The sequence below is a fragment of the Rhinoderma darwinii genome, chromosome 4 (genome assembly GCF_050947455.1).
Source record: "Rhinoderma darwinii isolate aRhiDar2 chromosome 4, aRhiDar2.hap1, whole genome shotgun sequence".
NCBI lineage: Eukaryota > Metazoa > Chordata > Amphibia > Anura > Rhinodermatidae > Rhinoderma > Rhinoderma darwinii.
In genome coordinates this window covers 96,483,694-96,627,872 of record NC_134690.1, presented here as the reverse complement: position 1 = coordinate 96,627,872, position 144,179 = coordinate 96,483,694, and the positions used below count along the sequence as shown (strand labels likewise).

General features: G+C 42.6%; 2 protein-coding genes across 2 annotated transcripts; one reads left to right on the top strand and one right to left on the bottom strand.

The window, feature by feature from the left end:
• Positions 1 to 38,937: 38,937 nt before the first annotated feature.
• Positions 38,938 to 98,427, top strand: SGPP2 (sphingosine-1-phosphate phosphatase 2). The gene is made up of 5 exons (XM_075863974.1): positions 38,938 to 39,187; positions 79,605 to 79,763; positions 88,726 to 88,905; positions 92,245 to 92,334; positions 97,250 to 98,427. Exons 1-5 carry the CDS (start codon positions 38,951 to 38,953, stop codon positions 97,790 to 97,792), a joined length of 1,209 nt encoding a protein of 402 aa, XP_075720089.1. The 5' UTR covers positions 38,938 to 38,950; the 3' UTR covers positions 97,793 to 98,427.
• A 3,281-nt stretch (positions 98,428 to 101,708) lies between these two features.
• On the bottom strand, positions 101,709 to 143,857 carry FARSB (phenylalanyl-tRNA synthetase subunit beta). Its single transcript, XM_075861422.1, has 17 exons — positions 143,745 to 143,857; positions 141,644 to 141,699; positions 140,457 to 140,611; positions 139,325 to 139,397; positions 138,119 to 138,234; positions 137,196 to 137,346; positions 136,908 to 137,016; positions 135,852 to 135,922; positions 135,705 to 135,766; positions 135,208 to 135,259; positions 134,351 to 134,412; positions 126,132 to 126,339; positions 125,543 to 125,623; positions 125,311 to 125,403; positions 121,467 to 121,584; positions 114,967 to 115,119; positions 101,709 to 103,487 (listed from the first exon to the last, which is right to left on the bottom strand). The coding sequence occupies exons 1-17, from the start codon at positions 143,800 to 143,802 to the stop codon at positions 103,336 to 103,338; spliced, it is 1,770 nt and encodes a 589-aa protein (XP_075717537.1). The 5' UTR covers positions 143,803 to 143,857; the 3' UTR covers positions 101,709 to 103,335.
• Positions 143,858 to 144,179: the final 322 nt, after the last annotated feature.

The window sequence follows — 144,179 nt, the reverse complement described above, 5'->3', positions numbered from 1 at the left end:
TCAAGTCCCCTAGGGGGACTAATAAAAAAAAGTATAAAACAGTATTAAAGTATTAAAAGTTAAAAAAAAAACTTTTCACATTTTTTTCCCTAAATCCATGTTAAAAAAAAAATAACAGTTAACATAACTGGTATCGCCGCGTCCTTAAAAGTCCAACTATCACAATATAGCGTTGTTTAACCCACTGGGTAAATGGCGTAAAAAAAAAATTATATATAAAACACGCAAATTGCTGATTTTTGGTCACCTTAGTGCTCCAAAAAAGTGATCAAAAAGTCGCATATACCCCAAAATGGTATCGGTTAAAACTACAGCTCGTCCTGCAAAATGTAAGCCCTCACATCCCTAAATTGATGGAAAAATGAAAAAGTTATGGCTCTCAGAACATGCACTGCGGATTTGCCGCACGAAAATACCCGCGACAAATTTGCACGTAATAAGTATCGTGTGCATTTGGCCTAACAGAGTTTTTTTTAACTCACCCTCAAGCCCCATTCACACATGTTGGATTTGATACGGATTCCCATGACATGCTGCATCCCATGCATATGAGGTTTCCGCAACCCAGTTCACATGCTGCGAAAAATTTTCCACGTGTATTTTTGTCCGCACCATGATAAGAAATCCACCACAGCAATAAGTAGCATGCAACTTATATTTCATGGAAAAGCCGAGGATGAGCAAATTCTCAATGACAATGGGACTTAGGCCTTGTTCACACAGTTTTTTGCAGGCAGAAAAATCTGCCTCGAAATTCCTTCAGGCTTTCTCTGCCTCCCATTAATGTCAATGGTAGGTCAGAGACGGAAATGCCAGAAGAAAGGGTATGTTGCTGAAAAAAACACCTTCGTCTCCCGTTGAAATCAATAGGAGGCAATTTCGGCTGTTTTTTGCCGCAGTTTCCAACGCGGTTTCCGTTGCAAAAAAAACTCTGTGTGAACAGGGTCTTATTCTTGTGCGGATCTGCCTGCACGCTTGTGGCACATCTGTGTCAGAAATCAAAGAAAAAAGCCTCCAATTTTTGCTGTGGAAAAACACATTGAACTTTAATGGCAACATAACAACGGAGCATTAGTTCTCCTTACATCCTCACAAGCGCTTCCCCCTTCACATCATGTTGTTGCCCTAAGTTTATCGTTTATGTCAGGAAATCTAAAGTACACTATAAACAACGTAGACGATAATTCACGGGGCTCCATTATGTCCTTTTAGCCTCCGTCGGGCTGGTGGACGTCGGTTTACCTTATTTTTGAAGGATGGAATAGCGTAGTGGACTTTGCTATTCCGGAGTCCCCAGGCAGCATCACAAGTGCTCTACCCGTGGACTTTGTCCCTGGGAAAGCTCCTGACATCACCGTCCATATATATAAAGTGACGTCGGGTGATTCTCCAGGGCCGGAATCCCTGGCCAGAGTGTTGCCGATGCTCCGGCAATTTACTCAGGCTTTGCAAAGCTTCGGACGTCACTTTACGTATATGGACATCAGGAACAGCGCCATAGTCCCTGGGCAGAGTTCTAGTAGAAGGCTCCAGCTCTGTTCATGGGCAGTGACTTCAGTAGTTTCCCCTGGGCCATTCCCCGGGCGACGTATGCCATACAGTTGGATACGTTTTGGCTAAATAGATCAAAATCCAGAGCATTAACCAGCCACTGACTGCTCCATGGTTTGCTTCCCTGTAATTGACATCAGCACCAAAATCAGTTAATGCGTATAACGTACAAACTTTCAGTTGCCCACCCCCGGTAATGGAGGGGTGGGCCCAGACATTTTGGCTGTATGGGGCCCAGAAATTCCTGATGGCGGCCCTGAATACAGTAGTAAGTTTATACTAACCATGTAAAAATGGCAATATATAGTATAAGTGCTGACTGTTGGCAAATATTAATATTCTGACATCAGTAATGCAAGAGGGATTTACAGAGGGAAGTCATTGATGTATTCCTGGAAATGAAGAACAGTTGAAAGCCATAAATGTGTTGAGGATTTGTCCAGTAGCATCATGTTCACCTTATCTGACAAACACCAAGCGGTATCATCTCCATCTATAGAGCAAAGTGCATATTTACACATGGAGGGAAACCATGACTGGAGAGCGCTGCTTCTCTGTTATGTCAGTAGCTTTTTCTGTAATACTTTGCTCTGCACTGTACTGATTAAAAATACTTTCTTACGTTATCAATCATCGTAGGTCATTTTGTCAAGGAACAGTAAAATAACTGAATTATTGTACTCAAAAGGATTGTTATTTTTCCCACATTAGTCTGCTAGCATATTGTAGAATATTATTACCGTTTCAATGGCAGACTACAAACAAACCCTGTGTAGTCTGATCCTACAATTGTGCTACCACCTGCCCCCTACTTCTTTCTAACATGCCGGATTTATGTTAGTAAAAAGTAGGGGACAGATGCAAGATTTTTTTTTTTATCTTTTTGTTTGTAACCATGGAGACACTTAGTTTTGCATAGGAGATGTGTACTCAAAACTATAGATTTTTAATCAAGACTATTTGTAATGTATCTTAATTTTTATTTTAGATGCATTGGGGCAAATTAAATTGATTTCAAAGGTGGACATGGCTTAGAATCATAATGTGCTTTATCTTTTTTTACTGCAGCAGTTGGATTTGCCATTCACACATATAATAGGAAATGCTGCAGATTTGTTCTTAGAAGAGGAGGTACAAGGAACCACAGAAGATTGTGTTCCAAAATGGCTTTCTTTATGAAAGCAGTATGACACAATTACACGAAGGAAACTACATTATATGGGTCAAATAGATTGCTGGGTTCCCCCTTTTCCAAGTTTGAACACATATCAGCGCAATGATACACTTGTCCATATATTCTGTATGCAGATTTTGTCTTTAACTCCTATTACATGGCCTAATGATCGGGCAAACGAGCATTCATATGAACACTCGTCAGGGCCGTATGTGGAGTTGGTGCTGCCCTAGGCACTTTTAGTGCTTATGCCCCGATGACGCAGCTTTTCCACCGCAAAAATCTCAACATGTGTTAACTGTTGCAGGTTTTACCTCCCCAATTAATTCAATGGGGAAAACCTGCAACAGAAAACCAGCGATCCCACAGCATAAATTGACATGCTTGCCGATTAAAAAAAACGCACCGCAGGTCAATTTAAAGTTTTTTTAGTGGGTTTTTTATACAGTGTGTGGGTGAGATTTTCTGCTACTATATTATGCGGTAGATTTTTCGCAATGAAATCCGTTGTGTTTACGCAATGTGTGAACTAACTCTAAAAGAAATGCTCAGTGCTACCCTGTTAACATTCCCTCCCCTGCCCCCACATGAACAATGGGGCCTATTTCCCCTATTATTGATTAGGTCACAGTTTATTTGTATATTTTTTTTAAAAAAGCTAGATACAATAAAGCAGCCGCAGCATAGTGTGGGAAGGCCCATTGTTTTTAGTATTTCCCAGCCTAATAGTACCAGCCTGTGGCCGCCCCAGTGCCCGACCATCACTTCAGATGTTCGAGTTCTGGATTGTACCCGGCTCTCCCCGGCACCCCTGCTGGCGGTGGGTACCGTGGTAATAATGGAGGGGAAAGTGTTAGCCTCTTCACCGGCTAACACTAAGCCCCGCCTTAGTAATGGACGCAGTCTATCATACTGCCACAATTACTAAGGCAGTAGGAATGAAGTTAAAAAAAGACACCAACACAGAAAAAAATATTTTATTGAAATAAAACCCCCCACACAACCCTCGTTAACCATTTTATTGAAAATAAAAACGCTGTCATCAAAGTAGTCCTCGAATCTGAAGTAGTCCAATGACCGAACCCATAAAAACACACACAAAAAAAAACCATTAGTATCACTAATAACTAAAAAAGCAAAACCATTATTAGGGCATGACCACACATGGCGGAATTCCTCCGCAACTGTCCGCATCAATGCCGCACCTAATCCGGGTTGCGGATTACGGCTGCGGATCTGCACAAAATGTGCAGAAAATTGATGCGGACTAGCTGCTGCGGACTGCCGGAAAAGTGCTTCCCTTCTCCCTATCAGTGCAGGATAGAGAGAAGGGACAGCACTTTCCCTAGTGAAAGTAAAAGAAATTCATACTTACCGCCCGTTGTCTTTATGACGCGTCCCTCCTTCGGCATCCAGCCCGACCTCCCTGGATGACGCGCCAGTCCATGTGACCGCTGCAGCCTGTGCTTGGCCTGTGATTGGCTGCAGCCGTCACTTACACTGAAACGTCATCCTGGGAGGCCGGACTGGAGACAGAAACAGGGAGTTCTCGGTAAGTACGAACTTCATTTTTTTTTACAGATACATGTATATTGGGATCGGTAGTCACTGTCCCGGGTGCAGAAACAGTTACTGCCGATCGCTTAACTCTTTCAGCACCCTGGACAGTGACTATTTACTGACGTCTCCTAGCAACGCTCCCGTCATTACGGGAGCCCCATTGACTTCCTCAGTCTGGCTGTAGACCTAGAAATACATAGGTCCAGCCAGAATGAAGAAATGTCAAGTAAAAAAAGCAAGACGCATCCGCAGCACACATGACATGTGCATGACAGCTGCGGACTTCATTGCGGAACTTTGAATCTCCATTGAAGTCAATGGAGAAATTCCGCCATGAGTCCGCCACTGCTCCGCAACAGACAGAGCATGCTGCGGACACCAAATTCCGCTCCGCAGCCTATGCTCCGCAGCGGAATTGTACGCATCGTGTAAACGAACACTGCTAAATTAAAGTGAAAGTCAATGTAGAAACGGCTCCGCTGCGGATTAACGCTGCGGAGTGTCCGCAGCGGAATTTAAGTGCAATTCCGCCATGTGTGAACCCGCCCTTATACTTACCTTCCTGGGTCTGTGACAGTAAACTAAGCAGTGACAGCTGTAAGCAGTCCATTGGTTAGTATAATTCACGTGATCCAAGGTTACCTCAGTTCATTGGCCTACTTTTAAAAGTAGGACAATGTACTGATGTAACTGGCAGGGCGTAATTTGCTCCAATCGGGAAGAGGGGACGCTGCAAGAGTGTTTTCCCTGAGAGGATGGGGATTCCGCTTCAGGAGTTGCCCCTGATGCCACTATCCATATATGGACAGAGACATCAAGCACTCCACCATGGAGCGGAATCCCCGGCCACATGGGGATTCTGCTCTTTCAGGGAGCTACAGTGGCGCTATGTACAGAAAGGGGGGTTGCTATGTAAAGGAAGGGGGGTGCTATCTACCAGGGGGTTGCGAAAAATCTCCTCACATGCACTTTGCACTGTGAGGAGGAGAGAAAGCACGGCCGTGACAGTTGTTCAGATGAGCGTCGCGGCAACCCTGGATGGTCCCCAGGGTGCCGTGGCACCCCATTTGGGAACCACTGCATTAGACAGTACATGATTTATACATACCTGCCCTGGACCTGGAACGGTGCCCTCCTGCTCTGCCGTCCGTTCCCCATAGCGCTTCTTAGACTATGAGTGTAAGAGACGCCCACTGTTCTTGGATTGGCCACAGCTGCTCACGTGAGCAGTTCTGGCCAATCCAATAATAGTGGGCGTGTCTTACAGTCTGAGGAGCGCTGGTGAAGCGCACCCCCTCCCCTGTCCTGTTCATCAGCTAATCATCATCCTCGTTCATCAGCTAATCTGCTCTTTTATACAGCCTTAAAAATCAACACTGTCGGCAGCACATCTCCCTGTGTAAGCGGGGGGGATGTGCTGCCGACATGATGGAAATGTCGGGCCGTATAATAGGACCTAAAAGGCTATGTACACCTTTGAAAACAATTTTTTTTTTTGTTTAATAGAAGAACAGTGTATCAGTGTCTTTCGTGCAACTTTGTAATTACTTTTTATTAAATATAATTTTTACTTTTTAAGATACAGCTGCATTGTATCCTGTTTACAGAGCAGGTGTATCTTATGCTGAGACCTGAATCCGTCCGGGTTCAGTGACAGCGGGTCCTGCATATTTCTGACACGCAGGATTGAGCTGTTATCGATCAAATCTAAGTTCATAACTTAGATGTGATTGATAACAGGTGGGTCCTGCGTGACCCGCTCACGCTAAACCCGTCAGTGCCGCTGTCCTGACGGATTCAGGTCTCAGCGCTAGATGTTACAATGTTGCACCAAACACACTGATACATTGTTTTATTTAAAAAAAATAGTTTAGGCTCTGTTCACATCTGCGTTGGTGTCCCGTTCTGACGTTCCGTCGGAGCTTTCCGTCAGAATGGGACCCTGAACATACACAAACTGACACAGATGGAAAGCAGTCAACTACGCTATTGCTTGCGACAAAACGACTGGTCCGGTGCACAACAGAGACAAACGGAAACCATGGGCAACGGATCCGTCACCATTGAAATCAATGGTGATGGATACCTGGTTTCCGTCTGTGTTAGTTTGTGTCTGTTCAGGGTCCTGTTCTGACGGAAACCACAACGAAGCCAATTTTTACAATAAAGGGGTTATCTGACAGTTCTAAAAAATAAACAGGCTGCAGGAAATGTAATAAAGTAAATAAACAACCATTACTCACCTGTTAAATCCCCTACTGCTCAATCGCCGATGTTCCAATGACCACCACTAGTCTTTGTTTATTTTCCTGGAGCAATAAATTGCCGTACAGTCATGTGACCGTTTCATCCAATCACTGGCTTCAGCAGGGTCATGTGCCGTACATGCTAGGCTGCGGCAGACAATTGGATGAGTGGTACATAATCGTTTAGCAAAATAAAGACCGGCGAGGACCAACGGAACATTGAAGCTGAAGCGGCGAGGGATTTAACAGGTGAGTAATGTTTGTTTTTTTTAGAACATTTCCTATGTAATTTCTGAAACTCTCGGACAACCCCAATAAACCCTTCCCACCTTCTGATGTATATTTACGTCTTGAGAATTGTACAGTTCCTGCGAAATGATGTAAATGTAGGCTATAGTGATGGCGCGGGTGCCAGCTCTATTATACAGCCGACACCTTGCTCTAACGGCCGGGATTGGAGATAACTCTGAACCCGGCCATTTAACCCCTCAGATGTGGCGGTCAGCATGCTGGCCGCGGCATCTAAGTGGTTAGACAAAGGTAGGGGAATCCCTCTGTCAGCCCATTGGCCCCCTAGACGCGATGGCAGGGTGTCGATGGGTCCGAACAAAGGACAACAGGTCGGTGATCTTAGTACACTTATTCGGCCCTAGCTCTAATAGGATGCCTGTCAGCGTTATGCTGGCAGGCATATAATACACTAGAATACAGAAGTATTGCAGTTTATTATATCAGCGATCAAACAAACATCAGCGATCGCATAGTCGAGTCCCCTGGTGAGACTAAAAAAAAAGGTTAACATATAATTTATACCCCATGGTAAATGCTGTAAAAACAAACCCAAAAGCTAGTTTTTAATGGGTTTTTTTATTTACATTTTTTAACATGTCTTTTGGTCCTTTTAGGGGTCTTTTGCTATTAACAATTGTTTTTTAAATATAATATGACAGTACATTACAGCCTGTGCATGTAAAATGCACAGGCATCGGTTAGGCTATGTTCACACATCGCGATTTGTTGCAGATTTTGATGCAGATTTTTAAACCAAAGCCAGAAGTGGATCCAGGCGGAAGAAGAAGTATTAGCTCTTCCTTTACATTTCACATTCCTTTTGAAACCGCTTCTGACTTTGACTCAGAAATCTGCATAAAATACTGCACCAAAATCTACAACAAATCGCGGTGTGATCATAGCGTTAGGGCATACCTAGGCTGAGTTTACACAGGGCAAATATGCTGCGTAAAAGCATGCAGCATATCCACCCCCTGTGCGCCTGTGTTCTGAAGTTTTTCGCCCGGAATGTCTGCTGCGGAAAACTGCTAACAGGCTAGATGACGTTTCAACCCAGGAGACCGCTGCAGCTTGTGATTGGTTGCAGGGGCAGTCACATGGTATGACACGTCATCCCAGTAGGCTGGCCCTCTGGCATCATCCAGGCCAGCCTCTCGGGGTGACGTTTCATCCCAAGTGACCGCCACTAAACACTGTGATTGGCTGCAGTGGTCACATGGGATGAACAGTCATCCCAGGAGTCCTGCGAATCCGCTGCCAAAAAGGCAACAACTGATATTTGTTGCCGGATTTACCTCCCATTGAATTCAATAGGGAAATCCCACAACAAATAAGCAGCATTTACGCAAATACAATTGACATGTTGCAGAATAAAATTCTGCACCGCAGGTAAATTTCTGTGCGTTTTTTTCCGCTCAGTATTTATGCAACGTGTGGATGAGATTTGTTCAATCTCATCCACTTTGCTTCTACTGCCTTATGCTGTGGATTTTCCACAACGAAATGCATAGTATTTGCGCAACGTGTGAACTGACCCCTAAGGTAACAGACACTATTTTTAGACAGCGCTGGTGCCTTAATTAAGGCCAGAATTGGCACGATTTCCCAGTTAGATCTAGGAAACGTGATATCAGGACTGACAGGAATAGGACAGAGGGAGCCCCCTCCCTTCGCCTGCACCACCATGAGCACTATTCTCGGTGCTTTAGTAGTTAACCGGCCATAATCAAAGTTTCCTCTAAGGCCGGATTTACACGAGCGTGTGCGTTTTGTGCACGCAAAAAATGCGCAAAAGGCACTTAACAGCTCCATGTGTCAGCCCCGTATGATGTGCGGCTGCGTGATTTTCGCGCAGCCGCCATCATTATGACACTCCGTTTGGATGTTTATAAACAGATTGTTTTCATTCATAGTTTGACAGCTGTTGCGCGAATCACGCTCGTCCCACGGAAGTGCATCCGTGTGGTGCGCGTGATTTTCACGCACCCATTGACTTCAATGGGTGCGTGATGCGCGAAATACGCACAATGAACGGACATGTCGTGACTTTTTTGCAGCGGACTCACGCTGCGTAAAAATCACGCAACTTTCTGCACGGCCCCATAGACTAATATAGGTCCGTGCGTTGCACGGACGTATATCCCGTTCGTCTGAATAAGCCCTAAGGGTAAGGCCAATGACACGGTCGCAATGCGGCTAACAACCGCATCGGCCCCATGTTCGGTTCAGCTGTCAAAAACAGCCTGTTAGTGGCCGCACGTTAATGCGAGTAAACTGTCCCTTTATCTGCAAATTCGTGCGGCCTTGAATTAATACACCCTTTATGGCCGCACGATTTTGCAAATTACAACTTACCCCCTATTCATTCTCTATGGCAGCGCCGGAAAAAGCTGAACACTGCACTCGGCTATCTCCAGCGCTCCCATAGAGAATGAATGGAGCGGAAGTGCGCATGCGCATGTAACTGGAATACTCCTTAACGAGGTATTTGACAGCTGCTCCTACATAGTGCCAGCGCGGTTGTTGGCCGCGTTGCGACCGTGTCAGGGCCTCTCCGTGTGGCCGTACCCTAAACCTGTTTGTTAGTGCGGGAGTGTGGCTCTCAATCACAGCCTCAATCCTGATCAAACTTGCACAGCTGTTGTGTCCATGCAATCAGCGAGGACTTACATGTACGGAATCCTATAGTAACTACATCCCGACAATGACGTACATGTACGTCATCCTGCGTTATAGGGTTAAACGAATTTATAAAATATAGAACAGAAGGCTTCTTTCTTCCAGAAACAGCACCACTCTTGTTTATGGGCTGCGTCTGGTCTTTCTGCACAGAATCATTATGTTGAATGAGTTGCAATACCAGACACAAACTGCGGACAAGAGTGGTGCTATTTACTGGGATAAAAATCTGGCCCTTCTTACTAATGTCCTACAAGACCTCTAAACCAATGACGTGTTTTATGTGTGGTGTTTTTGTTACATTTTTCCCCATTTAAAATAAAAAAATGCATATGAAAAAAACACATGCACAAGGGTTGTATGTTATCACACAGCAGATTTCTAGCAAAACAATTATAAAAACTTGAAACTGTTTCTTTAAATAAAAAAATTCGCCTCAAATAATTTTTTGTCCTGTCTTGACGTGGTACGCAATGTGTATGAAGAAAAGGGTTTATTTGTTTTATCATCACAGCTGACAACACATTGTCACGTGGACTTTATCCAAATAAAAGCAAGATCAAATCTGGCATGAACTCCATATAAAAGTGCATTGCGTTATTTATACATATACATGGCTGGCTGCAGCATAGTTCTCCCTAGAGCAAAGTCTGCATAAAGTCACCTGCACACCACATCGGCTGGCCTTACAGGGTACAATATTATCCAAGAGTAAGGCCCTGTTCACACAGAGTTTTTTGATGCAGAAACCACGTCGGAAAACGCCAAAAAAATGTCTGATAATGCCTCCCATTACGTCTCTGACCTCCCATTGACATCAATGGGAGGTAGAGAAAGCGTTTTCCGTTTCGTTTTTGCCCGTGGAGCTCAATGGCCGCGGGCGAAAAACGCAGTGAAAAACGCGGCAAACGGCATGCAGGCAGATCAAAGTCTGCCTCAAAATTCCAGACCGAATTTTGAGGCAGAATTTTCGGCCTGCAAAAAACTCTGTGTGAACAAAGCCTTAAAAGGGAATCGGATATCATATTCCATTATAGGAAAAAACAAGCATCAGTTGCGATTGTTTATGTGACTTACAATGTTTTACATTAGCAAATAACAACAACTCCATTATTAACCCCTTCCCCCCGCAGCCATTTTTCAGATTTTCATTTAAATTTTTTCCTCCCCGAGTTCCAAGAGCCATAATTGTTTTCTTTTTTCATCAATAGTGTGGTGTGTGGGCTTATTTTTTTTTGCGGGAGGAGTTATAGTTTCTATTGGTAGCATTTAAAGTACCATATAATGTACTGGGAAACAGGAAAAAAATTCTTTGCGGGGTGAAATTGGAAAAAACTGAAATTCCTCAATTGCTTTTTGGGTTTAGTTTTTTACCGCTTTCACCGTGCGGTACAAAACAACAACTTAACTTTATATATTATTTATATAGGGTTTTTTTTTTTATATTTTACTACTTTTAACCCCTTCCCGACATTTGCCGTACATGTACGTCATGGAAAGCATTGACTTCCCGCATCTTGCCGTACATGTACGTCAAATGCAGAAGGGGTTACCGTATCAAAAATAAAAGTTTTAAAGTAAAGATGGCTGCTGTTCATAACAGCAGGACATCTGTACACGATGCCCAGGGGGGTGTCGCCTCCCCCCCGCATCGGCGATCGCCGCCATTGGCCGTTCAATTCAGACCGGCCAATTGCGGCTGTTTGCGGCTTTTGCCAATCACTGTGCCACAGGGCACAGTGATATGGTGGTGATTGGTGCTGTCTAGGACAGCACCAATGACTACCATGTTCCATGTAAAAAATGGCGGTGATGCCAGCCCCCAGATCGCTATGGTTGGTCGGTCAGCACCGACCGACCAATCGCAGCCATGGCGGGTGTTTGAAACACCCTACACCAGCCCTGCCCACCTCATTCCGGTTAGGAACGGTGAGCAGAGCTGGTGTGACCGTCTGTGAAGCCAACTTACCGAATCTGAGGCCTTCTGTGCTGCGATCCTGCTGTGACGTCTTCATCCGACTGCTTCCTGCAGAAGAGTGAACCGTCATCATCATCAACTGTGCTGCTGCTGATTTTTATTTTTTTTAGCAGCAGCACTTGTTTTTTTTCCTAAACTTCTTATCCCTGTACCCTCCCCCCCCATCCCACCCTCCCCATCTTTCCCTTTTTACGTCCTGCGGCCGCCGAGTGCGGATCAGTGACCGCCATCACTGACCGCCAATTTTTGGCACAGGACTTCCTTTTTTTTTGTATTTTGCACCTCCCTGTGTGCGCCCTGCGGCCACTGAGTGCTGATCAGTGACCGCCATCACTGATCAGCATCCGTGGTAATTTTTTTTATTTTTTGGCCTTTTTTATTACTGCACCTTTTTTTTGCGTGCGCCCTGCGGCTACTGAGTGCTGAGTCTAATAATCAGCCTCAGTGGTAATTTGTTTACGCAGGTTTTTTTTTGGCCTTTTTTTCTTCATTTTATAAAACTGTAAAAAAAAAAGACTAGCATTAGAGTAGCGGACGTTTACTGACGTCCGTTTTGTAAAAAAAGATATATAGCAGAAGTTCTAGCTATATATTTTTTTATACAGTTTGAATAAATTGACTTCTTATAGTTAGCGTCCATTTAGTGACGGACATTTAGTTCGTTCACTAAATTTTTGATAGCGTAGCGACAGTTAGTATAAATTTATAGCGTTATAGTCAGCGTCCGTTTAGTGACGGACATTCAGTTTTTTTTAACTGAAGTTCGTTCACTAAATTTTTGATAGCGTAGCGACAGTTAGTATAAATTTACATCTTATAGTCAGCATCCGTTTAGTGACGGACATTCAGTTTTTTTTTAACTGAAGTTCGTTCACTAAATTTTTGATAGCGTAGCGACAGTTAGTATAAATTTATAGCGTTATAGTCAGTGTCCGTTTAGTGACGAACATTCAGTTTTTTTTAACTGAAGTTCGTTCACTAAATTTTTGATAGCGTAGCGACAGTTAGTATAAATTTATAGCGTTATAGTCAGCGTCCGTTTAGTGACGGACATTCAGTTTTTTTAACTGAAGTTTGTTCACTAAATTTTTGATAGCGTAGCGACAGTTTTAGTATAAATTTACATCTTATAGTCAGCGTCCATTTAGTGACGGACATTCAGTTTTTTTTTAACTGAAGTTCGTTCACTAAATTTTTGATAGCGTAGCGACAGTTAGTATAAATTTACATCTTATAGTCAGCGTCCATTTAGTGACATACATTCAGTTTTTTTTAACTGAAATTTGTTCACTAAATTTCTGATAGCGTAGCGACACAGTTGTAGCTCAGTTTTTTTTACAGTTCTATATTGAACGTTCAATAAATTTCTTTCTCCTAAATTTTTCTTATTCTTCTCTTCTTTTTCTTTTTTTTTTCCTATAAATTTCATATTACACGTGTAAAAGCACAACATACAAAACCACCTCTATAAAGAGTATTACACGTGTTGAAGCACTACATACCCCCCTAATAAAAATGGCCCAATCATCTCAAAGGCTCTACTCCGCTGAGGAGGCATACGCCATCCTGGCCTCTGACACTGAATCGGCTAGCGAGGGAGAAGAGGAAATTGCCCCATTCATCTTGACCTCATCATCCTCATCCAGTGATGAGGAACCCCCGCAAAGACGCCCCAGGACATCAGCTGAGGCAACCCCCCAAATGAGCGATACCCTGTGGAACCCACCCCCTGATAATTATGAGCCTCACATTCCAGATTTCACAGGGAGCTCTGGAATTCTATTTGAGACTGTAGGCCTCGCAGAAATTCACTATTTCAATCTGTTTTTCACTGAGGATTTTGTTAATGTAATGGCGGCCCAAACAAATTTATATGCCCAACAATTTTTAGCCCAAAACCCCACGTCATCATTTGCTAGGTGGACCCCCATAGAGGCAGCGGAGATGATGAAATTTTGGGGCCTTGTCCTACATATGGGCCTAGTAAAAAAACCAGAGATTAGGCAATACTGGAGTGCGGACATTTTATACAGCACCCCATTATACCACATGGCAATGACCCGGGCACGATTTGAAATTATTCTGAAATTTTTGCATTATAATGATAATGCACAGTGCCCGCCCCGTGATGACCCCACATACGACCGCCTATTCAAAATCAGGCCAATGATTGATTATTTCTGCACCAAATTTCAGGAAGTGTACACCCCCGAAAAGAACATAGCAATAGACGAGTCCCTTGTACATTTTAAGGGGAGACTAAAATTCCGCCAATACCTGCCAAGCAAGAGGGCGAGGTATGGAATTAAAATGTACAAGCTGTGCGAGAGCAGCTCAGGGTACACCTACAGGTTTCGGGTTTATGAAGGGAAGGACACCAGGATAGAACCTCCAGAATGCCCCCCTGTCCTGGGAGTTAGTGGAAAAATAGTGTGGGACTTGATGCACCCACTGCTGGACCAGGGTTATCACCTTTACGTGGATAACTTCTATACCAGCATCCCACTATTTAAATGCCTCTCCACCAGAAGTACTGTAGCATGCGGCACCGTGCGCAAAAATCAGAGAGGCCTCTCTAAAAATCTGATTGGGCAACCCCTAAGAAAAGGAGAAAGCAGGGCACTACACAGCGATAACTTGTTGCTGGTCAAGTATAAGGACAAGAGGGACGTCCTTATGTTGACCACAATACACGGTAGTGGCATCACCCCTGTCCCTGTCCGAGGTAGCACCACAATGACCCCCAAGCCAGACTGCATCCTCGGCTACAATAAGTACATGGGAGGTGTTGATCTCTCTGATCAAGTACTGAAGCCGTACAGTGCCATGCGTAAAACAAAGACGTGGTACAAAAAGCTGGCCGTGCACGTGGTACAGATGGCATTGTATAACGCTTACGTGCTATACCGATGTGCAGGCCGGACAGGGACATTCCTTCAGTTTCAAGAAGCGGTTATCAAGGCCCTTGTATTTGGGGACCAGGAAGGGGAGAGCCCCAGTACTTCTAGAAGCGATGGTCCACGTATTGTACCAGGGCAACACTTTCCTGGCGAAATCCCCCCCACTGGTAAAAAGGGAAGGAGCCAAAAAAGGTGTAAAGTGTGTTACAACAGAGGGAGAAGACGAGACACAACTTATCATTGTGAAACCTGTCCCGACAAACCTGGCCTGTGCATAAAAGAGTGCTTCAAAGTTTATCACACATCCATGGATTTTAATTGAAACATTTTTTTAAATGCTCACTATACCCCTAGATAATTTACTCAAGGGGTGTAGTTTCCAAAATGGGGTCACTTGTGGGGGGTTTCCACTGTTTTGACCCCTCAGGGGCTTTGCAAATGCGACATGGCCACCGCAAACCATTCCAGTTACATTTGAACTCCAAATGGTGTTCTTTCCCTTCTGAGCCCTGCCGTGTGTCCAAACAGCCGTTTATGACCACATGTGGGGTACTGTTTTACTCAGGATAAACTGCTCTACAAATGTTGTGGTGCTTTTTCTCCTTTAGTCCTTGTGGGAATGAAAAAAAATTTTGCTAAACCTACGTTTTATTGGTTAAAATTTACATTTTCATTTTCACGGCCTACTTCCAATAAATTCTGCAAAAAGCCTGTGGGGTCAAAATGCTCACTATACCCCTAGATAATTTACTCAAGGGGTGTAGTTTCCAAAATGGGGTCACTTGTGGGGGGGTTCTACTGTTTTGACCCCTCAGGGGCTTTGCAAATGCGACATGGCCACCGCAAACCATTCCAGTTACATTTGAACTCCAAATGGTGTTCTTTCCCTTCTGAGCCCTGCCGTGTGTCCAAACAGCCGTTTATGACCACATGTGGGGTACTGTTTTACTCAGGATAAACTGCTCTACAAATGTTGTGGTGCTTTTTCTCCTTTAGTCCTTGTGGGAATGAAAAAAAATTTTGCTAAACCTACGTTTTATTGGTTAAAATTTACATTTTCATTTTCACGGCCTACTTCCAATAAATTCTGCAAAAAGCCTGTGGGGTCAAAATGCTCACTATACCCCTAGATAATTTACTCAAGGGGTGTAGTTTCCAAAATGGGGTCACTTGTGGGGGGGTTCCACTGTTTTGACCCCTCAGGGGCTTTGCAAATGCGACATGGCCACCGCAAACCATTCCAGTTACATTTGAACTCCAAATGGTGTTCTTTCCCTTCTGAGCCCTGCCGTGTGTCCAAACAGCCGTTTATGACCACATGTGGGGTACTGTTTTACTCAGGATAAACTGCTCTACAAATGTTGTGGTGCTTTTTCTCCTTTAGTCCTTGTGGGAATGAAAAAAAATTTTGCTAAACCTACGTTTTATTGGGAAAAATGTAGATTTTCATTTTCACATCCTACTTCCAATAATTTCTGCAAAAAATTTGTGGGGTCAAAATGCTCACTATACCCCTAGATAATTTCCTCAAGGGGTGTAGTTTCCAAAATGGGGTCACTTGTGGGGGGTTTCCACTGTTTTGTGCCCTCAGGGGCTTTGCAAATGCGACATGGCATCCGCAAACCATTCCTGCTAAATTTGAGCTCCAAAAGCCAAATGGGGTTCCTTCCCTTCTAAGCCCTGCCGTGTGTCCAAACAGCAGTCTATGATCAAATGTGGGGTACTGTTTTACTCGGGACAAACTGCTCTACAAATGTTGTGGTGCTTTTTCTCTTTTAGTCCTTGTGGAAATGAAAAAAAATGAGCTAAACCTACGTTTTATTGGGAAAAATGTAGATTTTCATTTTCACATCCTACTTCCAATAATTTCTGCAAAAAATTTGTGGGGTCAAAATGCTCACTATACCCCTAGATAATTTCCTCAAGGGGTGTAGTTTCCAAAATGGGGTCACTTGTGGGGGGTTTCCACTGTTTTGTGCCCTCAGGGGCTTTGCAAATGCGACATGGCATCCGCAAACCATTCCTGCTAAATTTGAGCTCCAAAAGCCAAATGGGGTTCCTTCCCTTCTAAGCCCTGCCGTGTGTCCAAACAGCAGTCTATGATCAAATGTGGGGTACTGTTTTACTCGGGACAAACTGCTCTACAAATGTTGTGGTGCTTTTTCTCTTTTAGTCCTTGTGGAAATGAAAAAAAATGAGCTAAACCTACGTTTTATTGGGAAAAATGTAGATTTTCATTTTCACATCCTACTTCCAATAATTTCTGCAAAAAATTTGTGGGGTCAAAATGCTCACTATACCCCTAGATAATTTCCTCAAGGGGTGTAGTTTCCAAAATGGGGTCACTTGTGGGGGGTTTCCACTGTTTTGTGCCCTCAGGGGCTTTGCAAATGCGACATGGCATCCGCAAACCATTCCTGCTAAATTTGAGCTCCAAAAGCCAAATGGGGTTCCTTCCCTTCTAAGCCCTGCCGTGTGTCCAAACAGCAGTCTATGATCAAATGTGGGGTACTGTTTTACTCGGGACAAACTGCTCTACAAATGTTGTGGTGCTTTTTCTCTTTTAGTCCTTGTGGAAATGAAAAAAAATGAGCTAAACCTACGTTTTATTGGGAAAAATGTAGATTTTCATTTTCACATCCTACTTCCAATAATTTCTGCAAAAAATTTGTGGGGTCAAAATGCTCACTATACCCCTAGATAATTTCCTCAAGGGGTGTAGTTTCCAAAATGGGGTCACTTGTTGGGGGTTTCCACTGTTTTGTGCCCTCAGGGGCTTTGCAAATGCGACATGGCATCCGCAAACCATTCCTGCTAAATTTGAGCTCCAAAAGCCAAATGGGGTTCCTTCACTTCTAAGCCCTGCCGTGTGTCCAAACAGCAGTCTATGATCAAATGTGGGGTACTGTTTTACTCGGGACAAACTGCTCTACAAATGTTGTGGTGCTTTTTCTCTTTTAGACCTTGTGAAAATGAAAAAAAATGAGCTAAACCTACGTTTTATTGTGAAAAATGTAGATTTTCATTTTCACATCCTACTTCCAATAATTTCTGCAAAAAACCTGTGGGGTCAAAATGCTCACTATACCCCTAGATAATTTCCTCAAGGGGTGTAGTTTCCAAAATGGGGTCACTTGTGGGCGGTTTCCACTGTTTTGGCACCGCAAGAGTCCTTCAAACCGGATATGGTGCCTAAAATATATTGTAATAAAAACAAGGCCCCAAAATCCTCAAGGTGCTCCTTTGCTTCGGAGGCCTGTGTTTCAGTCCATAAGCACGCTAGGGCGACATGTGGGATATTTCTAAAAACTGCAGAATCTGGGCAATAAATATTGAGTTGCATTTTTCTGGTGAAACTTTCTGTGTTACACAAAAAATTGATTCAAAATGAATTTCTGCAAAAAAAAACGAAATTTATAAATTTCCCCTCTATATTGCTTTCATTCCTGTGAAACGTCTAAAGGGTTAAAACACTTTCTGAATGCTGTTTTGAATACTTTGAGGGGTGCAGTTTTTAAAATGGGGTGACTTTTTGGGGGTTTCTAATATATAAGGCCCTCAAAGCCACTTCAGAACTGAACTGGCCCCTGTAAAAATAGCCTTTTGAAATTTTCTTGAAAATGTGAGAAATTGCTGCTAAAGTTCTAAGCCTTGTAACGTCCTAGAAAAATAAAAGGATGTTCAAAAAACGATGCCAAACTAAAGTAGACACATGGGGGATGTTAATTAGCAACAATTTTGTGTGTTATAACTGCCTGTCTTACAAGCAGATACATTTAAATTGATAAAAATGCTATTATTTTGCAATTTTTCACTATATTTTGGTGTTTTTCACAATTAAATACTGAATGTATCGGGCAAATTTTGCCAGTAACATAAAGTCCAATGTGTCACGAGAAAACAATCTCAGAATCGCTTGGATAGGTACAAGCATTCCGACGTTATTACCACATAAAGTGAAACATGTCAGATTTGAAAAATGAGGCTTGGTCAGGAAGGTCAAAAGTGGCTAAAGAGGGAAGGGGTTAAAGGAAAAAAACGTTATTGTTGAAAAAAAAAATAGATTTGCCACATTCTGAGAGCCATATCTTTTTAATTTTTTCATCGATTGAGCGGTGTGAGGGCTTATTTATTTATTTTTTTAATTCTTTTATTTGTCATTTTGTTATTTTATATCACAAATCGTACAAATAATATACACAACATAGTGCAAAAATGGCAGTGAAAAACATGCAACAGATCACAGGTCAGTTATCAGCCTCACATCAACACGTGAGGTCACCTGAGAGTACCATGTCGCTGAAAACACTTATTTAAGGAAACTCCGATATGCACCCTGAACCCGCAGCCGTGCATGGTATGTCCTAAGTGTGCATAAGAGCATTAAAGGGAATGTGTTGCTAGCAAAAAATGTATTTATTTTTTTTGTTAAACAATTAGTGTGTGGGTGATTAAACATTGTTCTATTTTTTTATTTTTTTTTCACGAGTCAGGAAATATTATAAATTAAATTCTAATTTATAATATTTCCCAGTGCTGGTCACTAGATGGAGCAATTCCCAAAGTTGCAGCATTGCATGTGGTAAAGCAACCACATTGCTTTATGCTGCAAAATTGGGAAAAAATCCCTCGCTCTAGTGAGCTCTCAGAATTCCCCCCCTCCTTTATCCTGGCTAGTGCCGGGAGAAACGAGGGGATTGAACGGTCTAACCTCCTACACTGTGTGTCGCCATTTTTGAGCTAACACACAGTGTAGGAGGTTAACATACACTAGTAAACACACACTGAAACACGAACATACATAGAAATCACTTACCTGCTCCAGTCGCCGCCGCTCTATGCGGTCCGTCCGCTCCGTCTGCTGCCGCTGCTCCATGTGCACAAGTCCGGAAGCCGCGACCGGAAGTAGTAATCTTACTGTCCGGCCGCGACTTCCGGTCCACAGGAAAATGGCGCCGGACGGCGCACAGTTCAGCTTGGACTGTGTGGGAGCGGCGAATGCGCCGTTCCCACACAGACGGCGTACACCATAGTGGATGGAACGGGCCCCGTAAAACACAAACACACAAATAAATATAAAAGTTTTTAATAAAAGACTAAAATCAAACGGATGTTAAAAAAAAAAAATTTGTGACACTATTCCTTTAAAGAGAGAAACAGAGACTGAGAGAAGGAGAGGCAAATTAGTAAGGAAAGAAAGAAGAGAAAAATAGGGAGGGAGAAAACCAGAAGGGAGGTGGGGGGTGGGGGGGGCTGACCTGACATACCGGATCTAGACAGGAATTCACGAGGCCATGCTGATTTTATATTCCTCGGTTGTTTGGAATCGGATCCATTCACGCCATGTTTTTAGGAAGGAGGCATGAGTCCCCTTCATTGATGCCGTGAGGTCCTCCATTCTCATGATTTCCTGGTTCTTGCCGAACCACATACCCACCATCGGAGGACAGGACTGTCTCCACAGTGCAGGAACACATGCCCTAGCCGCGTTTACCAGGTGTCGAACTACCGAACGTCTATACAAGGGCAGTGGGACCTCACACAAATGAAGCAGGAAGAGGCCCGGGGATCTCGGGAGAAGGTAATCCGTAAACGTTGAGGAAATGCGCCACACCTCGGACCAGAACCCAGTCAGGAGTGGGCAGTCCCAGAAAATATGCAGGATTGTACCCACATGGTCCCCACATCTCCAGCATAATGGCGAGGCCGCCGGGATCATAGCATGCAATATGGAAGGCACCCTGTACCAACGGGACAATATCTTAAACCCTGCCTCTTGGAATCTACTGGCCATGGAGGACTTATGCGTCATGGTGAACAGGCGGTCTTGTTGTTCAGGTGTAAATGTTTCGCCCAAATCCCTCTCCCAGCTGAGCAAGTACGGAGGTGGCGGCAGATTGGAGGGCGAGATCAAAAACGCATAGATTCTGGATAAAGCATGTCGGATCGTGCCTGTGCCTGTACACAGGAGTTCAAACGCGGAGCAGTCTCGTAGTTGCTCTCCAGGATGTTCTAGGGACGCCAGGAAATGTCGCAACTGGGTAACCTGCCATGTCGAGAAAGGGACAGGGTCCAACAGGGCTTGTATTTGATCGCTCTTCATCCACCTCCCCTCCTGCTGAAATTGTAGGGCCTGCCCCTTACCCGCCGGCAACCATACTTGAAATGGACCACTATCCAGTCCCGGTGGAAAGGCAGGGTTGCCCAAGATCGGGAATAGCGGGGAGGGGGAAAGAGAGATCTCTGCCGGAGTAAACACCCGCACTGCGACTGCCAGAGTCGGGCCGATTGTCGGGTGTAACTGCGCGACCCTGGGAACATGTCTGCCCAACCACGGCAGAGCCTGCAATGGGATAGACATAAACGCCTGTTCCATAGACACCCATTCTTTCATCCCGCCGTGCCGGAACCAATCTAAGATTCGTGTCAAGTGGGAGGCGTGATGATAGGAGACAAAGTCCGGAAGACCAATGCCCCCCTCCCCCTTTACACGAAAGAGCAAAGATCGGGCGATACGTGCTGGTTTCCCTGCCCATATGAATTTGTGCACCAGGGATAGCAGGGACTGAAAGAACGGGCGTGGGATATGGATCGGTAGGGCCTATAGGAGATACAGAATCCGTGGCAAGATGTTCATTTTAAAAATTGCACATCTACCGAACCAGGTAAAAGTGCCCGACGTCCAAGAGTCCTGGTCCGCCTTTATACGTTGAAGAAGCAAAGGGAAGTTCACCGCATAAAGGCGAGAAAGATCACTGGGAAGTCGGACTCCCAGGTATTTAAGCGAGTCTCTTGAAGGAAAAGGACTCCGACAGGTCAGCGACCAAAGTCTGTGGTAACGAAATATTAAGGGCCTCTGACTTCTGGTAGTTTATTTTGAAGTTGGATAATCTCGAGTATCTACTCAACTCCGCCATGAGGTTAGGGAAGGAAATTCTAGGGGCTGTGACTAAGAACAGCAGGTCATCCGCGTAAGCGGCAACCTTATGGGATCTGCCTCCCAGGTCCACGCCTGTAATGTCCGGGTTGGAGCGGACGTGACACAACAAGGGCTCCAGGCATAAAATAAATATCAGTGGAGATAGTGGGCAGCCTTGGCGTGTGCCGTTAGTAATCGTAAAGGAGGATGAGAGGTGCCCATTGACCTTGACCTGAGCCAACGGGGAGGAGTAGAGACCAGAGATCCATGACATCATATGAGTCCCTATTTCTATATGTCGTAGGGTGGCCAACATAAAGTCCCAACTGACCCTGTCGAAGGCCTTCTCCGCGTCCGTTGACAAAAAACAAGTGGGGAGTGACGTGACTGCCGCCTGGTACATTAAATTAATTGCCCGTGTGGTGTTATCTCTCGCTTCCCTTAAGGGCATGAAACCCACTTGGTCAGTATGTATCACGGTTTGAAGGAGCGGAGACAACCGATATGCCAGAATCTTTGCAAAGAGTTTCAAATCTACGTCCAGTAGGGAAGTAGGACGGTAACTCTGGCATAGGGATGGGTCCTTCCCTTCCTTGGGTATGACCGTAATATGAGCCCTCAGCGTGTCCCTGGGAATGGAACCCCCTTCGGTAAGTGAATTAAAGGCCCGGATGAAGTGGGGTGCGAGCACTTCTGAATATGTTTTATAATACGGCAGAGACAGGCCATCCGGTCCCGGGGCCTTCCCCGTAGGGGAGTCTTTCAGTGCCCATGACCACTCCTCTGGGGAGATGGGGGCCTCTAAGGCCGCAAGATCGTCAAGTGGGATGGATTTCATCCCAGAGGATCGAAGGTACTCCTCGATCCTCTCCACATGGCTACTGCCATCCTGTGAGGAGGGTGCCTTTGGGAGATTGTAGAGAGTGGTAATAGGCACGGAAGGTCTCAGAGATGTCATGTGGAAGTTGCAGTAGTTTATTATGGGTACCTATGATGTGCGGGACGTATGTACGCGATCTGGTTTTCCGGAGGGCGCGGGCCAAGGTCCTACTGGCTTTATTACTGAATTCATAAAAGTGTCTTCTACATTTGACTAGGGTGGCCTTCGCCTTGGCCAGACAGAGTGAGCGTACCTGCTCCCTCAATTGTCCCAATTCTGCCCCTAATAACAGGTCCTGTGATACTTTATGGGACTGTTCCAGTCGGTGGATGCGTGACAGTAGGTCTCTGAGATGCGCCGTTCGCTCCTTTTTTAGTTTGGCTCCCAGTCGTATAAGGGAACCGCGCACCACACATTTATGCGCCTCCCATATACAGAACGGGTCCATCCCTGGTGTGTCATTTCTATCAAAGTATTCCACCAGGTCACGACGTACTTCAGAGACCACTGACGTATCCTGTAGGAGCGACTCATTCAGTCGCCACTGCCAGGAGGGAGGATGGGCCAATGGGCGCGCTAGGGTGATGGTAATAAGGGCATGGTCAGATATCGTTATGTCATCTATTGAGGATGATGTAAGGCTAGGGAGATGTGCGTGGCGCAGGAAAAAATAGTCCAACCTGGAATAGGAGTTGTGAGGCGCCGAGTAGTACGTGTAGTCTTTGACTGAAGGATGCATAACTCTCCACGCGTCAAGCAGTTGATGGTCGTGCAGCAATCGCCGTATACGACGATGTGCTGCCCTGGGTAGGGAGGAGTGTCCTCGTGATGTGTCTAAAACGGGGTCTAGGGTGACATTTAAATCCCCCCCCATGACTAGGGTACCTTCCAGAAAGCCTTCCAGAGCCCTCAATACTCTGTCCAGGTAGGTCACCTGACCAGAGTTAGGGAGATAGTATGAGGCCAGTGTGTACAGTGCATTATCCAACTTACCCTTTACGAAAAGGTACCGTCCCGCTTCATCTGCGCAGGTGTCCACGTGTTCCCAGTGTAGGGAACGAGAGACCAGGATGGAGACTCCCTTGGTCTTGGAGTCGGGGGACACACTATGATACCCTGCGGGGTAGTTGGTGTCTGTAAGCTTCGGGATGCTATCTGCCCGGAAGGGGGTTTCCTGTAGAAAGGCCACGTGTGCTTTTCGTTTCCACAGGAGACGGAGAATGGAGGACCTCTTTTCCGGAACATTCAGACCCTGTGCATTTAGGGAGACAACAGTAATGTCAGTCATGGCAGCGGAAATTTCAGGAGTGGACAGAGGGGGAAGGGGAGGGAAAGGCGAGGAAGAAAAAGAGAGAAAAAAGAAAAAGAACGGGTATATTCAGAGCAAGCTCTCTAAAGTCGGAATACAATACCTCTCCACTACTCAACGCGAGCTGTGCCGCCCGCAGGAAACCTTCAAACATGACACAGCTACACGGAACCCTATGAGGGAACGAGGAAAGACCAGAGTGCAGTGACAGCGCGACAACAGTTAAAATGTCAACTAGAAAATTCAATTAACCAAAGTGCTTGAGAGCCCCGGACTCACCCTATTAACAGTTAACATTCCTAGTATTCACCTTCCCCTACGTGATAACCCAGGTTAGGCAAGTGAAACAGTTAAAGCAGGTGAACTAGATAAAACCTTCCCCAACAGGTTTGGACCTGCCCGCCCCCTCGACCCACAGTGATACAACCAGCTATAAGGCAGTTCCAGCAATGTGTTCCTGAGAGTCCTCCAGGAACCCTATGGGAAAAAGAGAGAGGCAAAATGTAGTGCAGGAAAATGTCTACAATAAAGGCGTCTGTGGACATTCAGTCCCTCCGCGGCGATCGTCGTCCAGGGCGATGGAGGTCATCGGGCCCCGACCCTTGTTCTCTGCGTGGAGGTTGACGTTCCATGGCTCGGAGGTCGGATGGCTCTGCTCCAGGTCGGATCGGCTGACGGGACCAAAAATCCGGGTATGGGCCTCCTCTGGGAGCAAATGGTGTCGGCGGTTCGGTCCAGTCTGGTAACCGCACCGGCGTGGTCTCCAAGAATCGGAATGCTTCCTCCAGGTCGTCAGGAGAGCGGACAGCAAAAGACATTCCCTGCTTGCGAAGGATGATGTGGAAAGGGTGTCCCCACCTGTATGTTGCGCCTGCTGCCCTTGTTGCTTCCAATAACGGGCGGACAGTTCTGCGCATGGAGAGTGTCAGTCTGGATACATCTGGCAGGACGGTGATATCGGCGCCATTGTATGGGACAGCCCCTTTTTCCCAGGCTCTGCGGGCAATCTCCTCTTTTTGCTTGTAGAAATGCACTTTACAGATAACATCCCTGGGTCGATTGCCGTCTCCATTCCTGAGACCTGCCAGTCTGTGAACTCTGTCCATTTCTATGGGCATATCTCGCGGGCGCTCCAGGAGCTTGTTGAAAATGTGGGTCACAGCATCGTAAAGTCCATCGGGGGGTACAGACTCGGACAAACCCCTCAGTTTCAAGTTGTTCCGCCTTCCTCTGTTCTCGACATCATCTAAGTGTAGGGAGAGGTCTCGAAGTTGCGTAGCTTGGGTAGCCAAGGACTGGGAGAGGACCGATATGTCCAGGGAGTCGGCGGAGTGCTGGCGTTCTAGGGTGTCCACTCTCACGGCTAGGGCACATACCTCCTGGGTGACCTCACCTATGGCCCTGTCGTGTTTCTCCTCCAGTCGTGCGAGGCGGAGGTCTAAATCCGTTTTAGTGGGCAATACCTTGACAATCTCCCAGAGTTCTGCCAGTGTCCATTCCATGGAGAGCGGGGGGCCCGAGGACAGGCCGGTGTGGTGGTCTCCTGTGTGCACGGATGGGGTGGGGGAGAGGGTCTCACGGAAGATGACCGGTAACCCCTGGCTCTGCTGACTGTTTGGCACGGGTAGAGGCCTCTGGGCCGGTGGTGGTAGTGGTGTCTCCATTGTCCCGCATGTGGGCGCCATGTCAGGGGCCCCAGGACTGGTAACGGGCTGGTGGTGGCTATACAGGAGGGGTGTGATCTCTGTCTGGGCCGGTGGAAGGGGCCCTGTGCTTCCTGCCCCACACTGACCTCTGTCTACCGGCTGCATCTCTCCTTCAGGTCCTGCGGTGCCGGCGCTGGGCTGTAGCTGGCCGGAGTGAGAGGAAGGCGGGGTGTGCCCCTGCTGCGACTCGGAAGGCTGGCTGCGGCCTGTTGGAGGGGACGAGGAGGCCCGTTGCGGGGTGCCTTCTGGCGCGGATCGGAGGAAGCGGGCGATATTGGAGGTGCCTGAGGTGTCCGGGGGGTACCGACAGTGCTTCCCCCTGGTCATATTAGGTCCGGCGGCTGTTTTGTGAGCCCTGTCGGGCGATATTCGGTGGGGTGAGTCCGGAGCTGCAGTTGCACGCGTCCTCACACCGCCATGCCTAAGCCACGGCCCGAGGGCTTATTTTTTGCGGGACGAACTGTAGTTTGTATTATTTTTTGGTACATATAATTTTTTTATCACTTTTTATGAAATTTTTCTGGGCGCTAAGTTGACAAAAAAAAACACGATTTTGGTGTTTTAAATGTGTTCTGTTTTACGGCGTTCACTGTGCGCGTTAAATAATGCTATATTTTACGGACGCAGCGATACCAATTTTAACTTTTTTTTATTTTTTTACATTACTTTAGAGGAAACATTAGAAAAGGTTTTTTTTTTAAATTGTAATTATTTTTTTTCCACTACTGAAAACTTTATTTTTCTTTTTTTTTTTTACACATTTCATTAGTCCCTCTAGGGGACTTGAACCAACAATAACAAACGCAGCATCGAAGCCGTTAGAAAGAGGGGGGCCGCCACCTCCATCAGCCTTCCTGCAATGCAATCGCGTGATACCAATGGTTGTCGTGGCAGCCTGGGGCCTAACGAAGGCCCCCCAGGATTGGCATCTTTTTGCTCTAGAGGTTAATAGTACCATAGAATAGAATTTTTGTTTTTACATAATTGGTATTTCTGCGTCCTTAAAAGTCCTAACTATTCTAATCTAACTTTATTTAACCCGCGGGAGAGCACCCTAAAATAACCTTAGCTCCCAAAAGAATGGAATAATAACTGATCAAAATAGTGTTAATAAAAACTACAGATCACTTGCAAAAAACAAGCCCTCACTCCGCTCATTCGACAGAAAAGTAAAAAAATTATGGGTCTCAGAATATGGCAAAAAAACTTTTGAACAAATTGTGTTTTGTTTGTAAAAGTAGTAAGGGTAAGGCCACACAGACCGGCCCTGACACGGTCGCTTCGCAACCAACAACCGCGCCGGCACCATGTTCGGTGCAGCTGTCAAATACCCTGTTAATGGCCGCTTGTTAACGCAGATAAAACGTCCTTTTATCTGCAAAATTGTGCGCCCATTAATTAATACACCCTTTATGGCCGCATGGTTTTGCAGGTAAAGGGCCATTTTACATGCAATAACGCACGGCCATTAACAGGGTATTTGAAGGCCGCGCCGAACACGGTGCCAAGGGGTTAAGGACTCTGTGTGCTGCTGTACAGGCTCTGTTCACACGGTTCTGCACAATGAAAGTAAAAGTCTATCAAATCCATTTTCCAGCATGAAACATCATGTTATTTTGTTTGGTGAACTCATGAAATTATTTAGATATTCTTAGTATTCATAATAACATCCTCAATTTATTGTACCATATATCTACTGAACATTGTGGCAATCCCATATCTGTCAGACCATTTAGAAAACTGCTAAATAAAATATGAAACGTCACACCAGAGACTTAGCACTAGCTCACGTAGACTATGTCTTATTATTTAAAAGTCAGAGGGAAACTGATGGTACAACTGATCCCATTGTATTTTAATGTGCCCATTTTTACCACAAAAGTGTCTGGCATAAACTGTTCGGTCTGCCTGACCAAGGTTCTTGCATGCTACATTAATGTCTGATGAGTCATGTAGTTGGTTTTAAAGTCCTGTTAAATGCGAACAACATACTCCATGGATAGGTCCATTGTACCCATCAATCAGGTTTTTGTTTTAAGGTGGAGGATCTAATCCCCCACCTAATATACGTGAACTTACCCTTATATTTTTCAGGTCCTTTTAAGACTAGATTCGCACATTTTTTGCATATGTCTTTTGTTAAAAAAAAAAATGATCATGACGGGTGAAGTGATGGATCCAATAAATTTCTATGGTTTTCAAAACAGGAATATCTGCCCATTGACTTTGATTTATTTTTTGAGGTGCTGGTTGGACATATAACTGTGGTGAGGGAAGGAGGTACTTGTCAGTGACCGGGTAGCAAGTGAGAACACATTAAAGAGAAGTAGGCCAAGAGAGGGCCAGAGTGATTAGAGACCTTAAAATAGGTCTGAGGCAACGGTAGTGTAGGAAACACGCTTGACCTGACAGAATGACAGAAGCTAAAGTTCACGAGCGGAAGTGTCAAGAAGTAGGCTACCGATTGGGCGCGGAAGGCCAACGCAATGAAGAGAGTGTGAGAGACCCGATGTGACACCCATGGCCACGGACCGTTGGGATTACTCACCCCCCGATGGCCGCACCCATGGATCAGTGAGCACTGGCCCGCATCTCCTCAGGAGACGCCAGCGCACACTTCCGCTTCACTCTGCTGTGTCCCGTTGGTATACACCTGAATTGTATACCAAATTAGCCCATGATCACCCTGACTATAAGAAGGGCCCTGCATTGCCTGAGCGTTGTTTAGTTTACCCATGTTAGTCTTTGCAAATGGTCCCTTAGTGTTTTCCAGGTCCCAGTGTTCCCGTTCCTGCTGCCTGTATCCCGTGCTACCTTGTTGCTCTGCCTTAAAGAGTTGGAGTCGCGTTGTACCACCGGTCTGTCTGCTGTGTTACACCACGCCTGGTGTCTGCTGCCAAGGTCCCATCGGAGCCTAGTCATCTCTACTGTCTGAACTACCACAGGTACCCCTGCTTGAACTATAGACTTTACTTGGTACTCTGTATCAGGGGCGTAGCTAGGGGGGGCAGGCGGGGCATATGCCCCGGGCGCAACCCGGAGGATAGGGAAGGGGTGGCGCCGAAGAGCAGCTGATCACTGCTGACAGGCGCCCCGTATGTCGGACACCTGCAGCAGATAGAAAGAGCCAGGACATTACGGCGTTCTGACAGGGGTCTGTGACGGCCAGGGAGTGGACCAGTCAAGTCACCTGACCTCACGTCAGTGACATGAGGTCAGATGACTCAGGTCAGGGGACAGGTCCACTCCCGTGCTGCAGCCTCCCTGCATCTGCATCTACTCTGTGCTCTGTCGAGAAGCAGAGAGGAAGCCCCGCCCACACACAGCCCGTCCTGACCTGTCAGCAAGGAGACATGGTGAGTGTCTGTGTGTGTAGTGTGTAATGTGTGTCTGTGTGTGTGTGTGTGTGTCTCTGTCTGTGTCTCTGCATGTGTTTGTCTCTTACATCCAGGGCCGCCATCAGGAATTTCAGGGCCCCCTACAGCTAAATTTTCTGGGCCCCCCTACTGTGGCACCGCCTGTTAACGGTACTCCGTCCAGCACTATATCATGGTACCCAGGGCCGCCATCAGGGGGGGGTATTAGGGGTACTGATGTGGGAGGCCCGGCCAAACCTAATTGAAAGGGGGGCCCGGCAAACTGCCGAGACTTGCCTTTTGTAGAAAAAAAACAGGCCCCTGCAATGGGGCCCGTTTTTTTCACCAAAAGAATGTCATGCGCTGCGGGCCCCCCTTTCAATTAGGTTTGGCCGGGCCTCTCACATCAGTACCCCTAATACCCCCCCTGATGGCGGCCCTGGGTAGCATGGGGGCCGTCAAACACCGCCGCCCGTGCGACCGATCGCGCGCACCCGCAAACTCCCGCGCATGCGCACCGGCGACCGCCTGGAACAGCGCACCGAATTTTGAGGCAGATTTTGACCTGCCCACACTACCTTGCCGCGTTTTTTGCCCGCGGCGATTGAGGACAGCAGATAAAAAACGCAGCGAAAAATGCATTTTCTGCCTCCCATTGATTTCGATGGGAGGTCAGAGGCAGAACCGCGGCAAGAAAGGACGTGCTGCTTTTTCTTTTTTCCGCGACTGGCTCCCATTGATTTCAGATTAAATCAATGGGAGGCGGTTTTGGAAGTTTTTTGGTGCTGATTCTGACGCAGTGTCCGAGTCAATATCAAGGCCCAAAAACTCTGTGAACTGGGCCTTATTGTTAGGGCTTATTCAGACGAACGTGTAATACGTCCGTGCAACGTGCGTGATTTTCACGCGCCTCGCACGGACCTATGTTACTCTACGGGGCCGTGCAGACTGTCAGTGATTTTCACGCAGCGTGTGTCCGTGTGTCCGCTGCGTAAAACTCACGACATGTCCTATATTTGTGCATTGTTCGCGCATCACGCACCCATTGAAGTCAATGAGTGCGTGAAAATCACGCCCAGCACTTCCGCAGCAGTATAAACTATGAATGAAAACAGAAAAGCACCACGTGCTACATACAAAAGGGGGCCTGGCAACTGCCGCGACTTGCCATTGGTAGAAAAAAATGGGCCCCTGCAATGGGGCCCGTTTTTTTCACCACAGAATGTCGTGAGCTGCGGGCCCCCCTCTCGTCATGGGGGCCGTCGAAAGTGACAGCACAGCTTCCGTTTCCGTCACCATTAGCGCAGTCGACTACGCTATTGATTCCGTCCGAAAACCAGCCGGAATGGTGACGAACGGAAACCATTAGCGATGTTTCCGTCACCATTGAGATCAATGGTGACTGAAACGGAAGCTGTGCTGTCACTTTCACTTTCAGTTGCGGGGTTCACACGACGGAAACCTCAGACGGAACCCCGGAACGGAAGCGAACGGTGATGTGAACAGGCCCTAACACAAAAGTTTTGTATTTTTTTAAGCTGGTTCACAAAAAAAAATAAATCCAAATTCTACTGGACCAATTGCCTATTTAGAGACCGGCAGCAGCTCCAGGAGCGACATCATAAGGGACACACTAGGCGGATATGCTGAGTAAAACTACACAGCTTATCCGCCCCGGTAGCCGCAGGGAATTCTGCCAGCAAAACCGCACCACATAGTGGCTCAGGTTTCGTGAGGCATGTCCGCTGCGGGAATCCTGCAGGGAAAAAAAAGTTTAGACTTACCCCGGCCGTAGTCCTGGTGACGCACCTCTCTCTTCTGAACGTAGCCCCGCCTCCTGGGATGACGCTGTAGACCATGTGACCGCTGCAGCAGTCACATGGGATGAAACGTCATGACAGGAGGCGGGGCTGCACTAAGAATAGAGGATCGCGTCACCAGGACTACGGCCGGGGCAAGTCTAAACTTTTTTATCAATTTAAAAAAGTACCTTTTTTTTTCTCATTTGTGATTTTTGCGGCAGAACCGCAGCATTTCCGCAACAGAGGTGCAGCGATTCCACAGAATACATTGACATGCTGCGGCTTAAAAAGCCAAAAGCCACACTGCAGGTCCATTTTTTTTGCTGCGTGTGAATGAGATTTGTTCAAATCTCATCCACTCGGCTGCGACTGTAATACGCTGCGGATTTTCCACAATAAAATGTGTTGCATAAAATCTGCAGGGTTCATGCCTAGTGTGTTCCTACCCTAAGGCCGGATTTACACGAGCGTGTCCTTTTTGCGCGCGCAAAAACGTGGCGTTTTGCGCATGCAAAAGGTCCATAACAGCTCCGTGTGTCAGCAGCGTATGATGCGCGGCTGCGTGAGTTTCGCTCAGCCGCCATCATGATGACACTCTGTTTGTATGTTTGTAGCACGTGGTGCTTTTCTGTTTTCATTCATAGTTTTTACTGCTGCGGAAGTGCTGGGCGTGATTTTCACGCACCCATTGACTTCAATGGGTGCGTGATGCGCGAACAATGCACAAATATAGGACATGTCGTGAGTTTTACGCAGCGGACACACGGACATACGCTGCGTGAAAATCACTGACAGTCTGCACGGCCCCATAGAGTAACATAGGTCCGTGCGAGGGGCGTGAAAATCACGCGCGTTGCACGGATGTATTACACGGTCGTCTGAATAAGCCCTAACAATAAGGCCCAGTTCACAGAGTTTTTTGGCCATGATATTGACTCGGACACTGCGTCAGAATCAGCACCAAAAAACTTCCAAAACCGCCACCGCCTCCCATTGATTTAATCTGAAATCAATGGGAGCCCGTCGCGGAAAAAAGAAAAAGCAGCACGTCCTTTCTTGCCGCGGTTCTGCCTCTGACCTCCCATCGAAATCAATGGGAGGCAGAAAATGCATTTTTCGCTGCGTTTTTTGTCTGCTGTCCTCAATCGCCGCGGGCAAAAAACGCAGCAAAAAAACGCGGCAAGATAGTGTGGGCAGGTCAAAATCTGCCTCAAAATTCTGTAAGGAATTTTGAGGCAGATTTTTTTCTGCCTGCAAAATACTCTGTGTGAATAGGGCCATACATAAACAGCACTTTCAGACACTTTACTCACTGTGTCTGAAGAGCTGCTGGCTCCCACTCCAGTCCTCTTCAGGCGATGTCTTCGGTCCAGACATCCAGTCCTTCACCTCCAGCCAGGCTCCAGGTAAGTTGTGTCCATGTGTGTGTCCGCGGCTGCGCGCGCTGGCGATCGCGGGTGCGCGCGCTTCCGCGGGTGCGCGCTTCCGTGGGTGCGCGCTTCCGTGCTTTCGCGGGTGCCCGCGCGGGCGGTCTCGAGTGCGGGCTTTCGTGGGTGCGTGCTCTCTGACGCTTGCGAGTGCGCATGCGCGGGAGTTTCCTTCTGCGCGCGATCGGTCGCGGGCGGGCGGTTCGACGGCCCCCATGACGAGAGGGGGGCCCGCAGCTCACGACATTCTGTGGTGAAAAAAACGGGCCCCATTGCAGGGGCCCATTTTTTTCTACCAATGGCAAGTCGCGGCAGTTGCCAGGCCCCCTATCAATTAGGTTTGGCCGGGCCCCTCACACCAGTACCCCTAATACCCCCCTGATGGCGGCCCTGCTTACATCTACTACATTATCTGTACTCAGAGAGTTATCTCTGTGTTATCTGTGGTGTTACATAGGACTGCAGATAACACTACTACATTATCTGTACTCAGAGAGATATGACTGTGTTATCTGTGGTGTTACATAGGACTGCAGGGAACATCTATCTGTACTGTGTGCTAAATTACAATCTCAGCTCTGCTACACAGTACAGATAATGTAGTAGATGTTACCTGCAGTCCTATGTAACACCACAGATAACACAGTGATATCTCTCGGAGTACAGATAATGTAGTAGTGTTACCTGCAGTCCTATGTAACACCACAGATAACACAGTGATAACGCTATGAGTACAGATAATGTAGTAGATGTTATCTGCAGTTCTATGTAACACCACAGATAACACAGTGATATCTGAGTACAGATAATGTAGTAGTGTTACCTGCAGTCCTATGTAACACCACAGATAACACATTGTGCTAAATTACAATCTCAGCTCTGCTACAATGTATTATCTGTGGTGTTACATAGGACTGCAGGCAACAGCTACTACATTATCTGTACTCAGAGAGTTATCACTGTGTTATCTGTGGTGTTACATAGGACTGCAGGTAACATCTACTATCTGTATTTAGAGAGTTATCACTGTGTTATGTGTGGTATTACATAAGACTGCAGGTAACATCTACTACATTATCTGTGCTGTGTACATATGTGCCTGTGTGCGTATATATGGGTCTGTTTGTGAATGTGTCTTTGTGCTTGTATATTTGTGCCTTTTATGTATTTGTATATGTTCCTGTCTGTGTATTTATCTGCCGGTGTGTGTGCGTATATGTGTCTGTACGTCTATATATTTACCTGTATGTATGTATGTATGTATTCCAGAATGTGTGTATGTATATTTGCCTGTATGTCTAAATATCTGTCTTTATGTATGTACAGTATATATGTTCCAGCGTGTCCATATATGTGGTTACGTTTTGGTTTGTGTAGGGGGCGGCAATAGAGAGTCCCGCACAGGGCACCATCCAACCTGAGGCTGGGTTCACACGAGCACATTAACGTCCGTAATGGACGGACGTATTTCGGCCTAAAGTCCCGGACCGAACTCAGTTCTGTACGATGCTAGGAGTCCCTGCCTCTCCGTGGAACTACTGTCCCGTACTGAAAACATGATTACAGTACGGGACAGTTGTCCTGCAGCGAGGCAGGGACTCCTAGCATCCTACATAACTATGATGCTAGGAGCCCGGCTCCCTGCACTGAGTTCGGTCCGGGACTTCCGGCCGAAATACGTCCGTCCATTACGGACGTTAATGTGCTCGTGTGAACCCAGCCTAAGGCCGGCCCTGGCTGTCACCAACCCTAGTCAGAAGGAACTCCGCCGCTGCCTGCGCCGCATGACCTCCTCGGCTCCTCCGGTAAGTCACACCAGGCAGAGCGTAGAGTGGTAGCGGTAGGCTACTGCTCACCGGTCTGTTCACAGTGTGGCGCTAAGTACAAGGGGTGGGAGTGTGGCGCTATTTAAAAGAGGTGGGAGTGTGGCGCTATTTAAAAGGGGGGGAGTGTGGCGCTATTTACAAAGGGGCAGCGGGCTGTGTGTGGCACTATCTACAAGGGGGGCTATGTGGCACTATTTACGAGGGTGGCTGTGTGTGGCACTATTTACAAGGGGGGGCTGTGCGTGGCACTATTTACAAGGGGGGCTGTGTGTGGCACTATCTACTGGGGGCTGTGTGTGGCACTATCTACAAGAGAGGGGCTGTGTGGCGCTATCTACAGGGGGCTGTGTGTGGCCTCTTTAATTTATTTTCTTTTAATTTATTTTTATGTTAATTACATTATAGAACTATATCGCTTCTAAAATGTAGCAATGCTTTTATACTCAAGTTACATTAAAAAAATTGTGAACAAAAAATTACATCTCATTGATTGGTAGGGAAAGAAAACATGGCGAGGGGGAAGGAGATGTCGGGAAATAAGTTGGGGGGGGGGCGCCAATCTGAATCTTTGCCCCGGGTGCAAGAGAACCTAGCTACGCCTCTGCTCTGTATTGGCCAGCTGCTGTCCCGCTACGGCGGTACAGCCCTGTGGGTCCACATACCCACAGATCGTGACACCTGGGGAGGTACCATGCAGTGTGAGAGAACATTCCTATCCCTACTTAGGATGAGAACATTTAAAGCACCCACAACCAACCAAGACTGTAAGGGTATGTTCACACACGGAGTCAAAAACGTCAGACGTTTTTGAAGCCACTCGCGTTTTTCGCTGCATTTTTTACGGCCGTTTTTGGAGCTTTTTTTCAATAGCGTCTATGAAAAACAGCTCCAAAAACATCCCAAGAAGTGTCCTGCACTTCTTTTTCGCGGCCGTTTTTTTATGCGGCAGTTTTTAAAAACAGCCGCGTAAGAAAACGGCCCATCAGAACAGAACGCCGTTTTTCCAATTAAAATAAATGGGCAGATGTTTGGAGGCGTTCTGCTTCCGATTTTTCGTCCGTTTTTCGGGGGCATGCGGCCCGAAAAACGTCTGAAAATAGGTCGTGTGAACATACCCTAACTAAGATTTGTGCTCGTTACAGAACCAGCAAGCGTATTGTGCCTGTGTGAATAACCACAATGTTTAAAGCGCCTCTTTGGAGTGAAAGTGAGATGAATTTCAAGTACGGTGTGGTGCTTGTGCATTAATTCCTGGATCAGCCCTTCACCTAGAAGGCCCTGGTGCTGTTGTGTTACTATATAACCACAAATATTCACGACTTGCAATATGAGATGGAGCAGGGAAAAGAACAGAAAAAAAATATTTCTCATGTCTTATGGGCTGTTGATAGCTTTAGGGTATGTTCGCAAGCAGTGTTTTCCGGCGTATTTCGGGGCGTAAACGCCTCGAAATACACCTTGAAAATGCTAGTGAAATGCCGATAAACAGTTTCCCATAGTAATCAATGGGGAAAAACGCGTTTTGTTCAGAAGGAGCATTTTTTTACGCCGTTGTTTTAAAAAATGGCGCGTAAAACGAAGCATGTCACTTCTTGAGCCAGTTTTGGAGCTGTTTTTCATAGGGTCAATTGAAAAACAGCTCCAAAAACTTCTAAAAAAAAAGAGCCTCCCTTGAAAACAGCTGTTTTTAATTGTGCGTGTGAATATACCATTAGATTTATCCTAATCCAACCACGCTGGATCTTTTTTGATGGTTGCAAGGTCGCTTGTTTTTCATTAGGAAACACTGAGGTTGCATCATGGTAAGCCCACAAATTTACCACAAGTTGTGGGCCCCACTGTGTTGCTGTGGAGTCCCAGCCTGAGGTAAGTTTTAAACATCTGTAATATGGCTCTGTACAGGAGCCCTTTATTTAGTGCCAAGAAGGGGACCAGATCCTCTTAGGACAATGCAGGTTTCCCTTTCTCATTATGCTAGTCTTCAGGCACATTTATATAAGCACCAAAGACTGCCAATAATGGTCTCAGGCAGAGAGAACAAAAACATTTCCATTGCTGGTATCCAATTATGTGTTTGGCAAAAAAAATCAACATTCTGAGGAACACGGACATGATATACATTTCAGCGAGCGACACGTCAGTTAGGGAATGTGCACACACAAAATAAAAACGTCTGAAAATACGGAGCTGTTTTTGCAGCTGTTTTTCTGTTGCGTCAATGAAACACGGCTCCAAAAACAGCTCAAGAAGTGACATGCAGTTCTTTTTTGCTGGCGTTTTTTTTTTTCGTGGCCGTTTTGAAAAACGGTGCGGAAAAATGCCCCATCGGAACAGAACGCTGTATTTCCCATTGAAATCAATGGGCAGATGTTTGTAGGAGTTCTGCCTCCAATTTTTCAGCCGTTTTTCAGGACGTTTACGGCCTGAAAAACGTCTGAAAACACTACGTGTGCACATACCCTTATAGTCTCTGTACACATTCACCTTATGCAAAGCCATGCAATATGTTCTACAGAATCATTAAAGGGCAACTTAACATTTCAAAAAAATTCTAACATGTCATAGTGACATGTCAGAAGTTTTGATCGGGTCTGAGCACTGAGACGCTTACCGATTGCTAAAACGCAGCGGCAGAAGCACTGAGCCGCTTCGTTTCTGATCAGCTTTTCTCGGTAAGCTGAGCAGTTGGTGTACGGCCTCTTAGACTTTCTATTCAGCCAGTACACCGCTACATCGGCTTTCCGAGAAAAGCCGATCAGAAACTAAGCAGCTCAGTGCTCATCCAAGTGCTTCTGCAGCTTTGTTTTAGCGAACGGTGAGGGTCTCAGTGATCGGACCCCCACCGATCAAAACTTCTGACATGTCATTATGACATGTCAGAAGTTTTTTGAAAGTTTAGTTACACTTTAAAGAGCATTTCCATGCAAAAAAAAAAAAGAAGGTATATATCAGGGATGGCCAGATAGCTGGTAGACAGCCAATAGATAATTACCTCCTTTCCCCACCAATCTCTAGCTCCAATTTATAATACATTTCTGGCCACCCCACTACATATACTGTATGTAACTGATGCAGCTCCTCTCCTGGTTCCATCCCTCACCTATGTTAGGGTGTATTTACACAATTTTTAAGCTATGTTCACACAGGGCGAATACGCTGTGTAAAAGCACACAGCGTGTCCGCCCTGTGTGCCACAGGGAATTCCAGCCGAAAAACCTCACCAAATTGTGGTGCAGTTTTACGACTGGAATATTCGCTGCGGAAAACTTCACGTAAAAAAAAGATTCATACTTACGTATCCATGGCGATGCGTCCCACCGCCATCCTGCAGCACAGCCTCCTGAAATAGCGTTTTATCCCATGTGACCGCTGCAGTCTGTGATTGGCTGCAGCGGTCAAATGGAATGAAACGTCATCCCGGGAGGCCGGCCTAGAGGAAGAAACACAGAATTCTGGGTAACCAAGATTTTTTTATATAAGATTTATATATGAGTTGCGTTTTTTGCGATGGAATCGCTGCTTTTCCGCCGAAAAAAATCGCAACTACTGCTATTTGTTGCAGGTTTTACCTCCCCATTGAATTCAATGGGAAAAAACCCACAACAAATGAGAAGCGAAAAAAACCACACCGCAGTTTTTCTGCTCAGCATTTACGCAGCGTGTGGATAAGATTTTTTTCAAATCTAAACCACTCTGCTGTTACTGTATTAATCCGTTGCTGAAAATCCGCAGTAGTTACGCTACGTGTGAACTGACGCTTAGTGTGTCCAGTTGGAATCTCCAGGCATATGCCCTGGAATGTATATCCCCAACATATCCCACTCGATACCATACAGTGGTGTACATCATTTATAGGTCCCATGCAAAAAAAACATATACTGCACTGTATACTTATTTTGGGGTGGCCCACTGTATAGGAAAGCGCAGCAAGCTGTGATTTCCTAAAAAAAAAAAGTACTAAAAGTATAGCAAGGTATAGCGTCTATCCTCTGTCAAGTAAAACAAATTGCCCCCCCAATGACAACAGAAAATGGTCCCCATCCTTCCCAAAATCCTGAATGGAAAACCTGTCTGTTTATGTAGCTATATAAACGAGAGTGCTACGTAACGAAACAACTAGACAGAAATACATTTCAGCAGTCTGCAAAGCGGGTTGACAACCTCTATGAGAGCTGTAATGGTGGCCATATTGGTCATCTCACTGCAAAATGTACAGAAACTCTTACTGTCCCCAGTGGGGCTCGCAATCTATCTTCTCTATGGGTATTTTCACACAGGGTGCATACACTGCAGGGAATTCTGGCAGAAAAACCACACCAAATTTTAGGTCAGATTTTCAGGCAGAATCTCCGCTGAAAAAACAGTGCTGGGAAAAAAAAGAACGTACCCCTGGCCATAGCGACGCATCCGTCTGTTCTCCGTGCAGCCTGGCCTCCTGTGATGACGCTTCAATCTGTGATTGGCTGCAGCAGTTACTTTTTCTGATTTGCAAATTTTGCACCGAAATCACAAAGACACTTTAAAGACACAAAAAAATTCAACATTTGCTATTTGTTGTGGGTTTTAACTCCCTGAAAGTGCAGCGATTCCGCAGCATAAATTGACATGTTGCGGATTGAAAAACCGCACTGCAGGTCAATTTATCAATGTTTTCTCAGCTGATTTTTTCTGTAGGTACTATAATATGCTTCAGATTTTCAACAATGAAATCTGTTGGGGGCAGCTAAGCTGCTAAGTGTGAATATACCCTAGCTGTATGGTTTTGGAGTGTGGGAGGAAACCCACACAAACTCCATGCAGATGATGTATTTTGGCAGGTTTGAACCCAGTGCTACAAGGCAACACCACTAACCACTGAGCCACCGTCTCTATGATGTGAAGGCGACTATTCACCTATAGTAAACCCAATCTATGATCTGAGCTGTGCAAAAAATCCAATGTTATAAAACCTTTACAAGTCGAAGCAAGTCAATAGTTCAACACTTGATCATTGCAGCCTGTGGGATGGAAATGAATCAGATTTGCTCATTTTTTCTGTTACTATCCTTCTTTGGTTCAAGACCAAAACTGGTTGAACTTGTCTTGACAGGAAGCATAAAGAGCGCAGTTGTTACCGTATTGTCCTATGTACGATATGTGTCTTGTAGCTTAAAAGTCATTGGCAGTGGAAGTGTTACTTTTACAGATTCATTTGCAAGGTGAGTAAGGTGTGGGCAGGCACTAGGACCGCCTTGTACACCTGTTTCCCACGGTGTGTACTCTCTGCTGTATCTATGCAGATCAAAGGGCAAAGTTAGATCTGGATTTATTCTACCGCCTCTTATCCAGTTTTATTTAGCATAGACCATGGCCCTGCTGCTGCTGAAAACTCTGCAGGATCCTCAGCTGGTGGCCCAATTCCAGAGATCCTGTGGTCTGATCCTACAGCCAAAGGGTGAGACTAATGGAGCAGCTTCAGGGCATAACTCTCCACAGACCATCCAGGGAGGCAGGGAGAAGACTGCAGGGGTCAAGGGTGTTCCCCAAGAAAATGGCCACAAGCCCTACATCAATGGATCATATACAAATGGAACATATAAACAGGTAATTGTACGGGAACAGATTACCTAAAAATAATAAGCATTGTTATATTAATGATTGTTCACAAATCCATGTAAATCTTAGAGATGCCTCTGGGTTGCATTTATACTTATTTTACCAATGGCTCCTTACATTCTGTGTCCTGTTACAGTGAAGTTTTCCACATTGTGTGTTGGTATGTAACCAAAGTCACCTAAACTAATTCTCCGAAGTCATCGGACACCTATTTCATTCTGACACATTTTGCTACTTTGTAGCAGACCTATGTACCTTCGTGCAATGGGTGTGGCATGGCGACAAACTCCGCTCTGTACTCCGTATCCTAAACACAGGGTATATAGGGGTGTGTTTGTGATGTGATACACTTTACAATGCTGTCATTTATAATTATATGACCGTATTCTAAACAGTCGCTCAGTCATCTTACCAGCTGTAAATGTCATTCTATTACACGTAAGTAAAAGGCAGAAGTCCGTAAAATCCTCCCAACTTGTGTCAACTTGAAGCTCGCAGGCTCTGGTACAAAAGCAATACTACAACACTTGTCCGTTTCATCTCTAGAGAAAACTTTTGAAAACAATTAAGATACAACTATGTGAATGTGTCCTATGAGCTAGTGACATCACCTGCCACCATACATATGTGATGTCACACTGTATAGAATTAGTATTCATTGTAGAATTTGTATAGTGAAATACGTCATTCAGAGCGTACGGTCCACAATGCCTTTCTCTTAGGCCAGATTTAGACGAACGTGCGCGCTTTGCGCGCGCAAAATACGCTGCGTTTTGCACGTGCAAAAGGCACTTGACAGCTCCGTGTGCCCTGTTGTTCATATGGATGCGCGGCTGCGTGCTTTTCGCGCAGCCGCCATCATTATGACACTCTGTTTGGATGTTTGTAAACAGAAAAGCACGTGGTGCTTTTCTGTTTACATTCATTCTTTTACTGCTGTTGCGTGAATAACGCTTGTCCCACGGAAGTGCTTCCGTGGGGCATGCGTGATTTTCACGCACCCATTGACTTCAATGGGTGCGTGATGCACGAAAAACGCAGAAATATAGAACATGTCGCAAGTTTTACGCAGCGGACTCACGCTGCGCAAAACTCACAGACAGTCTGCACTGCCCCATAGACTTGCATAGGTCCGTGCGACCCGCGTGAAAACCATTCGGGCTGCACGGACGCAAATCACGTTCGTGTGAATCCGCCCTTATGTGCACGTTGCAACAAGGCTTATTAATCGTTTTCTACTGGGGCACCACCAGCCAGAACATTTTGATGCCAGGGCCTCACTATTTGTTGTAATCCATTCTAAATTAAAAAAAAACAATAATAATTTATCTCCATTTATTTTGAAACCCAGAGCCATAGCTAGGTTTTCTTTCACCCGCCACATGGGCGCACGCACACACAAGTACGAGCAACCGTAGAAAGGCCTGTGCAGCATCTAATAACTTCTACTGATTGAGGTTAAAGTCAAAGCTGACTATTTTGCTGTGCCTCCCCAACAGCTAGAGCGCGTCGCCAGTGCATCTGCCTCAAAGTTTGAGAAGCAAAGTTAAAAGTACTTTTGGATAGAACATCATTTGACACATTGCAGGAGAATTGGAGAATATAATTATGGCATGTATGTACAGAACCATGCCCGAGCATTTAGCTATTCGTGGACCTTTTGTCTATTTTTGTACTCTCAATAAAGCTGTGGTGACAGTTGGTTGTGTCCTATATGATTGTAGCTTGGCCTTTTTTGCTGTGGCCAGCTGCAAGAAGTATAGTGTACATGGCGTACATGCATGTGTTGTCATCGACCCTAGTAGAGACATTCTCCTCATGACAACTCCTTTCTTCATTGAAACTGACATGACTGTCCATACCTTTTCCCCTCCACTTCGCAGTACTGTGATAATAAAGGTATCCAAGCCAACCAAACCTATGCCAAAAGGAAATCCAGAACCCCCTTCCTCCTATGTTTGCAGATCTGCAACGCTTGATTCCAGTGTGAATTACAACCAGATCATTATTGTTGTTTATCTGTGTTTAGTTTACCTTGGCCCACACACCGGATTTGAGTCAACCTGTGTTCGGTAGTTGCCTCTGTTCCATCCTACTTTCCAGGCAGGGACAAGCTAAATGCGAAAAAAAAACTCCCCACTTAGATATGCTAGGGCTACTCATCTGGAGCATTTCTGGATTGACGGTATATTTTTCTTTACATAAATCTTGGGTAGTCATTTTGTCTTCGTTATTGCCATGAGCTGTGGATAGCAGTTCCTGAGATTTGCTTTACAGAAGCCCCTGTCAGAAAATGACTCGTTGACTTATATAGGAGAATGTTATGGGCATGCTCTGTGACATAAGGCTATACATATTAAAGGGGGGAAAAAGGGAAGCTAAATGTGACCGAAACCTTTAACCACTTACCGAAATCATATAGCATTTTTTTTCTTCTAAGGGTATGTTCACACGCAAACTCAAAAACGTCTGAAAATACGGAGCTGTTTTCAAGGGAAAACCGCTCTTGATTTTCAGACGTTTTTGAAGCCACTCGCGAGTTTCGCAGCGTTTTTTATGGCCGTTTTTGGAGCTGTTTTCTATAGAATAAATGAAAAACGGCTCCAAAAACATCCCAAGAAGTGACCTGCGCTTTTTTTTCGCGGCCGTTTTTTTACGCGGCCGTTTTTCAAAACGGCCTCGTAAAGATATGTCCTGTCGGAACAGGACGCCGTTTTTCTAATTGCAATCAATGGGCAGATGTTTGGAGGCGTTCTGCTTCCGATTTTATGGCCCAAAAAAACGGGCGAAAATAGGCCGTGTGAACATACCCTAATGGTGATGATTATGGCTAACAGTTAATGAAAACCCAAAATTTAGGGTCTCAGAAAAGTCTATAAGCCCAATTTCAAAAATGATTTTTAATACCGAAATGTTGGCCTACTGAAAAGCATGTACGGTATATACCCTCAATACTTGGTCGGGGCTCCTTTGGCATGAATTACTGCATTAATGTGGCATTGAGGCGATCAGCCTGTGGCACTGCTGAGGTGTTATGGAAGCCCTGGTTGCTTTGATAGCGGCCTTCAGCTCGTCTGCATTGTTGGGTCTGGTGCCTCATCTTCCTCTTGACAATACCCCATAGATTCTCTATAGGGTTTAGGTCAGGCGAGTTTGCTGGCCAATCAAGCGCAGTGATACTGTGGTTATTAAACCAGGTATTGGTACTTTTGGCAGTGTGGGCAGGTGCCAAGTCCTGTTGGGAAATGAAATCTGCATCTTCATAAGGCTGGGTTCACACGACCTATTTTCAGACGTAAACGAGGCGTATTATGCCTCGTTTTACGTGTGAAAATAGGGCTACAATACGTCGGCAAACATCTGCCCATTCATTTGAATGGGTTTGCCGACGTATTGTGCAGACGACCTGTAATTTACGTGTCGTCGTTTGACAGCTGTCAAACGACGACGCGTAAATTGCCTCGGCAAAGAAGTGCAGGGCACTTCTTTGCAACGTAATTTGAGCCGTTCTTCATTGAACTCAATGAAGAGTAGCTCAAGATATACGAGCGTCACAGACGCCTCGTATATTACGAGGAGGAGCATTTACGGCTGAAACGACGCAGCTGTTTTCTTCTGAAAACAGGCTGTCATTTCAGCCGTAAAAGCCAGCTAGCGTGTGAACATACCCTAAAGGGGAAGTGAATGACTTTAATCAGAGAACATCACCTGTGAGTCACTGGATATAAATGTGCTGTAATCAGTTATATGGTGTGCAGAGCTCCTGTGTATAACTGCCATCTACCACTATATGGTGGTAATATTGGTCTTTGTATAGTGGTATTATTCACTAACCGTATGGGGGTATTATTCAGTCACTATGAGGTTATGGTGTGGCGGTATTATTCAGATACCGTATAGGGGTATTAGGGCCGGTTCACATCAGCGTTGGCTTTCCGTTGAGGGGTTCCGTCTGAGGTTTCCGTCGTGGAACCCCTCAACGGAAATTCAAACCGAAATCTTAGCTTCGACTGCGCTATTGATTCCGTCGAAAAAACGGAAACCTGCCAGAATGGTGACAAACGGAAACCATTAGCAACGTTTCTGTCACCATTGATATCAATGGTGATGCAAACGGAAGCTAAGTTTTCCGTTTGACTTTCCGTTGAGGGGTTCACCCAACGGAAACTTACGACGAAACTCCTCAAATGGAAAGCCAACGCTGATGTGAACCGGCCCTTATTCAGTCACCATGAGGTTATGGTGTGGCAGTGTTATTTGTACCTTATAGTGTATTATCGGTAATAATTAGTTGTGTTCAGTAACAGTATGCAGGTAATATTTAATCTGGTATAGGGGTATGATATAATAACTGTATATAGATAATTTCTTTGTGTGAGAGGGGGGGGCGCATAGGCTTTGGGTCTTTCACCACTCCTGGATGCGCTAGAAATCAGCGTTGCAATTCTCTCCTTCTGAATTAACTGCATTATTGATACAGTAATTCAGCATTTGGGGCCTCACTTTTAACTTTCCCCAGGGCCACACTTTACCTAAAACCGGCCCTGTTCATGAGTTAATAAGATCCAGTATTTATCTGCTCTAGAAAATACGGACATTTTTTACTGCGTTTAGGACAATACAGTGTCAGTATTTTGTCCCTTTTTAAGCCCAGTATTCAGTGCTCTGTCATCTGTTTTTTTTCCCCTTATTATGAGGATACGGATAGTGATGTGTATCTATCAGGCTCCATTGATTTCTATGAAAAGCTTACAGCTATCATACATATGCCTGCATAGAAATATGGATGTGTGAAGGACTACAGAATAAGGCCTCATGCACACGACCGTAATAGTCTTTACTGTCCGCAAATACCGATCCGACGTCTATGGATACACATTCGTAGCCATCCGCATTTGCGAAAGCGCCCATAGACTTCCATGGGCGAATCCGTTCCGCAATTGCGGACAAAAATAGGACATGTTCTATATTTTGTGGATCATTTCTATGGCCCGGACACCCATCTGTAAATATACGGAAAGGTGTCCATGGCCAATAGAAATGAATGGGTCCGCAATTTGATCCGTAATTGCGGATTCCGTAATTACGGATGAAAATTACGGCCGTGCACGTGAGGCCTTACACTGGCTCTGTATTCAGAGCCGATTCACATAACGTTTGCTATAATGAATGTCTGACACTAAATCCGCAGGTAAAACCGCAGCAATAAGCGCACAATTTTGCTGCAGATTTTTGTGACTGAATTACCTGACATTTTTTGAGATTGTGCTGCAGATTTTCTGTTGTAGAAAATCTGCAGCGTCTCCTGCATGTGGGCTCAAACCCTAAGGTCAGTTTCACACACAGGTATGATACAGTTATTTGCACCGTTTCTGGAGCCAAACTCACAAGTGGAACCAAAAGGAAGGAAAGGTATAAAGAACAGAGTGATGCATCTCCTTTCTTTTATGTCCACGCCTGTATTTGTCTTAAAATATTCAGCCAAAAACTGCATCAAAACTATGTGTGAGAACAAACACAAGAAAGTTGCAACAAATAGGGCATCATTTTTAGAAATTAAAAATGCTTTGAAAGACCGTTGGCATCTGACAGAATTGGGCACACCTAAATAGATGTGCTAAACAGACGGCTTACTCACATATGTCCTTCTGTAAGACAAAGCCTACTAAGTAGTTCTTACACGCACTGACATGTTGCAACCATGACAAGTAACCGCTTGAAACCATCTTGTTTTTGCCCTGGGATAGTCTAGTATACAGTAGTCATACCTGGTTCGTATATTCCAGAGGGTCCTTTTTAATAATCCATGCTATAGCATGAACTGATAATCCACCATCAATCTAAGGGTGTAGTCACACGTGGCAGATTTTCTGTGACTGAAAATGAGTTTCATACGACTGAATGGGGTTGTTTTTGCAGTAGGTGCAAGTCCCATTCAGATGTATGGATCTGATTTTTAGTCGCCTAAAACTTCTGCAACATCTATGGGTACATCTGAAATGTCCCATGTTGGGGAAAATAAGGACTGGACAGGTTGGATTTTTACCTGATATTTTCTATCCCTAAGATAAGCAACGTTTGGCAGCTGCTTCTCTCCCTACCTTCTTAGTAAGGCTGGATTCACACGAGCACATTACGTCCGTAATGGACGGAACGTATTTCGGCCGCAAGTCCTGGACCGAACACACTGCAGGGAGCCGGACTCCTAGCAATATAGTTATGTACGATGCTAGGAGTCCCTGCCCCTCCATGGAACTACTGTCCCGTACTGTAATCATGTTTTCAGTACGGGACAGTTGTCCGGCAGCGAGGCAGGGACTCCTAGCATCATACATAACTATGATGCTAGGAGCCCAACTCCCTGCAGTATGTTCGGTCCGGGACTTGCGGCCGAAATACGTTCCGTCCATTACGGACGTAATGTGCTCGTGTGAATCCAGTCTAAGGCTATGTTCACCCGCTTATCCAAAAACGTTTTTACGGCTGTTTTTGGAGCTGTTTTTCTATAGAGTCAATAAAAAACGGCTCAAGAAGTGATATGCACTTCTTTTTCGCGGCTGTTTTTTTACGTGGCTGTTTTTCAAAACAGCCGCGTAAAAAAACGGCCCGTCGGGACAACGCAGTTTTCCTATTGAAACCAATGGGCAGATGTTTGGAGGCGTTCTGCCTCCCATTTTTCCGCTGATTTACAGCCGTGTGAACGTACCCTAATAATAACATACTCATTTGGCCAAGCTGAAAGGGTATGTTACTGGGAGAGTCTGGGAAGACCGCTATCTTATCTCTATGGCCACCCTAGGAACGATGTCACCCTTTTCTACCATATATTTTTAATATGTTATGTATTTATTACACTTTGCTAATAATGGTCGAGTAAAAAAGAGATGTGAATATTTTTTTGTTATAAACCTTCGTTCTCTCCTTTTTGTTATTCATAAAGTGAGAAAATACCTTTAGGACTTGCCTAGGTGCGTAACCTCACCTTTTCCAGACTTGGGCTCCATACCTATTCTCTGTTCATGCCCCCACAATCTCTTGCGGTCCCACCAGTTTGGCAATGCTGTTCACGTAGTATGCTGCCACCTCATTAGGGTCACATGGTCTCCATAAGTGATGCCACCTTGCACAGAATCCACAATTGCATGCCTGTGCAGTAGTACCATCCATTTTTTAGTGCCCATAAAATATATAGTGCAATTCACAGGATTACCCATACTACATACCAGGGTGGCTGGCTAACTTATTGGGAGACAAAATAATGACTGCTGCCACCCCAGAAGGCCGGGCTGTACTCAAAGCAGAGGGCCAATTCGCCATGACAACGCCCGGGTTCTAAGTATAAACTTTATTTTTTTCCTGCAGTGTTTCCGCAGCAGACATTCCACCCGAAAAACTGCACCACGATTTAGTGTGTTTTTGTTTTTTTTTAGACGAAATTCCCTGCAGCTTCCAGGACTGATACGCTGTGTACTTTTATGTAGCGTATCCACCCTGTATGCACTTACCCTAAAACTGAGAGGCATTCTATTAGGACCCGACTCTGTCAGGGCCTAATAGGCATACACTGATTGGAGACCTGAAGGCCTTTGTTATATACCCAGCTCCCATAGAAACCATCGGCACCACGCAATCCCATGGCGGAGGTGCCGATTGGGTTACCGAGGGAGCCCCCTCCCTCTGAAGCCACTTCGATTCCGTGGTCAAGAAATTAAACGTCCTGGATCGGAGGTAACATTAGACAGCCCTGCACCCGCTCTAACTGGCACAGGACACTTGTTCCGGGCTTATGACAAAGCCCCATGAAAAGGCGGTCATAAAGGGGTTAACGGTGATGGTTTCTTGTATGTTTTATGGGGCTGATTTATTATTACTGTCTTACACTTAGATAAAAAGGCAGAAGATGAGCAAAATTTATTGAATTTTAAGCCATGTCCCTTTTTTCGACTTTTCAAATCTGTCTAGTGAGACACAAAAAGTGTCTAAAACGCATAATCCGGCGCAAAGCGTGTATGCCAGTTTTTTGCCGCAAAATAAGACAGAATTCTGGTGCATTCCTTTTAGTAAATTTCCCCCAATATGTATTGTTTTGAGATTTGATGCTCAATGTAAAGATCTGTAGCCTCATAATACTGTGGATATATTCTATTATTTTCCAGGTTCCCACATTTGTCTTGTCATTGACTCACCTTTCTACTGTGTAAATGTTGTTATTTGCAATGTAGTACTAATACAGTAGATGTTTTATTGCACTATTGTGTGGTTGTTTATACTCCTGTTGTGTATAGGTGATATTATTGCTGGTGTTATAGGCCCTGCGGACTGTTTTGGGAAGATTAATAGAAGTTATTATTTAAATGTATTTTTGCTTTTTTTTTTTTATTACTCCGTATAAAGGAGCTACTACCGCATGTAAATACAGAGATTTTGCATGATGTTGCCATGGTTCTATAAGATTTTGCTATGCCGGGGTCTCCTCTGTGTCTGCCACTTTCTAACCTTGCCAGAGGACAGTTTAACGTTCGACCTCAAATTGTCTCCAATGAAATAAATGAGGATAGTGTTTGATGAGTGAGACTGCACAATATCCTTTTCACGATGAGATCAACAAGAATGTCACACACCATTGCTTGGTAATGGGCATAGAACAGAGAGACTAAGTGATTGCCACACTCCCCTTGAAGTTCTCGAAGACTCGTTATGATTTGATCACATGATCGGCGTCCTGTCTTTGTGAACTTTTGTCACATCTCCCAATGTGTAGCGTGAATTCCATTTGAGTATTTCATCCTCCCTGATTGAAATGCCAGACGTTACTTCTGTCTCCTGGTTGACATTTAAGAATAAACAAAAAGATAAAGTTCTTGTCGTAGAAAGCTGATCGTACCTGCTAGATAAACATTGACTATTTGTTCTGTATCCCGCACTGCAGCGGGGAATTAATAATCCGAGGGGATTACAGGTTTATTATATCTTTAGTACTGAATCATAATCTCTCCTGCTGGGTGGCATTATAAATTCTGTGTTTTGCCCACACTATCCAGATACCAATCTTTTCCTTTTGGGCACCATGTAATGTAGTGCACACAAGCTCTTCCTGGTCCTGTGGAATGTGGTTGAGAACCGACCTTTCCGGTCTGGCCACATATACATTTCCCCTTTACGTAATTGGCTAGGTGTGTACTGTCTACATCTGCAGTGTTTCCACGTTCTCTCCCAATAGCCTTGGTTTGAAATCTACATTTAAAAGATCAGTGAGCCCAAAATTGTAACTGCATAATAAGAAAGTTCTTTGCTAGAGTCTGAGAAATTCATGCAAAATTCATCCTGTTCAATGAACTTGTGAACTGTTACTATATACAATACTTGATGGACTTCGGTTGTAAAAGACAAACTTTGTAAAGCATGGTCCTGTATTACTCATGATTGCTATGTTGGCCCAACTTACCCAGTTCAGGAGCAGACACCGTTAAGCCATTTTTGTCATGCGTTCGTTAAATGGCTATAATCGTTGTATTTGTTGGGCTAAGGCCTTATTCAGACGAACGTATAATACGTCCGTGCTACATGCGCGATTTTCACGCGCGTCGCACGGACCTATGTTAGTCAATGGGGCCATTCAGACAGTCCGTGATTTTCACGCAGTGTGTGTCCGCTGCGTAAAACTCACGACATGTCATATATTTGTGCGTTTTTCGCACATCACGCACCCATTGAAGTCAATGGGTGCGTGAAAATCACGCAGCACACGGAAGCACTTCCGTGGTTCGTGCAACAGCAGTAAAAAGTATGAATGAAAACAGAAAAGCACCACGTGCTTTTCTGTTTACAAACATAAAAACAGCGTGTCATAATGATGGCAGCTGCGCGAAAATCACACAGCCACGCATCGTATGCTGATGACACACAGAGCTTTTGCAGACCTTTTGCGTGCGCAAAACGCCACGTTTTTTGCGTGCGCAAAACACACAGGCTCGTGTGAATCTGGCCTTACAATGTGATTTTTGCTTGATCAATGCAGGTTCTTTTCTTATCATTTTTTATGACATAATTTTTGCTTTAGTATTTTTAGACCTATACTTTTGAATAAAAAGGTTAAAGGAAATATGTTTTTTTTTTTACTTTTTATCTAATTTTTCTGCTGTAAATTTTGAAATTACATGTCTATTTTACGGTAATGGGGTCAGGGCTAGCGTTACCACAATGATTGGCGGGGGAGTATTTTATGTTTAATTGTAATGTAATTTAGATTTGGGTTTTTTTACTTTTTTTTTTTTTCGTATTCTCGCCTGTCCTTCAAAGATCAAAAAAGACCTTTTGGGGGATTTTATTTCATTTAAAAAAAAAATTATACTATACTTTTTCACTGTAACTGGGGGCTGCACAACAACACCAGTTACAGGGGAAATTGTCCCTATTGGCACAGTTGGGGCTGTGCTGGCTCTACTGCTGGCATCCTGGCGATAACATGACCACCTGAACCAATTGAGGCCGCTACCTTTATTCTATACACTGCACTCATTGAACCCTGAGTACGTGGTGAATACAGAGAAGACAGATGTGATGAAAAACCGCTTCTGCCTTCTCTCCAGGGCAGTGTCTGACTGCTGGGCACTTGAAATTCAGCTGCCCAATCGCTCGGGGAGGAAGCTTAAACCCGATATATATATATATATATATATATATCAAAGTAACGACACCAGGACTTCAGAGTAGATGAAACAGGGTGGATTTATTCACCTCAAGTGTACGATGTTTCGGTTCGTCACAGATCCTTTCTCAAACTACTAAATGCTACACACAGTGTCAAGTATAAATAGGCACAACATACAATAATTAATCAAAGCCTAATTAATATACATTATATAAAAAAAACTGTTGTATAAACATAAATTCCATCACATATCAAACGACCAGTATTTAACCCCTTCCCGCTCCTGGACGTACTATTAGGTCATGGTAGCTGTATCGTTCGCGCTCCATGACCTAATAGTACGTCACGGGAGTAACGGCCGTTTCGGCCGTCCTCCCGACACATACAGGAGCTGTGACAGCTGCTGTCTCGTACAGCAGCTGCCGCAGCCCCTACATCGGGGACCGATCGCTGTGTCCCCGCTGATTAAACCCTTAAAAGCTGCGTTCAATAGGGATCGCGGCTTTTTAGGGGTTAAGCTACCATCGTCGGCCTGCTACATGATAGCGGCCGGCGATTGTAACTATGGCAACCGGACACCAAACAATGGCGTCCGGCTATGCCATCGACGGAAGCCTAGTGGGTCCTGACAAAGTCAGGACCCACTATGCTTGCTGTCAGTGAGTGGCTGACAGCTCTAATACACTGCACTACGCATGTAGTGCAGTGTATTAGAATAGCGATCAGGGCCTCCTGCCCTCAAGTCCCCTAGTGGGATAAAGTTAAAAAAAAGATGTGTAAAATATAAGAAAATAAAAGTTTTAAAAGTAAAAATCCCCCTTTTTCCCTTATCAGTCCTATTTATTATTAATAAAAATAGATAAATAAACAAATAAACTATACATAATTGGTATCGCCGCGTCCGTAACGGCCTGAACTACAAAATTATTTCGTTATTTATCCCGCGCGAAGATAATAATAAACCGTACCAGAATCACAATTGTTTGGTCACTTCACCTTCCAAAAAATGGAATAAAAAGAGATCAAAAAGTCGCATGGACCTAAAAATGGTACTGATCGAAACTACAGTTCGTTACGCAAAAAACAAGTCCTCGCACGGCTTTCTTGATGGAAAAAGAAAAAAATTCTGGCTCTTAGAATAAGGTAACACAAAAAGTGAATGATTTTTTACAAAACGTATTTTATTGTGCAAACGCCATAAGACATAAAAAAAACTATAAACATCTGGTATCGCCATAATTGTATCGCCCCGCAGAATAAAGTGAATATGTCATTTATAGCGCACGGTGAACGCTGTAAAAAAAATAGAATAAAAAAACAATAGTATAATTGCTGTTTTTTAGTCACTACGCCACTTAAAAATAAAATAAATACTGATCAAAAAGTCGCATGCACCCCAAGAAAACTACAATGAATTCCTCAAGGGGTCTAGTTTCCAAAATGGGGTCACTTTTGTGGGGTTTCCACTGTTTTGGCACCACAAGACCTCTTCAAACCGGACATGGTGCCTAATAAAAAAGAGGCCTCAAAATCCACTAGGTGGTCCTTTTGCTTCGGAGGCCGGTGCTTCAGTCCATTACCGCACTAGGGCCACATGTGGGATATTTCAATAGATATTGAGTTGCGTTTCTCTGGTAAAACCTTTTGTGTTATAGAAAAAAATTGTATAAAAGGGATTTTCTGACAAAAATAAATATGTAAATTTCACCTCTACTTTGCTCTAAATTCCTGTGAAACACCTAAAGGGTTCATAAACTTTCTAAATGCTGTTGTCAATACTTTGAGGGGTCTAGTTTCTAAAATGGGGTGTTTCATAGGGGTGTCTAATATATAGGCTCCTCAAAGCAACTTCTGAACTGGAACCTAAAAAAAAAATAAAAAAAAATGAGGCAATACTTCGCTTCTCCTAATGAACATTGCCTACTCCAAGATGACCCCAGTTTTGACCGTTTGTATAAACGGAGACCCCTATTAGACCGTTTTCAGTGCCCGGTTTTCCCAAGCATACACCACCGAGACGTGTATTTCTATTGATGAGTCCTTGGTACATTTTAAAGGGAGGCTTCAATTCCGCCAGTACCTGCCGGGTAAGAGGGCAAGGTATGGTGTGAAGCTGTATAAGCTGTGCGAGTGCATCAGGGTATACCTACAAATTTAGGATATATGAAGGGAAGGACACCAGTGCTCAGCCCCCAGAATGCCCCCCCTTACTGGGAGTTAATGCAAAAATTGTGTGGGATTTGGTGCACCCACTGCTGGACCAGGGTTACCACCTCTACCTGGATAATTTTTATACCAGCGTCCCACTCCAACTGCCTCGCTCCCAGAAGTCCTGAAGCATGCGGCACTGCTAGAAGACATCTGAGAGGCCTCCCTAAGACTTTGCTTGGGCAAACACTCAGAAGGGGTGAGAGCAGGGCACAATCTAGCAGCAACATATTGTGTGTCAAGTACAAGACGAGAGATGCCACACCAGTACCCATGTACCTGTACGAGGTACCAGTACAGAGACCCCCATACCATACTTACATCCTTCACTACAATAGGTACATGAGAGGAGTGGACTTGTCAGATCAAGTCCTGAAGCCCTACAGCGCCATGCGGTGTGGTATAAGAAGCTGGCAGTGCACATCATACAGATGGCATTGTACAACGCATACATGCTACGTCGATGTGCAGACCAAACAGGAACTTTCCTGGAATTTCAAGAAGTGGTTATCAAGAAACTAATTTTTAGGGACCAAGAAGGGGGGGCACCCAGTACTTCTGGAAGCGGGGCCACACGCATCGTACCAGGGCAACACATTCCAGGAGAAGTTCCCCAAACTGGCATGAAAGGAAAAAGTCAAAGAGGTACAAAGTCTGCTATAAGAGGGGGCTAAGGAAGGACACAATATATCAATGTGACACGTGTCCCGAAAAACTAAGGCTCCGTATGAAAGAGTGCTTCAAAATGTATCATACATCCCTTGATTTTTAATCTACCCAGTTTTACTTACCCTGATGCACTCTGCACAGCTTATCCCCCTCATCTTTCCCCTCTGAGCCCTGCTGTGTGCCCAGGCAGCTGATAACAGCCACATTGAGGGTATTGCCATACCCGTGAGAACCCACATTACAGTTTATGGGGTGTATGTCTCCGGTCAAAATGCTCACTACACCTCTAGATGAATGCCTTGTAGTTTTTGAAACAGGGTCACTTATTGGGGGTTTCAACTGTACTGGTACCTCAGGGGCTTCTGCATACATGACTTTGCACCAGAAAATCCCCAGTAGGCCAAATGGTGGTCCTTTCCTTCTGAGCCCTCCCATGGGCCCAAACGTCAGTTTATCATCACAAATTGGGCATTGCCACACTCAGGACAAATTGGGCAACAAAATGGGGTATTTTATTTCTTGTGAAAATAAGAAATTTTCAGCCAAAACTACGTATTATTGGAAAAAAATAATTTTGTTTGAATTCCCAGCCCAATTCAAATAAGTTATGTGACAAAACTATGGGGTAAAAATGGTCACAACACCAATAAATAAATTCCTTGAGGGGTGTAGTTTCCAAAATGGGGTCACTTCTGGTGGGTTTCCATTGCTTTCGATACCTCTGGGGCTCTGCAAATGCGACATGGCACCTGAAAACCAATCCAGCAAAATCTGCACTCCAAAGACCACACAGCGCTCCTTCCCTTCTGAGGCCACCCATGGGCCCAAACGGCAGTTTATCACCACAAATGGGGTATTACTGCACTCAGGAGAAATTGGGCAACAAAATGGGGTATTTTGTTCCCTGTGAAAATAAGAAATTTTTATAAAAGATGACATCTTATTGGAAAAAAAATTCACAGCCCAATTCAAATACGTGCTGTGTAAAAACTGTGGAGTCAAAATGGTAACAACAACCATAAATGAATTCCTTGAGGGGTGTAGTTTCCGAAATGGGGTCACTTTTGGGGGATTCCTACTGTTTTGGCACCTCAACACCTCTTCAAACCTGGCATGCTGCCTAAAATATATTCGAATAAAAAAGAGGCCTCAAAATGCACTAGGTGCTTCTTTGCTTCTGGGGCTTGTGTTTTAGTCCACGAGCGCACTAGAGCCACATGTGGGACATTTCTAAAAACTGCAGAATCTTGGCAATACATATTTAGTAGTGTTTCTCTGGTAAAACCTTCTGTGTTACAGAAAAAAATTGAATACAATCGAAATTCAGCAAGAAAAGTTAAATTTGCACATTTCACCTCCTACTTGTCTTTAATTTCTGTGAAATGCCTGAAGGGTTAAATAAACTTTCTAAATGCTGTTTTGAATACTTTGAGGGGTCTAGTTTTAAAAATGGGGTGTTTTATTGGGGTTTCTAATACATAGGCCCCTCAAAGTCACTTCGGAACTGAACAGGTACCTTAAAAATATGAGAAATTGCTGTTTATGTTCTAAGCCTTGTAACGTCCAAGAAAAATAAAAGAATGTTCAAAAAACGATGCCACTCTAAAGTAGACATATGGGAAATGTGAACTAGTAACTATTTTGGGTGGTATAACCGTATGTTTTACAAGCAGATGCATTTAAATTCTGAACAATTCTATTTTTTATAAAAAAAATTCTCAATTTTGCATTTTTTTCACCAATAAACACTGAATATATCGTTCAAATTTTACCACTAACATAAAGCCCAATGTGTCACGAGAAAACAATCTCCGAATCGCTTGTATAGGATTAAGCATTCCGACATTATTACCACATAAAGTGAAATATGTCCGATTTGAAAAATGGGCTCTGAGCCTTAAGGCCCAAACTAGGCTGCGTCCTTAAGGGGTTAAAAGTGATACAGAGTGAGTTAATAAGCAATTATGGTTATATTGGAGCAGGGCAGAGGCCAATCAATTTCAGTACATAAATATGATTTATAAATCGAAAAGTTTTGTACATTGCCCGTCCCACATGCATCCTAGGCTCAGCGTTTGCGCATCTCTGCCACGTGTGATCCAAGATGGCGTTCAAAACCGGAAATCCAGTCAAATGGAACGCAAACACCAGGGAAATCGTCATTGCACATGCGCAAATATAGAACTTGCGTTCCAGCCACTACGCGTGTGTGCGGACTACGGAATTGATGCAAATATGGAGTATTGAATAAATAGAATATTTTTACAAAGGTAAGAAAGAACATAGAAAAGTAACTCAAATAAACCATGTCCACTAATGCATCAATCAGATGCGGTAGGGTGACATGGAGTACAAGAGCTGACGCATAAATCCCCATAACAATAGCTTACATTACAAGACTGCCTTAACCCCTTCCCGCTCCTTGACGTACTATTACGTCATGGCAGCTGTATCGTTCGCGCTCCATGCCGTAATAGTACGTCTCGGGAGTAACGGCCGTTTCGGCCGTCCTCCCGACACATACAGGAGCTGTGACGCTGCTGTCTTGTTCAGCAGCTGTCACAGCTCCTACAGCGGGGACCGATCGCTGTGTCCCCGCTGATTAACCCCTTAAAAGCCGCGTTCTATAGAGATCGCGGCTTTTTAGGGGTTAAGCTGCCATCGCCGGCCTGCTACGCGATAGCGGCCGGCGATGGTGACTATGGCAACCGGACACCAAACAATGGCGTCCGGCTATGCCATAGACGGAAGCCTAGTGGGTCCTGACAACGTCAGGACCCACTATGCTTGCTGTCAGTGAGTAGCTGACAGTTCTAATACACTGCACTACGCATGTAGTGCAGTGTATTAGAATAGCGATCAGAGCCTCCTGCCCTCATGTCCCCTAGTGGGACAAAGTAATAAAGTGAAAAAAAAGTTAAAAAAAGATGTGTAAAAATTAGAAAATAAAAGATTTAAAAGTATAAAAGTAAAAATCCCCCCTTTTCCCTTATCAGTCCTTTATTATTAATAAAAATATATAAACAAACAAATAAACTATACATAATTGGTATCGCCGCGTCCGTAACGGCCTGAACTACAAAATTATTTCATTATTTATCCCGCACGGTGAACGCCGTAAAATAAAATAATAAACCGAACCACAATCACAATTCTTTGGTCACTTCACCTCCCAAAAAATGGAATAAAAAGAGATCAAAAAGTCGCATGTACCTAAAAATGGTGCTGATCGAAACTACAGTTCGTTACGCAAAAAATAAGTCCTCGCACGGCTTTATTAATTGAAAAATAAAAACGTTATGGCTCTTAGAATAAGGTAACACAAAAAGTGAATCATTGTTTACAAAACGTATTTTATTGTGCAAACGCCATAAGACATAAAAAAAAACTATAAACATCTGGTATCGACGTGATCGTATCGCCCCGCAGAATAAAGTGAATATGTCATTTATAGCGCACGGTGAACGCTGTAAAAAAAACACGAAAAAAAAACAATAGTAGAATTGCTGTTTTTTAGTCACCACGCCACCTAAAAATAGAATAAAAACTGATCAAAAAGCCGCATGCACCCCAAGAAAACTACAATGGATTCCTCAAGGGGTCTAGTTTCAAAATTGGGGTCACTTTTGGGGGGTTCCCAATGTTTTGGCACCACAAGACCTCTTCAAACCGGACATGGTGCCTAATAAAAAAGAGGCCTCAAAATCCACTGGGTGCTCCTTTGCTTCGGAGGCCGGTGCTTCAGTCCATTACCGCCCAAGGGCCACATGTGGGATATTTCTCTAAACTGCAGAATCTGGGCAATACGTATTAAGTTGCGTTTCTGTGATAAATCCTTTTGTGTTATAAAAAAAATGGTATAAAGAGGATTTTCTGACAAAAAAAAAATGTAAATTTCACCTCTACTTTGCTCTAAATTTTTGTGAAACACCTAAAGGGTTCATAAACTTTCTTCATGCTGTTGTGAATACTTTGAGGGGTCTAGTTTCTAAAATGGGGTATTTGATAGGGGTTTCTAATATATGGGCCCCTCAAAGCAACTTCAGAACTGAACTGTAACCTAAAAAAATAAATAAATGAGGCAATACTTCGCTTCTTACATTATACTGATAATGAGCCGTGCCCACCCCGAGATGACCCCAGTTTTGACCGTTTGTATAAACGGAGACCCCTATTAGACCGTTCCAGTGCCCGGTTTTCCCAAGCATACACCCCCGAGAAGTGTATTTCTATTGATGAGTCCCTGGTACATTTTAAAGGGAGGGTTCAATTCCGCGAGTACCTGCCGGGTAAGAGGGCAAGGTATGGCGTGAAGATGTATAAGCTGTGAGAGTGCATCAGGGTATACCTACAGGTTTAGGATATATGAAGGAAAGGCCACACCCAAACCAGACTGCATCCTGGACTACAATAGGTACATGAGAGTGATGGACTTGTAAGATCAAGCCCTGAAGCCCTACAGCGCCATGCGGTGTGGTATAAGAAGCTGGCCGGGAACATCATATAGATGGCTTTGTACAATGTGTACGTGCTACGTCGATGTGCAGGCCAGACGGGAACTTTCCTGGAATTTCAAGAGGTGATTATCAAGAACCTAATCTTTAGGGACCAAGAAGGGGGGGCACCCAGTACTTCTGGAAGCGAGCCCACACGCATCGTACCAGGGCAACACTTTCCAGGGGAAGTTCCCCAAACTGGCAAGAAGGGAAAAAGTCAAAAGAGGTGCAAAGTCTGCTATAAGAGGGGGATAAGGGAGGACACAATATATCAATGTGATACGTGTCCCGAATAACCAGAGCTCTGTATGAAAGTGTTTTAAAATTTATCATACATCCCTTGGTTTATAATTTACCCCAATTTTACTTACCCTGATGCACTCCGCACAGCTTATCCCCCCTCGTCTTTCCCCTCTGGGCCCTGCTGTGTGTCCAGGCAGCTGATAACAGCCACATGTAGGGTATTGCCATACCCGGGAGAACCCACATTACAGTTTATGGGGTGTAGGTCTCCGGTCAAAATGGTCACTACACCTCTAGATGAATGCCTTAAGGGTGTAGTTTTTAAAACGGGGTCACTTCTTGCGGGTTTCAACTGTACTGGTACCTCAGGGGCTTCTGCATACATGACTTCGCACTAGAAAATCCCGAGTAGACCAAATGGTGGTCCTTTCCTTCTGAGCCCTCCCATGGGCCCAAACGGCAGTTTATCACAACAAATGGGGTATTGCGGCACTCAGAACAAATTGCGCAAAAGAATGGGGTATTTTGTTTCTTGTGAAAATAAGAAATTTTCAGCCAAAACTACATATTATTTGACAAAAATAATTTTGTTTTCATTCCCAGCCCAATTCAAATAAGTTCTGTGAAGAAACTATGGGGTCTAAATGGTCACATTACCCATAAATGAATTCCTTGAGGGGTGTAGTTTCCAAAATGGGGTTACTTCTGGTGGGTTTCCATTGCTTTGATACCTCTGGGGCTCTGCAAATGCGACATGGCACACGAAAACCAAACCAGCAAAATCTGTACTCCAAAGAACACACAGCGCTCCTTCCCTTCTGAGGCCTCCCATGGGCCCAAACGGCAGTTTATTGCCACAAATGGGGTATTGATGCACTCAGGAGAAATTGGGCAACAAAATTGAGTATTTTGTTCCCTGTGAAAATAAGAAATTTTGGTAAAAAATTACATCTTATTGGAAAAAATGACATTTTTTTAATGTCACAGCCCAATTGAAATAGGTGCTGTGAAAAAACTGTGCGGTCAAAATGCTAACAACAACCATAAATGAATTCCTTGAGGGGTGTAGTTTCCAAAATGGGGTCACTTTTGGTGGGTTTCCATTGCTTTGATACCTCTGAGGCTCTGCAAATGCGACATGGCACCCGAAAACCAATCCAACAAAATCTGGACTCCAACAAACATATAGCGCTCCTTTCCTTCTGAGCCCTCCCATGGGCCCAAACGGCAGTTTATCACCACAAATGGGGTACTGCCACACTAAGGACAAATTGGGCAACAAAATGGGGTATTGTTCCCTGTGAAAATAAGAAATTTTGATCACAAATGACATTTTATTGGAAAAAATGACATTTTTTTCATTTCAGAGCCCAATTCAAATACGTGCTGTGAAAAAAATGTGCGGTCAAAATGGTAACAACAACCCTAAATGAATTCCTTGAGGGGTGTAGTTTACAAAATGGGGTCACTATTGGGGGATTCCTACTGTTTTGACACCTCAACACCTCTTCAAACCTGGCATGCTGCCTAAAATATATTCTAATAAAAAAGAGGACTCAAAATGCACTAGGTGCTTCTTTGCTTCTAGGGCTTGTCTTTTAGTCCACGAGCGCAGTAGGGCCACATGTGGGACATTCCTAAAAACTGCAGAATCTGGAAAATACATATTTAGTAGTGTTTCTCTGGTAAAACCTTCTGTGTTACAGAAAAAAAAATGAATAAAATTGAAATTCAGCAAGAAAAATGAAATTTGCAAATTTCACCTCCACTTTGCTTTAATTCCTGTGAAATGCCTGAAGGGTTAAAAAACTTTATAACTGCTGTTTTGAATACTTTGAGGGGTCTAGTTTTTAAAATGGGGTGTTTTATAAGGGTTTCTAATACATAGGCCCCACAAAGCCACTTCAGAACTCAAGAGGTACCTTAAAAAAAAGGCTTTTGAAATTTTCTTAAAAATATGAGAAGTTTATGTTCTAAGCCTTGTAACGTCCAAGAAAAATAAAAGAATGTTCAAAAAACGATGCCAATCTAAAGTAGACATATGGGAAATGTGAACTAGTAACTATTTTGGGTGGTATAACCGTCTGTTTTACAAGCAGATGCATTTAAATTCTGAAAAATGCAATTTTTTCAAAATTTTCTCTAAATTTTGCAATTTTTCACCAATAAACACTGAATATATCGACCAAATTTTACCACGAACATGAAGCCCAATGTGTCACGAGAAAACAATCTCAGAATCGCTTGGGTAGGTTTAAGCATTCCGACGTTATTACCACATAAAGTGAAATATGTCAGATTTGAAAAATGGGCTCTGAGCCTTAAGGCCAAAACTAGGCTGCGTCCTTAAGGGGTTAAGGTCTCATTGATACAATAAATGATATATGCAGTTTCACTGATAGATCTACAATTACATACATAGGGGGCTTGCAAGTTCAGTGGGTCTATTCTCATCACTACTTGTGACGTCATGATAGACTCATACTCATACCCACAAGAAACAGACATACTATAAGTACTGTCAATATACGTAATAGAGTATAATAAGGAAGCACAAGTGCCCTAACGATCAGCTTTTAATCATATATGTATTAATCAGCATTTGTGGGAAATAATTCAAATAAGCATAAAATTTTTATTGTAAAATTCATCGTCGCCTTGTATCATAATTTAATACTGCAGAAAAATTCAAAAAATCAATAGGTATCCATTATTGCAATAAATCTCTTTACGACCTGTATAAGATGGGCCTCTGCTACCCTCCAACAGCCATCACAATTGTGTTGTCAGAAAGAAAGTGTATCTAAAAAAATACAAAAAATACACAGTTCATATACAGTATTTATAAACAAACAATACCGTAAAAAACCGTAGGGATGAGAATTAAAAACGGAGAAAAAATGTATAAAGACCAAGTTCCAAGTAAGACTAAGCGTATGTTCACACGCAAACGCAAAATACGTCTGAAATTACGGAGCTGTTTTCAGGCTAAAACAGCTCCTGAATTTCAGACGTTTTTGCAAGTACTCGTGTTTTTCGCGGCATCTTTTAAGGACCTAATTTGAGCTGTTCTTCATTAGAGTCAACGAAAAACGGCTCCAAAAACGGCCCAAGAAGTGACATGCACTTCTTTGACGCGGGCGTCTTTTTACTCGCCATCTTTTGACAGCGACACATAAAATTACACCTTGTCTGAACAGAACATCGTAAGACCCACTGCAAGCAATGGGCAGATGTTTGCAGACGTATTGGAGCCGTCTTTTCAGGGGTAATTCGAGGCGTAAAACAAGCTAATTACGTCTGAAAATAGGACATGTGAACATACCCTTAAAGTCACTTATATACATGTACTAACAATACCATTGAGGAAATCTAACTACAGTACCCCCCAATGGCCAAGGCAAGTTGCCCCCCACTGTTCTAAATATGTGGGCCATAAGGATACTCTACATTTAACCACTTAGGAGACCGTCCCTAATCTATGTATCCATTCTAGCTCCTTCCTTTTAAGGGCCAGCTCTCTGTCGCCACCACGTCTCATTAAGGGTACTGAATCAATAATTCTAAACTTAAGTTGTGAGACCCCAATGCCCATTCTCCAACAAATGTCTTGAAACTGGCAAATCCTGTCTCTTAGTGTTTATATTGGATCTGTGATTCCTCATTCTGAGAGTCCCTTCCGTTGTGGTCTCACCAACATAGTGAAGACCATAAGGGCAGCTCAACAGATAAATGGCAAAAGAAGTTTGACACGTAAAAAACCTTTTAATGTTCATGGATCTACCAGTTTGTGGATAGTTAAATGTGTTACCTATATACATTACAGTGGGCAATCGCCAGTTAGCTGTAGACCACTACAAATGAGAAGTGTGCATGATAGCAGCTGTGATGAACAAATAGGAAAGAGGTGCAGTACAGTCCGTGTGGGACTGGGGGGTGTTGGGGCTCACCAGAGGAAAGGTTTCTCCAACTTTATAGCACATGAGTATTTCCACTTTTAATATCATCATAACCTTTGTAATATTAATATATTGTAAAATATTTTATTGTGCTTTTTAACTGTTTTGATTTTAAAAGTATTTCTTGGAGTGAATTGACAAGGAACGGAAAAGCTGCAGATTTTTCATCTGAATTTGTGCATGGAAAATTTTCAGCGTAAAAATAGCAGGCAAGCGGAGGGGATTTAAACAAAGTTTTTTTTTGCAGAATGAGTACAGATTTGTTGCAGATCCCCCCCATTGACTTCAAAAGTCTTTTTTTTTTTTCTTAGGAAATCCGCAGTGGCAAATCCCCAAAATTTGGTGCATAATAGCCTGCATATTTGTTCTGAAAATTCTGCAGCAAATTTGACCCAGATTCCGCAGGGAATTCTGTCTGAAAGTCCACACCAAATCGTGTTTGATTTTATTACGATTTTTGTCTGGATTTGCAGCGTTGGTGAGCAGATGGCATGAAAAAGAGACACTATACTCCCCTCCCTTGGTGCTCATGTAGCAAAGAGTCACTGCTCCCATGGCTGGTCTGTGTGTGACAGGCCTCCTTTCATGACGGTTCGTCAGAAGAGATTGCTGCAGCCTATGATTTGCTGCAGCTGTCAGATGAGACAAAATGTCAGCCTAGGAGGCCGGCCACACATGGACTAGCCGGGGGACCAGGGACTCTTTGCTCTCTTTGCTACGGGAGCGCCAGGGGAGGTGAATATTTGTCTTTTTATATTTTAAAGTGGAATTTTTTTTTGCTTTCTACATGCGATATTTACTTTTGAATATGCAGCTATTCTGCAGCAGAAATCACAATATTTGGTATTTGTTGGATATTTTCACTTTCCCATTGAACTCAATAGGGAAAGTCTAACGCAATCTTTTCACAACCTAAATTTACATGCTGTGGATGGAAAATCTGCTGCAATCCCACTATGTGTGCAGGGGGCCTAACGGTGGAATTGCTCTATAAGAATCACTCTGGCTATCATTAGCAACTTAAGCCGCTATTTGTCATTACCACAAGCCTTGACACCGCTTGTATCACCAAGAATAAACAATTTAAAATCCAAATAAATTTTTAACCCATATATACGGCCACAACGTTAGACATCTCCAATACAAGTGTATAAGGTTTGCATTAATAGACAAACATTTTGGACATTCCGAGGTAGATATAAGATGGTGTAGTCTATTGAATATTAATTGAGTGGTTCTGTGTAAAAAATTATAAGAACTAAAGTTTACAGTCTTAAAAACTGACCCCCAATCTATTGAAATACCCAGGGCCAATTCACCGTTCCATTTGGATCTACCCGGAGGCTCATTTACACATATAAACATTCCCATTAGAAGTCTATATATTCCGGAAAGACGACCTTTGACTGCTGGAACAGCACGGGCAAACTCAAGGAATCTAGAATCCATAACTTCCATATACTGAGGGTTTGAAAGATTGGTCACCAGTGGAGGGGAAGGAGTGGGTCACCAGTGCAGAACAGTAGGTAATCCTTTCTCTGGATGCCTCTAGGGCATTTGACTGTGTCGAATGGCCATTCCTAACCTCCATTCTGAAAAAATTAGGGTTTGGTCATAATTTTGTATAATTGATTACCCTGCTGTATGCTACTCCCTGGGCAAGAATCCCTGTAAATAGACAAGTGTCATCATTTTGATCTAATGAGTGGTACAAGACAGGGGTGTCCCTTACCACCCCTCCTGTTTTTAATTATAATGGAACTTTTAGCTCAATATACTGTATACGTTCCAAAAAGGAGGTGGGAGGCTTCAGGATCAACTGGGTTGAAGAAAATGTTAGCTTATATACGCTGACGACATTCTTATTTTCCTCCACCATTATTCAGGGTCTCTGCCTGCCGTATTAGCAATATTCTCAGAATTTGGCAGATATTCAGGAGTTAATATAAATTGGGAGAAATCTTTGTTGTTCCCCCTTGTTGATCCCATATATGATACAAATCTGGGTTTGAGAGGGTTACTGAAACCAGATGAAAGCTTTAAGTATCTGGAAGTGGTTATTTCCAAGTCTCCATAGGATTACATAAAATTAAAGGGTAACCAAATGTTCAACAAACTTCTCACGTGTCACTATGACATGTTATAAGTTTTGATTGGTGGGGGTCTGAGCACTGAGACAACCACCAATCGCTAAAACAAAGCTGCAGAAGCGCTCCTGTGAGCGCTGAGCCGCTTCGTTTCTGTTTTCGGCTTTTTCCAGGAAGCCGATGTAGCGGAGTACGGGCTTATAGACTTTCTATTGAGCCCGTACACCACTACATTGATTCCTGGAAAAAGCCGAACACAAACGAAGCAGCTGATCGCTCACACGTGCCGCTTCGTTTTAGCGATTGCTGGGGGTCTCAGTGCTCGGACCCCCACCAATCAAAACTTCTGACATGTTATAAGTTTGTTGAACATTTAGTTACCCTTTAAATCTTTTACCCATAATTAATGAAATGAGAAGGAAATGCAAGGTATGGAAAAAATTAACGGTATTGATATCTGTCAGGGGTGTGCTAATAAAGATGATTATCCTGCCACAAACCATGTATATTCTGGTCCATTCACCTATATGGATACCTGCAAAAATACTTCAGCTGTTTGAAAAACATGATATATGACACTCTTTGACGGGGGGGAAAATACCAAGGTTGAAATATAAGTACACAACGTATCCGCTACTAGAGGGGGGACTAGAAGCTCCTAACTTTAGACTGTATTATTTGGCCGCCCAATCTAGTTATTTTTGTGACAGGTTAAAAGACCCGTTCTGTCAGTATCTTATAGACATTTTCTACTTTTTTGCCACAGCACCATAGTTCATATATTCAGCTATGCACAGGGAATGGGGAGGGGTGCCATGGACCAACAATCTCTTCCTGGCCTCTGAATGAAGTTCACAGGTTTCTCAATCGCCCGATCCAACAGGACCAAAATGGAAAGATGGAATACATAAAAAATAATTTTCAAATAATGATACTGTATTACAAAGTGCTATGATTTTATGCTGCCCTGTGTTAGCTGTCGGAAAATAGGGGTTCACTTCAAAATCTTTCACTGCCATATTTGCTCCATGATTGTACATCACAGTATGTCTGCTGGCTTCCTTCCCATTGTATTCATATTGCTAGTGTTTTAAGTTGGGCATTAAAAATAAAGCACTATGTGCGTGTTCGAGCGTCAGTTCTGTCTAGATGATGGATGCCGTCTGCATACTGGGCACTTACATGATTTTCTTATGATGTAATGGCGTAAGGACCTCTTCTTCTCGTATCTTCCCCACCTACTGTCTGTATTTGTGTATGACTAGCCATGTAATGCACTTTTAAAATAGCATGCAGACTACAGATGTTTGTGCTAAAAGGGAATCCGTCAACCGAACAGACAACATTTATCTTTAGACAAAACTAGAATAGATGGGGGTGACACAATTAAACATGGCGCATATGTTAGTGCGCATATTTGGTGCCTCACTCTCATTCAGCGAGCCCTCTCGGTCATACTGCAGCTCAGCGGTGGATCAAGTGATATGTGCTTAGCTTTCTTAGAAACTTTCCAGGGATGTATAGGGACCCAGGGGACTCAGTGACGAGAGGGGCACACCTTTCTCATATGCGGCATGTTTTATGCCCCTTGTTGGGCACTTGTAGTGCAGCAACTGGTTTTGAGTTATTAGTGGGTCTTTATGACACAATAATTTAAAGGGAGGCTCCAGTAAAACTAGTTACACTCTGAAATGATATGTTACAGAGTCGCCCAAACACCCTTATGAATCATTTTAGACAGGGCTTTGCTTGCTAGGAAGTGTCCTAATGAGTTCAACTCCATAACAGGCGCCGCCACCTAGGGTGATGGAGGTAACGGCATGATATATCTAACGTATCAGGTTTTTGCTCCGGTGCCCATTTCTATTTATAACAATTATTGGTGGTAAAAGTACAGAAATCTCATTGTTAAATGGGTTTTGATCAATTTGCAGTACACGTAAGAGGGAGACTAGAACAAATTACAATGGCATTTACTGTACATGTTTAATACATATGGGTTAATAGGCGACAAGGGCCGTGTTGTAGATCTGGGGCATTTCATATGACTGTCAATGAGCTAATCCTCTGTCTGAAGATAATACAGCTCTGTGTTGCTGTATGCTACATCCATTGTGTACCATTAAATCACATCTGTCATCCTAAGTATAAGATAACCGTGCAATTATTAGGATGACTTCAGCATGTTCTTGTACTAGTCCACTCCTTTTCTGATACAGCATCCTCTTCAGTTAACTCCTTACATGCTTCTCCAATTTGTGGTTACTGAAAAACCACAACACGGCTTGCCATAATCCTGAATTAAAGACGCAAAAGCTCCAATACAATGATTGACAGCTGACCGTTAAAGACCTTTTACACAGGCCAACGATCGGGCGAACGAGTGCTCATATGAATGCTTGTTCCCTATCATTGCCCTGCGTAAACCGTGTAGTGATCATCGGACAAACAAGCAAATGCTCGTATTTCGGCTGATTGCATCTTTTATGCGGCCAAAAAAATGGTCGCTTGTTGATGGCACATCTCCCTGTGTGCTGCCGACAAGATGCAAATGTATAGTATTGTCCCCATACATTCCGACCATTGTTTCATGTAAATAGAGCTAAACTAGCACCGGTTGGCATGCTAGATCGTCGGTTGTTGCTGGCCAGGACATGGCCGTGTAAAACCACCCTTACTCGTACAGGTGCATTTATGCGACCTCTCAGTACGTTTTAAGGTGTACCCCCTATTGACAGACTTAGGCTATCTTCACACTTGCATTGTGGGTCCATTCTGGCAGATTTCGATTACTCTCTAATGGCCAGAATACCATAGTCTGTTGAGCTATCCTGTTTTGTTAAAGAGCGGAAACCTGACCGACCCCTTATAAGTCATTGGATCCATTGCACTACAGATATGTCCTATTTGTCATGGCTCCGGTAATAATGAAAGTCATGACACCAGTATGAACAGAGCCTTAGAAGCATCCCTATAAATACCTTCTTTATGGAGTCATTGGAGGCTCTGCTAACCATAGACCTGTGTATGGCTATGCATAAAATATCTTCTAGATCATTTTATGCAGGAGGGTTGACTGGCCCATCAGAGTACCAAAAGACTCTCCAGTGGGCCCAGGCTCTGACACAATAATATGTGCCAAGGGCCCAGCAGAAAGCCCACTTGAAGCTGATTTGGAGTCGTTAACTTGCTGCTAGGGACCAGTCTTATGGAGTTTATTCACAAATCACTTATTAGACCGTATGGATTATGTTTTTTTCTGTGTGCAATTATAACAATGATGTAATTGAGAGTGGATATGCACATGTTCTATATAAATGAGGGTGGTCCCAAGGAGCCCCAGACCAACGTTGTTTATGGATCATCTTTTAACACTACCACCACATCATCCTATTCATTCCACATGGAACAAGCGTTACCCTTGCTAGATGTTTTTTTTCTGATCCTGAAGGACACATCCTAAGTTTAACCATGTTTGGCATTATCCTCTTCAGTCAAGTTAGTAAAAATTCTATACAACTATTTAGAGTTTTTGGGTGATTATCAATTTCGCTGCCGCAATAGTTGTCATTCTGCTTTCCGTATCTGCTTTTGTATGCAGTGATAGAGGAGTGGTTATTCTGGTGAGATTTTTCAATCAGGAGCCTGAAAAAATTGGGTGAAAGCTTTCTAAAATTTTAAATGACTTGACAAAAGCAGATGACTCTTAAGATCTTCTTCATTTGTCTCTGGAAGCTATATATATATATATATATATATTTGTTTTATGAGATAATGACCCCCATCTACTACCTGAATACATCTGAATCTAGCAATATGTGTTGTAGTCCTAAAAAACTATTTAGTACCATTAAATAAGAGAACAAATAGCAACTCCGTTAAAGACCGTTTTATATTCTTTTTTTGATACACCGGCCAGAAAAAGAACTGCAAGATGAGCAAAAAATAAATAAAACATTAGCTTATTAAAACATATGTCAAATTGCAGTACACTGGATAGTCGCTAATGGATTTGTGACAATCCACAACTTGACTGAACAAGTTTGAAAATGTAGGTTTTAATAGATGATCGATAAAAATGGCCCTTTTATATGTTAGGGAATGGCATTGGATATGCAAAACCCTATGAGAAGTCATGTTTAAATTTTGCAATGGGATTAAATCTTGCAGATCTATCCTAAAGATCTATTGGCTGCATTATCACATTCAGCCACTAGGGACATGAAGTGTGACTTGCATTTACAAATATCTATGATATATTTTTTTATATTTAATTTACAGAAATAATGTTTATGAAGTTAGTAAATGGTTTTGTAAAGTGTTTGCACTCCGAGTTGATTGAGAATGTAGCTGTTTTCTTTTTTAAGCATACTGTTAAATGTCATTAGTTTTGCTCTGACAATGAGCAGCTTTATCCGAGCTCCAGTGGCATGGCTCCGGCACCAGTCACGCTCATGTAAAGCGGTACTCCAGTCTTTCCACATAGATCCTTGTTATCGTTAATGTCTTAAACTGATCCCGAGACTTCCTGCCTATTTGTTCAGCAATTTAGATGAAGTCTAGGAAAGGAAGGATTTAATGTGCCAGCAGCTGACACTGTGCTTCCTGGGTTAATATGCACTGTTCTAAAGCATTAAGGATGCCTATTAATTCTGCTGCATCACATGTCACTAGGAACGTAGATGGGGCACAGGGCCGCAGTCATCGATGACAATACCAGAGATTCATGTCATTACCAGAATACACACCATCAGTAACTACTAACATAAATCGTTAACTTTTTCCTTATCTGGATGAACCTTAATCACTATTGACCCTGTTATCCTGATGTAAATTCTAATGTCAAATTATTCCAGTTGACCAATATGGACCATGACAATCTTGTGCAAGAATGTTTTGGATTTAGTACATATTGGTACGTCGGTTATTAAAAATAGCAAGACAGAAGAATCCCCTTTTATACTAAGTATTAATGATTGTTGTCTTAAAGATCTAAACAATTTAAGTGTCAAAAAAATATAGACTCCAGTCACCACAGGAGTGAAGCTGCTTAAACACCGGACCCACCAAAATCTGATTGTACGTGGCAGTATGACTCTTAAGGCCCTTTTACAAGGGCCAATTATCGGGCAAATGAGCATTCCAGATCATTGCCCTGTGTAAACAGGGCAACGATTAGCGGATGAACAAGCAAACGCTCGTTCATCGGCTGATCGTATAATTTATGCAGCATTAAATATCATCGCTGTCAGTAGCACATCTCCCTGCCAAGAGATAGCTACCAACATGATGGAAATGTATGGGGACGAGCGATAGTATTAACGATCACTTGTCCCGGTACATAACTAAGCATTGCTCTTTGTGAAAGGAGCAAACGAGCGCCAATCAACGAGCGGTCTCATTGATCGGCGCACGTTTATACAGCCAATATCGCGCTGTGTAATAGGACCCGTACTGACGATATAATGGGAAATGTCATGATCAGTTTGGACTTTAAGCTATCTGCCCCTTTGTTGTCTATGTAGATAAGACCACGCCATTCCAAGTTGTAATAACATAAATGCTTGCTGCCCGAGCTGAATGTGCATGTTTATGGGGAAGTTGGGGAACATGACTGTTGTCGATCTGCTGTCTTATGTTTAAGTGCAACCTAAGACATTCCAACATTGTCACCTGTTTCTTTTTGTGCCTATTGCTATGTAACACCCCTTGCACACGACAGAGTTCGGGCCGTGAAAAATGGTACCTGACCGCGGTAAAGGTGAACGGGACTCCTGGCATCATAGACCTTTTCTGTTGCTAGGAGTCCCTGCCTCCCCGCGGAACTGCTGTTCCATACTGTGTCATTTTTTTTTCACTACAGAACAGCAGTTCCGTGAGGAGGCAGGGACTCTTCGGCTGGGTTCACACGACCATGTTACGTCCGTAATGGACGGAACGTATTTCGGCCGCTAATCACGGACCGAACACACTGCAGGGAGCCGGGCTCCTAGCATCATAGTTATGTACGACGCTAGGAGTCCCTGCCTCTCCGTGGAACTACTGTCCCGTACTGAAAACATGATTACAGTACGGGACAGTTGTCCTGCAGCGAGGCAGGGACTCCTAGCGTCGTACATAACTGTGATGCTAGGAGCCCGCCTCCCTGCAGTGTGTTCGGTCCGGGACTTGCGGCCGAAATACGTTCCGTCCATTACGGGCGTAACATGGTCGTGTGAACCCAGCCTTCGCATCATAAATGTTTACCTGTACCGCGTGGGCCAGGAAATGCAGCCGACACTCGGACCGTTTTTCACAGGTCAAACTCGGTCGTGTGCAACTGCGCTAAAAGCCCAAACATGGTCTGTAGGACTGTAATGGATAAATACTGGAGTTTTCCATTAACTAACATGAGGCTTTAACCCCTATCCGCACCAGGACGTAACTGTCCGTCCTCGCGGGAGGTTACTTCCCGCACGAAGACGTACAGTTACTGAGTTAATCCCGGTGCACACTGTCGGCGACAGTGTGCACCGGGAACCGGGAGGTCAGCTGTCGCCGACAGCTGACACTCCCCTCTTGCCGGCCAGCGGTCCTTTGCCGCGGATTTCGGCGCATTAACCCCTTAAATTCGGCGATCGGGTGCAATCGCCGAATTTTAGGGGTTTCTAACATATCGGCAGACCCCCGTCCGAAATTGCGGGGTCTGCCGATAGTATGGCAAACGGAAGCCAAACAATGGCTTCCGGGTCTGCCATGGACGGAAGCCCATCAGGAACAACCTTCGGCTGGTCCTGATAGGCTTCCTGTCAGTGACAGGAAGTCACTGTGTCGTTCCCGATGCACACTGTCGGCGACAGTGTGCATCGGGAACTTGGAGATCAGCTGTCCCCGACAGCTGACACTCTCCAGTGTTGCCGATCAGCGGCTCATCGCCGCTGATTTCGGCAATTAACCCGTTACATGCGGGGCTCGATTGCGATCTCCGCATGTAGCGGGTTTGTAGCGCATCAGCAGCCCCCATGCAATCGTGGGGGCTTCTGATGCTTGTGATGGCACCCGGGGGCCAGACAACAGCCCCCAAGTCTGCCATGTATGTCAGCCTATGAGGATCAGCCTCTGCTGATCCTCGTAGACCAACTGTCAGAGTGACTGTGACGTCACACTGACCGTTGGAATACATTACACTACCTAGGTAGTGTAATGTATTCTAGCAGCGATCAAAGCTGCAGGTCAAAAAAATAAAGTGTCAAAAGTAAAAAAAAAGTTAATAAAAATGTTTTATAAAAGTGTAAAAATAAAAGGTTTTGTTTTCCTATAATAAGTCATTTATTATAGGGAAAAAATGAAACCGTTAAAAAAAAAAAAGGAACACATATTTGGTATCGCCGCGTTCGTAACGACCCAATCTATGAAACTATAATGTTAATTTTTCCGCACGGTGAACGCCGCAAACAAAATAAACGGAAACCTGTCAGCATCGCTATTTTTTGGTCACCACCCCTCCCAAGATATAGAATAAAAAGTGATCAAAAAGTCGCATTTACCCCAAAATGGTACCAATAAAAACTACAACCCGTCCCGCAAAAAACAAGACCTCCCACAGCTTTTTTTGACGAAAAAATAAAGTTACGGCTCAGAATAGCGTGTCCCAGAAAATAAATTATTTTATAGAAACGTAATTTTATTGTGCAAACGCTGCAAAACTTTAAAAAAAATCTACACATATGGTATCGGCGTAATCGTACTGACCGGCAGAATAAATGAAAACGTAATTTATTGCGCACGGTGAACGCTGTAATAAATAAAGAATTTAAAGCGCCAAAATCGCTGTTTTTTGGTCACCTTAGCTCTAAAAAAGATCCCGAGAGGCCAAAATGCTCACTATACCCCTAGAAAAATTCCTTGAGGGGTGTAGATTCCAAAATGGGGTCACTTTTGGGGGGTTTCCACTGTTTTGGTCCCTCCAGGGCGTTGCAAACCCGACATGGCACTGAAAACCAATCCAGCAAAATCTGCGCTCCAAAATCCAAAAGGCGCTCCCTCCTTTCTGAGCCGTGCTGTGGGTCCAAACATCAGTTTACGACCACATATTGGGTATTGCCGTAATCGGGAGAAATTGCTTTACAAATTTTGGGTGGCTTTTTCTCCTTTATTCCTTGTAAAAATGAAAAAAATCTATGTTTCCACAGAAAATTAGGTGATTTTCATCTTCACAGACTAATTCCACTAAATTCTGCAAAAAAACTGTGGGGTCAATATGCTAACTATACCCCTAGAAAAATGCCTTGAGGGGTGTAGTTTCCAAAATGGGGTCACTTTGGGGGGTTTCGACTGTTTAGGTACCACAAGACCTCCTCAAACCTGACATGGTGCCTAAAATATATTCTAAAAAAAGGAGGCCCCAAAATCCACTAGGTGCTCCTTTGCTTCTGAGGCCTGTGTTTCAGTCCATTAGGACACTAGGGCCACATGTTGGATTTTTCTAAAATCTGCAGAATCTGGGCAATAAATATTGAGTTGCGTTTCTCTGGTAAAACCTTCTGTGTTACAGATTTTTTTTTTATTACAAATGAATTTCGGCAAAAAAAATGAAATTTTTAAATTTCACCTCTACTTTGCCTTAATTCCTGTGAAACGCCTAAAGGGTTAAAATATTTTCTGACTGTGGTTTTGAATACCTTGAGGGGTACAGTTTTCAAAATGGGGTGATTTATGTGGACTTTCTAATATATAAGGCCCTCAAAGCCACTTCAGAACTGAACTGGTCCGTGAAAAAATGGGCTATTGAAATTTTATTGAAAATATGAGAAATTGCTGCTAAAGTTCTAAGCCTCGTAACGTCCTAGAAAAATAAAAGGACGTGAAAAAAAATGATGCAAACATAAAGTAGACATATGGGGGATGTTAACTAGTAACTATTTTGTGTGGTATTACTGTCTGTTTCACAAGCAAATACATTTAAATTTAGAAAAATGCTAATTTTTGCTAAAATTTGAAGTTTTTCACAAATAAATATTGAATTTATCGACCAAATTTTTTCACTAACCTAAAGTACAATACGTCACGAGAAAACAATCTCAGAATCACTTGGATAGGTAAAAGCGTTGCAGAGTTATTACCACATAAAGTGACACATGTCAGATTTGAAAAAATCATCTGTGTCCACAAGGCCAAAACAGGCTGTGTCCTAAAGGGGTTAAAGAGGCTTTCATATCAAAATGTATTTGTAGCCCTCTTGGGACTGAACCTGCTGCGTTAGCTTTTCCCAGACAGCAGGCGGCGGTCTGTCTACTAAAAGACTCCATGTCCCTTCTGCAGTGTACTAATCTTTTCCATACACCAACTGTGTGTGTGTGTGTGTGTGTGTGTGTGTGTGTGTTACAGTAAAAACAAGTGGCCAGTAATCGCATTGTTAAACGAGCATCGTTCTGCTGCACTTTTTTTTTACCTGCGCGGCACAATACTGCAATGTGATAACCCAGCCTGTCACCTTAATGTTTACTGTTTTTTGGTTTTTTTAACCCACTAATGCTAGAACACCTTTTAGGATGTCTTTAACCAATGACTATAGCTTTCCCCAAGATAAGCAGGTTCTGGAGTTATCTAGCCATGTCCCTCCTCTTCTGTCTGCACACACAGCTTGTGCTTTATAGGTCATCATTATGTTGATGGAACGATCTTTCAAATAATCGAATTTTCCATTAGATATTGTTAATACCTCCCCTCATATTAACATTAGGGTTCATGCCTTTAACCGGTTCAGGACCGGGCTATTTTGAGCATTCAGGACCAGACACCATTTAGCCCCTTTTTAGCACTCATTAGTTAAAGAGGCTCTGTTACCACATAAGTGCCCTATCTTGTACATAATATGATCGGTGCTGTAATGTAGATTACAGCAGTGTTTTTTATTTAGAAAAACGATAATTTTTGACGGAGTTATAACCTATATTAGCTTTATGCTAATGACTTTCTTAATGGACAACTGGGCGTGTTTTACTTTTTGACCAAGTGGGCATTGTACAGAGGAGTGTATGACGCTGACCAATCAGCATCATACACTTCTCTCCATTCATTTACACAGCACATAGTGATCTTACTAGATCACTATGTGCAGCCACATACACACACATTTAACGTTACTCAAGTGTCCTGACAATGAATAGGCATCACCTCCAGCCAGGACGGGATGTCTATTCAGAATCCTGACACTTCGGTAATGTTTGTGTGAGATTTACAGCAAGGCAAGCGTAATTTAAAACAAGATTACGCTTGATGTGCTGTAAATCTCACACAAACGTTACCGAAGTGTCAGGATTCTGAATAGACATCCCATATGCGCTGTGTAAATGAATGGGGAGAAGCGTATGACGCTGATTGGTCACTGATTGGTCAGCGTCATACACTCCCTCTGTAAAACGCCCACTTGGCCAAAAAGTAAAACACGCCCAGTTGTCCATTAAGAAAGTCATTAGCATAAAGCTAAAATAGGTCATTACTCCGTCAAAAATTATCGTTTTTCTAAATAAAAAACACTGCGGTCACCTACATTACAGCGCCGATCACATCATGTACAAGATAGGGCACTTATAATGTGGTGACAGAACCTCTTTAAACCTCTAGAACTGTTTTATTTGTTGGGCTAGCGACGTGATTTTTGTGATGTTTTTTCCGTAGACCATGTAGGTTTCTTTAAAGTTTGAATATAATATAGGTAATAACTTAGTTTTAGCCTAAAATAGACTTTTTATTTGTGATCGTCCTTGTCTACCGTAAGTTTTAATATATTATATGTCTATATTAGGGTAATTGGGTCAGGGCTAGTGTTACAACAATCATTGGCGGGGGGAATGTTTTTTTTTGGTGTGGGTATTTTGTGTATCTATTATTATTTTTTTTTGCAGTTTATTTTACTTTAATTTTTTTATTATTATGGTCTGTCCCTCAAAGGTCAGCAAAGACTTTTGGGGGACTTCTATATATATTTTTTTACTTCTTTTACACCTTGTTTTTCCACTGTAACAGGGGAAATCAGCCCTCACATAGTGACTATTGTCACTGATAGGGCTTTGCTGGATCTAGTAAGACACAGCAGCAGCCTGCCCTAACTGCATCCCGGTAATCATGTGATCATGCTGCCGCTGCCTTTATTCATATACACAGCGCTCATTGAGCGCTGTGTAGAAGAGATGAGAGAAGATAGAAGCAGCAAAAGCTGCTTCTATCTTCTCCATAGGGTCCCCGGCAGTCACTGACTGCCGGAGACCCGACATTCCACTGCCCGATCGCTCGGGCAGTAAGCTAAAACCCGCGCCGTAAATAGTCTATGGCCCGGGTTTTAACCCCTTAGCGCATCAGGACGCACCGGTACGTCCTGCATTGAAGTGCTTTAAGGCACAGGGACGTACCGGCGCGTCCTGGCTAAAAACTGTCACCCTGTCAAAGGACAAGGTGACAGAACTGTGCCGTCAACTGTTTGACAGTTGACCGGCACAGTAAGACTGCAGGGGACCATTCACAGCGGTCTCCTGCCGGCGATCGCTGTGATTGGTCAGTCAAAGCAGACTGACCAATCACAGCTCCATGACGTGTGTATGTGATGGCGCTGGCTCAGAAGCTGAGCCAGCGCTATCACCGCCGGGAATCGGCTGTCCGACGCCCCTCTGCAACGGCCAGGACCGGTGCTAGGCTCCGATCCGGCCGATTAACCCCTTCGATGCATCGATCAACGTGATCGATGCATCGAAGTGTCTTGTAGCCTGTCGGCAACCACGATGGTTGGCACGGGTGTCAGCTGTTTGTCACAGCTGACATCGTGTCCTAACGGCCAGGACCGGAGCAAGGCTCCGATCCGGCCGATTAACCCCTTAGATGCAGCTATCGCTGCATCTAAGTGATTAGATCGTACCCTATGGTTGCTAATGACAACCATCGGCACCCGCGGGTGTTCCGATGGTTGCTATGGCAACCATAGCCTAACAATCGCTTCCTAGTACGGAAGCCTATTAGGCCCCGGCGGGAGGCGAAGCCTAATAGGCTTGCTGTCAGTGAATAGCTGACAGCTCTAATACACTGCACTATGTAGGTAGTGCAGTGTATTAGAATAGCGATCAGGGCTTCATGCCTTCAAGTTCCCTAGTGGGACAAAAAAAAAAAGTTAAAACAAGTTAATAAAAATATTGTAAAAAAGTAAAAAAAAATAAGTTTCATGTTAAAAAACACTATAACAGCCTTTTTTCCTATAATAAGTCTTTTATTATAGGAAAAACTAAAAAACATAAAAAAAGTACACATATGTGGTATCCCCGCGTCCGTAACGACACAAACTATAAAAATATCACGCTATTTTACCCGTACGGTGAACACCGTAATTTTTTTTTTATAAAAAACTATTCCAGAATCGCTGTTTGTTAGTCGCTACCCCTCACAAAACATAATTTTGGGGTACATGCAACTTTTAGATCCCTTTTTTTTATTCTACCATTAAAAAACGCAGCCCGTCCCGCAAAAAACAAGCTCTCCCACCGCTTTTTGGACGGAAAAATAAAAAAGTTATGGCTCTCAGAATATGGTGACAGCAAAAATAAATTATTTGAAACAAAAGTGATTTTATCGTGCAGACGCTTCAAAGCATAAGAAAAACTATATACATCTGGTATCACCGTAATCGTACCAACCCGCAGAATAACGTAAAATTGTCATTCACAGCGCATGGCGAACGCTGTAAAAAAATAATAATAAAAAAGTCAGAATTGCAGGTTTTTGGTCACCTTGCTTGCCAAAAAAATGAAATACAAAGTGATCAAAAAATCGCATGTACCCCAAAATGGTACCAATGAAATCTACAGATTGTCCCGCAACAAATAAGCCCTCACACAGCTCCGGTGCAGAAAAAATAAAGACGTTTTGGCTCTTAGAATATGGCAATGCAAAATGTGCAAAGTGTCCAAAAGCGGATAAGATCGGGCGCCATTTATCAGTGTGACACCGGCCACATATCCGTGGATAATTATTTATTTACCCCATTATTATACTCTCTTATTATACCCCTGATGTTCTCCGCACAGCTTACATACGCCCCCACATCATAACTGAAATACCAGCAAAACCCCAAACATAACAACTAGCGAGCAAAAGCCAAATGGTGCGCCCTGCAGCGTGCCCAAGCAGCAGTGTACGTCCACATATATGGCATCGCCATACCCGGGAGAACCCGCTTAACAGTTTGAGGTATTTGTCTTCAGTGGTACGAACTGGGCACAAAATATTGTGCACTAAAATGGCACATACCTGTGGAAATTTGCAATTTTCACTTTGCACCATCCACTGAGCATTCATTTCTAATAGAAAAAAAAAACCTGTGTGGTCAAAATGCCTTGAGGGGTGCAGTTTCCAAAATGGGGGTCACTACTTGGGGGTTTGTTTTACTATTTGACCTCAGAGCCCTGGCGTTGTGGGCTAATGCTGCGAAAATCACCAAAATAGGTCTCACATGCGCCTTTCACTCCTAAGCCCTGCCATATGTCCAGGCAAATGATAAATGCCTTGAGGGGTGTAGTTTACAAAATGGGGTCACTTCTCATGGTTTTACACTCTACTCTGGTACCTAAGAACGCTCTGCAAATGCGACATGGCGCCCCTACACCAGTCCAGCAAAATCTGTGCTCTAAAAGCCACATGGCACTCCTTCCATTTTGAGCTCTGCCATGTGCCCAAACAGCAGTTTAGGGCCACACATGGGGTATTGCCGTACTCGGGAGAAATTGGGTAACAAATTATGTGTTGTTTTTTCTCCTATTACCCCTTGTGGGAAAAAAAATTGGGTGCAAAACTACATATTTTTGGGGAAAAAATAATTTTTAATTTTCACTGCCTCATTCTAATACAATCTATGAAACACCTGTGGGATCAAAATGCTCAGTACACCCCTAGATGATTACCCTGAGGGGTAAAGTTTCCAAAATGGAGTCACTTATCAGGGGTTTCTACTGTACGGGTACCTCAGGGGCTCTGCAAATGCGACATGGCGCCCAAAAGACAATCAACCAAAATCTACATGCCAAGTAGCACTCCTGCCATTCTGAGCCCTGCGGTGTATCCAAGCAGCAGTTTATAACCACATATGGGGTATTGCCGTACTCGGGAGAAATTGCTTTACAATTGTTGGGGCGCTTTTTCTCCTTTTATTCCTTGTGAAAATGAAAACAATTCAACATTTTAGTGGAAAGAATGTAGATTTTCATTTTCACTGCATAATCCCAATAATTCAGCAAAAAAACTGTGGGGTCAAAATACCCACTATACCGCTAGATAAATTCCACGAGGGGTATAGTTTCCCAAATGGGGTCACTTTTGCCAGGTTTGAACTATTTTGGCCCCTCAGTGGCTTTGCAAATGTCACATGGGGCCGCAAACCATTCCAGCAAAACTTGAGCTCCAAAAGTCAAATGGCGCTCCGTCCTTTCTATCTTCCGCCATGTGTCCAAACAGCAGTTTATTACCACATATGGGGTATTGCTGTGCTCAGAAGAGTTTGCTTTACAAATATTGGGGTGTTTTTTATCTGTTGTAAAAATGAAAAAATCTGAGATAAAACTACATTTTATTAGAAAAAATTTTGATTTTCAATTTCACGGCATAATTCCCATAAATTCAGCAAAACCTGTGTAGGGTCAAAATGCACACTATACCGCTAGAAAAATTCCTTAAGGGGTGTAGTTTCCAAAATGGGGTCACTTTTGGGGGGTTTCCACTGTTTTGGCACACAAGACCTCTTCAAACCTGACATGGTGCCTAAAATATATTCTAATAAAATAGAGGCCCCAAAATCCACCAGGTGCTCCTTTGCTTCTGAGGCTGGTATTTCAGTCCATTACCACACTAGGGCCACATGTGGGATATTTCTAAAAATTGCAGAATCTGGGCAATAAATATTGAGTTGCATTTCTCTGGTAAAACCTTCTGTGTTACAGAAAAAACTGTATTACAAATGAATTTCGTAAAAAAAAATTGAAATTTGTACTACTCTACTTTGCTTTATTTCCTGTGAAATGCCTAAAGGGTTAAAATAATTTCTGAATGTGGTTTTAAATACCTTGAGGGGTGCCGTTTTTAAAATGGGGTGTTTTATAGGGGGTTTCTAATATATAAGGCCCTCAAAGCCACTTCAGAACTGAACTGGTCCCTGAAAAAATAGCCTTTTGAAATTTTCTTGAAAATGCGAGAAATTGCAGCTAAAGTTCTAAGCCTTGTGAGGTCATAGAAAAATAAAAGCACGTTCAAAAAATGATGCAAACATAAAGTAGACATATGGGAAATGTTAACTAGTAAATATTTTGTGCGGTATTACGATCTGTTTTACAAGCAGATACATTACAATTTAGAAAAATGCAGATTTTTGCACATTTTCTCTAAATTTTGGTGTTTTTTACAAATAAATATTGAATTTAACGACGAAATTTTTTCAGTATCATAAAGTACAACATGTCACGAGAAAACAATCTCAGAATCGCTCGGATAGGCAAAAGCATTCCGGAGTTATTACCACATCAAGTGACACATGTCAGATTTGCAAAAATCGGCTCTGTCCACAAGGCCAAAATAGGCTGTGTCCTTAAGGGGTTAAGGACCCCGAACGCTGGCCGTAAATACACAGCCGGCAGTCGGGAACTGGTTAAATAAAGTTTTAATGGTAGTAGGAATTTTTTTTTATTTTTTTTTAAGCAACCTAAAAATAAATTTTCTTCTGCTTTTTATTAAGCTCAGCCTAGAAATATACCCTTCAAGACAAAGCTGGAAACCTTTTCTGTTTGTCAAAGCATTTTTACACTAGAGGAACTTTTCCAGTTTTCCATTATTATTATCATTGTTAATCCTACATGAAGTGCAAAAAAAAAAACTACCTGATGTACCAATTGAAAGCAGAAAATTGTACGTTGTGAACCCAAAGACCAACCTGTCACGGGAGAGTTCACTATAATAAGGAGGAATCCCTATCGTATACGTGCATAGCGCGCCATCATGAGACATCCAGTCATACCATATAGACACGTACTTCTCAATGTCTCCTTCTTTTCCATCCTTATTAATGAAAATTGTCTGTCTTTGCAGAGTCCGGTGAGAAAGTATGTGGTCCACAACTACTTGCTCTATTACCTCTTCAGATTTGCTGCTGCGTTGGGCCAGGAAGTATTTTATATCACATTCCTACCTTTTACATTATGGAATATAGATTCTTTTATTGCGAGACGGCTGATCATTGTCTGGTGTGTAAGTATCATTGTTTTCTAAAATGGACATCTTGAAATTATTGTTTGTCTGGTAAAATGAATATGATGTCTAGAATTTGTAATGGGCCTAAACCAAGTTCACTCATTTTATATTGTTTAGCTGCTTAACTTAATTTTGCTTTTCATTTATTCATATTCAGAATTTTGACTCTGTTCTTCCTACAATTATAATTTCTGCACAATGCGACCTCAAGGTTACGTTCAGACGTGGCTGATTTCCGGTGCAAATTCCACATAGCAAATCCACTGCAATTATCAGTACAATACAAGTGGATGGGGTTTTCAAAACCCCATTCACCTGAATCCAAAGAAAATCCGTAGTGAAAGCAGGGCATTCTGCGGATTTTGAAACCCTGCAGCATGCTCAGTCTGTTGCGGGGAAGCAGCAGATTTTCACCACAGATTTCAGCCTTTGCAATGCAGCGATCAAGTGATTTTTTTTTTTTATTTTTTTTTTCCAGCTCCAGCTGATTATACATTTTCCCTGCAGTGACCTCTGCAGGGCAAATATAGTATTGCATGCCGGCCATTTAAATGTAAAACATTAAAAGCACTTCCACCAGAGCAGAAACCGCTTTTCCTTGACGGCTCACCATTCTGGCCCCTCTATGACGTCCAGCTGCTCTTAAAGGACAATATTTGAAATGATTGGAAGGATTTTTATGATCGTTGCAGTGTATGCCCCTCTAATATCCAGTATACTAGTGAGTGCCATGGCTTTTTTCTACTTTTTACTATTATACTGGAAGCTTTTGTGAAGGTGAAGTATCTAAATGGCACAAGAGGATTTCAGGCTCTCTGAAATAATGGACCCAAATATCATATAAATGAGTGATTCTAACAAATATAATCCCCAGTTTGTGTCCAGATTTGCTCCAGTGTGCCCCGGATGTATACTCCATACTCTCACCTGCCTGACCGAAAAAACAGGATCAAATTGTCAATTTTTATCTCGTCAGACATGTGTGGCCTGCAAAACATATAATGGACTAGATAATATAATATCAAGCATATTATCAATAATGTAAACATGGATCTGACACGTTCACTGGGATTACAGACTTGTTCAAAAAAATTTTTTGTAGCTTTAATAAATAAGTGCCTGATCTATATTGTACTAGAATCTATAATCTTCATTGATTATTTCTAGAGGATAAAAAAATCTGTCCTGATCATGTAAAGATCGCACATGTGCAGGACTGGTATGTCCCATTGCACACGACCAAGTGCCACTCAGGCCTTTTTTCACGGACCCATTCACTTCAGTGGGTGAATCGAGTCTGTCTTCATCTGAACCCTGGAAAGATAGAACATGTCCTATCTTGGATCATGGACGGGACTCGGGTGGCACATACGGTCTAGTGCATTAGGGCTAAGAAGACACCGCTCTGATAACTGTACTGTAACGAGCCATGCACCTGTGTGTCCATTTCTTCCTTTGGGAGTAAACCATGAAGGTTTCCATTCCATGGCTGCAAACAGAGATATTGCATTGAGTAATTGATGCACAAATTAAATTAGAAAATTCCATAACTTTTTATTATAGAATGAATTGGTCTCAAAATATATGTAAACACGTTAAGGCATGTAAATAAATGAAAGAAAAAACATGTACATATTATATATACATTTAGACTTTGTGAATAATGTAACTTCCATATGAAAAATGATTCCGACAGTAAACTATGAGAATAATGTTACACAAAACACCTCTGGGAAACGTCTTGTGATATGATACACACTGAGCTGCACATGGGACTTGTGGGTTTGCCCCTCGTTTCCCAGTGTGCTTATGGGATTTCTCTAATTCCTAATACTTGTGGTTTGGATAACATCGTATTACGGTGTTGATTGTTTTCTTGGATTATTGAGGATTGCCTGCAATAAAGGAGATATGTAACACATGGCGTTTCTTCATGCAGTGGGACACATCATGCTCTACCCCCTCAGAATATTCTGCACGCTGTCTTTGGTCTGTATAGTTTCTTTAAAGTAGATCATAATTATCAGTCTAAGGTGTGAGACAATGTGAAGTGAAGTATGTATGTATGTATGTATATTATATTTATTTGTCATGTACAAGTATATTGTCTATAGTCTTCATCCAGTATATAGTTCCTGGGGGTCGCCGCAGGCCTTGACCTGGCCGTGTTCATAAGACATACTTGCACTTATACCCCTCCAACATTTTCCATGTTCAAAGAGGTATTCTACAGGAGACATTACTAGGTGTTTTGCACTTCTAAAACAATCTCTTGTTCCCTGTTATCAGCCATTTCAAAGTGTTATTTAATGAAAACACTGACTGGGAGGACAGAAAAATGTCCGTCCCACAAATCATCAGTTCTTATAACTTCCCGATTTTGTTTGCGGACTATATATATATATATATATATATATATATATATCTGTCCCTGTTCTGTCCTGTCCTGTCTGTCTTATCTATCTATCTCCATACCTCTTTATAAGGCTCATTATGTATTTGTGGTTTACTTAATAACAATGGGCACCACAGGTCTCCCCATACTTACGCCATTACTACGCACACACACTGTGATCTGGCTGTCTGGTTTCCAGTCTATACCTAAACGCACTCCCTTCCTATTTTTCTCTTTCTCCAGCCAGACTTATTTTTAGCGACTTCTTCGTCAGCCTAGAATCTTCTCTGATTTTGTTGCCATAGAAACGTCTGTTAGAGGTACCGGAGTCACAGCCAACGGCTTCTTCCTATGTTTTCTATGCAGGGAATATGCTTTGCTCCCTATGATTGCCAATTTCCTCATTACAGCTGAGGGTAAAGATGTAAAATAAATCCTGCAATGAGCTAATAATTATCTACCAGGGAACTGGCCTGCTTATTAACAGTCCAGATATATATATATATATATATATATATATATATATATATATATATATACATACATACTACCGTTCAAAAGTTTGGGGTCACCCAGACAATTTTGTGTTTTCCATGAAAACTCACACTTCTATTTATCAAATGAATTGCAAAATGACTAGAAAATATAGTCAAGACATTGACAAGGTTAGAAATAATGATTTTTATTTGAAATAATAATTTCCTCCTTCAAACTTTGCTTTTGTCAAAGAATGCTCCATTTGCAGCAATTACAGCATTGCAGACCTTTGGCATTCTAGCTGTTAATTTGCTGAGGTAATCGGAGAAATTTCACCCCATGCTTCTAGAAGCCCCTCCCACAAGTTGGATTGGCTTGATGGGCACTTCTTGCTTACCACATGGTCAAGCTGCTCCCACAACAGCTCTATGGGGTTGAGATCTGGTGACTGCGACCCTAAACTTTTGAGCGGTAGTGTATGTATGTATGTATATATATATATAGTTTAGGGGAGCTATAAAACTGACCTTCCTTTGAGCTAGTTGAGAATCTGGAGCATTACATTTGTGGGTTCGATTAAACTCTCAAAATGGCTAGAAAAAGAGAGCTTTCATGTGAAACTCGACAGTCTATTCTTCTTAGAAATGAAGGCTATTCCATGCGAGAAATTGCCAAGAAACTGAAGATTTCCTACAACGGCGTGTACTACTCCCTTCAGAGGACAGCACAAACAGGCTCTAACCAGAGTAGAAAGAGAAGTGGGAGGCCCCGCTGCACAACTGAGCAACAAGACAAGTACATTAGAGTCTCTAGTTTGAGAAATAGACGCCTCACAGGTCCTCAACTGGCAGCTTCATTAAATAGTACCCGCAAAACGCCAGTGTCAACGTCTACAGTGAAGAGGCGACTCTGAGAATGCTGGCCTTCAGGGCAGAGTGGCAAAGAAAAAGCCATATCTGAGACTGGCTAATAAAAGGAAAAGATTAATATGGGCAAAAGCACACAGACATTGGACAGAGGAAGATTGGAAAAAAGTGTTATGGACAGACGAATCGAAGTTTGAGGTGTTTGGATCACACAGAAGAACATTTGTGAGACGCAGAACAACTGAAAAGATGCTGGAAGAGTGCCTGACGCCATCTGTCAAGCATGGTGGAGGTAATGTGATGGTCTGGGGTTGCTTTGGTGCTGGTAAAGTGGGAGATTTGTACAAGGTAAAAGGGATTTTGAATAAGGAAGGCTATCACTCCATTTTGCAACGCCATGCCATACCCTGTGGGCAGCGCTTGATTGGAGCCAATTTCATCCTACAACAGGACAATGACCCAAAGCACACCTCCAAATTATGCAAGAACTATTTAGGGAAGAAGCAGGCAGCTGGTATTCTATCTGTAATGGAGTGGCCAGCACAGTCACCAGATCTCAACCCCATAGAGCTGTTGTGGGAGCAGCTTGACCGTATGGTACGCAAGAAGTGCCCATCAAGCCAATCCAACTTGTGGGAGGGGCTTCTGGAAGCATGGGGTGAAATTTCTCCCTATTACCTCAGCAAATTAACAGCTAGAATGCCAAAGGTCTGCAATGCTGTAATTGCTGCAAATGGAGCATTCTTTGACGAAAGCAAAGTTTGAAGGAGAAAATTATTATTTCAAATAAAAATCATTATTTCTAACCTTGTCAATGTCTTGACTATATTTTCCAGTCATTTTGCAACTCATTTGATAAATATAAGCGTGAGTTTTCATGGAAAACACAAAATTGTCTGGGTGACCCCAAACTTTTGAACGGTAGTGTATATAATATAGATTAGATTTATATTTATGTATACACACTATGTGGACAAAAGTATTTGGACACCTACACATTACATCTACAGGAGCTTTTAGGACATCCCATTATAAATCCATAGTCATTAGTATTTAGTTGCCTCCACTCACCTGGGAAGGCTTTCTACAAGATTTTGTGTCTGTGGGAATTTCTGCCCATTCTTCCAGAAGAGCATTTGTGAGGTCAGATACTGATGTTGGAGGAGAGGACCTGAATCGCAATCTCCCTTTTAGTTCATCCCAAAGGTGTTGGATGGGGTTGAGGTCAGGGGTTTTGTGTGGCCGGTCAAGTTCTTCCACACCAAACTCACCCAACCATGTTTTTATGGGCCTTGCTTTGTTCACTGGGGCGCAGTCATGCGGGAACAGAAAAGGGCCGAACACCAAACTGTTCTCACAAACTTGGAAGCAAACAATTGTCCAAAATGTCTTGGTATGCTGAAACATTAAGATTTCCCTTGACTGAATCTAAGGGGCCTGGGCCAACCCCTGAAAAACAACCCCATAGCATTATCCCTCCTCCATCAAACTTTACAGTTGGCAGAGTGCAGTCAGGCAGGTAATGTTATCCTGGCATTCGCCAAACCCAGACTCATCCATCAGACTGCCAGATAGAAAAGTGTGATTCATCACTCCACAGAACACGTTTCCACTGCTCCAGAGTCAAGTGGCGGCTGCTTTACACCAGTCCATCCGACGCCTGGCATTGTGCTTGGTGATGTAAAGCTGGCATACAGCTGTTCGGCCATGGAAACCCATGTTGATGTAATGTTAATGCAAGAGGCGGTTTGGAACTATGTGTCTCAGTACTTGTCAACCCCGCTTTGTAACTTTACGTGGTCTGCTGTGGTTACTAAACCCTTCCAATTTGCAATTCTACCACTCTTTTGATCGTGGAATATCTAGGAGGGAAGACATTTCAGGAACTGACTTGTTACAACTGTGGCATCTTAATACAGGACCACGCTGGAATTCAGTGATCTCTTTAGAACGACCCATTCTTTCACCCAAGTTTGTATAGGCAACTGCATGGTGGATTTTACACACCCGTAGAAATGGGGCTGAATGAAACGCCTGAATTCAATGATTAACCCTTCCAGTCATAGCCATTTTCTGGATTTTCATTTTTTTTCCTCCTCACCTTCCAAAAGCCATAACTTTTTGTTTTTTAAAAATATTTTTCCATCGATCAAGCCATATGAGGGCTTGTTTTTTGCGGGACGAGTTGTGGTTTTTCACGGCACCATTTATTGTGGCATATAATGTATTGGAAACCTGGAAAAAAGTTATTTGTGGGCTGATATAGGAAAAAAAAAATAAGATGTGTGTGTGTTCATGTTTCAGCCCTGTCACAGGCTTGAGAGTCCTCGTGATAGGGCTGAGATGTAGCGTTGACATGGATGAATACACCACTTTTTTTTTTTACTTTGAACTAACGCTGGTGTGCTGTGATTTCTTTGTGTGTGTGTGTGTGTGTGTGTGTGTGTGTGTGTGTGTGTATGTATGTGTATATATATATATATATATATATATATGACACACACAAACACGAGAGTTTGATCAGCACATTCCAGTAAAATGAAAAAAATAAACCGTGTATACAGGTGCAAGAACGGCTGTAACATCAATGTCACCTAAACACTATATATAAATAAATATGCATTGATGCTGAATCTACCTAGGGCTCATTCAGACGTCCGTGTGACGGCCGTTAAAACAACGGCCGTCACACGGACACATGTATTTTAATGGGGCCGTTCACATGGCCTTTATTTAAACGGAGCGTGTGACGGATCCATGGAAAATTATGACGTCCTATTTTCCTGCGTTTTCACGCATCCCTCCTTAGACTCTAGTCTATAGGGGATCTGTGATAACGCGTCCCGCACGGATGCACCTCGGACATGAAAAACTGCAGTTTTTCAGGTCCGAGGTTGCCCATGCTCATGTTAATGTAGCCTTACAGTGAGATTGTTATTGCACATTTTGATCAAATTGTGTGCGCCCACCTGCCACGACAAGGCAAACTCCCTTATAAGTGGGTCCCTACGCTACTCATACACCCAGTTCTGGGACTAAGCCTACATATACTTGGGGATGGTAGGAACCAGCATTAGACTAATTAAAATCACCCAGGGTAGAATTGGAGGAATGCAAGATCAAAAATTGATGCAGTCACTACCCCCACATTTATTCAATACACAAGAAACCAGAAAGTTTGATCAGCACATTCCAGCAAAATGAAAAAACGTGTATACAGATGCAAGAACACCTGTGACTGCAAAACAATACAATGCAATACACAAGAAAATGGCGGCAGAATGCTGCGAACACCAACGCCACTTTAACACTTTATATAAATAAGTATAAAAATTAAATAGGTTTTTATTTAATGCTAAAAAACCCAAACTCAAAAAAATATTGAGCTACAGCAATCTCTTAAAAATTAAACCTAGATAAGCAGCTAGACATACTTTTTTCCTTTTTATGAACATCTTAACATTCTAAAACCTTAAAAACACAATAAGACCGTAATAGATCTGTGCACCCGTGGCTCCCTTTGCTTTTCTTGGCTCTCCACGAAGTGCTGAGTGATGTCAGTGTACTGTGTATGGGCCCGCTAACACACTGAATGGGACACTGACCCAGCAGGAACTTTCCGGCACCATTAATTTTCACCATACCTCCAATGGGCTCCTACAGACCTTAAAGACCTTTATCCATGACCATGTCAAAATAAGCAAAAAAAAAGCTACAGAATTTTTTTTAAAAATTAGGGCAAACCTTCACTCCTAGTGCATTTTTTTTCCTTGTGTGAATGGTGCTGCTGACTTATACAGAATTTGTATGTCCCCTATGTTGCTGAACGATTGTCGCCAGCCAAATGTGGCTCATTTTAGCTGCCGACAAGCTGCGCCATCATTATGGCCATCTAAAACTGGCCTTTGCGTGGGTTTCCTCTGCGTCCTCCAGTTTTTTTACTCGCATTCAAAAAATATACTGATGGACACATAATATGGCCAATTTCATTGGAAGCATTTAATCTGAGATCTGCAATTAAGATTGTTAGCCCCACTGGGGACAGGGACTGATGTGAGTTATTGCACTGGGAAATATATGGGCACTATACAAGCGAGAGGAAATGAGTAATAAAATATGCATGAAATCTGAATGTTGACATTTATAATTGTATTATATATTTTTGTTTGCGGAAGATGCTGGATTGTAATAATAATTAAAAAAAAAAATAATTGTAGCAATTGGATATCCCGACCTTGCTGCTGCAGAGGTAAAACTATATAGATAAGTAGGAAAGCTTACAGATAAAGTGATAATTGGCTGCAATAAAGTACACCCTACATCTGTGAACTTCTACGCCTGTTATAATAAATTTTAATACAATCCGCAGAACGATCTGCTGTCAGTTTTAAGCTTCTGTCTGTTAACCAAATGTCCGTGTTGAATCTGTATGCACCTTTCATTTATTGGATGTGAAGCCTGACCACACAGGGCAAAGTTTCCAGTCATTTTAGATCGCAATATACTGTGTAACCTTCGGCCAACCATAATTGCTGATAATTATCCTATGGAAATTAACAAAGTATTGATCGTAAGGGAAAATGTGGTCAAAGGAAACCTTTATGAAAAGGCGTCTACTACATGCACTCCGAGCTCATACTAAGGTCAGAAGTGATCTGGCCACTTAACCTGAGAAATAAACGGTTCAATCTCTAAACAACGCAATTGTTTTTTGTTTTTTTTTTACCCTATGCTTCATAGTTGATGATGATAACAATGGAAAATAGTTTAGTCCCCTTGTTCATCTTTAGAAGTTTCACATCCAGGATGTTCAATGTGCCACACTTGAAACCGTTATCATTTCAAGGGCAAGTTCTAATATATATTGCCAGAATTCGACACCTATGTGTGTCTAGATAAAATGTACACTGGCTATAAATGTTGTGGGATATCCCGACATACAGGACAATTGGATCGATGTTTCGCTGGGCCAAAAAGTAAATGTCAGGAATTATTTATAATGGTTGGTCATCGTGGTCTACACAACACACCTATTGGTCTGTAGGCTCCTAGGACCACTATTGGAATACCAAAGTACATGCTATATATATATATATATATATATATATATATATATATATATATATATATATAGCAATATATTGGTTGGCAGCAGATTGTATACATTACAGGACTGATGTGAGAAACTAGACTGCACTCTAATGTGTATTTTCTCTTTTAGATTGTCATGTACATGGGTCAAGCTTCTAAAGATCTTCTAAAGTGGCCTCGTCCTTCCTGTCCACCTGTAGTAAGGCTTGAAACTAGAGTAGAAGCTGAATATGGCATGCCGTCAACACACGCTATTGCTGCCACTGCAATCTCTTTCACTTTCTTGTTGGCCGCCATGGAACGATATCAGGTTGGAGACTGTTTCACAATTATTTGAACTTGGATTTATTTCTACAGTGAAGGAAAAAAAAAAAGGAAAACCTTAACCGATAGATAATCCATAAAAAGTGAATCACCTCTTTGGAAGAATGTGTTCAAAAATATTAGGAAATTTTGTTAGTTGCTATTGGAGTGTTCTGATAAGCAGGACTGCCATATAAATAAGGGTAAATCAACACAGGACGGAAGAATCCACTGAAATATGCCTGCAGATTTCATCACAAAAGTGGCAAATCCGCATGTGTAACATGCAGATTTTACTGCGGAATTTCTTGCGGATTTCTTGCAGAGTTATTTTCGCGATGAAAATCTGCAACATGCTGTGGATTTTAAAATCGACACCGCAGGTCAACTTCTGCTGCGTGTGGGAGTCGTTAAAATGTCGTCCACTTTACTGCGAGCGTAATACACTGCAGATTTTCCTCCTGTAAATCAGGATGAAAAATCTACAGCGTATCTGCCATCTGTGAACATAACCTTAAGCAGGGCATACACATAAGATAATTGTCGGACGATTTTGGCCTTTTCAACCGACTATCGCTTTAAAATTATACGCGATGGTTTGCGATGGCAGACGGTCTGTCAAAAATTTGATTGGTCAGGTTGAATTTTTTTTTTAGCCGTGGTCGGCTGAAAATACAAGTGTATGGCATGATCGGACGATAACGCGCCATTTTGTGCAAAGCCCAGTTTTAAGTTTTGTTTTTTTTCCATTTCTGGCAGTTTAGTTACATTCTGGCACATTGTTGGTGGGATCGTTCGTACAAACGATTCCATGGACGATCATCCGCATTCTGGACGACCAATATCCTGTGTGTATGGTTGGCTTTACAGGTTCCCATGGCTTCCCTTGGGAACTGGCAGACTACATAACAGTCTATAGCTCTGAATGAGATCCAGACAATAGATGGATGGAACTTACTATGTGGTCACACTTGGCTGCAACCATTCATAGGGTGTAATATCTGTGAAACTAGAAATGCCAATAAAATCAAGAACTGGGGTGCCTGGTGAAAAAATGGCTGCCCTGATCACTTGGCTGTCTCCATATCTCCCATTGACTCTAATGGAGGGTAACTGCGCATGTGATCCACATCTCTACTAGGAATAGGGACTGGGCACCAAAGGGGTCCAAATGGTGTAACACTCCACCAATCATAAGTCTTGTGAAAACCCCCTTAACCCCTTCCTGCATTTGGACGTAGTATTACGTTATAATTGCTGTGTTCTTACCGTAATAGTATGTCCATTGGGTGTAATGGGCACAGAAGCTGTGTCCGTGCCATCAGAGGCAGGTGCCAGCTGTAATACAAAACCAAAAAGTGCTTTTATTATGCAGAAAGTACCACAACATAAAAAAAACCCTATACATATTTAGTATTTTCTGAAATCATATGACCCATAGAATAAAGTTAGCACAGTATTTATGCCAGATGGTGAACGGTGAATTTTTTCTTTAATAAATGCAGGATTAGTGTTCTTTCCACTCACCCCCCCCCCCCTTTCAAAAATAAAAAGTTGATAAAATTGAATCCACAAATTAAACGTACCACAAAAGGGTGGCATTGGAAAATTCAGCTAGTCCCACAAAAAACAAGCCCTTGTAAAGCTACATTGATGAAAAAATAATGGCTCTCGGAATGGGGTGATGCAAAAACGAAAGAATTCCGGTCGTCCTTTTAAGGCAAAAATTTATCATGAAAATCATTTAATACCTATCCAGAGGAGAAGTTGATAAATGTCAGATTGGTCAGGTTCTGACCGCTATCGCTCCGATCACAAGAATGGGATCACAGAGTGCCATATTTGATTGGTGCGGGACTGCACATGCATGGCAACTGCTCCATTTACTTTTATGGGGCAGCCTTTATTATGTAGTTCAAATGCTAAGCAATAGCTAATTTTTTCTAAACCCATTCCCTGTGACTGTGAAATTGAATTCCAATATATTTTTTGCATGGTTATTTGCAGTGTTTTTTTTTTTTGTTTTTTTTTGTATTTACATTTTGTTATTTATATCATTTAGAGTATAGTATAAATGTAGATATAAGCAGCTATTGATTTAAGTCTATTAAGTGTGATGCTGACTGCGCTAATGCTGACTGTTTGGCCTTCAGTTTAGTTCAGAGATTTACTCAGCAGGAGTATTTTTAAAAATTTATATTCATTTCATGGGAAAATTAGACCAGGTATCTAAAGGTCAAATATGGATTCATCAGGTGTTGAATGAAGCTGGCCATACACTAGTGATTTTAGAATACCAAGTGGTAAATAATTCCATATGTCACGTTGAATGTCATCGGCAATGCACAGATCAATGTCTACGTTATTATGTTTACTGGATGGAAGCAGAGAATGTTGATTAGTTCACAACAGTTGGCAGATGCCCACTGGTGCTGGTCTGACGTTTCTTATGAATAGCTTTCCAACGATGCCAATGACTGCACCTTACAACAACCAAAAAAATCAAGACATCAAATTGATTTATCGACTGCTATCTGCCTTCAGCCATGTCAAAACTTGATCTAAATTGGCCTTTACAGCTATCTAAAATCACTTGTGTATGGGCAGCTTATTGGAGAAGTGAGATTGTTTATGGTACGTGTACACACACACTACTGAAGTGAATGATTGGCTTTCCCTGGGATATGTCCAAACTTTCATTGAGAATAGAGCACTGGCTAGAAAGTGCTGTTCGATATGGTCCACCAAATTTGAGATTCACAGGGAATCGGAGCAGCGGCGAGACATAAACTCGTGCCCAAAAACGAAGAATTCACCCCCATACTGCCTTTCCCCCTTAAAGGCCACAGTATTGGAGAACGCTATATAATCTATCTAACAGGATTTGTCCAAAGGCCATGATTATAAGGTTATTATGTATATTGTTTTGTTATAATGTTTATTTCTTACATCTGAGAATATACGTAATTATAATTTTTTTTAACAAATGCTAAGAATACACAGATCAACTTTTAATAAGGGAAGTACTATCAGAATTTTTTAAGTATTCACCATTTGAAATGTTTCTAGGAACAGAGCTATTATAAAGTTTGTCGTACATGGAGCAATTTTCTTTCAAATTATTTTTTTTTTTTAGTTATCTGAATTAGTGCATTATCATATTTTAATTGAGTAATTTTTGCAGCAATCTGTTTCTTTTCACATCCATTGAAATAATTTTCTGACTTCTCTTTAATATTTGTTTGGAAAGAATAACCCTATGTATGGCCAGCTTTTCTGAGACTGTCAATGAGAGTAAGATGTGTATGGTAAATATGGTGAATGTAACTTTGTCATCTTTCTGCAGTTCCCAATTGTGCTTGGATTTGTTGCTGCTCTTTGCCTTTCTACCTTGGTGTCCCTCAGTCGGCTGTATACAGGAATGCACACAGTGCTGGTGAGTTGTTAGCCGTAGGATGACTGTTCCATACACGGGTACATATGGACTTCTGAAAAATCATACTATGACCATGAATACATGGAGCAGTGAACAGAAAACATTTTTGGACCAGCATCCACCTTTTAGTCCTTTTTTGAGTAGCGTGTTCCCCAATACAATGCAGTGGGGAATGTTCCACTCTAAGCATTGGGAAAACTCCAATGGGAATACAAAAACTAAAGCAGAACTTCCAGATTTCTACCTTCTGAATCTCACTAAACTGAAAACTACCATGCAAAACCAAAATCATACCTGTCCTTCAAGCTGCTCTACATCAAGAGCAAAAGTTTCTTTATCCGGCGGGTAAAGCTGTTTTATTGACAAAATTAGTTTATGACTCTATAAAAATGAGCAAAATTGTGGACTATACAGGCGACATTTATCAATGCAGGAAGTAAGAGGCTTTAGGCTGCACAGTCACATTTAACAGCTTGTAAATGATTCTTTTGTGGGTTTATTATCGCAGAACTACTAGCCCAAAGACATGTTCGTTCCATTTTGGCAACGTGGTAAACCTAGATGAACAAGTAAAGTTTCTGCTCCCCCTTAATTCCATATTCTGAGATACTAATTATCAGCTATATGGCTGTAGCACCATCGTAATCCTTATTCCATCTCCACCATCTCCAATGAGGCTCGAGGTTGAGAATTCGGTATTGATCAAGTTTCTGAGACAAAGTAAACTTGTCATCCTGTTCCTCCAACTATTTCATGATGACTTGAACCTTGTCGCTTGTATGTTGTTTTGCTGTATGTATCCATTGGTAAAAATGTTTGGCTGCAGATCTCAAATGACCAAGTGTTAAGTTGGCCAGTTGAGACGACCGCTATCTCCCGTCTCCCCAATAAATATTCACACTTGTATCGGTCAAGCATGTCTGTCTGTTTATTTTAATAGGAAGAGGGAGTTATTGAAGCAGAAAAAAATCTAACTGGCTTGATCCCTTTCTCCTCCAGTGACCGACTGTTACCCAATCCCACGGAAATCAATGGTTTTGGCCATCAGTAATTTAATAACTTCGCCTAGATGTGGGGAAAGTTGTCTAGTTGCTCTTTGCTCTGGCCAATGGAAGAGGGTCCTTTTTAAACCCTTATTTTTTTTTAAAACGGCTTGTCAATCAGCGCTCATTTACTCCATGCAAACAGAGCAATGATCAGGAGTATGAGGACAAATTGTTTGTCCCCATAGATTTGCATCTTGTCAGCAGGACATCCCCACACAGGGAGATGTGCTGCCACCTAGCGACCATTTTTTTTGGGCTGCATAAAAGATCTGATCAGCTGATGGACGAGTGTTTCCGTGTTCATCGGCTGATTGCTGCCTAGTTTACACAGGGCAATCGTCGTGAAGGAACGTTCGTATGGGTGCTTGTTTACCTGATCATTTACTTGTCTATCTCCCCAACTTGGCTGTCTACGAAAATGGATATCAACCTGTTACTTACTTATTAGTAGCCACAATTGGTAAATAAGCATTGTGTTTTATAAAAAAAATTATAATAATGGAAGTTTATATCAACATGATTTTGCCATTTATTCCCGATGGTGTTAAATGGGATTGACCTAGTAAAGTTAATCCGGCCATAGTCAACTTTAAGATGTGTGACAACTGTCTGTCTATGTTCTTGACCCTATTGATTCTCTTTTAAATTCTGGTGATTTGCTAACAGTCCTCTTCCATATCTCAATACTTCTTTAGTGTCCCTTGTCTATTGCCCTTTTTAAAGCCCTGGGCAAGAGAAGCACATAATGAGTGTACCATGGATATTTCAATGGAAATGATTACTCAGAGAGGAACAATGGCATTCATTGGTCCCTTCACAGCAGGGGGGCTGGGTAAAATAGTAAAATCCAGTGATTTGCTGCCTTTTCCAGCAGGGAACGGATTAAACTTCAGAGACCCATATATTACCATAGTTCGTGTGGCTACCAGGCAATTGGAAACTGTCAATAAGTCTTGAAAGCAATGCTGGTGGAGTTATATAAAGGATTTTTAAGAAGGAATCATGTGAAGGTCTCGTGAGATCGTTTCCATGAAATCCAAGCTTTGAAATTCAGATGGGAATGCTTCCTAGAATTACAGTATTGTTATAATGTCAACTACTAGACTGCGTGTCAAAGGACAAGCCCAATGTGAGTTGTGAGGAGGTTCACTGTGAAATCATGTCGCTGTATCTAGATGCTTTATCATTCCTACACATTCGCTGCAGCATTAAAACCCGCTCTCTAGTTCTAGAATACAATATAATATGCAAACTGCTTACATTACCAAAAAGAAAACATTTATCCGAAAAAAGTCTAGTTAGTAACAATGTAGTATTAAGCAACCCTAATTCTTTAAAAACATTCCCTCCCACCTAACCCTTCAAAAAGTCACCCGTAAATATAATATCTAAATGAAGAAAAAGGAAAGAGGAGGACAACGGCGCTCCTCTAAGGTAATATTGTAAGGAACGGGGGGGGACGACGACAGTGAGAGCAGAGAGGTGAGCTGGTAACGCTCACCTGGCAGTGTTGTGCAAGGATAGGCGCAACACTACTGCTTAGCGTGGAAACAAATGTTGCTGAGGATTGTTGTTGGTGTCGGCTGCCACTCGCTGCTATCTCACGGGAGAAAAATCTGTTCCTGGGGAGATCGAACTCAGGATATGGAGAAGAAAAATTCTGTGTCCCGAATAGGCAACTTTTCTTCTCCACCTCCTGTACCCATAAATATAAGTCCTTGAATTTTCATATACTGACAAATTAATATTTTTCTTAGGCCTCATGCACAAGACCACATTGGTTTTGCAGTCCGCAAAACCACGGGTCCGTTGCGGTCCATCGAACCGCAGAAAACCTCTGTTATATCTGGACTCGCGGATCCACAACAATTCACCAGTATTGGTGATTCTGCAAATCCGGACCGTAAGATGACAAGTCCAGAGTTTTTGTGCTGCGGATTTGCGGGCCCCACATGGATCCATGTAAACCACGGTGGTGTGCATGGGGCCATAGAAATGAATGGGTCCGCAATTTATCCACAAATATGCGGAGAAATTGCAGGCGCAAAAGCACGGTCGTGTGCATGAGGCCTTAGTTGGTTCTGTTGTAGTTCCTACAGGGGGTGTTACCCAACTTTCCAGACTGAATGTGAAATCGTCCTAATTACAAAATGATGTAAGAATGAAGGATGTGTTGCTAAAGTTGCGTGGTGTCCCTAGGAGTCTGTATTATGGACTGTAGGCACTTCATGTGCTGACATTTGGTGACTATGAGTGGCGTATTATGGATATGTAATAGACATGTGCATGAGCCTTAAGACCTTTTTCACCATACAGCAGACACGGGTGTCCCATGGAGTCATATGACAGCGTATTATGGAGCTGTAGACTTGCCCTGTGGCGCCATTGGGTGCCGTGTTCTTCTCAAAAAGCAATACTTCTAGGCAAAAATACCTCTCATATGAATGCCATATATATCCATCTATAAAAAAAAAACTAAAAAAAACTCCTTATGCCTCTGTATAAAATTGTCACCATATCACTCCATGGGTGCTGAATTATGAATCTGTGTTGTTCGGATCCGTCTTTGAATAGTGTGCAGAGGCCTAAGGCTGATTTGCCATTCCGTTTTAGGGAGCTGGGTCCCGACACTCGGGTGAGCATGTAATTCTAGGTCTGACAAGTTTTTTGTTTTTTTTTAAACAACTTAAAGGTGGACAACACAATGACTGTCATTTATTGATATTAAATGAGCAATTGCATGTATAAGTTCTAGAAATCTAGTCTCCTGTATGTGCCTAAAGCCAATATTAAAAATTCATAATCGGCTGTTGAGTCATGATAATGTTAAGGTCTTGTCCACACGTAACGGCTTTTCACAGCATTTACACATCAGCTCGCAGACAATCCGCTGTGGAAAATCCGCACCATTTCATACGCTTTTTAGGGTATGTTCACACGGCGGGGGTCCGTAACGGCTGAAATTACGGGGATGTTTCAGCCTGAAAACATCCCCGTAATTTCAGCCGTACCGGCATGTGCAGGCGCTTGAACGCCGCGTCAATTACGGCCGTAATTAGCGCTGCTATTCATTGGAGTCAATGAATAGCGGCTCCAATTACGGCCAAAGAAGTGACAGGTCACTTCTTCTACGCGGGCGTCTATTTACGCGCCGTCATTTGACAGCGGCGCGTAAATATACGCCTCGTGTGAACAGACAAACGTCTGCCCATTGCTTTCAATGGGCAGATGTTTGTCAGCGCTATTGAGGCGCTATTTTCGGGCGTAATTCGGGGCAAAAACGCCCGATTTACGTCCATAAATAGGCCGTGTGAACATACCCTTACTTGGTTTTTTTCAAAGGCTGTGTGATGTTGATATTTCTTCTTCCTGTAATTTCATTTCCATCCCCTGTAAGAATTTCTGCAGAATTTCCACATCAGAAAAACGCAGGCAATCCCTTCCCACAACAATAATTGACATGCTGTGGAAATAAAATTACGCACCGCAGGTGAATTTCTGGACGGAATTTTTCTGCAGTGTGTGGGTAACATTTCTTAAATCACACCCACTTTGCTGGTACTGTATTCCGCTGTATATTTTCTGTCTGCAATTCTGGACGGAAAATATGCAGCAATTCCGTTACGTGTGGACAACCCCTTTTGTGTGCGCCTGATCTACAGTCAATACCCTGGTTCGTGGCTACACGCATCTTACCAGGTCATGGAGATTGAGCATATTTTATATAATCTAGTATGCACTACATGGCCATATCAAGACCAAACCAGTTCCTGACGATAAACCAAAGGCCTCCATTATGTGTTAGCACCTTTTATGAGAATCTATAAGAACTATGTATACGGTATGACCCTTCTTCTTTCTGTTTACAGGATGTGATTTGTGGAGCTCTGATCGCCTTGTTATTTCTAGGAGTGACTTTTCCAGTGTGGGATTCAATGGACCATCTGGTTCTGAACAACCCAGTATGTCCTGTATTTGCTGTTATTGCCGGTTTTCTTTTGAGCTACAACTATCCAAGGTTGGATCACTACAGCACTACTCGCGCAGACACCACCGTTATACTGGGTGTGGGAGCTGGGACCTGTGTAGGTATTTGGATCACTAATTCTATAGGACTGACTTATTTCCCTTCTGGAGTTTTTCCGCTCGGCATCCCTCCAGTAACATACCCCATGCTGCTTAAGCAACTATTGAGATTTGTTCTTGGTGTAACGCTTTTGGTGATCACACGGTACCTTGCTAAAACATTGTCTCTCAAAACTCTGGGTTCGTGGTACAAAGTCTCAACAGAAGAAACACTTGTTAGGCAAAGCCTGGAGATTGAGGTGCCCTATAAATTTGTGACTTATGCATCAATAGGTGTGGTTGCCACATCAGCTGTCCCTTGGATTTATAATTTGTTGAACTTATAAGAGAAGTCTGAAACCAATGTGGAGGATGATTTAGTCAAGTGTCCAGTACTGTTTCTAAAATTTGGTTGTGTTCTAGAAACACAAATTTGGATAATGGACAACTCGCTTTTGAGATCCCACTAATGCAAGAGGGTCAAACACTATTTATATGAGATGACTTAATGGACGCTACCAAACTCCATTACTTCTCTTCTTCATGGACAATAAGATTGGACTGGCGTATGGTGCCAAGAAAACCACTTTGGCTGAAAAAAAGAATACCTGTCCATTTCCGACACTTTAAGGCAAACGTATGTCAGATCTAGATTCCCTTCCTAGAAAAAAACAAAAGGGAGTAAGCAAATAGGATGAATGTTTTGTATGCACAAAGTGAACGTTTACAGTATTTATACTGCACTAATTTTGTATTGTCTGACTGATGCCGTATCATTGATGTAATGTGCGGCTTATGAAGCAGCAGTATATGGTTTTTGTGTCTGTCTATTATGGTCTTAAGTCTGATTGAATGTACCTGGAGCAGCGTATTAACCTAGGGCTTGAAAGTAATCAAACTAGGGTGACTGTACACATGACCCAGATCCAGATGGTGAGTTGTATGTCTACACCATACCTGCTCTAATAAAGTTATTATGAGATTTCTGGTTGTAAATTTATTAAATGTGGAAAAATGGTATTGGTTCATAAAGTTCTCACTGTAATATACATGGTTATAGGAGAGGGAGCCCAGACATGCTGCAGCGATATCTATACGTGTGACTCTCCGGACGAAGCTTCATCCCTTTTATTTCTAAGGAGTAAAGAGCTGTTCTGAGAGCAATACATAGGGACATGGCTGCAGAATATCTGGGCTTCCCAGAGTGGCCAAGAACCAAATCCACCACAAGGTGGGTGCCCAGACAGAGTTTGAGATAGTCGGAGTTTGAGATTTCTTGTCAATTCTTGTAACGGACCTACAGTAATGTGTAAGATAATCCTTACTCGATTTTGTATCTTCAAATAAAGCCACATTTACATGCCTGTATTCTCCCATCCAATCCAAATCTGAATATTTTTTGTCCAAAACAGGTGCAGATCCCATTGCAGAGTAGTAGGCAGACCTCTTAAATTGGTTCTGCTTGAGCTTTCTTTACATGGATCCTACGTGGACCATATACAGCCATGTGAATACAGTCAAACTATGTAAATGTTATAGTCCTACAATTCAGTCTGCTTTTGTCCTGTGGCCCAAGTAGTCCACCTGGAATGCTGTAGATGTACAGTAGTAGTCCATACCTGCATTGGGAATAGATAACAGTGGTATGGTCACTATAGTTCCTACACAGGGACCTAATCAAGAGCTAAGGTGGCTTATTACAACTGCTGTAGCCGAAGCACAATGTGTACAACCCTTACAAGATATGTTCACATTGGTTTACAGATAGAACTTATCAACATAAAAAGCTAGCTTGCTTTGTAAACACATTGCATAACTTACATCGCATAACATACAGATACGGAGCTGCATTCACAATTGTGCTGGTCCTCATTGGTCGGACAAACCCTTGTTTAGCTGAGCTCCTATAATGCAGGGGGACAGTCCATTTTTTCTCTCCATCGGATGGTCTAAAGCTTTCACCTTCCAGAATCACAAGGGCAAACTCTGGGCAGACACTGAAGAAACAGAGCATTCTGGGAGATTTCAGTACTGAAGCCTGCAGAATTGTGAATGCAACTCAGGATAAGCACAAGATAAGCATACAATGTATACGTGTGTGTGTGTGTGTGTGTGTGTGTGTGTGTGTGTGTATATGTATGTATATATATATATATATATAAGCATTTGCAAAGTCTTCAGACCCTTTCACTTTTTGTTATGTTGCGGTCTTGTGCTAAAATAAGGAACCAACTTTTTCCCCCATCATTCTGCACTCATGACAGTGAAAACAGAATTTTAGAAGCCTCTGCAAATTTAGTAAACAAGAAAAACTACAATTTTGAATGGACATAATTATTCAGACCCTTTGCTATGACACTGCCTCCCATTTTTCTAGATAATCTTTGAAATGATTCTACACCTTGATTGGAGTCCATCTGTGGTAAATTAATTTGATTGGATGTGATTTGGAAAGAGACACCCCTGTCCATATAAGGTATCACAGCTGACAATGCATATCCGAGCATAAAACCAAGCCATGGGGAGGAAAGCACTGCCTGTAGAGCTCAGAGACAGGATTGTGTGGAGGCACAGGTCTGGAGAAGGGTACGAGCAAATTTCTGCTGCGCTGAGGGTATGTTCACACGATGAGAGGCATTTACGTGTGAAAAGACAGACTGTTAACAGCTGCCTCGTTTCACACGTACATGCTCCTCCTCGCATTTTGCGAGCCGTCTGAGACGCTCGTAAATCTTGAGATGTGCTTCATTGACTTCAATGAAGAACAGCTCAAATTACGTGGCAAAGAAGTGTCCTGCACTTCTTTGCCGAGGCAGTCCATTTACGCGTCGTCGTTTGACAGCTGTCAAACGACGACGCGTAAATTACAGGTCGTCTGCACAATACATCGGCAAACCCATTCAAATGAATGGGCAGATGTTTGCCGACGTATTGTAGCCCTATTTTCAGGTGTAAAATGAGGCATAATACGCCTCGTTTACGCCTGAAAAAAAGGTTGTGTGAACCCAGCCTGAAAGTTCCCAAGAGCACACTGGTCTCCATAATTCTTAAATGGAAGGAGTTTGAAAGAACCAGGACTCTTCCTAGAGCTCCTCAAACAAAGTAATTGGGGGAGAAGGACCTTAGTAAGAGAGGTCACTAAGAACCCAGTGGTCACTCTGGCTGAGCTCCAAAGATCCTGTAAGCAGATGGGAGAAACTTCCAGAAGGTCAACCATCACTGCAGGACTCCACCAATCTGGGCTTTGTGGCAGAGTGGCCAGAAAGAAGTCACTCCTCCGTAGAAAACACATGAAAGCTGCCTGGAGATTACAAAAAGTGGCTAAAGGACTCAAACTGTGAGAAACAAGATTTGGTGGGCTAATGAAATCTAGATTGAGCTTTTTGGCCTCAATTCTAAGCATCATGTCTGAAGGAAACCAGTCACTGCTCATCACCTGCCCAATACTATCCCTACAGTGAAGCATGGTGGTGGCAGCAGCATGGTGGGGGTGTTTTTCAGTGGCTGGGACAGGAAGACTGGTCAGGGTTGAGGGAGATGAATGAAGCAAAGTAGAGATATTCTTAATGAAAACCCGATCCAGAGTGTTCTGGACCTCAGACTGGGACAAAGGTTCACCATCCAACAAAACAATGACCCTAAGCACACAGCCAAGACACAGGAGTGGCTTAGGGACAATTCTGTGAATGTCCTTGAGTGGCCCAGCCAGAGCCCTGAGAGGAACCCAATCAAACACCTCTGGAGAGACCTGAAAATGATCGTCCACCGACAGTCCCCATCCAATCTGACAGAGCTTGAGAGGTTCTGCAGAGTATAATGTCAGAAAATCCTCAAACCCAGGTGTGCAAATCTTGTGGTGTCATACCCAAGAAGACTGGAGGCTGAAATCCCTGCCAAAGGTGATTCAACTAAGTACTGAGTAAAGAGTCTGAATACTTATGTCAATGCAATATTTACGTTTTTCCTATTAATAGAGGAGCAAAGATTACGAATATTCAGTTTTCACTGTCATTATGGTGTATTTAATACAGAATGAGGGGGAAAACTTTTTCTTTATTTTAGCACAAGGCCTCAACATAAAATGTAAAAAAAAATTGAAATGTCCTGAAGATTTTCTGAATGCAGTGTGTGTGTGTGTGTATATATATATATATATATATATATTTTTTTTTACACTGGACCAACCCTTATAGTATGTTTAGTGGCCCCTTTTAATAATCGCGGATATCGTTCAATAGAAATGCGCTCATCACAAAGTACACATTTGACTGTAACAAACATACTTTATTATCAAGCATTTAATGTCATTTACAGGAATAAATACAATAATTCTTTAGGTCAGGGTTGCTCAACCTCTGTGTACAACTTAACCCTTTTAAGCCTGCAAAACTTCACTAAAGGACACGGGTGGATTTATTACTGTCTGGGTCTAGAAAGTGTTTAAAAAACCCACCATATTTTGTTGAAAATTGGTGCAATTTTGAGGTTTGCTTCTCATTAGAATCTTTATAAAAAAAGGGTCTTAAAAATGGGGTGTAGCTTAGCTGGAAAGGGCATGGCTTAGTTGGAAAGGTAGTGTGGCTTAAAATTCAACAAAAAACTGTAACAGGTAATGCAAGATGCACCAAACTGATCATACAGCAGGCACCAATGTGATAAATTTGGTGCATTTTATGACTGCCTAATCTAAGTCCCCATGCACACGAACGTGCTTTTGCGGCCGCAGTTCCCCCAAAAATCCACAGTAGAATTGCGGCCCCATTCATTTCCACGGTCCGTGCATGGCCCAGGTGCCCAGACCACAGAAAGAACGGGCAAGTCTTATTATGGCCGTGTTATGCAGTCCAGGCTCATAGCAAATAATGGCCGTGGCCATGTGCGCGGCCCGCGATTTGCGGGCGGGTTGCTGGTGACACTCCGCCCCTGGCCGACCCGAAAATCACGGCCGTGCACATGGCTACGGTCGTGTGCATGAGGCCTAAGATTACACTCTCACAATAAGACAGCTATAGTAAAGGTCAGCCTTAATGTGCATTATTTTTGGGGGGGGGATCTCAATTTGAAGGTGTAACTTGTATTCTGTACTAACATATGAATTGATATTTGGAGTAAAAGGTTAACACACAAGTGCCATTTGTAGACTGTAGCCCATGTACTGCAGTGAGAGGAGTCTATCACCAGTCTGGATGTTACTCTGATCCCATTAGAGGATCTTGAACAGTTTAATAGGCTGGCTAGATAAATGCATGTAATATAAACAGGAGACAAGGAATCCCGTTAGCTTCCCCTGGTCACCTCCAAATGAAAGACCTTCAGATCTCCACGAGACAGAGGAGACTGTGCTAAGCCGCAGCTAAATATTTGGCCAAAATAATAATTCCATAGGGGAAACATTTTCCACTGAAGAATCCTATGAACCATTGCTGTCCGTTAAAATCCAGTAATTTATATAAACCTCAAATGTGAAGGAGACCATGGACATGAGATATTTGTTGGGAGCTGCAGACAATCTAATGTTTGTTGGCCATAGATATTAGATCCTACCAAATTTGGTTGTATTTGCCAACAAATTTACCCTCGTCACAAGAAGAACGAGGCGTTAGTCAGATTATATTTCATGTTAGAGTAAAGTGCACTCTGAGACGTCTACACATCATATGGGAATTGCCAGGAAATATCCCAAGCCTCAGAGGAGTATTCCCAGTCTACAGTACATAAACTGGAGAGCACATACATGTCTGAATCTGCCACGGTCCTAGTTATTGTGCCTGCAGGTAAGCGCACCCTGACTGTGTCCTAGATTGTGAATGTGATGACTGAATTGATAATGATGTTCAAACGGTTTGGTTTTGTATATTCCCATCTCTGATTTTTCGTAGCGGATTTTATATCACAAAAATGGCTCCACGTTTATTTCCAGGGCTGAGCACGGTAGAGTCAAATCAAATTTTGTGATGATGTCCGGGTGAAGGACGCCCAGTTTTCCTATGGTTTTGCCATCCGCCAGTATTTCAGCACAGCGACCAGGAAAAAAAGCGGAGTCTAAAAAACAAAACAAGAAAAAAAAAACAGTCTTAAAAGCATTGCACAATATAGAATAAAATACATATCTATTGGGCAGTGAGAAATAACATTAAATGTACCGTAAAATAAACATTTGTCAATTCCTAGGTTGTGTCTGTTTCCAGGAAACACTATGGATGCCATTACAGAAACTCAAGTGGTGGTCGCAACTCAGACTAGTAAATAGAGAATCTGACGTATGATACAGCAATATATCGAGACTATGGAAGACAGATCTGCTCCTCACGACCCGGGGAAGACTGGGTGGCAAATGCTACAGGAACTATGATCGTCATCACAAAACTTTCCCAGAAACAGATCTAGCTTTACTTGACTGAAGACGACTCCGGGACTATTTAATAGGGATTTTTTTATTTAGATTTTTTTTTTTAAGTCCTTATGTGAAATGAAGCAACACAATGCAAGGAAATACTACAGAAAAATATAAAATAAAATAAAAAGCAGCAACAACTAAAATCGCTAGTTATTGAGTAAAATGGGCCATAACAATTACATATTTATGCGGTCGGTAACACAACTTTTGGGGGATAAGGATCTGACCCTATGGATTTCCCATGTCCAATTCCTTGATTTCCCCTGGAAAGGTGTCCGGAAGACATTGATCAGCACCTGCTCCATTCACATATGTACATTCGGCCAACATGTATGTTAATGGGGGTGATGGTGGAACAATCCTATGTTCCATCACTGACTTTAGTGTAAAGCAACCCGCTGAAGCTTATCAGGGAGCTCCACAGGAGCAGCCAGTAATTAGTTAACAGCTCATGGTAATAAAACCGCTCAGTATGAAGCCCCACTATGTGCCGCACTGATACAAGAATCAAACATCAGGAGGACATGTAGAAATAATTGGAGTAAAAAGGAAAGGACATGGTACTATGCAGCCTGACACCAGGCAAGAACTAACTCTAGAAATGATTCTTTTTTGGGGGTATTAGAAGTGTGAAATTGGAGCATCTCGCACAGAGCCGGCAATAGCTGTGAAATGGGCTTAGGATCCACCCGCAATGAAAGGTTTAGGATAATACCAATTCAGCCCGTGGCTCCATTGCTTTGAGAACCTAGAATGATAATTAAGACATTGTTCTAATTACCCAAGAAAAAAAAAAGTGACAGTGTTTCAATTATTGAAGAGACAATCGTAGCACCGTCATCCTGCACACTGGTAGTTACAGATTATATATATATATATATATATATATATATATATATAAACAACTAGCGCGACCTACCAGATGAAGTGAGCCACTCAATAGTCTCATAAACACCCACATTAACCCTTACAGCAAACACAAAAGAATAGCAACTAGCAAATCTGTGCTTAGTCATGTGTGTTAACATCTGGTATCACTATATAGAACCAACGTACGCAAAATACAAACTGCAAACTGTGTGTAAATTTCCCAATCCCCATATAAGCAAAATGTCACATGTGAAATGTTCTGTAAATACCATTTCCACCGGGTGCATTATTAAGGGAGAAAACGTGGAGCTCAACAGCTAGAAAAAAAAGGAATATTGGAATGGCAATGTGTTAGGATCGGTGTGCACGATGTTGATAATCTGGAATACGACGACACATTGGGGCACGTGTGTGTGTGTGTGTGTGTGTGTGTGTGTGTGTGTGTGTGTGTGTGTGTGTGTGTGTGTGTGTGTGTGTGTGTGTATGTGTGTGTGTGTGTGTGTGTATACACACACATACTTTTCTTGGTCTGAACCTTTTTCTCTTTGTAACGTCACTCGTTATGTTGGGGTCATGTGTTAAATGGATAAAATGTTTCACAACGGTCTGCAAATTTGGTGCAGACACTATAAATGGCACATATTAACCCCCTAATACCGTGTGGTTTACCGTATGATATAAATATCATAGCTTTATTAAGAGTTTTGTTATGATTGCAACGATACCAAGTTTTATATTGTTTTTTTATTTTACTACTTTTACACAGTAAAAACACTTTTTCTCCAAAGTCATTTGTTTTTGTGTCGCCATATTTTAAAAGCCATAACTTTTTTTTGCCGACATAGCTGTATGAGGAATTTTTATTGGTACAATTTTGGAGTATACATGACTTTGATCACTTTTTATCACATTGTTTTGAAGGCAGGATGAACAGAAAACAGCAATTCTGACATTGTATTTTTTTTTTTACGGTGTTCACTGTGCAGGTTAAATAATATAATCGTTTTAAAGCTCGTTACAGACGTTGGGGTTGTTACGGAGGCGGCAATACCAAATATGTGTAAAAATAATCTTCATAAATTATTTTGTAAGGGTAAAAAGTGGGTTTTTCATTTGTTTTACTTGGGATTTTTATTTATTTATTATAAACTTTATTACAGGGAACTTACACTATGCGATTATTTCATTACTTTTATAATACACTACAATACTTCTGTATTATTGCCCGGTCAGTGTAAAACATGGCCTAACAGGCATTCACTAGTGGCCGACCTGTGGGTCTTTGTTAGGCCCCCGGCTACCATAAAAACCATCGGCACACCCGCGATCTCACCGTGGGTGTGCCGATGGGCTGAGAGAGGGAGGCCCCTCCCTCTAAAACCACTTGGATGCAGTGCTCGCTATTCAGATCCGCAAAGTGGATAAACAGGCCGGATCGATGCCAATTTCGATCTCGCCCGCTCTAGCAGGTCTGCTCCAAGCCCTCAGCTACCTCCAGTAGCTGAGTAGGGACCTATTACTCCTCCCAGCGGCGCTGTTTTATTCAGATGCAGCGCCGTAAGGAGGCTACTGCATCAGAATAAAGACCCTTCGTGACCAACGTAAAAACACGAACGGTCACTAAGGGGTTAAATGGTTTTATACTAATAAAGTTATGGCCTTCTTCACATAGTGCAGATTCTGTATGTATTTTTTTTAAGCTAAAAACAGGAACGGAACCTAAACAGAATAAAAAAATAAAATAAAGAAAAGGTCTTAAAGTGTCTCCTTTCCTCCAATTCTGGTTTTGCCTTAAAAAAAAACCGCATGCAAAATCTGTACTGTGTGAACAAGGCCTAAAGGGGTTAAAACTTAATTGCTATATAAATGAAACGTTTTACAACATTCTAATATACTTAGGGTTTCAATTCCTCATCATTTGAGAGAATTGTTGCTGTCAGTGAATGAGAACATTGTTGTTCACATTTATAGAGTCAGAAAACCCATAACTAGTCCTGCTCTTAGCTGAGAAGTGGATACATGGGGGGGAAATTTATTAAGACACGTGTTTCATACGCCACTCTAGATCTAAAAAATGCTGTAGTAAGATGTGCATGCCTCTTATTAAATTAAGCGCATATCTGGCCGTCCACGCGTATCTAGCTAGAATCTGGTGCAGATTTGTGCTATAATTTGCGCCAGTTTTCTGGCGTAAATTATAGTCGATTTATCGGGTTGTGCAGGCCTCGCTCCCTCCTGCAAAGCCTGCCCAGGTGAAGTGAATAACATTGATTATCTTACTACAATGACGACTGTCAAGGTGTGGCAGCAAGTGAACAGTCGGTTCTTCTTGGAAGCAGGAAAAATGGACACGTTTAAGGATCCGAGCGACTTTGACAAGGGCCAAATTGTGATATCTAGATGACTGGGTCAGAACATCTTCTTAACAACTAGTCTTGTGGGGTGTTCCCGCCATAGTGTGTTAGAAAAATCGACTAACCCAAAATTGTTGGAATAGGCCGCAACGTCCGACAGGTGAGCTGGGAGAGGGGAAAGAAGACTAACCCTGGCGGATCCTAGTGGAGTCGAACACCGACAGGTCACCCATAAGTCCCTCAGATACAAACAGGGTTCCTTCAGTCTCATAACTTTCTTTTTGAGAATCCTTGGGGAAACAAACTTTCCTGCCTCTGTCTAAGGGCTTATTCAGACGAACTTGAATATCGTCCATTGTTTTAACGGCCGTCAAATGGCTGCATGGTGCTGTTCACACGGCCGTTGTTTTAACATGTTCTATTTTTGTCCGTGTTCACGGATCCCTCAATAGACTCTAATCTATGAAGGATCCGTGAACGGGGGCGACTCGAACGCAAAAAACGGCTGTTTTTCACTTCCGAGTTTACACTCATTCATCTGAATAAGCCCTAAAAGGCAGGAAAGAGAACTAGGGATGATGGGGGTGTTCCCTCCTTTAAACTAATCCTAGTTCCGGTTCCCTTTCTAGAGGAGTAGGCGTTCTCTCCAGGGGTGGGGTCATAGGTGATAGGGGGAAAAAAATGGTTAGAATAAATGTTTACAGGTCATAAACCTGTGGAATTTCAAATTTCCCATGCTTGCACTGCAGACCTGTCAACCGAATACAGCAGCCTGTAGTCTGTCAATAGACCTGGGGCACGTGCAGCCGATCAAAAAGATCCTGCGGGGTAAAGAGTCCGATTTTAACTATAAATCATGCAAAACCCTAATAGTTTCCTTAATATGAAGCATCACTATAAGGCCCATTTTACAATACATAAAAATAAAATAAAAAACATGGAGAAGGAGCCATGATTCTAGTCTCTCCCGTATAATTAGTTCCCCCCTATACGGTGAAACCCGACAGCTGTGTCTGTATGAACTAGCCTTGTAAGAACAGATGTGTGGTGACGGCTGAACTTCACAAGGGGATAGACACTCATTTCCCTACAGCCATATATGTCACCTTATTTTCCAAAGTCCACTGGGCTGTGAATAATCACATAATTACAGCTTCTACAGCCAGTCCAGGGACTTCTGTACTTTGAAAGACAGGACCACTTTAACCCATGAATGGCAGGTGCCTGAACACACGGGATACTCTGCTACCATGCTCCTGGGCATAAAAAGAGTTAAGAGCTGGAGGGGGCCAAATGTCATTTGTATCAACTAATCTTTATCACATTTTATGGACAATTAAATATCAAAGGGATGGTTCTTCTTATCGGCTGAAATCGTGCATTTCAGTTTCTTTCTTGTGTGAGCTTCAGAATGAAAACGAGGAATAAAAAAAACCTTGAAGGTAATATTATAGGCTTAGACATACCTTAGCAGTCCTATAATTTGATAGGATGTACGGAAGTGAGGGCTTACAGGCAGCAATTGAGAAGCCGCTTTAAAGGCTAAAATCTAAGAAACACTTAAAATGTGCTTTCATCTGCAGCTGAGCTCGACTGGTAACATTTCATGTCTGATCCACTGCCACCCTCACAGGTTCAGCCAGACAGGGCCATTGTTGGGAATAGTCACTCTCAGGCCTCGGCATTTACCAGGTACATGAAATACACACATACTGTATATGAATGTATCTGGGAAGAAGAGATATCTTGATGTAAGGTCACTGGGATCGTTAGACCTCATTCACACGGCAGTATTTTGATCAGCATTTTGTAATTCGTATTTGGAAGCCAAAAATGACCCAGATGTGGGTCCAAAACATGGAAGAGGTACAAAGCTTTCCATTATAGGTTTTTCTGTGTGTAGTTTCCTGGTTTTTGCTTCCAACTAGTGATGTAAAATACTCACCAAAATACTGCCGTCCGTGTGAACAAGGCCTCAGAGTTTTTTGACACGTCAGAAAAAGCGCCAAAAAACAGCCAAAAATGCCTCCCTTGGATTTAAAAAAGTTCGCGGTAAAAAGAAGCGACATGCCATATCTTCGGGAGTTTACGCCTCTGACCTCCCATTGACATCAATGGGAGGCAGAGAAAGCCTATTTCTCTGCGTTTTTGCCCGTGGCACACAATGGGCGCGAGCGAAAAATGCCACGAAAAGCGCGGCAAACGGCGTGCAGGCAGATGAAAATCTGCCTTAAAATTCCAAACGGAATTTTGAGGCCGAATTTTTTGCCTGCAAAGAAAACTCTGTATGAACTCAGCCTAAAGGGGGTTTCCAGCTAAATAAAGTGATGACATATCGATAGGATATACCATCACTTACTGATCAATTGGGGTCTAACGGTCCGAAACCCCACCGACCTGGAGAATGAGAGGACAGCAGCGCTAGTTAAGCGATCCAGCTCCTTCACTGATTTTTCCCTGCACAGCGATGCTCCCGGTTTAATGTACAATGGAAAGATTTGTACCTCTTCCGTGTTTTGGATCCACTTCTGGTTTTGGCTACAACACAGCCCCATTCACGGCAAAGGAACATTGTATCATTTCCCTGCACTGCGGAAGCGCTGTGTAGAATAAATACTGATGAGGCCCTCTGTCCTCCAGATCGAGTGGAGCCCCACTGTACATAATGACCGTAGACCAGAACATTAAATGATGGGAATTTCCATTTAATTCCCAAGGAGATGACGTGGCTTAATACTGACTGAGTGAGATTTATCAACACTGGTGCAAAGGAATAGTGGAGCAGTTGCTCATAGCAACCAATCAGGTTTCAGCTTTCTTTAAAAAAGCAAAACCAAAAAGCCTCTGAAAACTGAGAGCATGATTCGGACTGGTTGCTATGGGTAACTGCTCCACTTTTCCCTTGCACCCGTTTTGATAAGTCTCCTCTATTGTTGTATCAGCATTTTTAGCAACATTTATGTGAATGCAACAAAGAAGGAACATGACATGTCTACAGCAGCGAGAAGAACAGTGTGAACAGGACCTGTCTAATGTAACTAGAACGGGAGTCCTTCCATGCTGAATGAGACTGCGCTGCAACACCAGACAACCATGGAGAAGAGTGGCGCTATTTCTGGGAAAAATAAATCTCTTATTCACACATACGTATCAGAGCACAATACCCCAGTATACTTCTCTATTGCATAAGAACATAAATGTTGTCAAGCAAATGAAATGTGGCACCGTAGTAATAACCTTCTATAAAGATCGGCACTTCACGGTCACTGGCTGGTCGACCGTTGGGGGGGGGGGGGGGGTGTAGAAGATGCTGCATGCGTTTTATGAGGAGCCTGACTGATATTTTAAGTAACACCTACAGTGCAAACACAAAATGCTCATGCAGTAGTGTGCCCCGTTTTCTTCTACAATGCCACTAAAATAATGGAGGGGGGCTTTACTATCCAAAATGTGTAACTAGTCTGCACCCTGCTTATTATGTGCTATACTCTTTATATGCAAACCCCAATATTTTTTTTAAATAAACTTGCAGCCTTTTTATACATTTTAGCTCTGAAAAGACGTAAGGAAAGTGGTCTCACATGCCTAGCAAGTTGCGCCAAATATATCATGCCATGTGCACAATTTTGATCAATTTGGAGCAATTTGTGCCATTTTTGCTCACTCAAATACAGGCATTCTATGACACAATTGAGGAATCTCCCCCATTGTCTGGGCCATTTTGTCCCCATTGTCTCCTCACTAGTAAGTGCTTACAGTCTCAATATTTCTTACACTGTAATTATAGAATGTAAATGACGTAGCCACAAAAATAAGACTGATAAATAGTAAGGGGACGAATAGCTGGGGGGTGATATCCACAGCAGGGAGGAGGGCGGGAATTAGAGAATAACAAGATTGGTATTAATGTAATATACAATGCAGATCAAAGGCCTGGAATCTACAAGAGACCCCACAGGGAGCTAGTAATAATTACCCGTGAAACTGTACCTACTGTCAATGATGTATTATCAGAGGCTCGCTCCCCCGCTGTGCCGCCATAGCCGACTGCCTTAAATCTCATTTACTTTTCTATTTTGAGTTTCGCTAGATTCTCTTAATTATTATTTAACACGCTGTCTGCATTTCATGCCTACTTAAAACCCAGAAACACAGGGGTTCATTCCAGCGGTCAGCAGCCATTACAGGTGCAGCCAGTGTAATTATGCCTGCTGGCTTGTGACACGCTTAATGCACCAGGGGGTGCCACCCAGCCTGCAGAGGTGCACCTTATTTGTGTGCTAGGGTGGAGGGTTATTAGCAGGTGCACGCACCCTTAATACACCTGCCCATGGAGAATCGTTTAAGTACATACCAGGTAATAACACAATCCTTCACCCCTCTAGACCTATCATCCTAAAGTCTTTAAAGTGTAGCTAAACGTTTGACAAACTGCTGACAAGTCATAGTGACCTGTCAGAAGTTTGGATTGGTGGGGGTCCGAGCACTGAGACCCCCACCAATCTCTAGAACGAAGCAGCTGAAATCCTCGTGTGAGCGCTCAGCCGCTTCGTGTCTGTTTGGCTTTTTCCGGAAATAAATGTATCGGTGTACGGACTCAATAGAAAGTCTATGAGCCCGTACTCAGATACATCGGCTTTCCGGAAAAAGCCGAACAGACACGAAGCGGCTGAGCGTTCACACGAGGATTTCAGCTGCTTCGTTCTAGAGATTGGTGGGGGTCTCAGTGCTCGGACCCACACCAATCCAAACTTCTGACATGTCACTATAACATGTCAGAAGTTTGTCAAACGTTTACTATACAGATCATTGAACTCTATTTTCTTAAAAAACCAAGAATAGCAAGATAAAGATGCAATAAATGTTGGCTTAATGGGGATAGACAGATGCAGAAAGACACTAGAGCAGCCAAAACAAGCAGTTGCTCTCTTTTCTGGGCACATCTCTGACATTTCTTTTATTGGGCAGTACAAAAGACTGCAAGGAGTGGGTGAGAGAGGTGGAATATCCCAACCGATGTGAGGAGAGGGTCCAGTATAGTACGTTAGACTGGTGCTAGAGAATACTAGACCAGCTAACAGCCAGAGCGCCGTCTCATCTCAAGTGAAGCGAGGGTCCAGTAGAATGGCTGTGGTGCCGCTCGGCACATTGGGCTGACAATACCAGACTCTTTTAGAAGAGGTTCAACAATGCATTCTAGTGCTGTAAAACAAAGTTAGTGAATAAAAAGCCCATCTTAAAGAGGACCTATCACCTCTCCTGACATGTCTGTTTCAGTAAATTACTGTATTCCCTATGAAATAACAATTCTGGAACATATTTTATTAGAACTCTGTGTTGTGCTGTTCCTCTGTTATTCCTCCTAGAAATGTATGAATAAATTGATAACTGAGTGTTAATATTTGGGGTGACCATGTCCAATCATTGCTGACAGAGGGAGTGGTAACACCCAGTTGTCAATTTATTCATACATTTCTAGATGGAATAACAGAGGAACGGCACAACACAGAGTCCTAATAAAATATGTTCTGGAATTGTTATTTCATGGGAAATCCAAGTATTTACTAAAATAGACAAGTCAGGAGAGGTGACGGGTCCTCTCTAAAGGGAACCTGTTAGCCTGTTTAGGCTGCCATCTCGGAATAGTGTGACAAGAACGCTGAATTTGGCGGTGTGTGACTTATGTGTGAATATGTTGTGTTTGCAGTGGGATGCGAGCATTGTAAGTCAGGAGTCCGATGTATTCTGGAGCTGCTGCTTCCGCCGCTGTGATTGACAGCGGTCTCCCTTTGCACAGTAATAGGCAGAAAGCGGTCAATCAGCGGCGGGAGGAGTGGCAGCTCCAGAATACATCGGATTTCTGCCTCACAACGCTCACATCCCACTACAACGAAGTTCTACGCAACTAAAACATATTCCCACATACAGTAAGTGACACCGCTGAAATCAGCCTGCCTGTCACTATTCAGAGGGCAGCATAAACGGGCAGACTGGTTTTTCTGATATTAAGTGGCAGAGATGGCAATAGCCTTGAACCTTTGTATATGGAAAAAATCCTAATAAAGCTGAATTATTCAATAATAAACAACGATAATTTGTGTAATCCATGGTTTAGACATCGTAGTCCAATTGTCACCCATTGTGGAAATTTATAGTGGCAAAATCCATGTCCAATTAAAAGGTTTTTATCATGTCACTTTTGCCAAACACGGAGCGATGACCTTCTAAAAGAATTGCCACCTATTTTATTAACTTTTTCCATTTTCAACAGAAGATTTCCCAACAGTCCCCATGCTCCTTAAGAAGCCATTCCAGAAAGACATAGCCAAATCTTAAAAATCTACAGTTAACTTATGAGGATTCACAATAATAGACATACAGTACTTTGTTTGTAAAAGTGCGTCTGAGGTTTCCTTTGCTTTTTATGCATTACAAATGCTGTCCTGAGTGGGAAAGGCAGAGACGATATCATTTACAATTCCTGGAGATCTCGGCTTTGCTGATAATGTTCCAATTCCCTAATAGAATAAGACAACTAAAATACAGCTTGGATTACAATTACTGATTCTCTAAACCCAACACAACTCCACCGTGATCATCCTGTGGAGCTCCCATCCCATAGAGAGGAGCAGAGGTTATGACCCCAGTAGGTGTACACTCCTAAATAGGTTAAAAGAACAGAAGGTGCGTGAAAAACTGATTATTATACATATGCTCATAGGAGACACAGCTAGAAACATATGGGGAGAAACCACAATCTAGAAAGTCCTGAGGTCTGAGGATGATCTGACGCTTGTGTGAATTCCAGAACATTATGACCGTACTTTTCGCTGTCTACCTGGCACCATTTTTTCTTCTTTTTAGTTTGGTCACATCTATAAATAATGCCTATCTATTAAACATTGGTTTGGATAAAACTTTCAGATTTATGTTCCCTCAAGTTACACAGTTTCGAAGCTCTTCTCTATAATAATTACAATGTAATTGAATGAATTTACCGGTGATATCTTATTACTCTGGAGTCATTTGCATAGTCTGCTTCATTTCTCATCGAGTGCTGTTGTCGTGACTGTGTTTGACCAAACAAACACCAAATCTCGGAGACTCCCGGAATACACTCGTTTTATAACCACATGGTTTCATAAGCAATGATGGTCCTTCCGCATCCGTAGAAGTTGTCTGCTTCAGACTATCACTTTTACAAGGGTTCCCTTATAATAAGCGGATCACAAGTCCCAATGCCGGGACCCCTAGCAAACTGTAAACTGAAGGGGAACCCGGCAGAAAGTTTTCAGCTCCCCTTCAGCACCACCACTGGGAAATGAAGAATTACAAAGTGCCTATAAAAAGCCATGGGCTGTTGGTGTAATACACAGACATAGGGGTAACTCCATGAGAGGTGTTCCTTCTAACCGCTCCCTGATCCGAATCATTAATATTAGAAAATCAGTTTTCTAGACCAGACAACCCCCCAACACACAATTTACCACGTTCGTTACGATTTAGAGAAGCCCGACCAAAACCTTTAATTTGGGTCCACCACAGGAAATCGGGAGCGGGTGGGATTAGCCTTCCCCTGCTGCATATCACTAACAATATAACACAATACATTTACTAGGGGTTTGCTCCATTTTCTAAAAAAAAAAAACTCTGAATTTAGATAGTCTTTTCTTGTGATACCCGTCATGTCGCATTACGGTAAGGCTTCAATTTTACCACTACCCTTGCGTGACCAAAGCTTGCTTTTAGACCAACAGTACAGTAGCCTATAAAGACAAAATTCTAAAACTTCCAAAATTCACTTTTTGGCCAAAAGTCTACACAATGTAATATTTTGTAGACTAAATTTAAATTTGTGTCTGACCATAAACACTCTGTGGGTGACGTGAGCACCTCTTACCTTCTGCGGCTTTGATCCGGTATCCTCTCTCTGTCCCAGGACTGACTGCTAACAGCTGCATGATGCGGTCCAGCAGGCCGTGTATGACCTCAAACCCTGGGTTCTTGTTGTAATACACTGCACACAGGTGGCGATGATTCCGCGCTCCGACATCTTAAAGGACAAGTAAAAAACCAAGAATTAAAAGTCATTGTGAATCAATTACCTTATCCTCTAAATAGATGAGAATAAAGTCATATTTATCCGAGGACACCTGGATGCCATTATAATTCCATTAACAAATATTATAACTGAATGGTGGAACAGGAGAATCACTAAAAATCTCATACTCTCTACATTGAATTGGTTCTCTGCTAACAAGCACCAAATTGGACAATCCTTACTTGTTAGAAGGGTCCCTTGATAATAAGCTGATTACATAGTGTCCCTCTGCTGGGACTCCAAGCGATCAGCTGGAATATGTGGGTATTCTTACAAATAAGCGTTCCATTTTCCTGCAGCGCCACCACAGGGGAAATTAGGCATTACACAGCACATTAAGCTCTGTTTTGTGTAACTCCGGACAGGTCCTCCAGAGTGAGAGGCGCTCTTTGTAACCGCTCTCCACTCTATACAAGAGATAAGGATCCTGAACCAAGGATCCCCCCACTATTATCTCAGAATTCCCTAACAGGGTATAGGAAAATGGGTTTTCTATACTGGACAACCTCTTTAAATGGAGAAACCAATGGTCACCATTATAGCTCCCATAAGGGCTGTCACCTAAATGTCCCACCCTCCTAAATGGCAGACCTGCCTAAATATGCAGTGATACCTCCCAATCCTTGAGTCACTGAATAACTAGGCAGATATTCCATTCGAAAGTCTTGGAAAGCTTGATAAAAACCTATGATGGAGCTGTAAAGTCTTCCATCGGTGGTTGTCATTTGGAGTGGGAAGAAACAAATATAATTAAAAAACTGCAGCAGCCCTCGCTAAACACTGGCTCCTGGGGATCCGTCACTGGATTACTATACTGTACATTATGGAGTGTGTGGAAATTGCTCAGGAAAGCAGCAGCACAAAAACAGCTTCTGCCTTCTCCCTGGAGCCAAAGGGTATCTGCAGAATTTTTTTGGTTTAGTCACTATTCTGAGGTGCTGTAAAATGGCGTCACCCCGGACGTCATAAGAATCCCATCAGTATTGCTGACCATGTCAAAAATCTATTTCCTCAGATCAGAAAATGATTAGATCCAACTAATCCAAACATTTTTTACATTTAAAGAGGCTCTCTCACCTCTCCTGACATGTCCGTTAGGTAAATCATTGTATTTCCCATGAAAAAACAATTCTGAAGCATCTTTTCTTAGAACTTTATGCTGTGCTGTTCCTCTGTTATTCCTCTTATAAATTTATGAATAAATTACCCTAAGTCACGCTATTGAGAAGGGGAATGGTTTCACCCAGTTGTCAATTTATTCATCGATTTCTAAGAGGAATAACACAGAAGAAAAAATTATCCAGAATTATTTTTATAGGTACCGGTAATACAAATAATCACTAAAATAGACATAGCAGTAGAGGTGAAAGGGCTTCTTTAATATATAATCCTTTGCATTGTAGCACCAATTGCTCCATGCAAAACCCAGTATGGATCAGGGTGTTCCAGCATTTGGATCTATACAAACTTCAAAAGATAAAAAGTAGACGATAGTACAAAAAAAAAAAAAAAAAAAAATGGATAACACGACAAGTAGCAATCACCAAAATTAAGAATGAGAGATGAAAATAACAGGAGAATGGCGTAAACGTTAGACAAATAAGATAAGGAAAGTACCAAATCAGCTGCAGACTCGCTCTTTGTAGAAGTAAGAAGAGAAATTGGGAACAGACGTAGGAGAGTCGGACTCCATCTGCACATTGTCAAGCTTCAAACGTTCGATATCTGCAGCGCACTCGCAATGTCCGGAGGACGGAGGCCCAAACCACTTTATCTGTTCTTGCAACAACCCCTGCAGTGAACAGCAATCACACAAACACACCATATCTACACACACGACAGGAGGCTCCGCAAGCATGAAGCACATATTAGGGGAGTACATGTAAGCTCCTCAGACAAAACATATGAATAATAGCCCAGTCCTCTTCTCTACACCTACAGAGTTGCGTGGAAATAAAAGAAAATCCATAAATTATTACCACAAGCTTAAGTTGGGGCCGTACAGGATTAGAAAAACCATGGCTGATTTCTTCCAAAAACAGCGCCACACCTGTCCATGGGTTGTGTCCGGTACAGTCGCTAAAGTTGCGCATCAGTTTGGCGACTGTATATTAATGGCTCATAAAGCAATAATTGATTTGTGAACAGGTGAATTGATTTGATCCGGTGTAGCACGAAAATGGCAGACGTAAAACAGACGGCAAAACTGATCTTACAGTTTCCTATGATGTCAGTTTTGTGTGTGGTGCCTCCCCAGTTTTGCCACCGATGTCTCCCCAAGCCAGACAGAACGCCTATGGACACTGGGCAGGTGCACAACTTTCTCATTAGACGTATACGGTTCAGGTTAAAAAAAACAAAAACTAAAAAAAAAGATGTCCAGACCAAACTGTTACATGCGAACGAACCTCTAGTTTATTGTACCATCAACAAATTGGCTTAAAAAGTGACGAAAACTTTAATAATAATCCTCAGGAGTTCACCCCCCCCCCCCACCCACTCCTCCTGGGCAGATCATAAAACGTGTATTACTCAGGGGAGGGTACTGCTGAAAACAAGGTCAGATTTATCGGAAATCTGTGAAAATATACATTGATGATTTCTGTTGTATATTTTAAAGGGGTATTTCCATCTTGGACATTTGTGTCATATCCACGGGACGTGCCATCAATGTCTGACAGAAGCGGGCTCGTCTGTCTCCATAACTCTTATAGGATTCAATGGAGAGCTGTGCACATGTGTGGCCACCTCTTCATTCATTCCCTGCCTGAATGTTGGGGTCGGGTGACCCTTTTCTAGAGATAGATGCAGGTCCCAGTTCTACACCTATCAGACATTTTTTGGCATGTCCTCTGGATATGCCATAAATGTCTAAGGAGGGAATAACCCATTAACATACAATATTGGGATCACGTATCAAAAGTGTCAATTGAATGATATCTTTATATATCTCGCACACTTATCTCCTGGAGGGAATCGGGATTAGGTATGTTGCCACAATCTTTTTGGCCCTTATGGTCGATGTAGGGGGGTCTGTAGAGAAGCCCCTATACACATTAGATCTTTGGCATTGCTTGTGAAGCACTTTACCATTATGTTTCCTCACAATCAATAGCCATAGATAACCCTAAAAATCATCATCACTGGTTTGGAGAACTTGGTATAGATATATTCAGGGTGATCCTTAAATGAATCAGACCTCAAAACACTCATGTGACTGCAGCTCGTCCAAGAATAACTAAAGACAAAAGTCAAAAATCATTTCCGGACACATTGCGGATGTAGGACTCGGCTCCGCACTAGAAAGACATTCCATATAGGTTTTCCGGGAAACAAATGTATTACAAGGATTTTACCAAATGATTCCATAGTGATTCAGATTTTACACTGCCGACTTGTTACTAAATATTGGGACTCTTATTCTACTGTTAAAAAAGAAACGTCCCTTTCTTTGAGCACTTTAAGTTGCTGCAGATGTTGGCAACTTATAACAAGTCCTGGGAACCTTTCCGTCTCTACTCCACTCTGTGATCTTAAAAAAGTTTTGATTTTTTTTTTTTTTTTAATTGATAAAAACGCCACTCAAAAAAAAAATCAGGCAAGAGTGCAGTTAACACCGATATTCCACTCCACTCCATGTAAAACGATGGAGCAATAAGGAGTTTTTTGTAGGCTGGAAAGTTGGTACTGGAGTTCCATATTACTCAGCCGCAGGCACGCCGTGTGCTCCGTATGTGGCCTCTGGGGGTGACTGTAGTTTATTACTTCTGTATGCAATCGGGGGGACTTGGTGGTACAGTATGGCCTCATAGATTTCTACGGGCGCCATAGAACCGATATGTATGTAAATCCATAATACAGCCTTATGCAGGAGTCCTAAAGCCTCATTCGCAGGCAACACAATGGCTGGCGGATCCACAGCAAAATCCACGTGTTATATGCGGATTTGGCAACACGCAGTGCGAGAACACGTCATAAAAACATCAGATCTTCAGTGTAAAGACCGTGTCACAACTGAATGGCGGGTTGTTGGACCCTTGTGAGTACAATTTAAGGGGGGGATAATTCAGCAGTATATTCCGACATCTCCAGGTTTTAAGTGGAGTTAACAAATAAAGGTTGAGGGCACGCAGATCTTCTGTAGCGTTTGTTCAGAAACCAGCTGGTCCTTTATTATAGAGAATAATTCCTGCCTGCTTTAGAATTGGCTTCCAGCCATGGAGTGTGAAATGCTGCAGCAAGGAGCTCTGAGCCCGTTCTTTCTCGGAGTCCCTATTGGTTTGGATTTTGACCACTTTTACATTGGCCAGATAAAACCATCTGTCGCAACAATAGCAAATGTGGTAACTACCATTGATGGGTGTCCTTTTGCGGTGCCAAATGCTGTAAGTCCCTCGCCAACAACTGACAATCGAGTTTTCTGGTAAATTTGCACCTTTTGGTGGTTGCGACACATTTTTTGTCTGGGTAGCTTATTTATAGATCGGTTTTGACATATAAAACATAGATAAGATACAAAGAATTGTAGTGTAAACCGTCTGCACAGAACGGAGGTCTCTACCAGCACAATTACACAGGGAAGAGAATGATATTAGTATGAGCTTATTAAGTCAAGGATGGCAGTAGCTCTATTACGTATGTTCTCCTGCCCCCTGCTGGTAAATAATGGAAATGCCAGATATTTATAAAAATACACCATTTAAAAAGCTAAAGTAAAAATGACATCGCTTCTACAGTGATGAAAAAAAAAACAAGTTGTATAAAAGAAAAAAATAAAATAAAATAAAAAAAAACAGACAAAACGTAGCAAGAAATGTCAGTAACAGTAATTAAACGGATATATCTACCAATGAATAAGGAACTGCTGCCACCTATCAGCCAGTAATGGTATAGCAATTTAAGAAAATAAAAAGGGTTATTTCCATCTAAGACATTTATGGCACACCCATGAGATATGAGATAAATGTCTGATAGATGCGGGTCCCAGCTCTTTGACCCAAACCTATCTTGAGAACAGGGGTCACCCAAAACCCATCCTGCTTGGAGAGGTCAGCAGCACATCCAGACGGATAATCAATGGAGAGGTGGCCGTGCTCACTCCATTGAATCTTATGGGCGTTACGGAAGTAGCAGAGCCTGCCTGCGCGGCCGCCTCTCCATAGATTCTCCACCTGGATGCAGTGGCCCCCTCCCCAGGTGGGATAGGCGTGGGCCCTAGATTTCTATCAACCATATAAAGCACATCCTGTCGATATGCCATAGATGTCTTTGGTGAGAATACCCCCTTTAATGTTGTTTTCCCACCATTAAAAGTGATGGCATATCGCTAGGACTGCCTGGATCCCCCACCAATCCTCTTCAGCAGTTCCTTCACAGGTTTTCCCTGAACAATGGCACTCCCAACTTTGAAGGGGCCCCTGTCCCTTAATTTATGTTATTGGCGGGGGCCTCGAGGTCAGAACTCCACCGATCATGAAGTCATGGCATATCCCATGACTAAATCATGATGGGAATACATTTTACACTGTACTCATGTAAAACTTCAATTATGGTTAACAACAGCTGATGAACACACCCAAGCTGTCTCGAGCAACTAAAATCTATTTAGTCAGCCAAAAAAGTGCAAAAAAAAAAAGCCGGAGCGAACATGCCATCTGTATGCCTGTATGTTATGCATCCTACACAATCAGGATGGAACGGAGATATTAACTTGCAGGCAACTGTTCTAAGTCACTTTCCTTTTCTCAAAACATGTATGAGAATATATAAAAAGCAGAGTAAGGCCTCATGCACACGACCGTGCTCGTAATTACGACTTGTAATTACGAGCACGGCCGGGCATGGGCGGCCACGGGCAGCCGGCCGCTTTTGCGAGCCGTGCTGCCATTATAAAGTATAGCAGCACGGCCCGTAAAATGAAAAAATAGAACATGTTCTATTTTTTTAATGGCACGGGCACCTTCCCGTGAGAAAACAGGAAGGTACCCGTGGCTAACAGAAGTCTATGGGCCCGTTATTGCGGGACGTAATTACGACCCGCAATAACGGGTGTTTTTACGGTCGTGTGCATGAGGCCTAATCCTGATGGTGAGCATTTTTAAACACCTTAACCTTGAAGCATCTTATTTTTCCATCACCTAAGCAGCCTAGCATTGATACCATGAGATACCGGGCATATACAGTAGCTAATGTAGAAGTGACATATTCTACCATTTGCCAATAATTTAAAAAAAAACCTTGCCAAGTACATTATATTCAAATAAAAGCAACAGTAGATTTCCTGGTCAAGCAGCATTTACCTTTAGTGTTGTCCTTTGTCACCACATCGGATATTTCAAACAGTTTTAAGGGTAGAGGCATTTTGCGGTTCGCTGCAATCGTTTTCAACAAGCCGGGCAATAAAGTCGTACGAGCCACCTAAACAGAGAAGACATAAAAGTGAGTTAATTTCCGCTAATAAATAAGTGCAATTACTCTCAAAGGCAGAATGCAGATTCAGGTAACTGTACAGGCAGCAAGTAAACAGTTTGTTTGTGTAGTTGATGTGTTGGAAGCGCAAAAATTAGCAAATGTGAGGATCGGAGCAACTTTGACAAAGGCCAAATTGTGATGGCTCAACGACGGGGGTCAGAGCATCTACAGCGGGTCTTGTGGGGTGTCCCCGGTGTGCAGAGGTTAGTACCTACCAAAAGTGGTCCAATGAAGGACAACTAGCGACAGGGTCATGGGCACTTAAGGCTTATTGATGCCCATTGGGAGAGAAGGCTAGCCTGTCTGCTGCTGTAGGATAGATTGATGAAAACGTTTATGCTGGCTATGATAGAAAGGTGTTAAACCCCACAGTACATTGCAGCTTGCTGCACTAGGAGCGGAGTAGCCGCAGACTGATAAGAGTGCCCATGCTGACCTCTGTCCACCTCCAATAGCGCCTACGGTAAACACAGGAGCATCAGAACTGAGCTATGGAGCAAGGAAGAACGGCTAGGCTGAAGAATCACGTTTTCTTTTCTATAATGTGGACGGCCGGGTGCGTCGATTACCTGGGAAAGAGATGGCTCCAGGATGCACTCTGCAAAAAAGAAGGCAAGCTGGCAGAGGAAGTGTAATGCTCTGGGCAGTGTTCTGCTGAGAACCAAGGGGTCTTGTCATTCTTGTGACCGTTACTTTGACACGTACCCCCAACCCAAACATTGTTGCAGCCCTAGTACATCGCTCCATGGCAATGCGCCCTGCCACGCTGCAAAACTTGTTCAGGATTGGTTTCATGAACTTTACAGCGTTCAAGGTAGTGACTTCAAAATTAGAACTGCTCAGCAGCCAATCAGAGTGATGATTACTTATTCTGGTTCACTGTAGCCACACAACATTGGCCAGTTTAATAGCGAATCAGAGAGCACAGGCTTCACTCTGGTACACTGCCTTGTAGCCACAGCCGGCAGAGAACAATATGGGATAATCCTTCCATGTGGGTTTATTTCAATGAAACGGCGCAGGAGAGAAGAGAGAGTTTTTAGGTAAATGGTTTAAGGGGCCCAGAGTAAAGCAGGGCCCCAGAGCAGGAGCTCTAACAGCACCAATGAAAATCTGGCCCTGGGAATCAGTTATTAAATGTTTTTTTGTCCATCTGGAATGGGTCAGCCTTTACCCTAATTTATAGATTATAATGTTTTAAAAGGGAACTTGTCATGTTAAACATGATGTTCAACCTGTGGGCAGCATGTATAGAGCAGGAGGAGCTGAACAGATGAATATATTGTTTTGTGGGAAAAACATATAAAGCCCTGCTAGCTGTGGGTGAAGGAGTCCAGTGTGTGGTTTCAACCACGGACTGACAGCCTTTCCTGTATGAGTGTGAATACAGAAATAGCTGTCAATCACTGGAGTAAGACCACCCACTGGACTCTTAAGCCCAGAGTGAGCAGGGATTATTATAAATCTAGAACAGGTTATCCAGGATCTTTTTGCACAATTTGCTCAGCTGTATAAGGTCTTGTTTTTTGCGGGACAAGTTGTAATTTTTAATAGCACCATTTTGGGGTACATAGAATTTGATTAACTTTTATAAACTTTTTGGGGGGGGGGGGAATAGAAAAAAAAACGCAATTTCGCCACACTTTTTTGCGTCCTAAATTGACGCCGTTTACCGTGTGGTATAAATAACACAACTTTATTCAGCGGGTTGTTGCGATTGCAACGATACCAAATTTGTATAGTTTTTGTATGTTTTACTACTTTTACACAGTAAAAAAAACTCTTATTTTTCAAAATTATTTGTTTTTGTATCTCCCTATTTGAAGAGCCGTAACGGTTTTATTTTTTCGCCGATGCAATTTTAGGAGGGTTTTTTTTTGCGAGACGACTTGTAGTTTTTATCGGTACCATTTTGGAGTCGATGCGACTTTTTGATCACTTTTTATCACATTTTTTTTTAAGGCTGGATTCAAAGAAAACAGCAATTTTTTTAATTTATTTTTTACGGCGTTCACCGTGCGGGTTAAATGATGTAATACGTTTATAGTCGGGGTCGTTACGGACGCGGCGATACCAAATGTGTGTACATTTTTTACTTTATTTTGTTTGTTAATAATAAAGCATTTTGTAAGGGGAAAAAGTGGGTTTTTCATTTTTTTTTTTTCACTTTTTATGAAACTTTTTTTTTTTAACTTTCTTACTAGTCCCACTAGGGGACTTCACTATGCGATAATCCGATCGCATTTAGAATACACTGCAATACTTCTGTATTGCAGTGTATTATGCCTGTACGTGTAAAACGGACAGGCATATGCTAGGACATGCCTCTGGCATGACCTAGCAGGCATTCGCCACAGGAAGACCTGGGGGCCTTTATTAGGCCCCCGGCTGCCATCAGAGACACAGACACTCTGCGATCTTATCACCAGGTGTCAGTGGAATGAGAGGGAGCTCCCTCCCTCTCTCCAAAACCACTCAGATGCGGTGCATGCTATTTAGCACCGCATCTGAGGGGTTAAACGGGCGAGATCGATACTAGTATCGATCTCACCCGGTCGAGCAGGTACGCCACCAGCTGCCTCTAGCAGCTGAGAGCAGGGAGATTTGACAGCTCCCTGCTCTGTTTACTTATTCCGATGCAGCAAAGTAAAAAGTCTATGGCATCGGAATAAGGCCCGTTAGTGACAGACGTAAAAAGACTATGGGCCGGTCACTAACGGGTTAAGCAATAAATAGATGTAGAAAGGAGATGTAGAATTACTGTCCGGCTGGACTGTCACTTTGCATATGGTGTCGTGGATGAATCGCTCACGTCTTCAGACTTGTGTTTCTTCACAGTGGCAATATGGGAAAAGCAGAAGTCTGAGACCTCCCTACTCTGTGCTAACAACTGCAATCAGATGCACCAACCTCTGCCCACTCAGTCTCTTTTAAATCTGGGCGGGGGGGGGGGGGTTGGTTGGAGGAGAGGTGAGTGTTTATTGTATTTGTATGACCCCACACTAGTGCTTGGCATACTTCACACATAATGAGGAAGGGCACAAACTATGTCCAGTCCATAGGACATTCAGTTATAATATACAGTAAACACAGGATAAGAGAAGAAAGGAGAGTCTATATTATCGTCATCCTTAGAGTTACAATTTGGAGATCTACAACTAAATAAAAGTAAACTAAAGTATACTTGCCTACTTTTGGGTCCCTATAAAACAGCCAGCAAAAGTCAACCCAGAAGGCTTTGTTCACATACGCAGATTTGAAAGGAGCCTAAAAGAGATTGCCACCCAAATCGATCCCTTGCTGCCGTCCGTGGTTAACTGCAGCCTGTGTTAAACTAACTAAACACATAAAATTGCATTTGGCCGATGACAGTTCTTTCTCTGGACGTCCCCGTGGATGGATAAGGTTGGCTGAGCATTCATATTTACCGCCATAGCTAGTGGGCAATAAGACGCTGCATGCACCTCAGACTCCCCTTATCTCCTGGGGGAGCCTGGGTTCTATATGTTTCTCTATTCTCTAACGTCAGAGACATGTAAGAAAGCAGTGTCAGTCCTGACGCTGTGATCTATATGGAACACTAGGATGAATCCACATGCCCCCTTGGCTCGTAGCGCAGAGGTGCGTAGATGTTTGATGGGTTTAATCCATTGACCCCAGCAATTGACTGACCTGAAACTCTGCAGTTTTGGGATTTGCAATGTGTGCTGCATTGGTGGCTGAGACAGGAATACCCAGTTTATCTGCAATATCATCAATTGAACACTGTGGGACCAAAAGGAAAGAAAAGAATCATCGGGTTAATTTCAGACGGAATAATACAGAATTGTTGTATAGAAATAACAGACATTTGGCACATGCAAATTTTCCATCCAATGAGGCGGACTACACAACAAGCGCTCACCAAGGCGAATGTCAGAGCTTCAGTAAAACCAGCAGCGGCCAAATCCTGACGCAGCAATTCGGTCAACTTATTTAGAGGAAACTACAAAAGACAAAAAAAAAAAAGTTACTAAAGATGCTGTTCAATGCAAACATAAGGAAGAAGAGACTGCAGTTATAATATGTGTGCACTTTAGATTTCACAATACATTTTCTAAACTATTACTAATTCATTCAAATTATACTCTCCGTAAACAGCATCACGGATTGTGCCACAAATAGAACTGGCAAAAAACTAAAATGGACTTAACCGTGACCCCTGCTTCTAGTACATTCACCATAAAATAAACTGCTCCAATAATAACCTTATAATAAAAGGTAATATTAGCAGAAAACCATTCTGAACAGCGCCACAACGGTCAGGACTAATTGGACAGTGTCACCCTATTGATAAGTGAATGGTAACACCCAGTTGTCAATTTAGTCTTACATTTCCAGGAGGAATAGCAGATGAACGTCACAGTACAGAGTTCCTAGTAAAGACGCTCCAGCGTTGAGCGGACATGGTCTATTTAAAAAATCTTCTAGTGCAGAAAATGTGGCGCACTCACCTGGTTAGCGATGGTGTAGGTTTTAGGAATGGTCATTTGGATGTTATTGTAACCAAAGGCTACAGCTGCATCCTCTACAATGTCACACGCATGAATAATGTCTGCTCTTGTAGGGGGGATCTCAATCTCCAGCTGCTCCCCATCTTCTAACACATGAGATTTCAGACACATCCGTGTGAGTAGTTTGGCCAACTTGTCTGGCGTCTCCCTGGAGAAATAGAAAGTCATGGATTTTATATGACATATCTATATCGTGACATCCTCTTTCTAGAATTTGGAGAGGCAATGACCAATGTTTATCCATTACACCCCCCACATACTCCGCGCATCGGGGCCTAGTGGTAAGGCATACCTTCTTATGGCGATAAGACATTAAAACACAGTATAGAACAGAGATTGCCTGGGACTCGGAAGATATTTTGGAGATATGATGGGTTAGGAGGTATCAGAAGTTCTCACTGGGGAACAGAGTCTGAACCACATGCCTTATTGATGTTGTCCAGTCCCTAAAAATTGATGGCCTATCCTCAGGCCATCAATATCTGATCAGTCGGGGTCTGACTCCCGGAACCCTCAGCGATAAACGTTTTTGAAAGGGATGAAACGCTCATGCGAGCACGGCTTCCCCTTCATTCCTTACCTGCTCACACTTAATCGCCGACACACTGCGGTTCACAGTATTACAGCCTTCACCTATTCACTTCAATGGGAGAAGGCTGTAGTACTGTGAACCACCGCTACAAGTGCAGCAATTCAGAGAGAGACCGATTTGGCTATAGTGGCGTGAAGGGTTCAAAGTGTAGTGAATCTCACCAAAACTAAATTTATACACCTACAAAACCATAAGACTAGGCACCATCATTAACCTCTTCCCGCATTTTCACGTACATATATGTGGGGGAATGCAGCCTGTTTGCACATTCCCACGTGCATGTACGTGATGGTGATCGCGTGGGCACAGAAGCTGTGCCCGCGTCAATAGCGACCGCGGCATTTACATCATTTGACAGAGGGAGGGAGCTCCCTCTGTCACCCATCGGCAACACGCAAACCCAGGTTGCCATGGCAGCCTGGAGCCTAACAAAGGCCCCCAGACCTACCCCGGCTTTATGGCAGAGGCACGGCCTAATACATTGCCTGTCAGTTTTGCACGGACAGGCAATAATGCTTTGGTATACTAAGTATACCAAAGCATTATATAAGCGATCAGAAGATCACATGGTGAAGTCCCCTGTTGGGACTTAATAAAATAATTAAAAAAACAGTTAAATAAAGTTTAAAAAAAAAAAATGTGAACAGTAAAAATAAAACAATTTTTTTTCCATAAAAAGTGGTTTTATTTAATAAAAGTGTAAAAACAACATGACGTACACACATATGGTATCGACGCCATTGTAACGACACAAAGAATAAAGTTAACACATTAATTGAACTGTATAGTGAACACCGTACAAAAAAAAACCCGATGGAAAGATCGCTTTTTTTCTCCATTCCCCCACCAAAAAAATTATAATAAAAGTTAATCAACAAGTCCCATGCACCCCAAAATAGTAGCGATGAAAACTACACCTTGTCCCGCAAAAAAACAAGCCCTCATGTGGCGAGATCGATGGAAAAATGATAAAGTTACGGTTCCTGGAATGCGGTTATGCAAAAATGTACTTTTGTTTAAAAGGATTCTTATTGTGCAAACGTAGTAAACCATAAAAAAACCCATACACGTGGTGTCGCCGTAATCGTACCGACACATAGAATACAGGTAACATGTTATTTATGCCGCATAGTGGACGGCGTCAATTTAAAAAGCGAAAAACTAAGCAGGAATAGCGTTTCTTTTCAATTCCCTCCCCCCAAAAAAGTTAATCACTATAATATATGCACCAAAAAATGGTGCCATTGAAAAACAATTCATCCCACGAAAAAAATGTGAAGATGAGAAAAAAAAACAAAAAAAACGCTTGGTCATTAAGGCCAAAATAGGCCTGGTCGTTAAGGGGTTAAAGAGGGTGTCTCACGACAGACGTTTATGGCATATCCACAGAATAGTGACGATCGCTCGTCCCCACACTTAACCGATCATCGCTCCTTTTGAAAGGAGCAAACAAGCTGCCTCGTTGATAGCCACTCGTTCTTACTGCCCATGGGCTGTGTGTTCCATGTGTTCTGCTGTCGTAGGATAAATTGGGTTTTGCGCAAAAGGCTCGTCTGCGCTGGAATCTCCTAAACATATCCCAGTAGGCAGATCAAAGGAATTCGATACAATCGGATTGTGAAAACGGTCAATCAAGTCTACTACATCCACCCTGTATCTTCATAGACGAGGACAACTCCACATTAAATGAACTAGCCCAGCTCTGGGAGAATGGCATCTCGTACAGCGATCATCTTTTCTAAACTATATTCTGAAAAGTAATAACGGTGTCCTATATACTCCGTGAAGGAGATGGATCTGAGACACTATGGGCCTCACTAACTGCAGAACATTGTCAAGAATGTCCTGCCATTTATCATCTGTAATGGTTCTTCCCATGTACGTGGCAATGACACGGGGTGAAGTTTAAGGGGGGCTTCCAAGAGACACTTATAATGTAGGGTTATATTACCCGTCTCATACCCCCCTCATGAGCCACTTGATCCAAAATGTAATGGTGTGTAGCAGATTTTCTAGGTGTTATTTGACTTTGCGTGCCGAATTCGTAAGTTTTGATCATCTATGTGGTGAAAAGGATTTAACATTTTAAAGAACCCTGTTATGTCCTTATTTCCATTTACTTAGGCTGGGTTAACATGTAACAGTTGTGTCTCACCATTTTTGTTTTATTTCTTTTTTGCTTGAGCAGGACACAACTGATGACAAAGTCATGTAACGTTTCCCTGTCCGGCCCAGGGAGACGTTCAGTGGCAAAACGGATGCCGTCAGACGCAAAACTAACCCCATAGAAAATAACGGGGTCATCAGTTTTCCTCCAGCATTTTTGTACTATGTCGGAGGTAAAAAAAGGATTGGAAGGCAGGACACAAGTCCAAAATAGTCTGCAGGGCTTCTAGATCATATTTGGTGAATTAGGTCCAGTCCTGAGGAATCATAACAATTTTCTGAATGTGTATATTCACATATTTATTTTATCCGGTGAACCTACACTTCAAAGGAAACTTAACAGGAAGACTCCAGTCGAGTGCCCATTATTTACCCCCAAAATCCCCAACAGCTTTCCTGTTCTCTCCCATAAAAACAGGGCCCTGTAGAAGTTTGTTTCTTTTATTTTCACTTGTTTATTGTGTTAACCCTTTTATTCTGTAACACCGGGAGAGCATCGCATTTATTACAGTGGGACATATAGAACGCACCAAGCTTACAAAATGCTTTTATATGGACTCTGAATGTAAGATTATCTATCATTTGTGTTTCTCCAAAACAAAGAAAATGAAGTTTAAAAAAATCAGGGCCCAGTAGTAATGCCGTGCATACAAAGCAAATACAATTCAATATGGGACCAGTTCTCTTGAAAGGGATTTTCCCATAAAAGACTTTTAAGGTATATTGAGTAGATGGTGGGGGTTCAATTACTGGGACATACTTGGATCCTGGGAAGGGGTTGCCTGGTACTTACTTGTAGAGAAGTGGCCCTGCATACACAGACAATCTACATTGTAGTCAATGGAAAATACGGAAACCATCGAGTGAGCATGCTAGGCTTATTCCCAGTCATTTCATTTGCAGCCAATTCCCCCAGGACTTTAACACCTTCACGACCACCCCACGTAGATTAACGGGTTGCAAAACTGGTCGTTGTGCCTGCAGCCCGTTAATCCACGTGTGCTCCTAACAGAGCACACAGGCGCTCCCCGCAGCCCGGCATCTCCCAGTACAGGCTGCTACTAGCAGCCTTAGTACTGGGGGAAAACATCGGGTCGGATCACAGCGGTGATCCGAACCGATTAACCCCTTAATTGCGGCAGTCAATAGTGACCGCCGCATTTAAGTTCTTATAGCAACATCGGCACCCCGCTACGCGATTGCGGGGGGCCGATTGTTGCGGGGGGCGATTGTTATGGCAAATGGAAGCTTTAACAAAGGCTTCCTATCTGCCATTACGTTAGCCGATTAGGCCCCGCCCGGAGGCGGAGCCTGATCGGCTTGCTGTCCGTGAACAACTGACAGTTCTAATACATTGCACTACATGGGTAGTGCAATGTATTAGAACATCAAACAAACAGTTGGACCTTCAAGTCCCCTAGTGGGACTAAAGAAAAGTGTAAAAAAAAAAAAGTGTAAAAAAAGTAAAAATAAAAGTTGTAAAAATACAATAAAAGTTTCAAATAATAACACAAAACACAATCGCCCTTTTTCCTTTATCAAGTCATTTATTATTGAAAAAAATAATAAAGCCATACATATTTGGTATCGCTGCGACCGTAACGACCTTAACTATAAAAATATTATGTTATTTATTCCGCACAGTGAACGCCGTAAAAAAAAAACTAAAAAATACTGACATAATTGCTATTTTTTGGTCACTTTGTCTTCCAAAAATTGAAATAAAAAGTGATCAAAAAGTCGCATGTACCAAAAAATGGTACCTATAAAAACTATAACTCGTCTCGCTAAAAATAAGCCCTCATACAGCTCCGTCAACGAAAAAATTAAACCCGTTATGGCTCTCACAACATGGCGACAGAAAAAATCCATTCTCTTTACAAAGGTTATTTAATTGTGCAAAAAGTTGTAAAACATAAAAAAGTGCTATAAATTAGGTATCGCCGGTATCGTACTGACCCGCAGAATAAAGGTAACGTGTAATTTATAACGCGTGGTGAACGCTGTATAAAAAGAATTAAAAAAATAATGTCAGAATTGCTGTTTTTTGGTCACCTTGCCTCCCAAAAAAAAAAGGATAACATGTGATCAAAAAGTTGCATGTACCCCAAAATTGTACCAATAAAAGCTACAGCTCGTCACACAAAAAAACCAGCCCTCATACCACTACGTCTATGAAAAAATAAAATTAGTTAAGGCTCCAATAAGCAAGGAAATAAAAATATGCAGTTGTGCCGGCCCGAGGGGAACGTTTCTTCTGTTTCAAGTGGCGAATTATCAAGGCCCCTAAAATTAGGGAACCAGGAAGGGGAGGGCCCAAACATATCTGCTGAAAGCGAGGGTGCCCGTATTATACCAGGACAACACTTCTCAGCAAAATTCCTCAAACTGCAAAGGTGCGGAGTGTGGACCAAAAGGGGGATAAGAAAGGACACAGTTTATCAGTGCGACACCGGCCTGTGCAGAAAGGATTGTGTCACAGCATCCACACATCTATGGATTATTTTATTGTTTTTGTTTACCCCATTATTATACCACCTGACTATGCCCCTTATATACTCCGCCCGGCTTACATATGCCCTACATTATAAACGGAAACACCAGTAAGACTCAATACAAAACTACTACAAGCAAAATCCACACTCCAAAAGCCAAATGGCGCTACCTCCCTTCTGAACCCTACAGTGTGCCCAAACAGCAGTTTACTTCCACATATATGGCATCGCCATACCCGGGAGAACCCTTTTAACAATTTTTGGGGTGTGTGTCTCCAGTGGCACAAGCTGGGCGCCACATATTGGCATATCTATAGAAAAAAATCCCATTTTCACTCTGCAACATCGAGTGCACACCAATTTCTGCCAATCACCTGTGGTGTTAATATGCTCACTACACCCCTAAGTGAATACCTTGAGGGGTGTAGTTTCCAAAATGGGGTCACTTCTGGGGGGGATCCACTGTTTTGGTCCCACAGGGACTTTGCAAATGCGACATAGCGCCCAGAAACCAATCCAGCAAAATCTGTACTCCAAAAGCCAAATGGCGCTCCTTCCCTTCTGAGCCCTACTGTGTGCCCAAACAGCAGTTTATGACCACATATGTGGTATTGCCGTACACAGGAGAAGTTGCTTTACAAGTGTTGTGGTGCTTTTTTTCATTTATTTGTTGAGAAAATGAAACATTTTCAGCTAAAACTACGTATTATTGAAGAAAAAGGATTTTTTTTAATTTTCACTGCCCAATTCTAATAAAATCTATGAAACACTTGTCGGGTCAAAATGCTCACTACACCCCTAGATGAATTCCTCAAGGGGTGTAGTTTTGTGAATGGAATCACTTTTGTGGAGTTTCCACTGTACTGACACCTTAGGAGCTTTGCAATAGTGACACGGTGTCAAGAAACCAATCCAGCAAAATCTGTGCTCCAAAAGCCAAATGGCGCTCCTTCTCTTCAGATCCTTGCCGTGTGCCCAAACAGCAGTTTATGACCACAAATGGGGTATTGCCGTACTCCAGAGAAGTTGCTTTACAAATGTTGTTTTTTTTAAATTCCTTTATTTATTGATAAAATGAAAAATTTTGAGCTAAAGCTACGTCTTATTGGAAAAAAAGTATTCTTTTTATCTTCACTGCCCAATTCTAATAAAATCTATGAAACCCCTGTGGGTTCAAAATGCTCACTACACCCCTAGATGGATTCTTCAAGGGGTGTAGTTTCCTAAATGGAGTCACTTTTTTGGTGTTTTCACTGTTTTGGTCCCTTAGGGGCTTTGCAAATGCGATGTGGTCTCCGCAAACCATTCCTGCTAAATTTGAGCTGCAAAAACCAAATGTCGCTCTTTCCCTTCTAAGCCCTGCCGTGTGTCCAAACAACCGTTTATTACCACATGTGGGGTACTGTTTTACTCGGGAGAAATTGCTTTACAAATGTAGTGGTGCATTTTCTCCTTTTAGCCCGGGTGGAAATTAGAAAAAATTAGCTAAACCTACATTTTCTTTGAAAGAATGTCGATTTTCATTTTCACGGCCTACTTCCAATAATTTCTCTAAAAAACCTGCGGGGTCAAAATGCTAACTATACCCCTAGATAATTTCCTCAATGGGTATAGTTTCCGAAATGGGGTCACTTTTGGGGGATTTCCACTGTTTTGGCGCCGCAAGAGCCTTTCAGACCCGACATGGTGCCTAAAATATTTTCTAATAAAAAAGGAGGCCCCAAAATCCTCTAGGTGCTCCTTTGCTTCTGAGGCCTGTGCTGCAGTCAATAAGTGCACTAGGGCCACATGTGGGGTATTTCTAAAAACTGCAGAATCTGGGCAATAGATATTGAGTTGCGTTTCTCTGGTAAAACTTTCTGTGTTACAAAAAAAATAGATGAAAAATTAATTTCTGCAAAAAAAAAAAAGAAATTTGAACATTTCACATCTACTTTGCCTTAATTCCTGTGAAACATCTAAAGGGTTAAGAAACTTTCTAAATGCTGTTTTGAATACTTTGAGGGCTGAAGTTTTTAAAATGGGGTGACTTATCGAGGGTTTCTAATATATAAGGCCCTAAAATCCACTTCACAACTGAACTGGCCCCTGTAAAAATAGCCTTTTGAAATTTTCTTGAAAATGTGAGAAATTGCTGCTAAAGTTCTAAGCCTTGTGATGTCATAGAAAAATAAAAGGATGTTCAAAAAACAATGCCAATCTAAAGTAGACATATGGGGGATGTTAACTAGTAACAATTTTGTGTGGTATAACTGCCTGTCTTACAAGCAGATACATATAAATTTAGAAAAATGCTAATTTTTGCAATTTTTCGCTAAATTTTGGTGTTTTTCACAATTAAATACTTAATGTATCGAGCAAATTTTGCCAGTAACATAAAGTCCAATGTGTCACGAGAAAACAATCTCAGAATCGCTTGGATAGGTAAAAGCATTCCGAAGTTATTACCACATAAAGTGAAACATGTCAGATTTGAAAAAATTGGCTGCGTCCTGAAGGCCAAAACAGGCTGTGTCCTGAAGGGGTTAAAGGCTTTTTTCATCTTAGAAATGTATGGCCTATCGACAGGATATTCCATAAGTGTCTGGTAGGTGAAGGGAAATAGAACTTACAGCAAAACCTCAGTACATATGATCAGAAATTTTCCATTGATACAAAAATCACTCTCTCCATTGTTTCCCTGTTTTATGACAGTCTGTGTCCGCTGCATATTAGGCAAAATACTAAATGTCGGAACTGGATGTATAAGCAGACTTTGTCAACTTCTCAGGATCTTGGACATATTTTATCGTTGACGGCAGCTACACACACCGAAGAGGTGACTCGTATGTGAATAAGGGGCAGATACAAAAAGGATGAACCAAAATCAGTGTATACGGACTGCAAACTTTTTGTTCATTTCTTACCTGATCCCAATTTTACTGTTTATTTTCTCGGCAGCAAGTGTTTCTTTTCTGTATGCCAGCTCCTGCGTTCCAAACAATATCATGTGACGATTAGAAATGGGTCGCTGTTTAGTGAGGCATACAATAGTAATTAAAGTGATTTTCTAGGCTACATGTATTCCCAATATAGCAAACTTAGCAACATACTTACATCACAGGTTTCAAAATTGGTAAGGAAAGTACACAGCCAAGTTGGTTATATTGCGGGTTTGGGCCTGTACGCATAGACCCCCTTTAAGAAAATTCCCTAAAATTTGATCAGATGTTCTCATCTCTTAAGTGGTTCCTATTCTGTAATTTCCAACTTATATAACCTGGGTGGCAATTAACATTGTCACCACCGCTACATGTGTCATCACCCAGTTTTCCTAGTCTCTTGACGCTGGTGAAATATGCAGAATTCTGCCGATATAGGTACAGTTAGAAATTAAACAACTATTTAATACATGAAGGTTTTCATGACAACAGAAAGCTGCGCAGGCATACAGTGGCATGTCCCCCATTGAAGAAAAACAGATCCCAAACGGTACATGTTTTTATTCTGTATGCCCCTGCATGGAATAGCATAGTCTACTACATTATTCCATACAGCGCAAAAACAAAGCAAGATGATGCCTGGCATATGCCAATTGGACAGACTTTTGGCATATCTCAGGTAAATTGGAGCCCAATGATACGTTTGGTATATATCCCGAACATAGTGGCTCTAACGGGATGTGAACAGAACATTAATGATGATGATGTTTTACATTTTTGACAAGGGCTACATTTCCCAAAATGGGCCTTTTCAAATAGAAAAATAAAAATGAATCTCTTACCGGATAGAAATCACTTCTTCCATCTGGGTAAATAACCTCAGCAGCCTCCACACTGCAAAGAGAATATTTTTTAAAGCCGTTTTCTAAGACAGAATAAAAATTTATTGTACAAGAGGTTTTCTGGCATAAGGAGACTTGTGTTTTCATTGCACTTCTGTGTTGTAATAAGACAATGACCTTTGAAAGAATATAAGAATTCAGCAGACTCTCTCAGGAATCTGGTATAGAGGTGAATTTATTCAGAATCAAAATAATTATCCGAAATAATTCATGATCAGAAATCCTATGCGGCGATTATCCTGAAAGCCCAATTGTGGTGACGTTCTGTGCATTTACATCTATACCTGCATATAAATAGTGACTTCCACATCGCACGCCTAGGACGTAACCCCGAGAGACCCAACGGTTTATTAGGAGTGCGTGACCACAAGTGAAGTTAGTATTTAACCCCTTAAACACAGCATATTAACATTATTGTTTTAGTCGATTTTACTCACGTGAACGGCTCTTTGCAGTATTCACTGAACATAGTGACCATAATGTCCAGGACTATTTTAGCCTATAAGAAATGAGTTAATAAGTAACACAATCAATCAAAAAGTTGTCATTAACAGCAGCACAATGGGCTATGTTATCTCCATCACCTTTGTAAGATCCGTGGCTGTGCATTCAATAAATACGTTGCGGGTATTCAAGGTGATTTTTGTGTGATCCCCTAAAATAAGTCAACATAGAAAAAGAAAGAAAGACAGAAACCACAGTTACGCATTGCAGTAAGGGTTAGGTTATGTCACAGGTCTGATTTTGCTGTAAGAGCAATTGAGAGTAGACATTTCATTACCTTGGTGAGCGAGAGTACTATGGTAATAGCCACCATGCATTGTTCTAGTGTTATATAATCCCATTGTGATATCAGGCAGTGTTACAACGTAAAGGGGCTTTTACACTGGGCAATCATCGGGCAGACAAGCGTTCATTGCGGACATGATAATAATGTATGGGGACGAGCGATCGGAGTAACGACCGCTTGTCCCTTGCATGTCTCCTTGTGACAGGAGCAAACGAGCGGTCTCGTTGATTGGCGCTCACTGCACTGGCCAAAATCGGCTGGTGTAATAGAGGCTTAAGATGAAGACCGTTTCACCTCACAGTCGGATAACTAAATCTAGTCTAAAACTGTTCATACAGGATTCTCCACATAATATAGTTGGGTTCAGAGATTAAGTTGAGCTTTTTGCCAACCATATTTTATTTTTCTGCAGGCTGGGTGGCCCTGAACGTGTTCAGAAACTGCATACCCCTCCTCTCCCCACAGAAATAACATGTCATTTTGACAGTGCCAAGTGCGAATGGTAAAGAGGGATTGAGCAAGATTAACTTTAATCTAGCAATTATCTATTCTCTAAAGCTGGCTATACACATTAGATAAATGTCAGCCGAACCTGACATTTTTGGTGGGTTTGGTAAACGATATAAGTATGGTGGCAGCCCGAGAGTCTTCTAACACCTGCTGTTTCAGGGAAAGAAGGAGTTGGCACTACTACATCCAAACCATTTCTTCCCCGAGGAAGATAAGTCGCTACCAGAAGTGTCCCTCTTCATAAATACATCAGCTAACAGCTATCTTACGTGGGTCACTTAACGTCAGCTTTAGCTTTTCCTTTCAAAAACATAGAAACACACAGTTGTAAATCTACTACCATTGATGATTGGCGGCATAGAAAGCAGCACCCCATTGCTGTCATAGATCACAGGATACACGGGTTTGTCTTCAATTATGTGCAGGAAATGTTTCAGATGGCTGTCAGTCTGAGAACAATGAAATGATATTAGTCAATGTGGCATTACAGGTTTTCAACACAGAAATATTTTTTTTTAAAACTGACAATCTCTGCAATATATTATTTTTTTAGATCAGATTTTCTATGTATAGTTAAACAAAAGCACAAATATATGTATAAGGTTTCAAAGTACGAATATTTCCTCACCCTGTAGAGCTCCATCACCTCTGGTGCAGAGTACTCTTTGCTTTGGTTCAGTGGCCTGAATTTAATATTGGAGGGTGGCTTTGCAGTGTAAATAAATGGTCCTGTGATGGTGTCCAGATCATGGGTTCCAATTGCCACCAATGTTCTTCGCCTAGGAGACAAATAGATTGCTAATAGAACAAGGACGTTCGCATGCCATCCACAATAATATGGGCAGCAGGCAGGTAGATGTAGTTATTGAATCTATATTTTAGTGAAATAATAAAAGGACTGCATAAAATGTATCCACGTTTATAGTCATCAGCAAATTAGTTATTCCTGCACAAGATTAATGGGCATAGAAATATACAGTCCAACCCCATAGATATGCGGGTAAGCAGGAGGAGATTGGACTATACAGTTCCTCAGCCAAGTGTTTTAATTCCTTGTCCTGCTATAGGGGTCTGCCACGTTCAGAAGAGGACTAATTCTCAAAGTGATGGGGGGGGGGGGTCTGGGGTGAGTGTTTCTATATCAACCAAGTTACTGAATTCTCACAATGAACTTTGCTTTGGCTTTTTCTTAGATCAAAAATGTTACTATAAGATCAGTCTGCTCATTGACTTCTATTGCATAAAACATGTACTGTAGCCTATACTTTTTTTCAGGTGCAGAAGACGTCACTATTCAGTTCCTTGAAAAAAAACCTGTATCCAGATATAAACCTGGCAAAACGACTTTTGGCAAATCTTTTGTCATATATTTTCCCCATAGAAACGAGGACCCCCCTTCCCCTTTTGAGCTGGGTTTAAAAGATTAACGTAAATTAATATGCCATATTGTCAGTCATCAGAATACCCATTTAAATGGTAAGACAGGATATGCTAATGCCCAATACATTTTGGGTATAAATAACACAAAAAGTACTTTAGAAATGGATGTACCTGCATATGTTCTGGTGAAGTTTGTCTTGCAGATCAATGAAATTTTCATATCGCTCCTGGGTGAATGTTATATTCCGGAGCACAGCAGCCACCGCAAAAGGGCGTACTGCAGCGGTCTAACAGACAGAATAACAAACGCTTTAGTCTTCTGCACACTAGATCATATACAGGACTAGGCTAAAGGGGTTGTCACGGGACCGTTATTCATACTGATGACCTATCCACAAGATCATCAAAGTTATCAGTATATGATCGGTGTTGGTCCGACACCCGGACCCCGCACCGATCAGCTGCTCCGACTGCCTCCGAGCACCAGATGGCTCCGGTCACACTACAGCGGCTGTGTTGCAGTACTGCAGATCTGCTCCCATTCAAGTGAACAGGAGCAGAGTTGCTGAGCCTTCTGCTTTCGGTACCGAACACGGAATACATTGCATAACATCCGGTGCCGAAGGCAGCCGATCGGTGCGGGATCCGGGTGTCGTCAGTATGAAAAACGGTCCTGTGCCCAGACAACCTCTTTAAGCATTACCGGTTATTAAAATTAAATGATACTTTTGGTAATATGGAGGGAAAACGAGAGGCTATAAGGACAGTGCGGCTGCCAAGAAGGTTAGAAGATGTAACCAAGCATTGTTCATGCCCTACACTGGGTATTAAGCATGACGCTCAGTATGTGCTAAATTAACAGCATGCTTTATTCCAACGTTATTTAAAGTGGAACTCCACCTAAATATTCATATCATATACACGCCAAACGAGAACACTGCTGTTGTCATGCACTGGAATCTCAACCGATTTTCAAGACTGCAGCACTTCAGCGTTTCCATCATTGGAAAACTCCAACACAACGCCTGCAACGAGGCACCATTATAAAAAATGGCGATCTATCACAAACAGTACATTCTGCCATGCTTATATGATATGTCAGAAGGTGCTTTTGGGTGGATTTCTCCTTTGAAGGGGTTATCCGGATTTTTTAAATCAATGGCCTATTCTTAGGATAGACCATCAATAGCATATCCATATCAATGAATGGTAACAATGCTACTGTCTAATAGAACCAATGAATTATTATTAACCGCCAGCCCAATTTATCATATTCTCGAGAGCTTTACCCAGCTTACATGCAGCTCTACATAGATCATAGTGGAGAAGGTAAAATCAGAAACAAGTAAAGAAAACTTTGTTAAAAACAAGTCTCACCTCCTCTGTGATGAACAGTCGTTGTAGCTGACAGTCAGCAGGTGTTATCCGTTTATATCGAGGGGCCTCTATCCTGAAATGAGAGAAAAGTAGAGTAGAAATATTTGTATATAAATATGAATTAAAGGTGCTATCCATATAGACACAACTTTACTAATAACCTGTACACAAAGCAAATAATGTATCTTAGGTCACAAACACTATGTAACCGATGTGCCAGCTTGTGGGAAGGGCAGTCATTTACATGGTAGGAAGTTTGCCACTAACTTCAAATATTAAACTTGTATTAGTCATTAAAGAAGCTCTGTCACCAGATTTTCAGACCCCTATCTCCTATTGAATGTGATCGGCGCTGCAATGTGGATAAGAGTAACGTTTTATTTTTTTCAAAAACGAGCATTTTTGGCCAAGTTATGACCATTTTTATATTTATGCAAATGAGCCTTTCTTATGTACAACTGGGCGTGTTTAAAGTTATGTCCAAGTGGGCGTGTATTGTGTGTGTACATCTGGGCGTTTTTACTTGTTTTACTAGCTGGGCGTTGTGAATAGAAGTGTATGATGCTGACGAATCAGCATCATCCACTTCTCTTCGTTACCACCCAGCTTCTGGCAGTTCACAGACACACAGCGTGTCCTCGCTCATCCGACGCAATGAAGTTCCTGTGGGAGGAAGTGAGTGACGTCACAGCGTGATCTCTCGAGAACACGCTGTGTGTCTGTGCACTGCCAGAAGCAGAAGTGGATGATGCTGATTCGTCACCATCATACACTTCTAGTCACAACGCCCAGCTAGTAAAACAAGTAAAAACGCCCAGATGTACACACACAATACACGCCCACTTGTACATAACTTTAAACACGCCCAGTTGTACATAAGAAAGGCTCATTTGCATTTGCTCGTTTTTGAAAAAAAAAAACACGTTACTGTAATCTACATTGCAGCGCCTACCTGCTGCAATACGAGATAGGGGTTTGAAAATCTGGTGACAGAGACTCTTTAAGGTCCATTAAACAGAAAATAAAAGGTACCGTTTTTCTTTTACAAGAAGTAATTTCTATAGTAATCATGTATGCATCGCGTGGGTGCATGTAGTATTTCTAGCAATTTAAACTGGCATAGGTACAGCACCTTTCCTTAAATATTTGCAGCCCACGAACCAGTCCCTCCAGACACAGAAGATCATAGCGGTTGGCGGGAACATCAATCTTGAAGAGAACGATATCTGATGCTGTATCAACTTTTCCATCGCCTTTTTCCTTGCTGAGGATTTCTCTCTCAGACGTCTGGAATGGTCAAAAACGAAGCGATGAATAACTTGACTAATGAGGACTTCAGATCTCCTCCCGCACATTAGTCATAACCACAGGAGAAAAGGAAGCTGAGATCTAGGGAGCTGTTTAGCAAGGAGTTACTTTTGGCTAGGTGAACTTCCCTCCCTGGCTAACAATATTGTGGCTTTGCATTAACGGGTTGTCCGGTTTCAGTAAATGGATGTTTTTTTTGTATTATTAAAAGTTATACAATTTTCCCAATATACTTTCTGTATTAAATTCCTCACAGTTCTCTGCTTGTCATTCAGTAGAAACCTTCATTGTTTACTTCAAGTGGATACAATTCTGTCCATGGTCATGTGATGGACACACAGGTGCACGGCTCGTTACAGTAGGTGTATCAGAGCTGTGTCTTCTAACGATCCCAGTACCTGTGTGTCCATCACATGGAATTACTAAAGTATATTCGAAAACTGTATAACTTTTAATAATACATTAAAAATAACAATTATTTTTCCCTTTAAGGAGGGGAAAAAAAACAACCACTATTGACCCCCCTTTTTATTTGTTCACCTTATACCTCAGCTTTCTGGAACACTCTGAGTATGACCTCAAGGGAAGTGGGAACTTGACTGGCATGAAGCCAAAATACATTTTCATGTTTTTGGGTCAAAGCCTGCTCGCTGGGAGCCCCACAGTTCACTACAATCGGGGTCCAGAGCCCTTCGTTCCTCCTCACTGCACGACCGCAGTGAGAAAGATTTTAAATGAAGTTGTGATCAGACGTACGCCCTGCCCATTCAATGTCTATGGGGCCGATGCGGAGTACGGCCTTTTCCATCGGCCCCATTGACATTGAATGGAACTGCAGAGGGCATGCGTGTCCATCGCTCCATTGAATCTCCTCCTCACTGCGGTCGGCTTGGGACTCTACTCCCAGTGATGGGTGGGGCCCCCAGAAATCAGACATTTACCATGTAACCTGTGGCTAGGAGATAAACGTCCTTCGTGGGATAATCCCGTTAAACAAGTACGATTACTTACAATCTCATCTAACTCCAATCCAAATTGAAAGCAGAGCTCATCAAACTCTTCATCAGCTGGAAAGAGAAAAAGAGATAAGGTCACATATCCCTTGTACATACAAGTTTTTATAAAAACACGAGGTGGTGACAAACCCTTACGTCATACCTTACCACGCATGCAAATCAATGCCAATAGATGGTTGAAAAGTCATGCAGTTTAAAAGCTATGGACATTTTGAGGGCATTTTTAAAAATAAATAGGTCAGTGTGATTAGTGGAAGTTTGTAATTAGTCTTTATTAAAGAATCGTTTTACTTTTGGAGATACAGCTGTTCTGTATTATCTATACAGAGAAGCTGTATCATTTGTTTACACGGAATCCATCAGTCCATAACTTTAAAGAGGCTCTGTCACCAGATTTTGCAGCCCCTATCTGCTATTGCAGCAGATAGGCGCTGCAATGTAGATAAGAGTAACGTTTTTATTTTTAAAAAACGAGCATTTTTGGCCAAGTTATGACCATTTTTGTAGTTATGCAAATGAGGCTTGCAAAAGTCCAAGTGGGTGTGTTTAAAAGTAAAAGTCCAAGTGGGCGTGTATTATGTGCGTACATCGGGGCGTTTTTAATACTTTTACTAGCTGGGCGCTCTGAAGAGAAGTAACATCCTCTTCTCTTCAGAACGCCCAGCTTCTGACAGTGCAGATCTGTGACGTCACTCACAGGTCCTGCATCGTGTCGGCCACATCGGCACCAGAGGCTACAGTTGATTCTGCAGCAGCATCAGCGTTTGCAGGTAAGATCGACTTACCTGCAAACGCTGATGCTGCTGCAGAATCAACTGTAGCCTCTGGTGCCGACACGATGCAGGACCTGTGAGTGACGTCACAGATCTGCACTGTCAGAAGCTGGGCGTTCTGAAGAGAAGTGGATGATACTTCTATACACAACGCCCAGCTAGTAAAAGTAGTAAACACGCCCCGATGTACGCACATAATACACGCCCAGTTGTACTTTTACTTTTCAACACGCCCAGTTGTACTTTTGCAAGCCTCATTTGCATAAATACAAAAATGGCCATAACTTGGCCAAAAATGCTCGTTTTTTAAAAATAAAAACGTTACTGTAATCTACATTGCAGCGCCGATCTGCTGCAATAGCAGATAGGGGCTGCAAAATCTGGTGACAGAGCCTCTTTTGATGTGACCGATTACAGGTGGATCTTGCGTGTCTCCCCCGACACTGAACCCGTCAGGTCCTCAGGACTGACGGATTCAGTGTAAAACGAGAGACAGCTGCTCTGTACAGAGAACACAGAACAGCTGTATCTCCAAAAGTAAAACGATTTTTATAATAAAGACTAATTACAAAGTTACACTAATCACACTGACTGATCTATTGATTTTAAAAAAATGCCCACAAAAGAGTGTCCATCACCTTTAATAGTATGAGATATCTGTAGAACATTTTAAAGGGTCCTATACCATCAGTAAATGGCCCTACAGAGGCTGGAACTCTATAATACACACTCCGAGCAGAGACCATGGGGTAATGTGAACGCAAGTCGTCTCTGTAATAGAAAAGTAGGCGGCCATAGACAACTGGCAAGACGTACAATTATGACAAATATTCCCATCGTCCGCCATTAATAATTTTCTTTCATCCAAAAGATCAACTGCTGATAAATAATCTGTGATAAAAATGATCATCTGTGTTGGATTATTTTCAGGAAATCGTAATCCGACATTTTTATTACGACTGCCTGATCAGCGATTAAAAAAATAGCTGGCTCATAGTTTAAAGGGACAATCTTTATGCATGGCAGAATATCATTGTAATGCTGTCAGCTACAAGTAACGGTGGATGATGAATTGGCCCTCCAGCTGACATTTAGTCTTCATCTCACGTCTATGGCCAGTGTTTCATGGTAATAATACGTGCCGCAATTATCGCACTGTCAGAACGTGGTAGATCACCGTGTTATCACCACTAATGATGACGTATGGGGGGGGGCATTAAATAAAAAACGTACATGCAATTCAATGCTTCCTCCATATAAGAATTATAACAACTAGTTATATCTGGGCTTCCCCCTGTGTGCAGTATACAGAACACCACATACTGTATGTCCGGCCGAGGGCCTGGTACAGGAGATCTCGCTTCACACTGACAGTCGGCATGGTTCAGCTGCAGCGCCGGCATAGGGAAGGACCTCAGAGCCGGGAGAGTAAACTTTCCCCCAAACTAGTGCGTCCTCGGCGCCTGACGAGATATAAATGCGGCTAACGACATCCAATGTCCCATGTAACATTCTGTGCACTATGCGTGATTTATATAGTTCTATAATTGTACACTATAAAGTATACATTTCTATCATAAAGGGTTATTCGTTTTAATCTGACAACAGGCATTAATGTAGCCACCCGTACACGCTTTACTCTGTATTGCATCATTTTCACGTCAGACCCTTTCCTTTAACAAATCAGAATGGGTTAATTAGCGCTCGACCAATCGCTGAATGGCCTTATATGGAGGCTTGCAACGCAAGGCGGGGTCC

Bases quoted from the DNA above. Each gene is read 5' to 3' on its own strand.
- FARSB (XM_075861422.1), bottom strand. From the start codon at position 143,802: ATGCCGACTGTCAGTGTGAAGCGAGATCTCCTGTACCAGGCCCTCGGC. The intron at 135,923-136,907 runs GTAGTAGATTTA...GACTTATTTTAG, and splicing joins TATGCCGCCAATCATCAATG to GGGATCACACAAAAATCACC. The intron at 135,767-135,851 runs GTGATGGAGATA...CATTTCTTATAG, and splicing joins CAGCCACGGATCTTACAAAG to GCTAAAATAGTCCTGGACAT.
- SGPP2 (XM_075863974.1), top strand. From the start codon at position 38,951: ATGGCCCTGCTGCTGCTGAAAACTCTGCAGGATCCTCAGCTGGTGGCC. The intron at 79,764-88,725 runs GTAAGTATCATT...TTTCTCTTTTAG, and splicing joins GGCTGATCATTGTCTGGTGT to ATTGTCATGTACATGGGTCA. The intron at 88,906-92,244 runs GTTGGAGACTGT...ATCTTTCTGCAG, and splicing joins CCGCCATGGAACGATATCAG to TTCCCAATTGTGCTTGGATT.